At 34.7% G+C, this 126,578-nt stretch overlaps 6 protein-coding genes, 1 long non-coding RNA gene and 1 pseudogene across 8 annotated transcripts; 3 read left to right on the top strand and 5 right to left on the bottom strand.

The window, feature by feature from the left end:
- Nucleotides 1-6,120: 6,120 nt before the first annotated feature.
- On the top strand, nucleotides 6,121-9,607 carry LOC113715099 (multiple C2 domain and transmembrane region protein 6-like). Its single transcript, XM_027239267.2, has one exon. It carries the CDS (start codon nucleotides 6,259-6,261, stop codon nucleotides 9,319-9,321), a length of 3,063 nt encoding a protein of 1,020 aa, XP_027095068.2. The 5' UTR covers nucleotides 6,121-6,258; the 3' UTR covers nucleotides 9,322-9,607.
- On the bottom strand, nucleotides 9,598-15,491 carry LOC113715100 (uncharacterized). The gene is made up of 11 exons (XM_027239268.2): nucleotides 15,178-15,491; nucleotides 15,042-15,080; nucleotides 13,541-13,632; nucleotides 12,728-12,977; nucleotides 12,494-12,613; nucleotides 12,347-12,422; nucleotides 11,939-12,147; nucleotides 11,649-11,757; nucleotides 11,052-11,144; nucleotides 10,672-10,832; nucleotides 9,598-10,336 (listed from the first exon to the last, which is right to left on the bottom strand). The coding sequence occupies exons 1-11, from the start codon at nucleotides 15,337-15,339 to the stop codon at nucleotides 9,833-9,835; spliced, it is 1,815 nt and encodes a 604-aa protein (XP_027095069.1). The 5' UTR covers nucleotides 15,340-15,491; the 3' UTR covers nucleotides 9,598-9,832.
- Nucleotides 15,492-46,477: 30,986 nt separating this feature from the next.
- LOC140015785 (protein FAR1-RELATED SEQUENCE 5-like) lies at nucleotides 46,478-52,705 on the top strand (annotated as a pseudogene).
- A 6,290-nt stretch (nucleotides 52,706-58,995) lies between these two features.
- Nucleotides 58,996-59,512, bottom strand: LOC113715044 (uncharacterized). The gene is made up of 2 exons (XR_003453834.2): nucleotides 59,405-59,512; nucleotides 58,996-59,214 (listed from the first exon to the last, which is right to left on the bottom strand). It is a non-coding gene; the product is annotated as an uncharacterized lncRNA (long non-coding RNA).
- A 1,568-nt stretch (nucleotides 59,513-61,080) lies between these two features.
- On the bottom strand, nucleotides 61,081-91,244 carry LOC113714749 (phosphatidylinositol-3-phosphatase SAC1-like). Of its 2 annotated transcripts, XM_027238802.2 has the most exons (17): nucleotides 90,788-91,244; nucleotides 90,115-90,319; nucleotides 89,845-90,010; nucleotides 83,999-84,221; nucleotides 83,135-83,211; nucleotides 81,710-81,742; nucleotides 80,393-80,580; nucleotides 80,105-80,202; nucleotides 79,417-79,550; nucleotides 79,204-79,338; nucleotides 76,947-77,331; nucleotides 76,719-76,840; nucleotides 76,415-76,525; nucleotides 69,910-70,107; nucleotides 68,612-68,803; nucleotides 65,436-65,547; nucleotides 61,081-61,727 (listed from the first exon to the last, which is right to left on the bottom strand). In XM_027238802.2, the coding sequence occupies exons 1-17, from the start codon at nucleotides 90,923-90,925 to the stop codon at nucleotides 61,479-61,481; spliced, it is 2,766 nt and encodes a 921-aa protein (XP_027094603.1). In that variant the 5' UTR covers nucleotides 90,926-91,244; the 3' UTR covers nucleotides 61,081-61,478. The 2 variants fall into 2 exon arrangements, with proteins under 2 accessions (XP_027094603.1, XP_027094604.1); XM_027238803.2 differs by lacking the exon at nucleotides 81,710-81,742.
- A 2,730-nt stretch (nucleotides 91,245-93,974) lies between these two features.
- On the bottom strand, nucleotides 93,975-95,376 carry LOC113713911 (uncharacterized). Its single transcript, XM_027237717.2, has 4 exons — nucleotides 94,837-95,376; nucleotides 94,696-94,749; nucleotides 94,518-94,593; nucleotides 93,975-94,336 (listed from the first exon to the last, which is right to left on the bottom strand). Exons 1-4 carry the CDS (start codon nucleotides 95,374-95,376, stop codon nucleotides 93,975-93,977), a joined length of 1,032 nt encoding a protein of 343 aa, XP_027093518.2.
- A 17,104-nt stretch (nucleotides 95,377-112,480) lies between these two features.
- On the top strand, nucleotides 112,481-113,600 carry LOC113714393 (uncharacterized). The gene is made up of 4 exons (XM_027238202.2): nucleotides 112,481-112,733; nucleotides 112,918-112,977; nucleotides 113,134-113,180; nucleotides 113,356-113,600. The coding sequence occupies exons 1-4, from the start codon at nucleotides 112,578-112,580 to the stop codon at nucleotides 113,441-113,443; spliced, it is 351 nt and encodes a 116-aa protein (XP_027094003.1). The 5' UTR covers nucleotides 112,481-112,577; the 3' UTR covers nucleotides 113,444-113,600.
- Nucleotides 113,601-120,343: 6,743 nt separating this feature from the next.
- LOC140015787 (uncharacterized) lies at nucleotides 120,344-120,826 on the bottom strand. Its single transcript, XM_072068604.1, has one exon. It carries the CDS (start codon nucleotides 120,824-120,826, stop codon nucleotides 120,344-120,346), a length of 483 nt encoding a protein of 160 aa, XP_071924705.1.
- Between the last annotated feature and the right edge of the window lie 5,752 nt (nucleotides 120,827-126,578).

A 126,578-nucleotide genomic window follows, 5' to 3' on the forward strand; every position in this document is an offset into this window, starting at 1 on the left:
AGATCCGTTTCCAAATGAAATGTTCTAAACTAATAATAATAGTATTAATATTTTATACACCGATAATATATACACCGTTACTATTGGATGCATGACAACTCATCTAAATTTAAATTTAAAATATAAATTTTACTCATTTATCATGTATTCAATCGTGATAGTGTATACACTGTCAATGTCTATAAAATTTTCTCATAATAATAACCTTTGTTAAGTACAAGTTTAGGGCATCATCTAAGCTGTGATCAAGGTGGATTGGTATATGCAAGAAATTTCTCTAATGATACTTGGGACCACCAGTGTTAATATGATTCAGTTTCATGTAAGAACAAACCTTCCTACCAAAAAACAAAAACAAAAGCCTTCGTACTGAAAAATAGTAAACTTAGGGAAATTTAGCAAATATATAAGTAGTAATAGTGCTTTACTTCGTGCTACAAAACATGTAAAGCTTAGAGAAAAGGGTTTTGGCAGATACTGATTTGCAATAGTACTTTGCTGCACTAAATTGTACTATAGTACTCTCCGAACGGTGGAATCCACCTTAGTTTATATATTGACAGCCAGTAGACTGTTCCATTTCCTGATTACATATATATGGTACTTTATAAAAGTCGAATGGACATACCTTTCCAAATGCATCTATGATAATGCAATCAAACTTTTATGCCCCCCCCCCTCCTCCCAAAAAACAAAAATCCCAGAACCCAAAAAAGTGAAAAAAAAAAACTAGAAGACAAAATCAATAATGCAATGCATGAACGGAAGAATGAAACTTCAATAAAAGCTGTTTCAGTTCTTATCCAAAAGAGATAGAGAGACTTGAAAAAAGAGTAGATGGTAAGTTCAAACCTCTATATGCAATCTATTCACGGGATTTTTTATCCTTACTAACATGTACACGTTTGCATATGAAGGAATGACATTATTGTATCAATTAGCATTCTGACACGTAAAGTGCACGAGTTTACATTTCAACCTTCAAATTGATGAGTGAAAATTTGAAGTAAAAGAAAATTTTTTTTATAACTTGTAATTTAGTTTTTTACTTTTAAAATATATTTACTTTTTTATCTTTAAAATAAAAACACCATGTTGAATTATTTGTAACATAAATTTGGATTGAATGGTGTCAACTTTTCTTTTAAAAAAGTTTATAGTTGATTTTGTGTCCATACTCCAAATTAAAAGGTAAAATTTGAAGTAAAAGAAAAAAAAAACTTATAACCTGCAATTTTTTTTAACCTGCAATTTGGTTTAATAATTTTAGAATTTATTTAACTTTATCTTCCATATATGAAAATTATGTAAAACCAAGAATTGACTATAATGGTTGCAAGTATTGACATCTGAAAATGAAAATAAAAAACGGATAATATCTTATAATATATCCAACAATCACAACAAAAATAATTAAAAAATATTTAGAATATAAAAATGACATAATAGTATTCACATTTACATATGAAGAAAACAATAAAAATACACAAAATAACCAATAATACCAAATGTTATTCTTAGTGGTTGGATTTTACACTTTTATTCAAAACTAATTAGGATCGAATTTAGATCAGATATATACAAATTAAGTAAATATAGTTTATGATCAAATGCTCTATATCTTTTTTAAACTATATTGTTGCTTTTTTTATTTTTGATATGACTGATGTTATTTTTATAATTATTTTTTATCAAAATAAAAATTTAAAATAAAATTTTCCACTTTGAAAGGCCAGCAAGACTTTGTTTTAACTTAGTGATTTCATAATTTAGGTATCATGAATAATATGGTTATTAAGTTTTTAAATTCATGACCACTGATTATTATTTCTTTTTGTATATATATAATTTGTCCTTTTAGTTAGAATTATTGAATTAAGGGGTAAAATATTATTATTTACTTTTAGTAGGACTTATGATGTTTCATCTTTATTTACCCTCACATGAATAAACTTCAAACCAAATTCCTACATTATGGAGCCACTTCTTACATTTTAAATTCAAAAGGCATGAAGGAATATTTAATAAATAAAAAATCAAAATTGTATTAAAAAAAAGTAGTGGGAAGCATTATGATTTGATTATTCTAAACTTTTGCAATTCATATAAATATAAATATAGATATATTGAGTTGATGTTTACATTGTCTCCATCTATTATATAATTATTGAAGCGTTTGAGCCTGCTGTTTAGCACATACACATTTGGGTGATCATCTATGTGCTCCGTTTCGTTTATTCATTTTTTGAAAAACAAGTTTTTCATATACAAATATTACAGTAACACATAAATAAAAATAATTTCAAAAACACCACATTCATATAATATAACAAAAACAACTCCAAATATACAATAAAATAAAAGATAAAATCTACACCATTTTTTTCTCCCATCCACCACCCTTACCCACCACCACCATCATTCCTTTCTTTTTCTTCTTTCCTCCCCCTTCTCTTCTTTCCTTCTCTTTCCTCTCCCTTCCCCTTCCCCTTCCCCTCCCCTTTCCTGCCACACCCTACCCCTCTCTTCCCCTTCCTATGATTTGGCCATGATGTCATGACCAAAGACCTTGATCTGGCCTCGGCCAAATCGGGGAGAGGTGAGGCGTGGCGGAGAAAGGGAGGGGAAGGCAGGAGGGGAGGAAAGAAAGGGAAGAGGAAGATGGGAGGAGAAAAGAGATGGAGGAGGAGAAAGGGGGAGGGAGAGGTGGGAGGAGATGGCCGCGATGATGGGTTAAAAAATAATATAAAAATTTTTAAACTTTAAAAATATCCCAAAATATATTCCAAAAACACCTTCAAAAACTTCATAAAAAACATTTATAGTGAAAATTTTTTTATATATACTATTATAATAAAATATTTCAAAAATATCTCAAAAAATAAGTAATCCAAATGGAGCAACTCTTGTGAAATGGAGAAAGGTTAGAAGATATCGCAATAGCAATGATGACACTTAAATCTTGACACATTCCTTTGAAAAGAATAACTTCAAAATCACTAAAAGAGCTTTTTTACGCTGATCAGTGAAAGGAAACAAAGAAGGAAATAATGCTATGGTTTATCCTACTCAACATGACATCATGTCATCCACAATGCAGAAAGCTTCACAACTAAGATATCTACCATTGTTGGCTGCTGAACAGAAGTTTTTCTGAAGGACAATAATAAGTTTTTGTGGGAAAAGATAAGTATTGAAGAAGCGGGGTGCGAGGGTTTGCCGAATAAGCGTCTGCTTTCACGTCATGCACCCCTTTTGGTGGATCCAAGTTCACTTTTGGTCCCAGCAGGAAACAGAAGACACAGGACTTCTGATTTGCATTATAATGAATATTCTATTTTCTCTCTTTTTCTTTTTTCATCTTTTTCCGTGGATTATTGACACAAGAATATCTTCAAAGGATATTGTCAGTGAGTGGGTTTTACACACACACACGCACAAATAAGGATAATTTTAGAAACCTCCCATGAGGTTTTTGACAAATTCACTGACCTCCCCTGAGGTTTATAAAATTACACTTACCTCCTTTGATAGAATTGTGGGCCCAGTTACTTATATCACATGGGGAGAAATTACTCATATATCCTAAGACATTATGTCTTATATAAACTAATATCTAAAGATTGGGTAATTAGAGCACTAATTAGCTATTAATAACTAATTAACAAAAATAACTATTGAGAATTTCTTTAATGATGAACAGTGCATCGCAATTATAAAATAGGCCAGTTGATATACCATATGATGCTATTTTATGATTGATAGAACTTGATAATGATCAGAAACCATTTTATATACAGAGTGAAAAGAAGGGCTTTGGTAAAAGAAAAAATATAGGGCAAAAGAAGATTGTTCATGAGAAAATTTTCGTTGAAACTTTTAAAATTGTAATAGTTGTAAAGTAATTTCATGGAAGTAAATGAGAAAGAAAGGAAAAGAAAAGGAAAAATTCAAAAATTCTTTCTATTTAAAATCATAAGAATCATAACAAACCTAATATTAAGAGTGATGACCAGTCTGTTTTACTGAATCTTGTGATTATTAGTGTAGTTTTATTACTTATTTTTGTTGCCTAATGTACTAAATGTAAACTTTTTGAGTAGTGAAATGTATGTATTAATTGTTTCTAACTTTTAATTATTTTCATTTTTTTACTAATACAACTTATATACATGTATTCGGGGTAGTTATGGGGATAAAAGATTCATCTCTCTCCTTAAAATACTTTTTTAATGTTACTTTTTCTGATTTGGACTAATTTTGTTACTAAAACGTTAACCTCAAGGAGGTTTCTGAAATTATCCCCACACAAATATACAAGGGTGTGTGTATGTGAGTATGCACATACAAATACACATATATTATGTGCGTGTAATGTTAGACAATGAGTTTTTTCAGTGTCATTTTATCTGATGTTTGGATAGCAAATTTTTTCAAAAAAAAAAAAAAATTCGCTTGCATTATAAACACATTTCCCAACTACCTTTTTATCTCACATATATTACATCACAAAAAATACTCTATTCAAATAATTATTTGGAATAATACTCTATTCAAATAATTATTTGGAATAATACTTGAATGAAAAAGGTGCCATGTTTAAACTTTCCGCTTTCAGTTTTCTGAGTTTAACATTTATTGTAGACGTGTGTTTTCAAATTAAAGTACGTTTTCCATGTTCCGTCAGTCCTTCTACAAATATATAATTGGTTTAAATGGTAATCCCTGAATTATTTAAATTTTCCTTTTCAATTTGTTGCGCACATCTTGGGGAAAAGTTGAATACTGTGGTGAATTTGTGCTGATGATAGTGAAAGACTAGCTTAGAAGAAAAGGAGTTTGACATTTTCATATAGGGTATCCAAATTTTTAGTTTGTTGAAATTGTATCATCTTCTTTTCCTCACAACTAAGGAAGTAATTAGTAAACCAAAAGTATAATAACACTAAATGGAATCTCTCTCTCTCTTTTAATAGTATATATATGTATACCACCAGAGGGAGTAGCCTAACCACCCCCAAAAGGAAAAAAGAAATAGAAAAAAAAATAAGAAGAATGAAAGAGTACCTCTTCAGTCCACCACACCAGTTTTTTACATTTGGCACTGCTAAGTATCTTTGAATTGGAAGACCAACAAACTTCCGTATTTGAATATTCAAGTAGTCATGAAGTCCCATGTCTCTTCTTGTTTACTTGCTATTTTTTTACTCCGAAAACACAAGAGCTTATGCTACCCCAAGGGCCACCACACACCTCATTTTCCTGTTGAAAACCTTTATATCAGTAGCCATCTTCACAGCGCCAATCTGCCATCAACATTTGGAAAATATTATTGTATTAAAAATCAATCCGCCCGCTCCCCATAACCCCCTTGAAAACGACCTATCCAAGCAACCAAAAGAAATACAAGCCTTCTGGAAACTCTTCCTCAGTTGCTCTGAATTCGCAGAAAAACAGGAATGTGACCTGATCGCCGAACCCATCACCGATAATTCATTTTGGGGCTGCAACAATTACAGAGATCGGAATTAACAAAGCATAGACGAAGGTATCATTCTCTCATGATGCTACAGTTATTGTCCAAGTATATACACTAATTCACAGTCCATCAATACTCGTGTATCATCTACATTGCCTTGTGTGAAGATCGAGAAACCCTTTTCTCCGCACATAGTAATCCTTGATTGATTCAATCCTTCCTGGTGAAAATATCTCCACCTCATAGGATCTAAAGAAGTTCGTATAAGAGTTGAGAAGTGAATCAATCATCCCTTAAATTCCAAATTAACCCTAAGGCCAAATTCCCGTTATACCTCTACTAACCAATCCTTAAATTTCACCACCCCTTGCCCCCTGCCCCACCAATACTTCAATCCAAAAAGGGTGCCCCCACCAAATTTAACTTTTCTCCAAGGACCAAAAGAATCAAAAGACATATACCAAGAAGCCTTTAAGGGCCACCTCATTCCACCCCAGAGTCATAGACAAATAGTCCTACACGTACACAAATGTGACTTCATCCACCCCATAATGGTTTCGGTCTTCTTACTCCAAAATACAAACCAGCTTCCACCTCACCGCTTCCTCTTTTCCGCCATCTCTCTTTCCCATTTCCTCCCTACCTCCTACTACTACTCCTTTCTCCTCTTCTTTTTTCTCAATCCTTCCCCAACCCATCTAAAAAAATTTCCATTCTAACAACTTTATCCTTTTTCATTTTTCGTTTCTCTTTGGGAAGGCAGAAAATTTTTAGAAAGAATGGCAAAACTTGTAGTAGAAGTTCTTGACGCCAGCGATCTCATGCCTAAAGATGGGCAAGGCTCAGCAAACCCTTTTGTAGAGGTGGACTTTGAAGGCCATAAACAGAAGACACAACCAAAAGTTAAAGATCTCAATCCGGTTTGGAACGAGAACCTTGTTTTCAACATCCAAAATCCCGGGGATCTTACTGACAAAACGATTGAAGTGTTTGTGTATAATGATAATAAACAAGGCCATCACAAGAACTTCCTTGGAAAAGTCAGAATTTCTGGCGTTTCTGTCCCTTTTTCTGAGTCTGAGGCTGTTGTCCAGCGCTACCCTCTTGATAAAAGAGGACTTTTTTCTAATATAAAAGGTGATATTGCATTGAGAATCTATGCAGTTCTTGGTGCTTATAGTGGTAATAGTAATAGCAATGGTCAGGTTTTTGAGCCTGAACCGGAAGTACTATTTCAGCAGCAGCAGCAGCAGCCGCCGCCGCAGCCGGTGAATGTTAATTTTCAAGAAAGCAAAGAAACCCCTCTTCAAGAAATCAATCCGAATAAGCCTGGTGAAGAATTTAAGGAGTTTAGTGATGTCAAGAAGAAGAAAAAGAAGGAGAAGGAAGTCAGGACTTTCTACTCGGTTGGTACTGGCGGCGGGGGCGGCGGTGGTCCTCCTCCTCCTCCAGTAAAGCCGGCTGTGGTAGAACCCCGGGGTGACTTTGCTAAGGCTGGTGGACCTGCTGTAATGCATATGCAGGTTCCCGGGCAGACGCCTGATTTTGGGCTGGTGGAGACTAGGCCACCTGTGGCTGCAAGAATGGGCTATTGGGGTAGGGATAAGACAGCGAGTACTTATGATATGGTGGAACAAATGCAGTTTTTGTATGTTAATGTTGTCAAGGCTAAGGATCTTCCTGTGATGGATATAACAGGGAGTCTCGATCCATATGTTGAAGTGAAGGTTGGGAATTATAGAGGAGTTACTAGGCATTTGGAGAAGAACCAATATCCGGTTTGGAACAGGATTTTCGCTTTCTCTAAGGAAAGATTGCAGTCAAGTACGCTTGAAGTAATTGTGAAAGATAAGGATATTGCGAAGGATGATTTTGTTGGGAAAGTTGAGTTTGATATCATAGATGTGCCCGTTCGTGTTCCCCCGGATAGTCCTCTGGCTCCTCAGTGGTATAAATTGGCGGACAAGAAGGGGAATAAAACTACCCTGCCAGGGGAGATTATGCTTGCTGTTTGGATTGGGACTCAAGCTGATGAGGCGTTTCCTGAGGCTTGGCATTCTGATGCTCACAGTGTTAGCCAACAGATGCTGGCTAATACGCGTTCAAAGGTCTATTTCTCGCCAACATTGTATTATCTACGTATTCATGTTATTGAGGCTCAGGATCTTGTTCCAGCTGAGAAAGGCAGGGCACCGGTTTCATCGGTGAGGATACAGGTTTGGCACCAGGGCAGGTCTACTAGGCCTGCACAACAGGGGACTTATAACCCGGTGTGGAATGAGGAACTAATGTTTGTAGTTGCTGAGCCTTTTGATGAGAGCATAATTGTCAGTGTGGATGACAAGGGAGAATTGATTGGCAGGCTTTTGATTCCTGTTAGAGGACTTCCCCAAAGAAGGGAAGTCCCTAAGCCGCCTGATGCTCGATGGTACAACCTCCTCAAGCCTTCATTGGCTGAACGAGAAGAAGGTGAGAAGAAGAGAGAGATCAAATTCTCCAGCAAAATTCATCTTCAGATCTGTTTAGATGCAGGTTACCATGTCCTCGATGAATCCACACATTTTAGCAGTGATCTTCAGCCATCGTCTAAGCATTTGAGAAAGCCCAGCATTGGGATTCTTGAACTGGGCATTTTGAGCGCTAAAAATCTGCTGCCAATGAAGAGCAAGGACGGTGGAACAACTGATGCTTATTGTGTGGCCAAATATGGGAACAAGTGGGTTCGAACAAGGACGCTTCTTGATACTCTAGCTCCTCGTTGGAATGAGCAGTACACCTGGGAAGTACATGATCCGTGCACTGTTATCACCATTGGTGTCTTTGACAATAACCATATCAATGGGAGCAGAGAGGATGCAAGAGATCAGAAAATTGGTAAGGTGAGGATTCGGCTTTCAACCTTAGAAACCGATCGCATTTATACGCATTATTATCCATTGTTGGTTCTTCTGCCCTCCGGTTTGAAGAAGCACGGGGAACTCCATTTGGCTGTGCGGTTCACATGTACTGCTCGGGGGAACATGGTAACTCAATACGCGAAGCCCTTGCTTCCCAAGATGCATTATGTTCATCCTATATCGGTTAGGCACATTGACTGGCTGCGCCACCAAGCAATGCAGATTGTGGCTCTAAGGCTATCCAGAGCAGAGCCACCCCTCAGGCGGGAGATAGTGGAATATATGTTGGATGTAGACCTTCACATGTTCAGCATGAGAAGAAGCAAAGCCAACTTTCATCGCATAATGTCACTTCTCTCAGGGATCTCAGCAGTTTGTCGATGGTTTGATGGTATCTGTCACTGGAGAAACCCATTGACAACCATTCTTGTTCATGTGTTGTTCTTGATATTAGTATGCTACCCAGAGTTGATCTTGCCCACAATTTTCCTCTATCTGTTTGTCATAGGCTTGTGGAATTATCGATTCAGGCCAAAACATCCACCTCACATGGATGCTCGGCTTTCCCGAGCAGAATATACTCATCCAGATGAACTGGATGAGGAGTTTGATACTTTCCCTACTTCAAGGCCAACTGACGTTGTGAGGATGAGGTATGACCGCTTGCGGAGCGTTGCAGGCAGGGTGCAAAGTGTCATTGGAGATTTGGCAACGCAAGGCGAACGGGCTCTTTCCATATTAAGCTGGAGGGACCCGAGGGCTACGGCCATAGTCATCATACTTGCCTTGTTCTCTGCTGTGTTCCTTTATGTTACTCCATTCCAAGTTGTAGCAGTGCTCATTGGGCTCTACTGGCTGCGCCATCCTCGGTTCAGGAGCAAATTACCCTCAGTACCTGTCAACTTCTTCAAGAGACTACCTGCCAAATCAGACATGCTGCTTTGAGATGTAGATTATTGTTTACCAATATACTCGGTCCAACTGTAAAACACGAAGGCGCCCATGGCAAATAATTCCAATAAGTGCAGCTGCAGGAGAGACAGCAGCGTATATCCCTTGCGCGCTGCAGAAGTGTCAATAGAGGAAGAATCACACCTTCAGCAGCATGCAAATATCTCTGATTTGTTTAGTCATTGTACTAGAGTAGACCAACTACTTTTTGTTTCATTTTTGTATTTTGCTCTCTAGCATATATTCAACATATTCTATCGAATGCATGCATTGATGGAAACTCACTAGTGTAATTATTGTTTCTTGCTATGTAATTGTTGGTATGATTACACAAAGGGAAATGCTACAATTAATTTAACCCTCAGAATATCTCTATCACCAGTTATGCTCTCTGCCAGCAGCAAATAACTGAAAAGTTTGTCACTGGTTTAGACACACAAAAATGAGATATCCGGCTACCCCTTTTTTTTTTTTTTGCAGAAGTATAACAATTTTTCAGAAGATGTTAAAAACTTCTAGTCCCCAGGTACAAGGAGAGCGCCAAAATTGTCAATAAGCTCACAAGCACGCCACCTAAAAGACCTTTATCAACAGTGCTCCACTCAAGCAGGCAATTTTGGGCCTTGTTCTGGTTTCCTTCAAATTCCATTGCACTGCCCTTCTCCATGATACGAGAGTTACTTTTCCGCTTCCTCAATACCCAACCAACAAGGTTTAACTTTGCTTCATACTTTGGGGTTGAAACTTTCTTTTCGACCTCCTGAACTTGTCCACAGCAACTAGTCATTTCACAAGCACGCTGTTCCTTTGAACAAGAAGAATCCAGACTGGAGCAATGCGAGAATTGGTCAACACCTCTCTCTACTGCATTTGCTTGGTTAAGAACCTCAATCACTTCCCCAAAAACTGACCACCTACCAACAGATGTTATCTTGGCCATTGGTGACAACCCCAACATGGTCTCTGGACCGATCACAAGAACTTGAATGTATCCCTTAGTGTGTCCCACCTACAGAAATAAATGCAGTTAAGAATGAAGCACAAATGCATCGGAAACAGATGCCAACAAAAAAATAACAGTCAAAGAACCGTGCAAAGCTATATACACAAGTACTACAGTCAATAGCCTGCTAATTTTAGTGCTGAAGGAATGATATCTATTGTCCCCAGCGCTCTTGAATTAACACCTAATAATGGGAAAAAAAAATATCAAATTCAAGTGCTTTCTAGGTGAATGAATAATTAAAGCCCTAAATCCACTAACTTGAACACTGCATTCAAGACGACAAACATATCCAACAAATGCATGTTAAAGAAGCTCTTCACGCATATATCACATCTTACCAAGTGAACGCCATCTGTTGCAAATTCAGTAATCCAAATCCTTTCTACTTTGCCCTCCATTCCAACGTATGGCACAAACGACTCAAACACAGTAGTCAATTCACGACTTCGTTTCTTCACCACTGTACTCGGAACTTTTTTCATCCTTGCTGCCAGCGTCCCTGATTAAAAGGAAAGACCAAGGGTGGTATAATTAGAATGGCAAGAGTGACAGTGGCCAACCAGTTGTAGCTGTAAAATTAGGATATTTGACTGATCTGCTCCATGAGGAGATCATATTAGGAATATGAAGGATTATGATGATAAGAACTTCAGTTCTAAGGCCGAACAGATAAAAAAAAAGCTAAAAGTTTTTGAAGCAAAACTAGAAAATAACATACCAGGGCGAGGATAAAATTGCGATATATGCACTTGAGCAAATTTATACTCTCTGATGAGGTCAACAGTTCGAGCAAAGTCTTCATCAGTTTCACCTGAGAATGAAAAGCAAGTATGACTACCACAGAAACTTTCAAGTGACAGCTCAATAATTCAAGACAGGAATAACTGAGAAAGCAACTTCATCATAATATTTGGGAGGAAAAACCATTAAAAAGTTAAAATCACGTTGACAACTGAACAGACAAATTGCAAAGGGCATTTATCCGATTCCAACTCAAACATGAAATGAATGTTAAAAAAAGAAAAAAGATTTCCCACTCCAAGGGAATAAACTAGTGATTCACTTACTACCAAGCTGCAAGCACACCCCAAGTATCCCATTATGAAATCAACGAGTTACTGGCCCACTATCACAGTGCACCGAATGCATGATGGAATTCAATACTCGTCTTCAAGTTAGTATTTTACTCAATATTAACTTAGAGGATCTATTAGACCTTCTTTGAAATATTTGTATGTGTCATGGAAAATTGAGTTCATAAACAAAGCAAGAAAAGAACAATCTTGCTAAAATTGCAATGAACTTGAAAACAGACCAGGAAATCCACAAATAATATCGGTGGCAATCTGCATTCCAGGGACCAATTCAATCAATGTGTCTACCACCGTTCTGAACTCACTGACAGTATATTCCCGCTTCATTGCCTGAAACCAGATATTAAGACAAAAAAAGGAAGAAAAATATTAAGTTGAAGTTAATTACATCGCAATCTGCATTAACCATTTAATTAAAGTTTATTTACAGGAGGTGAGTCAAGTTTCCACCAGAACAATTTCTCCAACAAAAAAAAAAGTTCTAATGACAAGGGAGAGTGGTCAGACGTACTGTCAAAATTGAATCACTTCCAGATTGAACTGGTACATGTAGAAAGGAATATACACATGGATGACACAATACATGAGCTATTTCCTTCAAGTGCTCAAGGATATATGGAGGATTTGTCATCCCAATTCGAAGCATTGTGCTTCCATCTGAAGGAAGAACTGCGACTATAGCATTTAAAAGAATTGGAAGATTAACTCCAATATCACGACCTGCATAATTTTTATAGCCTTAAGAGTCATAAAATGAATGTTTAGTCATGTCAGTAAAATAATCTATTGGTGGAACAAAGGATATGTATCAATTGGATACTAACCCCTTTTCTGTTGATAAATGAAGATTATGAAAAATGGACAGAGTTGCTAAACAACCAGATTAGATAGTATGTGATTAAAGAGTATTAGCAATTACCATATGCTCCAGTGTCCTCACTACTCAACCAGATCTCCTTCACTCCATCAGCTATTACAGCTCTGACACGACCCATCTAACATGAGGACATTTAATTAGAACAAAAAAAGAAAAAAAAATCACTAGAAACTCATAGGAGGTGCATACAAGGCTTTCAACTGTATAGCTTCCTAAGTGACCGCGAGCATGCTTCGTCTTGCAATAGGTGCAAGCACCTAAACAGCCAACATTAATAGGAAGAATCTCCACGAACTTGTTCTTCCTAACCTATTGGAAAATAAAAATGATCAGAAAAAACAGAAAATAGCACAATTACTGAACCTATTAATTTTCATAGACCAGATCTCAAGAAGACGTGTAATTGAGATTTAACATTTACACCTTCGGGAGGTCAAGTGCCGGTAATGTCCTGCGGGTCAGCAGCCGCACCTCATGACCTTTTAATGTTTCTTCCACAACTTCTACCACTCGATCAATTTGCTGGACTCCAACTATACTAACACCTTCCAGCTCTTTCAGATCCCGACTTCCTTGAGGTACACATCCTGCGACTACTAAAGGCTTCTTGGCACTTCTACACTTTGTAATGAGGGTGTTCATGGCAGACTGACTAGGGGACTTAACTGTGCAGCTGCATTTTCGAACAAGTACATCATCAGAAGAAATCAACCCATGCTTCAGAACAAAAGCAGCTTTGTCCTAAGTACATCATTAAAGAAATCAACATATGCTTCAGAACAGAAGTAGCTTTCTTCTTTCAAACATGAATTTCATTGATAAAGCCCTTTGGATGATTACTAAATGATTGCACACATTTCGACAAAAAAAAAAAAAAAAGATTGCATATGAAAAAGCACATCCCTTGTACCAACAAATATATTCAAATAAATTGGAAGCTACAAATAAGATTCTTAAAAACAAAATCCCATTTAATCTTTGGAAATTTGATCAAACTGAAGATCAAGTTTCCAAACAAATACATGTTCAACTCAATATTTTGTAATTAATCTACAGCTTTGTTAAGAATCAGCATATCCAGATTGGAGGCCATAAAGAGCATACCAAGACACACAATATTCTTCCACATGCTTTGCACCCACTCATGTAGAGCATGACAAAGACTAAAGATCAGTAAACATTGTTTGTTTTCATAACCATCAAATATAGAAAAATGAAAGATTAATGATAACTCACGTATTAATGAGCCAGAGATCAGCCTCATCAGGATCATCAGATAAAACATAACCAAAAGCTGAAAGTTGACCTCCCATATATTCGCTGTCACTCTAATAAAAACCAATCAAAGAATTAACAAGTTAGTGACTAAAATTAAGAGGAAAAAGCAAATTGTGGCAACACAGTTTCATAACTTATATAAAGGGAATATAGAAGATGAATAACAACCTGAAGCTGGTAACAATTTCCACTCACCAGAATGCAAATCTCAATGAACTAATGACCCAGAATTGCTAATACTTGTTTTAACAAAACACAGTGACCCAATTCAATTTTCCCAACATCCAACAATCTGTTCTAGAGCCTCTAAAATGTAATCAATGTAAAAAAAATCAAGTTTCACCTTCTTGACATGTGCTCAGCTGGAAAACCTGAGAAACACTCTAACAAGTACTTCTTCCATAGAACTAAGAGAGACTGTAATATAAATTGTGCAGAGACAGTAAAGATTTCCTAATAAAGCTTGACATCATAGATGATTGCTAGAGTATGAGAGACGAATCAATAAATATTCCTTAAAGGATTAACACATCCAACATTCAAAGTCTGACAATTTGCAAACAGTACTGAGAACTTACTTGGTTCATGACCTGACATCTTTCTGAAGTTAAAACCAAACAACCACAAAACTTAAGGCTCATATCTTTTCGTTGCAATTAGTAACTTTGAAGCTTAAACATGATTTATATTGCTTTGATATCTAGATGACGAGTAGTCATGTACTGTGAAATAGCTAGCAAAATCACATTGATTTTGTCCAACATCTGGTATATGTGACTTTGTATACTTACAACTTCCCTTCAAAGAAATATTATTATTCCTTTCATCTATATTGTCACTTCACAACCTACATTTCCAAACCAACTAATCCTTCCTCCTTTGTCTACCACTTTTGTCCAAGAAGTCCAACAATATTTCCATCAGCCAGTCCTCGTGGCTCAGTGATCCCAGAATCTATGAGAAAATAAAAATGAAAAACGAAAAAAAATCTGAACCAAAGATTTCTGAAAATTTTCTCTCCAGCGACAAAGAATTCAAACTGAAAACTTCCTCTATTGTTATCCAAAACCCCGATGAGAATGATATCTAGATTCATGCACCTCCCATAATTTGCATGCATCATGACAAATTCTCCTCCATCTATCTTATGAAAAGAGAAAACACAAAAAAATGATTCACGAATATTTTGTTTCCATTCTTCCATACCAAGTTCAATGTTCACAGCAGGGCATAAAACTAACCCAAATTCAAATACCCGCATCATCAATTCAACAAAAAAACAAAAAAAAAAAAAGTTCCTTTCCACTACATTCTCTATAACCAGCTAAAAATGTTCCAGAAAAAAAAGGAAAATGCAATCTTTCTGCTGACCCTTAAAAAAAAAAAATCCTTCTCAACTTAAACACTTAAAGAACAGAAAAAACAAAACACTATGAAAAACCGTAATTCCAAAGCTAACCTGATTATGTGAACACCCAAAAGTCTTCATATAGATTGTCTGCAAGGCATTATACAATAAATAAATAAACCAATCAGCTACCGATAAAAAGGGAAAGAAAACTTCTAAAGTACAGTCGAAAGAGAAGAAGTGTCACCTGGGTTCCTGGGATACTGAGGGACGCTTTTGGAATGGTGTGAGTAATCTTTTCCTTCTTCTGTTTGGGATTGACTCCGACGGCCCCCGCCACCGGCAACCGGAACCCAGGTGGCACTCCAGCGCCACCACCTCCAGCTAATAAATCCTCTATATCTTCCATTTTTTTTGTCAAATTATCTGATTGAAAGGGAAAAAAAAAAGAAAAGAAAAAACACACAGACACACACAGTGGGAAGAGAAACGGGCAGAATTTTCTTTTTTCTGCAATGGTGAAGTTTACAAGGGTTCTTAATTCTTTCTCAGAGGAAAAGAGACGAGCATAACGGCCACGATTCAATTTAAATGCCTGATATCGAAGGACAAACTTTGTCCACGTCGCCTCAATTAACTATCCAACGGCACCGTTCGGCCAGAAGTCGAATACTTGGAGGTAAAGGGGCTTTTTTTTTTTTTATTTCTTTCTTTTAAGGGATAATTTCAGAAACCTCCTTGAGATTTTTAACAATTTTACTAGTTTCTCCTGAAGTTTACAAAATTGCACAAATCTCTCCAAAGATTAAGGTTTTGATAACAAAATTAGTCCAATTAGAAAAAACAATAGACGAAACTTTTATTTCATATATACCTCTTATACATGTATATAAGTTGTACTAGCAAAAAGAATAAAAATAATTAATACACATATTTCATCACTCAAAAAAGTTCACATTTAATAAATTAAATAACAAAAATAAGTAACGAAACTACACTAATGATCACAAGATTCAACAAAATAGGCTAGTCATCTCTTTTGATATAATATTTGTTATGATTTTTGTGATTTTGAATAGAAAAAATTTTTAAATTTTGCCTTTCTTTTCCTTCCATTTTCCCTAAATACATAAGTTGAGGTGTTGCAGGGGATCCAAAATTGCATATTGAAGACGCTGCGATAGGGCCGGTTGTTCAAAACCAGGTACAGGAAAGAATTGATGATTTTTGTTTAGAGGTTTTATTTCAATTAATTCAAATTATTTTCATTTCAATTTTTTTTTTAAATTCCGTGACCTAGGAACTAGTGGAAGAGAACGTTGACGAAACTAGTGAAGAGGAAGTAGTGCATCATGAGAACATTGAGCTAGTCTTAGGTCAGGCTCATGTACTGGACGAATAGGTGACTAAATTTTTTTAGAGATTTATTTTATCCTTTTTCATGCAATACCTTTTTAATTTTTAGAATAATCAAAAAATTTATTCAATTCTTTGTGCTTAAAAAAATAATGTGGAAGAAGCTGGAGAAGAGGAACTTGATGCTGCGTTGGACATACCTCAAGGTCAAATACTAGACAAACCAGTGACTAAATATTCTAAAATTTTTATTTTATCCTTTTATGCAAACCATTTTAACTTATAGAATAATTTAAAAAATTATTCAATTCTCTAAGGATAGGAACATGAGGAGAATGAGGAAGAACATATGGAAGAAGTTGGAGGAGAGGAAGTTATGCATGCTGAGGAAGCTGTAGGGCAGGTGGTCCAACCTCAGCAACTAGATGAACTCGTGACAAAGTATTTTTTTTAGAGTTTTATTTTATCTTTTTTATTAAACATTATTTTTACTTAATGAAAAGAAAGGCAAAATCTGAAAATTTTTCTATTCAAAATCACAAGAATTATAGCAAACATCATGCTAAAAGAAATGACTAGTCTATTTTGCTGAATCTTGTGATCATTAGTGTATTTTTATTGCTTGTTGATGTTGTCTAATTTATTAAATGTGAACTCTTTGAATGGTAAATTGTGTGTATTAATTATTTTTAACTTTTAATTATTTTTATTCTTTTACTAATACAACTTATGTACATGCATAAGGGATATTTATGGAATCAAAGTTTCGTCTCTCTCCTTAAAGTACCTTTTAATGTTACTTTTTCTAATTGGACTAATTTTGTTATTAAAATCTTAACCTCAGGGGAGATTTGTGTACTTTTACAAACTTTAGGGGAGGCTAGTGAAATTTTTAGAAACCTCGAGGGAGGTTTCTGAAATTATTCCTTCTTTTAATGTGTGGGGAAAATGGAATATTGTTAAGGTCTTGACTAAGGTCATAGTTATTAAACCTGGTCCGAGAGAAACCCGATGAAAAAAATGGGTTAACAGGTTACAGGTCAACCAGTGGGTGAGTGGTCCAATTGGCGGGTCACCAAATGTACTTAAAAGATTATGTCTCATAGTTTTTGATCCGGTTGAAACTATAATAAACTATGCCATAGTAAATGCTCAGTTGGTTCAATTTATTATAGAATCATTAATTCTTATAAAAATTAATAAAATCTAAATTTAATTAGTAATCTACCAAATTTCAAGTATAAAATTTTATCTATGTGTAATTATCTAGTTTATTCACAAATTTTAAGTGCAAAAGGTTATTAAGAATGATATTTACCTTTAAAATAAATTGTGCAATATATTATTTTTTAAATCAATTTCATAACTTATAGAATTTGGAGAATAATAAAATTTTATTAAAAGATTGCAAACAAATTTTGTTTTGGAGAAATAAAAGAAGAATAAAAATCTAATATATAATATAAGAATGACCAAACAAGCACCAAATGGGTCGTTGGTCCAATGATAATGGCACTTTACTTGTATATACGAGGTTCAGGTCCAAATCATCACTTCAACATCTTCTAAAAAATTTTCACACAATAACTCGAGTTCCTTACAAAATCGCCTGATTCAATCGAGTTGACCGGTTAAACCGTCAGTCCATTGACAAGTCAACGGATTTATTGCTCAAACGATCCATCCAATTAGCAACCCAATCCTATTTCATGGCCAGTTCACCGGATTGACCGGTTGAACCATCAGGCGGACTGGATTTAATATCAATTACTTAGGTAGTCTTCATTTGTCTATACTCAACATAATAACTTGATCCATTATTTTAAAAAAAAAAAAGAAGATCAATATAGGACATCTTTTGAAAAAAAGAAAAAGAAGAAAGAAACTAATGAAAAAAAACAGACAGAGAGAAACTAATAGAGAAGTCAAATAAGTTGCGCGTTCACCTTTGAAACAACAAATGAAATATTTTTTATTTTTAACATTTTAACCAATGTGATCTTTAATCTTATGATGAACTATTTTGCCTTCTTAATTTTGTTAACTTAGAGAAAGTGACTCTTTTAACGAAAAATTTAGAAATTGTTGACGAAAATGTGAGACCCCTTAATCGTTATCATGCCATTTGTCTGGAAACTAAAGTGATTCTTAAATTTTATTTAATTGCAAATAATGAATGAAAAATTGCCCAAAACATTTTAGAATGAAGAATATAATTTTTTTAATTTTCTAGTTAACATATCAAAAGTACCAATTTTTGAATGAAAATGTTTAAATTCATACTTGAAATTTGTGTTTAACAGAGTACAGAAATCTATTTGCATCATTGTAAAAAATTTTAGGTGAGTTTTATGAATTTTAAAATTTATTTACAATTTTTGAAGGTTTAAGATTCTTTCCAAGCCGATGGCACAATAACCCTTAAAGCGTCTTTCAAATGCATTAGCAACTTTATATTTTCTATTAAAAGGATCACTTTGGCTAAATTTTAACATTTAGAAATAAAAATTGTTGTCATCATATCATGGGACTATATTGATGATAACCTCAAAGATGATGACCCAAAATTGGTCACATATGATCTATATGTTGTTTCAATGGAACATGTTAACTCACTCATTTTCTCTATTAGTTTTCTTTATCAAAGATCTAACATTAGTCACTTTTATGAAAATATGGGATTAAATTTGTATATGATGATTGATAAGGGACCACATTTACCAAGTCTTGAGAGGTAAGGGATCAAAATGATACAAGTAGAAAAAATTATCAAAAGATAAGGAACATTTGATATTTACAAATGTAATTTTTGAGAAACATAGGGATGGAAAAAAATTATAGTTCGTGGCCTATTGAAAATTATTATTGTTTTATCCAAATGTTCTAATTAGTCGCCGGCCTAGACGAGTGCACTACGCATAGTTCATGGCCTATTGAAAACTATTATTGTTTTATCCAAATGTTCTAATTAGTCGCCGGCCTAGACGAGTGCATGGATAAATGTTCTAATTAGTCGCCGGCCTAGACGAGTGCACTACGCACCCGTCTGGAAACCACTTAAAGTGGCTTACCACATTTTAGTAGCAAATGGTGGGAGGCAAGGTTTGAACCATTGATCTCCCACCCCACCAAGCCTTAAAGGATTTGTTAGTGGCTGCTCAGTGGTTTCAATAAGAAAATCACTTCAATAGTGTATAAAGTGTAGCACCAAAAGACAATGGTCTAGTAGTCAAAGTGACTCTATAGGTCTTAAGGTGCATTTGATAAAATTGAAATTTGAAAACTAAAATTTGAAATTTGAAATCTAAAGTCTGAATCTATTAATTATTGAATTATTAAGTATTAAAATCTTAACATGTGTGCACATTTTGCATTAAGTAATAAATGAATAGATTATCACTTATTTTTTTGAAGTAAGTTTTGTTTAAAAAATTAAGCGTCACTTAATTAATTAAGATGTTTTGTGTTTGGTTATCATACGCATTTGAATATATTAAGATATGAACTCATTAAATTAAAATACTAATTTGGATTATCAAACAAGATTTTAGATTCAATTCTAACTATTTGAATTAGAGGTCTTAGATTCAACTCTAACTATTTATTTCTTCTATTTCTTCTCCTACTATTTGTTGATTTATTTAGTAATATCGAGTGATCTATAGATTTCTTGTAATATTATTAACATAACAAAAAACAATATAAAGTGCACTATATAAAAAAAATGAAAGTACGTATATTTTAGTTGATAGTGGGCTAATGAATAATGACATGATCCTTAACTCCTCTTAAAGAAAAAAATAGAGAAAAATACTAATATCGAAGATGAAAAAAAAAGGATACAATCATATGAAACTTTACTTGAAGAGTTTGGAAATAGAAATTGGGAAGGCTGAAAACAGATGGAGTAAGAAACAAGTAGCAGCATATTTTATTTAAATCTATTTCCTTTTTAGTAAATTTTATATACACTATCATCATTGGATTCATGACACATGTGCCAAAGTTAAATTTCAAATTCAAATTTTACATAGTTGTTATTTATCTAACGTTGACAGTGTGTACACTGTCGATGTAGAAAAGATTAATTCATTCTTTTTATCAGTTGTCTTCATTCAAAAATGACTTGTTTTTCTTTTTCTCTTTGTAATATTTCTTTTTGTCTTCTATTAATAATGTTGACCTTGGTCCTAACTTTTGATGATTACAAAACAAATGGATGTTGTTAACATATCCTCAAAGGCTTTTTCAGTAATGAAATAAATCAGGTTCAAAGATTAAACATATTTGAAAAAGACAGAGTATGCTGAACCTGTCGGACGCTCAAGAAGACAGTACCTGACGTCTGATAATCATTACACAACTTCGGACACATGCTTCGGACTTCCGATAGGATCCTTCGAAGTCGACAAAACTATCAGACGCTGAATATGTCTCTACCGGACGTCCGATAGAAACAAGATAATTTCTCAAATCTCTTTGTTTGCTGTCGGATGCACAAAAAACTTGCACCGGACGTCCGAAAGAATTGAAAAAAATCTCTTAAACTCACTGTCTGCTGTCGGACGCATAAAATAGGGCTATCGGACGTCCGACATTCCAACGGCTAGTTGACTCTTTAGCTACTTTTTATTCGTTGGAAGCTTCAATGAGACACTTTCTTGATCCTATATAAATAGCGGTTGGTCAGATATTTCAAATAAATTTGACACACTGAAGATACAAAAGATCTAGAGTGATTTTAGTGAGAAAATACTCCTCAAGGAAGATTTGTAGTCTTAGTGGTGTGAGGTTCATTGTAAGGTTTTCATTTGTGAGTAAATACTTCATGAGTGTAGCTCTGTGAGGGTTGTCCTAAGAGATAGTAAAACGTCATAGTTTGATCGAATGGAGTTCGGGGTAAGGAGGAGGTGAACCTTCCTTTGTACACAAGAGTGATTGTAATTCATCAACTTGAAGTAGTTTGATTGAATTAATCTACAAGTTCAAGAGGAGCTGTGTAGTTAATTGATTTGCAATTCTTTTCTTTTTATTTACTTTTTGTTACATTTGTGTTCTTTAAATTGATTATCTCTTCTACTTCTAAGCAGTCTTGCTTTCTTGTTAATTGTCTCATTGGTTGTTTTCGGGCCTTACAATTGGTATCAGAACTTGGTCTTCTAGAGATTAAGTTCAATCGCTTTGGAGTAAAGATGTCAACCAACAATGCTATATTTTTTGAAGGACATTCTGTCATTAAACCACCTATGTTTAATGGGTCAAATTATGTGAATTGAAAAGAAAGAATAATTATTTTTTTGCAATCTATTGATATTGAATTGTGGTTTATTATTAGTAAAGGTCCATATGATGCCTCTCTTATAGATGAAAATACTCAGAGATCTAGACCAAAAATAAGAAGTGAACTGACTGCTACGGATAGAGGTCATCTCACATTAAATGTAAAAGCCATGAATGTGTTATATTGTGCTTTAGACTCAAATGAATCCGTTAGAGTCAAAGGCTGCAAGTCAGACAAGGAAATTTGGGATAAATTGAGAGAAATTCATGAAAGTAGTGAGAATGTTAGAGAACAAAAGAAATCCATTCTAGTTACAAAGTATGAATCCTTCAAGATGCAACCTCATGAAAACATTGATGAGATGTATTGTAGATTCAATGACCTTATTAAAGATTTGGAGGTGTTGGAAAAGAAATACTCTTTAGGTGAGAAAAACAGAAAATTTCTGAATGTTTTATCGAAGGATTGGGAGAGTAAAGTGACTGTCATTGAGGAAGCCAAAGATCTAAATACCTTGCCTATTGAATCTCTCATTAATTCACTGACTTCTTATGAGCTAAAACTCAAGTCCAAGGTGCAGGAAGAAAAAGATATAAAAGTGAGAAAGAATATTGCTCTGAAAGCTTCACAAGATGAAGATGATACAGCCACCGTGAGTGAAGATGACATGGAAGGTGATAATAGTGATATTGCTTTCATCACATGAGGTTTCAAAAGAATACTCAACAAGAGGAGATTCAAAAATGGTGGACCTAACAACTCCTTCCCGAATTAGTCCAACAACTTGAGAAACAAAAGGAAGCTAGAGTTCAACAAAAAGTAAACTGATAAGTGTTTTGAATGCGGCCAACCTAGACACTATGCAAGTGAGTGTCCAGTGATGAAGAAGAAAGAAGGAAGAAAATCAAGATTCAACAAATTTCAATTCACATGGAATGAGTGCAACTCCGATGGTGAAATTGAAGAGGATGAAGAATTTGCTCAATTGACTTTTATGGCCATTGGAGATGATAAGGTAACATCTTGCAACTCTCAATTTGAAAGTGATGATGAAAGTGATAATGATCTTGAATCTTTCATTATAAAATTGCATGATAGTTTGAAAGAATCCTATGCTAGAAACAAAGAATTAAAACAGAAAATTAGTTTTTTGTTTCAAGATAATACAAATCTTTTTCAACAAAAAAAAAGTTGAAAGTTGAAAATGATTACTTCAAAAAGAGTGAGACTGCTTTACACATTTTGATAAAAAAATAAAGCTTTGTGAATTGTTCAAAAAGGAACAAGGTGATTTGAAAAGAAGAATGGATGGTCTAAATGAGTTGTTTAAACACAAGAAACAAGTCTGTTTTCAAAAGAATAGGTTGAATTCTAATTTCAACGAATTTGCTATTTATAAGAGAAGACAAGTAAGATTTATTAAACCTATTCATGTAAATAACTCCTTGATTATGTGTAATTTCTGTTGTCAAAAAGGTCACATGAAAAGTGATTGCTATGTGTGAAAAAATATAAAAAAAAAGACATGAAATGCATGTGAATAGTTAGACATGATGCTAACTTTAACAAGTAGGAGATATTGGTAAGATTGATGAGATTCTTGTTCATAATGCTTTTCTGTAATTCTTTTTTGAAGTTTCTGATGCTTAGAACTAAGTTTTTTCTTGATGTTTTTGAATATTACTGAATTTATATGATGTCAAAAAGGGAGAAAAAAGAATAATTCTGATCTAATGATGATTTGTTTTGTTAAACTCTCTGTGATATGTTGGTATGTTGGTGATTGCTGATTTCTGGTATCATTTCTCTGTTTTTGTTTGGAATGTTGGATTCCCTGTTATTATTGCTGGATTGCGGTATGAGATTTTTACTCTCACCTTATGATGACAAAAAGGGGGAGATATGGATGCTATGTGTAAGGGGGAGTTGTTCTGAATTCATAAGTTTAGATACATTGTGTGAGGGGGAGCTTATGCTTATATGCTCAATTTTTTTCTTTCTTTCATCTATTATTTTGTCATCATCAAAAAGGGGGAGAATGTTGACCTTGGTCCCTAACTTTTGATGATTACAAAACAAATAGATGTTGCTAACATCTCCTCAAAGGATTTTTCAGTAATGAAATAAATCAGGTTCAAAGATTAAGCATATTTGAAAAAGACAGAATATGCTGAGCCTGTCGGACGCTCAAGAAGACAGTACCTGACGTCTGATAATTATTACACAACTTCGGACGCATGATTCGGACTTCTGATAGGATCTTTCGAAGTCGACAAAACTATCGGACGCTGAATATGTCTCTACCGGATGTCCGATAAAAACAAGATAATTTCTTAAATCTCTTTGTTTGCTGTCGGACGCACAAAAAGCTTGCACCAGACGTCCAAAAGAATTGAAAAAAATCTCTTAAACTCACTGTCTGTTGTCGGACGCATAAAACAGGGTTATCGGATGTCCGTCACTCCAACGGCTAGTTGACTCTTCAACTACTTTCTATTCGTTGGAAGGTTTAATGAGGCACTTTCTTGATCATATATAAATAGTGGTTGGTCAGATATTTCAAATAACTTTGACACATTGAAGATACAAAAAATCTAGAGTGATTTTAGTGAGAAAATATTTCTCAAGGAAGATTTGTAGTTTTAGTGGCGTGAGGTTCATTGTAAGTTTTTTATTTGTGAGTGAATACTTAATGAGTATAGCTCTGTGAGAGTTGTCCTGAGGGATAGTAAAACGTTCTAGTTTGACCAAGTTAAGTTCGAGACAAGGAGGAGGTGAACATTCCTTTGTACATAAGAGTGATTATAATTCATCAACTTGAAGTAGGTTGGTTGAATTAATCTACAAGTTCAAGAGGAGCTGTGTAGTTAATTGGTTTGCAATTCTTTCCTTTTTATTTATTTTTGTTACATTTGTGTTTTTTAAATTGATCATCTCTTCTACTCCTAAGCAGTCTTGCTTTCTTGTTAATTGTCTCATTGGTTGTCTTCGGGCCTTACAAATAATCTTGGTCCAATTTGCAATGTTGATGTATTTGATGTTGACATTGGCCATTGTAGCAGTAGGACTCTGAAACTATATCCATAATTCATAGTGACAAAGATCGAATGGGTGCAATCGAGATAGTTGCTCTCATTGATCCCACCAAAGTATGTATTTTATACATGTAATTGTATCTTTGCCCCTACTTATAGTTAAAGAATATTACCCCTAATATCTTTCAATAAGATATTTTTTAACTATTATTCTTCGTCTCCACCAAGTCAACAAATTACAAACAATAAATAACCCTCTCCACCTCTCATGTTTAAATTAAAATCAACTAATAAAGAGCCAACTTTACCTTTATTGTTCTTCTCCTTTTTTTTTTCAATGCCTCTCAACACACAAATGTATTTGAAATATTTCCATAAATATTTGCTACATTTAAAATCAAAAAATTTGCTAGATCTTTCTTCATTTCAGCTTTATGAATAGAGAGAATTTATTATGACTATATAGAAAAAGTGGCAAAACCCTCTATTAAAAATTTGAAATTTAGAAATTGTATAATTTAATATGCTAAGTTTGTTTCTGCTTAACTTACTAATAGCTCACGAATATAAGCTTAAATATTAAATTGATAATAAAAATATGAATATAAGTTTAAATCACAAATTGATAGCACAAATATGATAAATCATAGGAATGTAGCAAAAAAAACTTTGAAAAGCCATTTCTTTTTGGCCCTACACTTTTTACAACTCTATAAAATTGTTAACAAGATTTTGAAAACCTATTTGAGTATAAAATGAGATGATATATAGTATTTAACAAAAGCTAAAAAAAAATTAGATTTTGATAATCGGGGATGATAGAGGTTTTTTTTTTTTTTGCAAGGATAGTAAGGTTTGAATTTTAGAGTGCATATTTGAACTATTTTAGCATGATCTCTTTCAATTTTGTTGTCATTTTCAGATGTAATTGAAGGCAAAGAAGGAAGATTTTGCGAGACTCAGGAAGGATTTGTCGTTTATTCGGTTGTCCACTTTTTGTTACTCTTTTAACATTTAGTCGTATGTTCTATGATTGCAAAGTAGTTTTGCCATGGTTGTTAAGTTATTTTGCACTTATTGTTACTCTTTAACATTTAGTTGTACATTTTATAACTGTAAAGTAATTTTGTTGTGGTTGTTAAGTAATTTTAGCAAACTTACTAATTATTGACATTTAATTAAATATAGACAGCATATAATAATCTTTTAGTGAGTTAATTCAAAATACTCACGACAAAAATGTATTTTTCTCACTTTATTTCTTCAAGTTTTAACTGGATCACTTACTATCAGTACAATAGGGTCGATATCTCTCCAAATTGCTTTTGTGTGAAATTCACTTGCTAATACTACTTTGAAAAGACTAAGTTGTCTTAAAAGTAGTCAAACTTGATTGCATTCTTATACTATCCTAATACAGAATATTTTTGTATACAACTATAGTAAATATAAAAATGAATAAAAGTCTAAATAGACAATGTACTTTCATGCCTTCTACTTATAAATAAGGTCCAAATTTTTTTTAAATAGCGAATGAACTACTACAAATCTAGAAATCCATTTTTATAATTTCATTTTTCTAGAGAAAAAAAAATTGTAACATATGGAAGAGATGAAAGGACCATTGTGGGTGTAATCTTTTTTGCTTTATATTTATTTGGTTGAATATACAATAGTTGTACATATGGGATTTGCTCGACTAAGTAGTGTCTTAGGAATGTAGTCAAGTCTAATTTATTTGAAGGTAATTTAGTTTGTTCAAAAGAAACATGTGCTCTAAAATGATTAATCTAAATGATTAATTTAAAGACAAGTAGGTTAACTCTATTGGTTGTATCGAATTGAGAAAATTTGAATGCATGAGGAATGGATGGATCCAAGTCAATAATCAAGGAAGAAGCATTTTTAGAGGTTTGGAATTAATTCTTTTTAATTTATTGTGTAATACTCTCTTACTCATTCCCAATATTTCTCAAAAAGGTATATCTTCTTTTATAAATTTTAACTTTTAACTTTTCCCTTCCCTCTCCTTCCTCCTTTTTTAAGGAAAAGGAGGTGTTCTTGAGGGGATTAATGAGTAAAAACAAAAGGAACAAGAAGAAATAAAAGAAAGTTGTAATTATTTATTATTTAAAAGTTGAATTTGTTAGCACTTATTTTCTTTTAATCCCAATCTGCAAGTTAGCTTGTGTCATATTTAAAACTTGCAAATAGATTTTCTCTTTTACATTGATAATTGAGTTCAAGGTTGGAAGGGACTAGATTGTATTTGGATTGAGATCTTATATTGAATTTTGAAATGGATTAATTTTGATCCTAAACAATAATGTGGATTTATACGAAGGTCTACAAGAATATTCTTGAGAGTACATATTTTCTTTGATATATTTTATACTTCCTTCTTTATCTTTTCCTCCATGTAGACTAAAAAGTGTCTCTCTTTTTTGTCATTGTTATAATTTTGTTGTAGTCTTTTGTGATAGCATAGAACAAAGTTAGTCTTTAAGTGACAACACGTCATTACAAAATTTTAAAAAAAATGTGAAAACATAGGAATCTTAAATAGCACAAATTCGAATCAAATAGTTATAATAAGTGTTACTATAATTGGGATTTGAAACCATGACAATTTTGTGACAATATACTACTTCTATGATAATGATATAAATCTAAATCTAACAAATCAATATCATGATAATCAAAGGGTAATTTAGTTCAATTATCAAGAAAAGAGTGGATTCGGGTTCAAATGCAATCAATATTGGCTTTAGTCTAATTGCCACATTCATTGTACTTTATTTTTTGAAGAACAATATATCTAATATTTAAACCATCGTGTTTTCAAGCAATATTTGATGTAATGGAAACTAGAACATCTATTCTAATTTTATAACACATACAAGTAGTCTTTCAACTTTAGTGTCATAATTAACTAATACAATTGAAATTAGAGTATTAGGAATTTTGCAATCTAGTATTACTTGGTGATGAATTCTTGTAAAATCTATACGCTTTGATATTAGTTTAGATATTCATGTTGATCATTTTTTTCTTGATATAATATTTTTTATCATATTTTTAAAACTTGCTATTAAGAGTAATTTTGAATTTTTTATGACTATATTGCATAACCTTTCATTCATTTGATATAAAATATAAATATCAACTTAATTTTATGAAATATACAAACATACATATGGATGTATACGTGTTATGTGATATCATCTATAAACATGTAAAAAAATTAGTAGATATTAGATTGAGAAATAAGCATAGTTGGAAGTAGTATAAGATAAATATTTGGTCTATCCTCATTTGTATAGGTTGTTTTATAATAATCCACATCATAATAAAAAATGATGGGCCAATCTAACAATATGTGTGCCTTTCATACTCAAAACTTCAATTCCTACTTAATTATGGGTAGGTAGTTATTGTGAAAATAATTTATTTTATGTTAATTTGATGGCCATAGATGTGATTTTCTTTTAACAAAAAAAAGTAGTGGAAGCTTAGGCAAAACTCAACTATTTTATTAATAAACATGAATAAGATCAAAAAGTAGCAACAAGTTTGCTTCGGGATAGAAAAACTATTGAATGCTAATATAAACACACTGCAAAGGTTGAGATTCTAAAACTTAGAGGTCCTAGGTTTTAATCCCCCTACCCTCTTCTCATTTTTTAAATCCCACCATTTTCCTGCTAGAAATTTTTTTTTAAAAAAAGACCAATTTAGGCATAGGAAGTAGACTTTGTTACTGTTTAACTAATTTGATTATATTCTTTATGATTGTTTATAAGTATATATCAATATACATATTCATGTATGTACAAACACAATAATATAATTACACTCTTTATGATTATTTGTAAGTGTACGTATCAATGTACATATTCGTGTATGTACAAATACCTATATAGACATATCTCAAATAATATCTAGAGCCTTAATTACTTACCAAATAACTACGTTGGATATCTAGAACCTAATTCATTTGAAACTTCTATTTTATTTTTGGTAAATTTATTACTTCTAAGACTGTGATATTATTCCAAAACATAACATGCTTTATTACTTGCATTCCATAGTTGTCAAGATATTTGTTTAATGAGGCAATATTGCTTAAAAATAAACAAAATGTAAACTACTAAAAAAAAAGAAACTACTAATATGTTTCCTTGTTCAAGTAAAATTGGCATTTGATCATTATTTAGTATATTTAGAATTTACTAACATTTATTAGGAGACAAAATCTAAATCTTGTAGTTTAAAGTTCATAGTTCAATGTTTTTACTTCTATTCACATTAAGTTTTGGTTGTCATTAACATCTTAATTTGATTTGATCTTATAGGTTGAAGTACCAATATATATATTTGTATAGTAGCTTGCTCTATTGCTTATTCCGTATGATTTTTTCTCTAGTTGTACGAGTATTGTCAGAAGAAGTGATAGCAATGTAAGTATTACTAGTATATTACTTATGTTTGAAACCATTTTTTCTTTGTATTAAATCATTATTACTTTTTTCATGCACATTTTTTTAATGGTAAAATAAATTAAAATTGCATTTTGTTGCACGGTAACATTAGTGTTTATAAGGGTTATATGTCTTCTATATAGTTCCTTAGTCTGTCAATTTTTAGAGTTTCTCAAATTTGAAACACTATATTGTAAACTTTCTATAAATTAGTGTAATAGTTATTGAAAAATTGTGAGGTACATTTAACAAATCTATACAAAAGATTACTTGAAATTTGTGTACTTAATGAACTATGACTAATATTAAATTTCAAAAGATTTCTTCTTTCTAAAAAAGGCACAGTTAGGGTAATCTCAATTGAGCGTTAGCTTTGTCAAAGTGTGAACGTGAATTTCCTGATAGGCATCTAACTATTTTCTCACAAGGTAAAAATATATTTTAGAAAAAAATGCCTTAAGTAGTTTGGAATTTTCTTTTATTTTCATATTTTCTTCTTTCTTGTCTCCTCTTTCCGTTCAAATCTTTCAAATTTATCCTACTTCCGAAATCATTTGTAACCCCTGATTTTCCTTTCATCATCTTCCTAGAATACTAAGAGAGAGAAAAGTCAAAAAAATGAAACCACAAAGAAAAGAATATGATAAATAGGAAAGAGGAGCTTGTTGACTAGTTTAGTGCATTTTGCTTTTGAAAAAGATTGATGCATTACTATAATGTAGAGATGTGAGATAGGTAGAAAAAGAAAAAAAAGGAAAACAAAAGACAAAAGAAAATACAAAAAATAAGTGAAAAATAAAAAGAATTAGAAGATGAAGAGTCTAAAATTTTGAGAACATTTTATTCTATGATGAGTCATTATAATTAGAGGCATTGATTACCTCTTAAAAACCAATTAAGGAAAGTTTAACTTTGTTGTCATTTTGTCATGCAAAGTTTCTATATATTTGTTAGTCACTATACCATTAATCCAGTCATATCCTTTGTGATTCTTGTCTAATAAAGTTATGTGATAAAAATATTCCCTTAAAAGTATCCAAAATTGTTTTACAATACAAAGAAACTTTAGACTTTGACACATGTTACATTAGATAACATTTTAGATATCAAACACCCATTGTCAAAATTTGACAAATATAAATACATAAATTCATAATGTATGTGCATGCACATATAGGTATGTAGATCTTTATATAGATAGGTGTCTATCAACACAAGTGATTGTTATGGTCTATACTATATCAACATGTACATAACTAATGATGGTTTCACTAGCTAAAATTTTCACATACAAACTATTTGAGCATGAATGTTTCAAATAGAACTTGAAGACTGCCAACTAGGTGAAGACTACCAACTAGAACTAGTTAAAGCAATATTGTTCTTATATAAAAATATCAGAAATCTGCACCTATTTGTAAGTAGTGCATGGTAAAATAATTAACGACAGTAAGAATTTTTACTCAATTGAGATAACTACTTTTCCCTACAATGGCTATTAATGTTGTACTTATAGGTAATGCAAACTTTTCCGCACGAAAAATCTTATATTATAGAAATAAGTCGACGTATATTTAAACTTACTATTGTATAATATATGTTAATTTAGGTTTTTTATCTTTCTTTTTGAAATGCATATTTAGTACCTTGAATCAACTAATGAATTGGCACTTGTTTCTTGTTGCAAAGTACTAGAAATTATTATAAATTTGGTAATTTTATATAGTGGTAGAAGCATTATAACTAATGCTAGATCTATCTCATTCCAAGAATTTGAAGTTTGTGAAGTCAATGCACTTGCTACTTTGGAGGTAAATGTAATTAAGTATCAAATGTTGGTTACATTTAAAATCCTAAGAAGTGTTAAATTAATTACTCTGTTAACATTGTACTCTTAGTATCTATCATGGTATTTATGATGCATATATGGAAGGATTTATCTTATATTATTATTAAGTGTAAGAAATTTTTAGACAAGTGTATTGAGTAATAGTATCAATTGCAAGATTTTTTAATTTTATTAAATGTTGTGACATTAATTTGGTAATATTCAATTCTTAATTTGGATAATAATTCTAAAATCTAATCTAATACTTTTTCTTTTTTTATTTGTATATATATTATTATGTGACTAAATTATTTATTTTGAGTACTGATACTTGTTTTTATTTGAGAAACATGACACAACAAGTGAAACCAAGTCAAAGATTGATGAAATTGCTGTTAATGCACATTGCTTGTCAAAAATAGATGTTTGGATCCTTCAGTTTTTCAAATAGTATAAAAATTTTTAAAATGTACTCTAAAAGGTATTCTAAAAAGTAGTCTAAATTTTTTTTATGTTTAAAAAATATCCCAAACTATATTTTAAAAACTCTACTACTCTTAAATATTTCAAAATATTTTCAAAAAATATTCCAAAATATACTCTAAAAACTCTGTTACAATAAACGTTTTCAAAAACACCCTCAAAAACAACTAACCCAAACGAATACTAAAGACAGCGTCAAAATGGCACCATAGACAAGGTAATTTGTTAAACTATTCATGTATAATATATAACCACTTTATACGGCATCATTAAGGATAAACATACTACATTAATTGAGAACTATCTAATCCAATATTTCATATTAAGTCATATATATGAATGTAAGAGCACACAGTATAAAAATTTATTTTAGAAGTCACAATTAATTGTTAGTTTATACCTAACTTTCTTCTCATTTTACTTAATCAATTTGTTAATGTACTCTTTTTTACATGTTAAATTGCTATGTCATTATACATTTATTATAACTATTCATGTGTTTTATGACAATTTTACAACCATCTTCAAACCAACTATGTGTATAGACCCCTACTTAAAGTTACAATTTCATTGAACATGAGAAACCTCCTGATCATTCTATTAAAAGAACTAATACAGAGCCAATGACAAGTAACAAGGTAAGTTGAATACATTTTTTTTATATTTTAAAAGTTTTAATCACTTTCAAAATTAAGAAATTTACACGAATATCCAATTTATAAGGCTCCTCAAGAAGAATAAAAGGATCCTCATTACTAACAAAAAAAGAGGTTGCCTATTATGAATTTCCTAGTGGAACTATCAGTCAATTTAGATCTGCACCAAGTGACCATGAGAAATATCAAAATATAGGTGCATAAATTATTTTTTATACTAAAATTAAAATTCTAAAAGTATCCTTCAATATTGAAACTATAATTCTAAAATTCTCAATGAGTGTAGGAAATAAAAAAAGAAAGAGGGAGGAAAATCTTTCTATTCAAGATGGGCAGAGTTCTTAAAGTACTAGTTCAATTTCAAATGTGCAGGGTCCATTCAAGGTGGGACTTTTGATTGTTCACCGTTCTCCTCTCTATGATTTTGAACCAATATCCAAAACCTAACTAATATAGATAAAGAAACAATGCTTTCTTAAATGTGTAACTTATTTGGAGTTGGGATGTAATCATTAGCCAGTAATACGGCAAAACAATGGAGTATTTTGACAAAAGTTGGTAGCTGAATATATGTAAACCTCTCTATTGGATTTCAATGAATTTTTTCTAGGCTATGCAATCGATTGGAGTGCTATTTTATATTAATTTTTTTATGTTCATTATTTACAATGACATACGTACTTTCTTGCCACAGATTAGTATGTTTTTCTTTAGTACTTTTATTGGATACATAACTATGTATGTTGTTTAACAAGGAAAATGATTATGAAGAATACTTTTAAAATTTCTTTGAACATGCAGGGATTTGCATATTTGAGTAGCTTATTTAATGCATAATCTACACGTATAACATAGTTTATATTCTATTGCTAGAAGAACTGTTGTGACTATATCTTATATTGGATAAAATATATTATTTTTCTTAGAATAAACTAGAGACTCAGTAACTAATACTAGTGAAATATCAGGAGAAAAGGTTTAGCACTCTTTCTTGATTTTGTGAGTAGTCGTTTCTAATATTTTATATGAGTTTCCTAAAACCCTTAACTTACTTTAGATATGAATGCTATAGAGCTTTCTTTAGTACTGTATAAAGCTTCAAACTAGAAAGCAAGTAAAATACAAAAGCTTTTCCTTGTAAGATATGCATTAATCTTGGATATCTTACATGCATTGCATTTAGATCATTGCTTAAGTAAATTCTATTAACTTAGGTGACTTTGTTTAATTGTAAGAGAACTGTATCTGATTTTAACTTGTTATGTGAGTCATTATAGGCAAATGTTAATCGCACTCTATTTTTTAAAAATAATAGCATTGCTATTATCATTTTTATCATATAGTTTTCATTTATTAGATTATATGACAAAAAAGATAATGGAACAGGCATTATGAAAATGTGGAGTGCGATTAACATTTCTTTATTGTATTCATCCACTTTCTTGTTTAACAAACTAATTTGGTTAGTTTGAAATATGGATAGCTAATTATATTAAGATAGTTATTTTATAAAAGGGATAATTTCAGAAACCTCTCCTGAGGTTTTTAATAATTTCACTTGGCTCCCTTAAGGTTTCAAAAATTACACTTACCTCCCTTTCCCATTTAAAATGATAACACTAACCTTAATATTTTTAATAAAATTCTTTTGTTGCCATGTTTATGCAAAGGATGGATTTTATAATTTTTTTTACCTTTTTCCTTCTTATTCATTTCTCTTATATTTCATTAGAAGTATAGAAGAACTATCAATGTTGTCCCTAATATCTATCCAAATGAAACATTAAACTAGTAATATTTTTTTGATAACTTTTAATATCCTTCAAATTTTTTGTAGCTCTTTTATTTGGTATCACAATCAAGGATAAGTCAACAATGATTAAAATCAAATAGCCCAAAATCACTACCAAATTATGATAGTTCCACTGCTAAACTAGTCCATAAATTTTTATTAAAAAAAGTCCATAAACTTAAAAAAAAAAAACAAAATAGCACTTTCTTCTCTATTATAAAAGAATTATATTCCCAGTAAAGTACTATAAAAAATACCATATTACAGCAAAGGTTTATTATTATAGTTGATTATCAAATAACAAATATTGGCATGAAAAACTTGACACTCTTTTTGTTTAGAAAAACAAATTGTACTTTGTAAGATAAGGGCATTTTAGGGTATTCATTAAAATTTTGACTCTATTTTAAAATTTGGTTACCAAAGTGTCAAATCAAGGAAGGCAAGTGTAATTTTTAAAACATCAAGGGAACTAAGTGAAATAGTAACAAACCTCAAGGGAGGTTTCTGAAATTATCCCTTTATGAGGGTAGAATGGGTTGTGATATGGAGAGAGGGAGTGTAAGTGAGAGATTGTAATGTCCAAAGACAACTTAAGGGGGGGGGAGATGAATTAGGTTATTCATGATTAGTGTGTTGAAAATTTTTGTGAACTAACCCTTTGTTTTTAGTTATAATGGTCATTTCTTCAAATTACTTTCTCATTTATTGAAATATAGTGAATTATTTGACAAAAAAAGAATAAAACCTTGGGTTGTAACAACATCAAATTTTAGTAAAGATAAATTCTAATGATCAGATTATTTATAGGTTTACTAGAGTAGGTATATTGTGTTATATTTTAATTAATTTAGTTCTAGTGTTGTATGAAAAAATTTGGAAGCGATAGCTCAAGTGCTCACCAGTGTCTCCTAACAACTTTGTTTGGATCTCTATTTCCAGATTTGGATTTGTTTTTCATATTTGATAAATTATTTTTCATTCTATAGATCTGAGATTAGTTTTCTATAATGAAATGTCGTATTCGATTATTATATCTCACCATTTTATTATTTGCATAGTTTTTTTATTGACTTGAAAGATACTACCCCAAAGTAATTTTAGAGTAAGATTACCATAAAAAGAATTAAATTTTCAAATGTTTACTAGAAAAATCCTTAAATCTTAAATAATTAAATTCTGTAAAAGGTTTTTAAAAATAAGATCATGTGTAGAGAACATGCAAAGAAAATAAGCAATGACCAAAATAAAATTGTACTCAGTAGATTTACAAAGCATAAATAGCAGTGCTGCAAGCCTTTATTTTTCTTTGTTTTTAGATATTGAATATAAAAAAAAAAGCGAAAAAATATTCCTAAGAGATGCCATACAGAGTTATACATTAAATTGAAATGTCATTTTTAGAACTTTAAAAGGGCTCCTATACCATATTGTGGAACATAAAATTGCATAGAATTAACCAACCAAAATATTTAGGAGGGAATAAGATCACAACAAATCAACCATGTCCTAATATTTCCAAACATGAAGAAAAACAACCACAAAATAAATATTATGCAACCTTATATTGAGGTAGACTGTTATATGGAATTTATTTATATATTAGTCAGATTCTACACAATGTCAACATGGGTTTTGATTTTAGAACACTTGTACATATATATATTGTTTTCAGGATATGCTGCATCACATGGATGGTTTATCGTATAATGCAAGAGATTTGGCATTTGATTCAAATCTTTTTTCCTTTTACACTTTGTACAGAACCATAATACGACAAACTTCTTAACAAACTTGACATGAGATAACAAGTTTCAAAGTATTTCTTCCTCACCAAATGTACCTAAAATATAGAAACTAAGAACTTGTTTGTAGAAAGAGGGAGGAGAGTTTCTTCAAGCTAGAGAGAGAAGTAGTCTTGAAGAAATGGTGTAAGAATGGTGTTGGGTTTGAAGGGTATTTGTAGACACCAAATTTTTGGTTTTTAATTTTATTTATTTAATTAGTTTAATTTTAGATTTATTTGTTTCAATTTTAGATTTATTTTGGTTGATTCCTGTTTCGTGTCTCTTATTCTATTTTAATTAGTTTACAAGCATTTATTTTATCTTCAAAAAGGAAAAAGGGAAAAGAAGGAAAAAAAAAAGAAAGAAAATTAGCATTTTGTTAGCATTTCTGCATTTATTTTTATTTTTTATTATTTATTATTAGGTAATTAGTTATCTATATTAATTAGTTATTTAAAAAAAAAAATTGTCGCGGCATGCACGCTGCAATTTTTTGCAGCGTGCAAAGGACACTCACAAAAGACCATCGGAGGGCTAGATTTTACAGGAGTAACAAGCCCCTCATCCTCATCGTTGAGGTGAGGGTTTAGGAGGTTGGGGAGATGATATAAAAGGAAAAAGAAAAGCAGCAGCCGAGAGGGAGGTTTCAGAAGAGTGAACGGCAAAAGAAAAAGGAGAAGGCTAGGAACGAAAAATTTTCTGGGAGAGAAAGGAAAGCAAAAGGTGACAGGGGGGTAAGAAAACAAGAGAGAGGGAAGGCTAAAGGAAAACGGGAAAGTAAATCAGAGAGTGACCGAGAGAGAGTTGAGAAAGAAAAGAGTGGAGCGTGAGAAGGTGTTCTGTGACGGCGGAGGAAAGGAAGACAGCGAAGGAAGGGAGTTGGCTGCGGGAAAGAAGGAGACTAAAAACCTCATCTTTTGATCGCATCAAGCCTCAGCCGGAAGAAAAGAAGCCTAAAGGTAACAGCTTTTCACTTTGAAATACGTTTATGAGTTGTTGGGCTATGTTAACATGTTGAAAGTTTCTGCCTTTACACTTGTTGTCGTCCTCCCTGCGAGTTTTATTTGTGAATCTGCGTGGGTTTGGCTGAGATTTGGAACGGGTAGGATTTGTGTTTAGCTGTGGGGGGTATATGACGAATCCATGATGCTTCTGTTTAACGTTCATGGTTGATTCTGCCGTGTTTGAATGAACAAGTCCAGAAAAACGGCATACGACTTTTGGACAGTTTCGTTTGATTTTTTTTTCTGGTCGTTTATGTGTGATGGTGTTTCTGGCTGTTTACCTTTCCCTGTTATTTTTTTTGTTTTTTGTACCTTGTCCATTATTTTGTTGGAGCCTTAGAATGTCCAGAGTAGGGGTTAGATGGTGTTCATACTACCTTGCAATATTGCCAAAGTCCAAAGCATGAAGGCTGCGGAACATTTTTCCAGATTTTTGCATGTCCTGTACCTCTATTGTCACATTTAAACACAAGGGTTGGGTAGCTAAGAGCTGGAGAGGATGAGTGGTCACATTGCCACTTTGATCCACGGTTGGGTTGTTTGAAGCCACTAGTTACACCTAGATGGAAATGGTTGCATTCACAACCCAGAATTCATTCAAAATTGTTTTCATCTCTCTGTTGTTCCCTGTTGTCCGTTTGATATGCAATGATTCTATTTCCTACCTTTGGTGTTGTATTAATCAAGTGTTTGAGGTTTAATGGGATGGGTAAATGATTAATACAATGTTTCGGCTTTTAATCTGCACAAACTGGAATCTGCAAAATTAGTAGCAAGACAAAAAGCTGTCGTGTTTTCTGTGCTGTTTTCTTCCCTTTGCCGTGGCTGTTTATCGATCCTTACACTTGAGTGCCATGCTAATTTGCACGTTTGGGGTTCACAATACTTGAACTATTGATCAAACACTTTGCTAAAAATGTATGAATCTGGTCTTGGAAGGTGAAACTAAGAAAAGTTGCAGCAGTTTTGTTCATCAAATGTTTGCATACTTGCCCAGAATTTTGCATGGGATTTTTCTAAGTTTTCTGTCTGCTTGGACGTTCGTAATGATGTGGTTTGTTACTCAGTTTATACACCATATGCATGCCCAAGCCAAAATTCTGGTATTCAGCCTATGTTTATGAAATGATAAGAGAGTTTTTGTTCTTCTTTTTCTGCATTCTTTTCCAGAATTTTCGTATTATATCTTTCCAAGTTTCTGGTCATTTGATTGTGATCATCATGTAGTTTGTTACTCAGTAAAGTTGTGATGTTGAAATGAGGAATATCTAATCAAAGCTGTGAGTTTGAATCAAAAATCTGGTTTGCATGATGAAAAGGAAAGGAAAGCCGTGGCTGGAAAATTGCTGCTAGTGTCATCCTATCTTTTGCTGCATTTCTATCCAGTCATTTTTGTTTAGGTTGTTTGTTAACTACATGGGTTAAGAGCTAGTATTTGAGTTGGGAGGCTTGGATCTTATGATAGCTTGATGTTTGTTGATGCCTGCTGTTTTCGGTTGGAAATGGAATGTTGCAATGATGCAAAAGGAAACGGAAATGCAGCAAGTTTCATCTTTGTTTGTTGCAGAAATCTTCTTCGTGCATGCATGGAACAATTCTTCAAAATTGCCTCTTAACCCCCTCAAGTTTCACCTTATGCTATTTTGACCTACAAAATTGAGAAAACTAATCAATTGGGTCCCTGTGATTTTTGCAGCAATGCATTATGGCCCAATTACATTCCATGTTCTTGCAATTAGGTCCTAAGATATTTGCATTTGAACCATTCCTCCATTTTTTTTCTTTGCCTTTGGACCTTTGAAGTTCCTAAAAGTGTTTGATTAAGCTTGAATGCTTGGCTAGTGTTCACATTTGAGTCTTTGGTAGCATTAATATTTCAATTCAATTGCTTGTTTGCCTTCATTGGTTACCATGTTTTGCTAAAGTGATACTTAATGCAAGAGTTTAAGAACTTTGTGTCCAAATGAGTATGTGGTTGCCTATTTTCTTGAATTTTCTGAAATAAATTGGTTACTTGACCATTTCTTGCTCATTGGACCTGTAAAGTTCCTAAAAATGTTTTCAAGTAACCTTGATTGGTTGATCAATGATTACTATTGGGTCTTTAGTCGTTTTGCTATTTTAGAAATTTGATCAATGTTCCACCTTTGTTTGGAATTCATACATTATTTGATCATTTCTAAGTTGCAAAGTGAGGAAACATTCAATGTTTGATGGATTCCGATTTGTCTTATTACCTTTTTGTTTGGATAGTCTTAGCCCAAGCCACCCTTTTCTTTGGTGACTTTGTCATACTTTACTATTTGTGGTACCTTGACCCTTTTATTATTTTGGAGGGTACATTAGTAACTTCACTACGTTAGAGCTTCAACTCAAGAGAGGTATAACTTCTTTTATCTTTTTTTGTCTCTCCTATGTGAACCAACGTGCTACGTGAGAAATACATGTCTACTTTGCTTTCCTAACCTTTCTTTAATTTCTTTTATTTATGTCATTTACTTTTCCTTTTTATTTAAGTTATTCTTTATGGGGTATGTGTACACCTCTTGGCTTGTAATAGTTAGGGATTTAATTATTTTATTCCTTTTCCCCTTTTTAGATTGTAGTAGGGTCTCCCTAATGTAATAGATAGGGCTTGGAGGAGCATTCAATGACGACCTATCGAAGTCATGTGCCTAACTAGCAAATGTAATAGTTAGGGCTTTAATTGTCTTATGTGTCTTGCATGCTTAGTTGCTACGTGTTAATTTGCTTTGTTAGGGCCTTGCATCTAGTCGAGCATACTAAATGTTATGTGCTATGTGTTTATGAGTGTTTGGCATGTCTACTCGCTTTCCATAGCCATGAATGAATGTGATGGATGAATGTACGTTTCCGCTAGTCCAACGCTAGTCGGAATTCATAGAATGGGCTAGTCCAACGCTAGACCCTTAGGGATTTCCCCTCGTTAGTACATGTTTGCATGTTCATTACATGTCATGCATTCTTTTTAGTTTTCTCATTTTGCATGCCCCTCGAACCCCTTTTCCCTCCATTTTAGGATTTTTGCATTTCATGCTAGTTATAGGGTTCATTTGCTTGAGAGTCCCTTAAATATGGGATATAGATGAGTGTGGTTTTTTCTAAGCCTTAGCACGCTTGTATTCCCTCTATAAAATGGCAAAATTGAGTCACGATTTAGGTCTCCCCGTACCCAATATGCATGAATTCCCTAGGCTCATGCATTTTTAAATCCACTCTACTATTTTATACCCTCATCACACTTTCATTTTTCCTCCCATTTTGCACACGTGCACCTTTATGTTTCTTCACTTGCACACGAACACTTTTATCATCACTTGCACACATGCACTTCATATTATCATTTCACATACCGTACCTTACCCACTCACGTGCACATTTTCATTTACATATTTATTTTTTTTATTACTTTTTCAAACTCATGTCCTCACATTACATACATGCATTCCATTCATTTGCATCTCACTCGCATTATTCGTGACTTCTTCAAAGGATCGTTATTGGGCTTCACAATTAATGTGATTGGCACTACTCAACCTTTGAAGAGAAATTTCCCCAATACCCCTAGGTCTAGAGTTTGCATTCATGTAGTGCATCCAAATGTAATAAATTCTTTGGTTAAAACAAGAAAATCTTTGATTAAATCATGCAACTAGCCTTGGCTAGGTCAAAGGGGTGCCTTGGATTTTATCCTTGCCTTCCCCTTTGTCAAATGTGACTCCCGAATCTTTTTCTTTGATTTACGTGGACTAGGAGTCGTTTAAAAGGGGTTTCTTACTACTTTTTCCTATTTTTTCTTTAAAAATTCATTTTTAGGTGACTTGGTACACCTTAACTCATTACCAAGTGGCGACTCCAATTTTTATTTCAAAAACCCTTTTTAAACTATAATTTTGGGTCAAATCGTCGCATTCTCAACCCCCCATTTAGACCCATTTTTTCTTTTAAATCACAATTCATTTTCCAATCACAACAAATACATTTTTTAAACCATTTATTTATTTATCAAAAAATGGGGCGCGACAGTATTTATAGCAAAATTTTCCGTAGTGCTATAGTACCAACTACAGTGTTTTTACTGTTGATATAGTGCCACTACAGTACTGCTACAGTGCGCGCTATAGTACTTTGTTTGTCTTTTGTTGCCGTGCATGCACAGTAACTTGCCGGACTGCTACAGTACTTCCGATGTTTCTTACTTGTTTGTATCTTTATGGAATTTGTGAGAAAATTTCATAACAATCATCCTCATTGTCGGGGCCTACATATTCGCCCAGATTTATTCCAGAACTAGAGGCTTCTTCCTTTTTTGAAGCTGCTTTTGTTTGATCTAGCTGTAAAAGTATATCCTTGAGTTGTTTGATATACTCTTGTTTGTCAGTGATTGATGCCAATTTAGCAGCTGAGATAGACTTTTGTTGCAAAAACTGGCTTGTTTGATTGTCCCCAGGTTTTATTGAGGGAGGATTCTTCTGAAACCATGCCTGGATGTTTGCTGGTTGAATGAAATTTTTATTGAATATTGACCACCATTTTGAATATCTTTGCCGAACTAATAATGGTGGAAGTTGTGTTTGCCGAATGTATTCATATTTCCACTGGTAGACCCATGCTACCGAGAATATGGAAAAAAAGTGCAAACTGATTGGTATATAGTTGTTTGGGGGTTCAAATCTTTGTTCAAATATTTTGTAGCTTTGCTTGATATCTGGAGGAAGGATGTCCAGATTAGGTCCAAATGCTTTCCACCATGCTGGAAAATCATATTTGTTTGTTTTCAAAAAGTAGAAAAGAAAAGAATGTTGGTTTAATTCATTTTGGAAGGTGAAGGTATAGAACCAAGCTACCTTATAATCCCAATAAGTATGTCCTGGAGGATTAAAGGAAGTATTGAAAGGTTTGGGTTTACTCAGGTTTGTTCCCCATTCAGGTGGCTTAATAACCTTTAGAATTTGGGCACTGGAATGAGTATTGATGTATTTTCCAGTAGGATTCCCATTTTTGTCTCTTATTTCTGTATCGTAGGGTTTAAGGATTAGAGACTTTGAATCTGTAAGAATGAGTTTGTAATACTCAAGTGTTTTGGTAAGAGTTTGGGGTATAAAGTTGTAGGTTTCTGGCAGAATAGTTTAGACCAGTATGTTTGGATCATCATGCCAATAATCAAGTTCGATTTGGACCACCGGAAGATGGGTACTTATCTTGATATAGGGGCAAGAAGTTTTGTTTGGCTTTGGTTCAAGATTAGCTAAGGTTTTGGGTTCTTGAATAGTGAGTGATTTGGGTTTTGGTTCCTGAATAACAAGAGATTTGGGTTTGACATTTTGAGCTATGACTATTTTGAGGTGATCTGGTGTGCCCCAAATAGGATACCCTAGTGATTCAGACTGGTATCCTTGTGATTCAGCCCATTGTTTGAGGCGTTCAAAGTATAATTGTTTTTCATCTTCTTCTTCGACTATATCAGCCCATGTTTTAGGAGAGGCTGTGGATATAGGTTGAGGAGAAGAGAGAATTTGAAACCTGTCTAGGTTTGAAGAAGATAACCTTTTTTCTGTTTGGGATGAATCGGAAGAACTCGAAAAGTCCTGTTTGATTTTTTGAGAAAAGGGATTTGGTTCATCTGGGGATTTCCCCTGTTGTTTCTTTTTTCTAGGCATCTTATCTTTCCTGCAAGAATTCACGAGTTAAATAATCAGGAATAGAATTTGAAGACCCTTTAATGTATTCAATGTTAAAATCAAAGATTGATACAATTGTTTGCCATCTTGCAAAGATTTGTTTAGAGGCAAGATTTTTAACATCCTTTTGTAAAACATTTTTAGCTGACTTACAATTAACTCAAAGTAAAAACTTCTGGTTTAGTAGTTCAGCTTGGAATTTTGTAATACATAAGACTATTGCCAAAATTTCTTTTTTAATAGTAGAATTGTTTTGTTGAGAATTGTTCCAATGTTTTGAAGCAAAAGCAATAATTTGTTCTTTATTATTTTTTGTTTGTTTAAGAATACCACCATATCCTAAATCAGAGGCACCTGTTTCAACAATTTTTGGAATTGTTGGATCTGGAAGTGCTAGTCAAGGAATAGCTTTGACTTGGGTTTTAATTTTTCTCACTGTTTCCGTATGGATATCTGTCCATAACGGTGGTGTAGTTTTTAGTCTATCATTCAAGGGTTTTGCTATATTGCTAAGATTTGGAATAAAATCTGAGACATAGTTCAAGCAACCCAAGAATTTTTGGAGTTGTTGTTTGCCAAGAATTTGGTCAGGAAACTTATCAGCAAATTGAAGTGACCTGTCGATCGGGGTAATGGTTCCCTGGTGGATATGATGTCCAAGGAACCTGATTTTAGTCTGGAAAAGGCTGATTTTCTTTTGAGAGACCACAAGGCCATTTTCTGGGTAATATGAAGAAAGGTATTTAGGTGTTTGAAGTGTTGTTCAATATTTTCTGAGAATACCAGAACATCATCAATATAAACAATGATGAATGAGGAGTAAGGACTGAATATTTCATTCATAATCCTTTGGAATTCATAAGGAGCATTTTTAAGTCCAGATGGCATTACGTTCCACTCATAATGTCCAAATGGTATTGTGAATGTTGTTTTGTATCTGTCTGAGATATGAATCTGAATTTGCCAAAATCCTGATTTTATATTGAATTTTGAGAATATCTTGGCAGAATAAAGCCTTTGAAGTAAATCCTTCTTGTTTGGTATAAGATATCTGATCCACCGAAACGCTTTATTCAAAGCTTTGTAATTGATTACAAGCCTTGGAACTTCTCTTTCAATCTCTGATTGTTTGTTGACATAGAATGCCGGACAGCTCCATGGAGATTGACTTGGACTAATAATGCCTTTGGATAGGAGGTCATTAATCTCCTTCTGGCAATGTTGGAGTAGCTCCTAATTCATCTGTATAGGTCTGGCTTTTGTTGGAATATCTTTTTCCTCAAAGTCAAGTTCATAAGGAAGATGGACAGTATGCTGTTTTCTTGTCCAAAATGCATTTGGAATTTCTGCACAAACTATTCCTTGGATTTTTGTTTGTAAATTCTAAATTTTTTGCTGGATTTCTGGTTTTTAAGCAGTTCATCTATTCTTTTATAGGCAATTTCTTCTTTTAAGAAATTGATTTGGCTGTGTTTAAGGGATAGATAATTTAATGTTTTTGGAATGATTTTTCTAGAGAAGGGTAAGAGAGCATTTTGCCCATAATTTTGGGGTATGATACCTTCCTCAGTAGTTAAATAAGGAATAAGTTTAGTAACAAAAGTTGTTCCAAGAATCACATTGTTAGTTAAGTCTTTAGCTCTAGAAACTACTGCTTATCAAAAACTACTGAAACTAGAGATATGTTATTAGCCACTTTAAAGCCTGATGGATTTACATACGAGCTTTCCCTATACCCTGTTATCTCTGCTTGAAAGACTGCAGCTTGAAAGGCAACTCGAACTAGACTGTTTTCACACTTTCCTGCAACTGCCTTCTCACTGGGACAGACTATAAAGGAGAAGGAAAGGAATAGATGGCTTACTAGCCCTCCCATGAGAAGAAAAGTACTGGCGGGAGAAAGGGATTCCCTTAGAACTCAATTCTATGGCATGGACTAGTAAAAAAACCTGGGGGGAAACTCCTATTGAATAAGAGGAATGTTTCTTTAATAGAGGCAGAGGAAAATTGAACTTGAATATTTGAAAGTTTAAACTGAATGTTTAATTGAGAACCATTGGCTCCTCTAAGGCTTTCTTTTGTTTTTTCGAAAAACCTTGTTGGAATAAGACCCTCTTGAATACAGCTGAGGTCAGCTCCTGTGTCAAATAAAGCTTCTGTTTCAGCAACTATATTGTCACTAATAACTAGTCTTATAAGAATAAAATGTTTTTTGTAAAATATTATATTTGATTGAGAAGGATCTTCTTTAGTAGTTGAATGGGTTGTTTTCTCAATTGTTTTAACTTCCCTATTGAGAGTAGCAATTTCTGTTTGAAGATCTTTAATAGTGACAAGTTTGGTACTAGGTTGATTTTTATTTAAGACATTTATCGAGGAATATCCTATGTCTAAGGAATTTCCTATGTCTTTTCCAATATTAAGACTAGTAGTATTAACAGAATTATGTAATGTTTGATCAGAAATCAAAAGCTTTGAAGTTTTAATGGACTTTTGATTTGGTAAGTCTATGGGTTTGATAGATCCACAGGGGAATCAGGTAGATCGATATCTACTGGATTTATGTGAATTGATTTTGATGGATCAGTGGATTTTGAATATTTATGAGAGGATATATGGGTTGTTTGAGGCAGATCTATGAATAGATCTTCTGATTTTGGCTTAGTTTGGACCTGATCTATGAGATCTGGTGTAGAAACTTGTGTTTTTATGGTTTTTAACATAGAGGATGCAGGTTTTGATATGGTTGTTTGGACTAGACCTATGAGTTCTAGTGATGATGACTCCTGAGATGTTTGGGACTCATACCAGTCAAAGAAATGAATATTTTGTTTTGTTTTTGTCAAAAAGTCATAAAAGTTTTCTTGAATTTTTTCTCGGGCTTCTCCCTGGTATTTATCAAAAAATTATTTTCTTTTAAAATGATTGTGATTTGCAAAGAATTCAGATCTAATATGTTGTTCATTAATCTGGAATTTAAAAGGTTTGTTTTCTAGTTTTCTTTGATTAAGAATTGATTGTTCAATCCGATTAATTCTAGTTTGAAGACTATTTAAATGTTTGTTGTTTAAAGAAGAACTAGAAGAAATAAAGTATGCTTTAACTGGAGAAGTCATTGGAGAATAAAACAAGAAAATAAATAAGTAAAATAAATAATTAATTGACCTTATGATCCTCTTCCCTTTGGCACAGAATCTTTCAGGATCCATGGAGGATAACCATTTTTTAAAACATATTATAAAGGATAGTGTGAAACCTATAAGAAAAGATCTAATCTTTTGAAAAAAAATTAACTATACATGACGACCATATTTCCATCATAATAAAGATAGTAATAAACCTACAAGAACAGATCTAAATCATTTGAGAAAGATTAACTATGCATGACGACTATATTTTCAAACAAAATTATAAGAATGATAGTAAAAACCCATTTGCCCTGTATCTGACCCTCCTGACACTTCCCCGTCCTGGAGCACACCCCAAGAACCTTAACATCCCTACAGTGCCAAATCCCATGGTCTTACCTGGACCGGATGCTAGCAATTAAAAGTTTCATGCCATTCAGACAGATCCAGAGTCATGAAATTAATACTAGCAAAATTATAATAAGTTTAAATACATTAGATAGTAATCACGAAGTTAACCAGTCTCATCTGACAGATCTAAACTTGGAGATCTACACTAGCAATAGCATAAATAAAAAAAAGATGGTAATCATGAAGTTAATAAATCTTATCAGAAAGATATAAACTTGTAGATCTATACTAACAACATCATAATAAGTAAAGAAAGATAGCCATCACCCCACTTACCCCTCTGGCTCTGACTCTGATACCAGACGGGAGAAGTGGGGTGATGGCTATCTTTCTTTACTTATTATGATGTTATTAGTATAGATCTACAAGTTTATATCTTCCTGATGAGATTTATTAACTTCATGATTACCATTTTTTTTTTATTTATGCTATTGCTAGTGTAGATCTCCAAATTTAGATCTGTCAGATGAGACTGGTTAACTTCGTGATTACTATCTAATGTATTTAAATTTATTATAATTCTGTTAGTATTAATTTCATGACTCTGGATCTGTCTGAATGGCATGGAACTTGTAATTGCTAGCATTCGGTCCAGGTAAGACCATGGGATTTGGCACTGTAGGGATGTTAAGGTTCTTGGGGTGTGCTCCAGGACGGGGAAGTGTCAGGAGGGTCAGATCCAAGGAAAATGGGTTTTTACTATCATTCTTATAATTTCGTTTGGAAATATAGTCGTTATGCATAGTTAATCTTTCTCAAATGATTTAAATCTGTTCTTGTAGGTTTATTACTATCTTTATTATGATGGAAATATGATCGTCATGTATAGTTAATTTTTTTCAAAAGGTTAGATCTTTTCTTGTAGGTTTCACACTATCCTTTATAATCTGTTTAGAAAAATAATTATCTTCCATGGAACCTAAAGGATTCTGTGCCAAAGGGATGAGGAATATAAGTTATTTAATTCTTTTCCGTGTACTTGTTCTTCTCATGGCTTTCTTTTTCAGAATAAACTCTTCCTCTTCTAGTTTCTCTTTAAACACCAAACTAAAAGAAGAAATCAATATTCAAGACATTAATCAAGACATAGACAATTGAAAAATTTATAAATATACACAAACTGATATTTATGAAAGAAAACGAAAGTGGATGTTTTCCGCTTCAAATTATACAATTAAAATTGTAGAACAAACCATAGCATTAGATGCGGACCATGAAGAAATCAAACTTTTATCCAAAAGAACAATAGAAAAATATAATTATATTCATTTAACCTCTGACAAGGGAAGGACTAGACACATCCCTACTCCTTTGCCTTAGAGATAGCAAATTCTTAGAATTCAATAATTCCCTCTTAAGTATGGCAGAAACTAGCCTATGTGGAGGACCAGTATATTTTTACTGTTTTCCAAACTTTACAGTTTCTTTAAAAGATAAAAATATTTTGGATGCTTTAACATTAAACATAAAAACTGCTAATTATAGAGTCAAAACAGGGACTCTTCCTGGGCTTCAGATCCTCTGTCCCCAAAATAGTCCATGTTCCCTCTGTCCCTTATTTGTATAGCTGACAAGTGTCTCTAGCCTTTTGTTAACCCAAACTCAAATAAAATCAATAATAATCGGTTTACAAGTTTTGTTAACCCAAATTCAAACAAACCGATAATAGTTGATTGACAGGTTTACTCAAAATCAATTAAAACAGATAACTCAAAACAATTTTTTATTTTCTTTTTAACAAAAAAGAGTCTTGTTGATCATAAACATAGAAATCAACTAAAACTCTTCTTTATTTTTTACCCCAAATCATCTTTTTCTTAAACGCTAACAAGTATTTTGATTCACTCATTATATCTTTAATCTTGCCGTAAAAACGCTCAAATGATCAAGTAGCAAGATTCAGTTTCATCTTTTTCCAGGTAAAACAAATCAATAGATCATGTATGCCAATTTTGCAATATATTTGATTCATGATTTGTCTTGTCATATTTGAAATTACCTGTATTCATTGGAACTTGGATGCGATGGGAACAATATTGTACAATCCTCTCTCAACATCATTGTTCATATAAGTATCTATATACACTGTGAAGTCAATATAGTTCATAAACTAGTATCTAATTGAAGTAAAGCCTTTGGTAATGCCGTAAAGCCCCTTTCAGTAATAAACTAGTACAATCCCCTTTCAGTAATGCCATAAAGCCTTTAGTAGTCAAAGTGATTGAAGTAAACTTTTTTAGTGATAAACATTATAGTTAAAAGCTTTTATTTTTGACAAATGTCATTCGATATTTAAGCAGGTCTATTTGTATTTAATTACGTCGTAGATATTGAACAATTGTTTACTTTTGTCTTTTTACTATTTTTTTGTGGAAAATTCTTGTAATGAGTTAAAAATTAATTTTGCAAAAAAAAAAAAAAGCACTGATACGAAATGGTAAAGTTAACTATTAAAATCTTTTAAAATTGTAGATCATGGAAGGTGATGATTCCCTTGAGAGCAAGTTCCCACCTTGTCGTAAATTGAAATTTATAGATGACACTTAACATCATCACAGCTCTCAAACAATCAATGAAGATACAGACATTGAGCTTATTGGTGCATCAAGTTCAAACAAAGAGACGGATATCAATTCAATTCATCCCTCTATCCCTGAAGAAGAAATCCCTCAGGTAGGTATGAAATTTGACAGTGAAGAAGCAGCTAGTCAATTTTACTTAGCATATGCTAAGAAGGTTGGGTTCGGCACTAGAAAAAGCAAATTGCATAAAGACAAAAATGGTAAAATAATTGATAGGACATTTTGTTGTAGTGCCGAAGGCAAACGAGGGGCAGATAAAAGAGATGTCAATGTAAAAATCCATCGTTCTGAAACAAGATTCGGTTGTTTGGCAAAAATGAAAATTAGTTGCTGCAAAAGTGAAAAATATCGTGTCATTAAGTTTATACCAGAACATAATCATTATCTTTGTAGTCCTCACAAAACGCATTTGTTCAGAGCACATAGGAGAATACATGAAGCTCATGTAATAGAGATTGATATGGCAAACAGTGTAGGAATTGCACCAAAAGCATCGCATGAATTTATGGTAAAACAAGCTGGTGGACGGGATAATTTGGGCTTTATTCCTGAAGATTATAGGAATTATTTACGTTCAAAGAGGACAAGAGATATGAAAATAGGGGATACTGGAGGAGTGCTTGAATATTTACAGGGAATGCAATTAGAAGATCCAAACTTTTTTTATTCCATTCAAGTTGATAAAGATGATTTGATGACTAATATATTTTGGGCTGATGCTAGGATGAAAGTTGACTATGCCGATTTTGGAGATGTGGTTTGTTTTGATACAACTTACAGAAAAAACTGTGAAGGTTGTCCTCTTGCACTCTTTGTTGGTGTGAACCATCACAAGCAAACTATTATTTTTGGTGGTGCACTTTTATATGACGAGACAGCTCCGACTTTTGAATGGTTATTTGATGTATTTGCTAGCACTATGTCAGGAAAAAAGCCAAAAACCATTCTGACAGACCAAGATGCAGCAATGGCTAAAGCATTAGCTTCCAGATGGCCAGAGACATAACATAGAATATGTATTTGGCACCTTTACCAATATGCTGCCATACATCTAAGTGGTGTTTTTGAAAAATTCACAGACTTTGCAGGTGACTTTGGTAAATGCATATACGATTTCGAAGAGGAGGATATTTTTGTGACTGAATGGGATAAAATGCTACAGAGATATAATCTTCAAGATAATGATTGGCTGAAGAGAATGTTCAAATTGAAAGAAAAATGGGCACTAGTCTATGGCCGCCAGTCCTTTTGTGCTGATATTACTACGACACAGAGAAGTGAAAGTATGAACAGCGTCGTAAAAAGGTATGTCAGCTATAAAAATAATTTGCGTCAATTTTTTGATCATTTTCAAAATTTGATTGATAGTCGTTGATATGAAGAGTTAAAGGCCAATTTTGTATTATCTTTTCCAGCTCAAATATTAAAGCATGCAGCAAATATTTATACCCCGGAAGTGTTCAAGTTATTTCAGAATGAATTATGTAAAGCTCATGATAGCAGCTTACTTATTTTTAGCGAGGTCGGAACAATAATCCATTATCATGTCACTTCTTATGAAAAAACAAATCATCATATTGTTAAATATGACTCTTTGGATGGCACGGTACACTGTAGCTGCAAAAAATTTGAGTCTTGTGGGATACTGTGTTCTCATGCTCTGAAAGTTCTTACCGCAAGAAATGTTGTCAAAGTTCCACAACCATACATAATGAAGAGACGAACAAAGAAAGCAAAAGTTGGGGTTATGCAAAGTCCAGGCTTGTCTAAGAGCAATAACACACTGAATCCGAAAGTAATGGTGAATATGAGGTATAGAAACTTGTGCAAGTTTCACAATCAATTGGTTACAAGAGCAGCGGAAACAGAAGAAACATATGAAATGGTTAAAGACGGTCTTGTGAAGCTGTTTGAGAAGGTTAATGAAAAGTTACAGAGCAAAAATTTGACATTTGAAGGCTCAAGTGAAAGGACGAATTATTTGAAAGAAAAAGATCATGCTATTCACGAAGAAACTGGCATAAAAGTCAAAGGAATAATAGCCAAAAAGAAAATTATTTCGGGTAAGAGATTGAAGAGTGGATTAGAAAAGACATCGAGAAAGAGAAAGTCACATAGTAGAAAATCAGCTGCAACAAGTGTGGTCTTAACTGCCGAAAATACAGCCAATGCTCAGGTACATAGTTATTTTTCAATTGATAAACCACACCAGCTTTTCATGTTTTTACTGGTAGGCTTCAGAAGAAGTCATTCATAAAGGATATAGGTTTGGACAAGATCGTCAAGTCCATCCAGCACCATCAGCCATGGGTTTGTTTGTATGAAAAGCAAGCTTTAATTAGATATTATGCTGATATAATTTTTTTTTTTTGAGTCTTGATGATATAATTATTCTTTTATATTTTTATTTTTAAGCATGTGCATGAAGGTCCTACTGGTAGTGAAGATGGTTTAAACATATGGGAACCAAATAGCCAACGTATTTTGTGCTCAACGCAATTGTCACAGGTAATATTTTCTTGTTTATAATTAAATTTTAGTTATTCCAATAATTCACTTGTTTGCAAGAAATAGTTATTTTATCTAAAATTTAATTTTTTGTTATTTGTGGAGACAAAATTTCTAACCAAAAAAGAAATAAAAAAGATCGGCTCAGGTGATGCTAGCATGGCTCAAGCAATTTATCTTGAACAAGTGACCTTCGTGCAGCCATTTGGTTTAAATAAGGTGTGTTTGCTATGTTCTTCTAATTGAGTAATTATCATGTGATGCAAAACTTATTGCATAAGGCTTTTCAAGCACTTAATTATGTTCATACCATAAATAATTTTCTCTTTATTGCTTTTTTTTAAATAGATTCCAGTTTTAGCTCCAAATCAAATGAACCAAGTTGCACATTTTAATTTTCTTGAAGAGTTGCAAGATTCTATGAGATTGACAGACTTACTTCAGGTAACTTAGTAATTGTCCATTGATAGTATTTGATGTTATGAGAATTTCATCTCAATATTTTAGTACTTATGATTATTTTTTCTACATTTATAGGTTGAAGTAGGACACAAGTTCAGTGGATCAAATGTCAATGACTTTATGGACCTTAATATCATTTCCAGCCAACCGAGTTCAAGTTTAGTTGCTGTAATGAAATTTGTGGCTGTCCCATGCCATGTCCTGGTGGTTTTGTTTGTAGATGCACAACTGATGGAAAATCCGACAATCTTTAGAAGTTTTGAATTATGAATAGGCAAGGGTTTGATATTACAAACCAACATGATAGACCATGGTTATTCAAGTATTAGCAGGGTTTTTAGGTGTACTTAGTAAGAGTGGTTGAAATTTTATTACTATTCTCTTATTTTTATCCAGCAGACGATTTTTTGAGAATCAAATTCCAATATCTAAGATTTTTATCAACCATATGTGTGTTTATATCAACTTATTTAACTCTTTCTAATTTTTTTACATCTCATAATTATGTAAATACGATGATTTAAAATTAATTACATAATAGTTTTGAATTATATGTTTTAATTGATTTTGAGTAAACCTGTCAATAAACTATTATCGGTTTGTCTGAATTTGGGTTAACAAAACTTGTAAACCGATTATTATCGGTTTTATTTGAATTTGGGTTAACAAAAGGCTAAAGACACTTGGTAGTTATACAAATAAGGGACAGAGGGGACATGGACTATTTTGGGGACAGAGGATCTGAAGCCCTCTTCCTGTAGCTATTATTTATAGAATTCAATACAAAGTTATGAATTCAGCATTCAGGACAGGAGCCTTAAGAACACTACAAAAAGGAGAAACAGTCCTATTTCAAACAGATCTGGCTACATCTCGGATTACACTTCCAAGATCTATCACCTGGAATCAGATCTCTTTGCCAGACAGCTGGGTTCTTCCTGAAATAGCTCCAGCAGACCCTATACAAAATACAACAGTTTCAAGTATCCAACAATTTGCTTCCGGAGCTGTTCAAATCAAATTTGACAGATCTATGAGTTTTAGGGCATCATCTTCATCAACAACTGGTCTAAACATGCCTAGATTCTCAACAAGAAGAAGATCAATTTCAGACAGGCCACTGACTTCTTCTATTTCAACTAGACTATAAGATTTAGATCTTTCTTCTAAAATCCCACAGGCAAGGTATGCAGCCAGCAAACCTACTCCTTCAGAGGTTCAAGATGGATCTTCTGATGATCAGGAAGGACTTCCTAGATCTCTTACATATTCTTCTTAACAGACAATCGTCCTCAACTTGATGAGTTAAGGGTAATTTCTATGGATTATCAAAATAGCAAACAGAATCTCAGATCAGAATTTTATGCAGAATACAACCATGCCAAGAGAACCTGGTTTTTTGACAAATACAAGGGACAACACCGACAAAAAATACAAGAAGAATTTTATGGATTTCTTGGAAGAACAAAACAACATATTCAGTTCTTTGATTGGTTCGAAGTATATTCACAAAGAAATGGGATCGATTATCCTTTTTGTCAAACAACAAATGTGATAAAAAGGTGGCAGACAACTGAAGGGGAGATCCAAGCAGAACTTCCACCATCAAAATCAATCACTTTCTCATACAAATTAACGGAGATCAATGCTAAACCATTCAAGCTCAAAAGTGCCCAGGATGAACGACCAATCAGTAGCAAGGATATCCAGGGAATTTATGAGCAAAATAATTACACCAACAAGTACCTCCAAACACTTGGAAAATATCTCTTATCCCGACCAATTCCCAAAAATCCTTCCATAACCACTTCATCAAACCCAATTTTCAAATCTCATGAGATACCAACCAAATTTCAAAAAGAACTCCAAAACAAACCTTTAACCCTATTAGAAAAACAAATAGCCAAAATGGAACAATCTTTTTCTACTCCTGTGTCAAAACAAGGGTCAAATAACCAAGGTTCTGCAAGTATTAGTCAAACAGCTTGCACAATAACCAAAGAAGAACCTCATGAATCCCTGACCTTAAACAAATTACATCAAAACTCTTCTTCACAAACCCAAGTTACTAATTGGAAAAATCCACAAAAATTATACTATTCCAGAGCCACATATCCAGACATCCTTCTTGAAGAAAAATCCAATATCTTGCAAAATTCATATAATGCTAACAACATATATGAATGGAGCATAGATGGAATCTCTGAATACAATATTCTTACAATCCTTCAACAAATGACAATGGTGGCAACAGGTTATCGAACGTCACATGGCTGTACTGACCAATTGGCTGTTCATATCCTAATAACAGGATTTACTGGGCAACTAAAAGGATGGTGGGATGAACACCTCACCACAGAAGACAAAGATAACATTCTCAATGCCATCAAAGTGGATACCAATGGTGAACCAATTCTTCGAGATGGAGACACTATCTCAGATGCAGTGGCAATCTTAATATTCACTATTGCAAAGGCATTCGTTGGTAATCCAGGAATATTCAGAAAAAAATCCTCAAAATTATTAAACAATCTTAAATGCAAGAGTCTATCAGATTTCCGGTGGTACAAAGACATGTTCTTAACCAGAATATATTCCAGAACAGAAGGCAACAAGGCTTATTGGAAAGAAAAATTCCTTGATGGCCTTCCAAAATCACTACGAGATCTCGTTCGAGAAGAATTGAGGACTTAATACAATGAAACTGTACCATGGAAAACAATAACCTATGGGTAGTTATCCAGCCAGATTCAACAAGTGGCGCTCAAAGTGTGCCGACAAGACAAGATGCTCAAACAACTTGCAAAGGAGAAAAGACCTTGGTTCCTTTTGCGAACAGTTTGGGCTACCCAATTGTTACAAAAAACGTCACAAACGGCCCAAGTCCACAAAAAACCTTGACAAGCCCCCCTTTTACAAAAAGAAATACCAGCCCAAATAGCCTTTACCTATACAACCTCCACAAATCATAACCCCATCTCCAATTATTTGCCATAAATCCGGACATATAGCCCGATACTATAAACTCAACCAAAGGATTAGTTCCCTGGGGTTGGAAGACCAAATCAAAGCCCAAATATCAAATCTTTTAATCGAACCAGCAACTGATGATTCAGAAAGAAAAGAAAATTATATCAACCAAATGAAAGATGATATTTCAACCTCTTCTTCCTCCCAAACCACCAGTGACAAAGAAGAAAGAGGTCCTACTATCAACGTTTTGACAAAAGCTCAAAATCTTCTTCTTGATATCATCGAAGACATCCCTGAAATAGAGAAAAGACAACTCTATTTAAATAAATTCAAAGAATCCCTAAACCAAGCCACGAATTCTTCAAATCCTCTAGCCAAAGACCCTAGAATTCTCAAAACTTACAACCTCATAGAAATTCTTGATAGGTTTCCTTCTAAACCTATTAAACCTTTGACTCTTCAATACCTTCAAACAGAAATTGATCTTCTTAAAGAAGAAATTAGGACAATTAAAGCCAAACAGGATCTCAACAGCCTTGTTTTTCAAAACCCAGCACCAATTGAGGAACCTATCAACCAGGAAGATGTTGAATTCCTAAAACAATTATCCAAAAAACCTAAGGAAGACAAGGATCATTTGGTTCAGATCCGATTACTAATTAACAATAATTATGTAATCGAAATTGAGGCCCTATTTGTTACTGGGGCAGACCAAAGTTGTATTCTTGAAAACCTTATCCCACCCCAATTCTTTGAACAAAACAAAGAAGTTCTAAGGGGAGCCGATGGATTTAAACTTGATATCAGTTTTAAACTAACCAATGTTCAAATCCAATTTTCTTCCTTATCCCTTCCGGATACATTTTTTCTAGCCAAAAAATTATCCAACAATGTTATTCTTGGAATACCTTTCATTCATAAACTGATTTCTTACCTAACAACAAATGAAGGTATTATACCTCAACTTCTTGACCCTAATGCCCTCCTACCTTTCTCTAAACCCTTAAAACTAACAAATTCTATTTTGTAGGAAAATGGAGAACACAATCAACAATTGGATACCTAGCAATTTTGTTAATAATCATGTTGCAAAAGATTACTATTCTTACAAACAGCAATGTAGGGAGAACAGAATCCGATATTTCGATGTTGTATTTTACAACACTGGAACTGGAAAACGTATTCCTCCACATCTTCAACATCAGCATAACAACATTGCTTCAAAACCAACAAACAATACAGTTCGCAGCTTGAAGGACTTGAGCTTCATAAGGCGAAGAAAAATTCAAAGATTAACCCTTCACAAACGTTGGCTTAATAACCAATGGGAAATACAAGCACCTGATTTTGACAAAATAATTCAAGAGGCAAAACAACAGTTATCTGTAACAATCTGCTAAAATATGAGGCGAGATATTCAAGCTGGCTCAATCGGAACAAGATTCAAAAAAAATCGTTTTTACTGTAGCACCAGAAGAACTATAGCAGTCTGGCAAGTTATTGTGCATACACGGCAACAAAAAACAAACAAAGCACTGTAGCGCGCACTATAGCGGCACTGTACCAACAGTAAAAAACACTGTTGTGGGTACTATAGCACTATGAAAAATTTTGCTATAAATACCCCTCAAACCCAACACATTACACACACAATTCTTTCACCATTTCTTCAAGACTACTTCTCTCTCTAGTTTGAAGAAACTCTCCTCCCTCTTTCTACAAACCAGTTCTTAGTTTTTATATTTTAGTTTTTAGATCAAACAAAGGAGCTTGAAACTTCATATCCTTGTAAGTTTTCTTTTATTTTTTAAATTCTTATATTCAATCAAATGGTCGGCTGAGCCGCCTCATATCCATTTAATTCTTGTTTTTACATTCTGTTTATACATGGCTGGTCTAACCGCCTATACTAACTAGTGGCAGTCCGACTGCGACCCACTTCCTTACTCTTATGCTTTTCCTTTCTTTAATTTTCTTTACTTTCCTGGTTTAAGAGGCTAAACCCTCGTCCCGTCTGGTATTTTGGTGTATATATATATATTCAAGCCTGTGCTTAGAAATGTAGTATATATGCCAATGTTTCTCAATATGGATAGATAACTTGTACCTGAGTTTACCTGGATTTATAACTTAATTTGACAACAAAATAAATAAATAAAAAGAGTAAGAGTGCATGCAAGATCCAACAAATATTAGGGTTCAGTTGACAATGTAAAAGGAAATTAACAAAATCTTTAACTCAAAAACAGTGTTGTTAGACCCAGATCGAATTAGTCACGGTCCGATCAATCTAACCATGAATCGGCCTTCTTCCTGACTTGGTAAGTTGCACAAAACCACTTTGGTCAAAAATTGGCCAAACCAGCAACCCCGGTTTGACTACTTGATTTGGTTTTCAAACTTCTCTTTCTTGTTTTTCTCAAATCTAATTTGAGTTATCTAAGTTGTAAAACCTTCATTTATTCATAGGAATAAAAAAACACCAAAATCACGCACACCCTTGAACGATCTCTAAACCAAGAAATTTTCATCTCTATATTCTTATTAATTTATCAGCAGTGATTCGAACTTGCATTAGAAAGCCATATTTCCAATAAAAAGATCTTGAATTGGGTATGATTTGTTTTAATTTATTTTTTCAAATATTTTTGGAGAGTGGAGATACATGAATTCACATTTTTATATATAATTTTTAGATGTATATTTGATTGTAAGGCTAATAATTTTAGAATAGTTGGCCAAAATATAATCAAGAACTTAATTTCAATATTTTTGAAACTTAATTTCAATGATTGGGCACCCATTAGACAGAACCATATTTTAATTTGATCATTCAACTGATTTCTAAATTTATAAACAATGATATAACCCTTGAATGCTATTTAACATAATTGATAAACTTATACCCTGAGAGGCATTAATTACCAAATAAAGTGGCAACGGATCCAAATCCTTATTAGTTACAGGGCGTAAAGGAAGATTTCTGGTAATGTATTTGTTGGTGTAGGGCTAAAAGAAGTTATTACATTGAATTTCATGGAAACAAAGAAGAGGAAGTAAGAAATTTTAAACTCAAGCATAGAAGGTTGTTCAGAGATGTCAAAAAAGGATCATGCTATAAAGCCTGGCTTCCTCCTTCTCCTCTTCTTTTTCTCTCAAAGGCATTTCTTTAAAGGAGGGAGACCATTTCCTACGAATTTTGCTTTATTTTATTTTTCTAATAAAGTGTCTCTTAAATTTTCTTACCAAGAGTTTTGTGTTTCTTACAAGGATTTCTAGTGAGAATTTTCTATTTCATAAGGGTTCTTATGGAGATTTTTGCATTATTTTTTCTTATTTTGCAGTTAGATCTAAATTTATTTAAAATTTGACTGTCAAATATCAAATTTTTTTGAATTTTGGTTCTATTTTGCCAAATCTCATCATCGTTATTGGAATTTACAGCTATTGATTAATAGATCTGGTGATTGCAACATGCGAAAAAGGGAGCTGTAGCGATTTATTTTTAGAAGATGAGTTTAAAATTTGTTATATTTTTCAGATTTGCTCATAATTTTTCAGATCTATTGAATCTGTTAAATTACAGATCTATAATTTCTAAGACATGTTTAGCCTGCCATTAAAACAGTTATGTAAATCAAATCGTGTTGGACAATTTCTAGCAAACCAATATTGAAATTTGCCTTTTATCCAAAAAAAAAATAATAAAGCCTGGCTTTTAGAAAGGAAACACATATACACATACACACACGCACATTTATCTTTTATCCAAAAAAAAAAAAAAATAAAGCCTGGCTTTTAGAAAGGAAACATATTTACACATACACACGCGCGCATGTATATATAGACACACTTTTTGATTTTCCACACTCATATAATAGCAGTGAACATCAATCAAACAATATAATATTTTCTCAAATAGTTGACCAATTCCAAAGAAATTCCTTTAACAAAAGCAAAATCATCAATAGTAAAGAAAATGTTATACACCCCACAATTGACTTCCCTAACTTCTTATCCGTTAATCATATGCCTTTCGCTTTCCGGCCCCACCCGACGAAACAGCCAATAATAACATGTGACTGTCTTATAGTTTTGATGCTTTTGTAATAAGAATCCTGATTTATTCCAAACAAACTTATTTCATTCTCTAATTTCATCATCTAATTATTCAAGGAGTATATTACTTTATAGAGATCTCAGTTTCGTATTATTGCTTATTGATTGGATAACTGAGTAGTACTAAGCTTACCCCTTCTTTTTTAGCACATCAGTACAAGTACCCTACACTTTCAGGTATCATCTCAAGTGACTTATGCCACATGGAGGTGGCACATGTTATGTTCTTTTTTTGGGAAAAGTAGTAGTGCCTGTCATTTCTTATATCAATGTTTCAAGTATGAAAAAGAACTATCTTGCTGGACACAAGCCAAATGTGCTTCAAAATCTGTTGAAGATATGTGGAAGAATGAGACTTGTCCTTGCCAACTTAAACAAGAAGTTGCTTGTGCTAATAGTGAACAGAACACATATAGTATAAAGTATAAACTATTCGATGAAACGGAAAAAGAAAAAGAACCAACTTCCATTGATAACTTAGCCCTCAAACGTGGTATAGATTGGTAAATTCCAAGTTTTAACAATCAAAAAAACACACACACTGATAACCCTCTCTCACTTTAGCTAAGCAAACTCCATTCCCATTCTTGACTTCCCAGCATTGCTGCTTACAGGATGAAAGATTGCACCCATTAACCTCCATTACTTCCATGCATCTTTCCCGAATACCGTGCTTCTCGCCTATAGTGATTTTCCCTGAAAGTACGAACAGAAACAAAGTAGCAAGATTAGATCGCTAATTATCTTGCAACTAAAGAAGTATGTTAAGAATTACATCCTCGAAATTTGTAGGTCATTTTTCCCAACTTCAAGCTTGAAGAAATTCAAGGAAGCTGATTTTCCTGCTTGCAGTGCAAACTATATATTGAGAAAAGAAATGATCTACCTGATGAGACCAAGATGGCAGCTACTGCAAGGAAGCAAAGAAAGTGATAGGGCTTCATCTTCTGCCGTACTGAATTTGCTCCACTGAATTGCATGAGATATATATAGGCACGACACGCCTCTTGGGATTCGCTCGGATGGTCTGGGAGTAGCCTAGTTAGGTCTCGAGTTCGTGTGTTCGAGTTATTTCTCTACCGCTTGTGTATTCTTAGAGGGCAGGGTGCACAGGCGTAGAGAGATTAATCTGGCAAAATTGAAATATTTCCTGTATTGAAAAAAGGGAGACGGGACAGGGACGGTCATAAGAAAGACCGTCCCTGAACAGTTAATGGTCAGGATTTGGCTCAAAAAAATTGTACGGTCCTGATCACTTCTTGTACCTCGTTTTTAACAACGTGTGTGGAGCTCACAAAAATTTGTTCTAAAATTACATATTATGCAAACAAAGTTACGCGACGTGCAAAATGCACAAAATCACTAGAAACGGTTGCAGGTGCAACCGTTCCTGCCCGTGGTCCCAAAAAAAGGTGGCGGGGATAGGCACCTTTTGCAGCTTTCCACATTGTACTAAAATATTTCATCACATGAAGTGGAACTGGTGGCACAAAAGTATAAAGTTATTGTTAGGTCTTATTTTCTTAGAACTATTAACCATGTGAAAGTTGGAGAGTTATGTCAGTTTGTGGAATGGTCCTGGAGATAAATTAAGGGTCCAACTAGTTAAAAAATGGCAAGTAGGAGTTATTAAAACTTCAAAAGGAGATTAAGGGTCTATTTTGCTAGAGGATTTTCACATTCTCGGTTGCCAAAATTGTCGTCAAATGTAGCACAAACTAAAAAGAATTTTGCTCTAGTATGAAGTTGAGCTCCCACTTAATCATAATTAATAACTCTGAATGCGGACGCCCAACTTGCAGCTTCAAGTTGCCAAATTAGTGGAGTCCTATCAAAGTCTACTTAAAAAAAAAAAAAAATTAGTTTATGTAGCTTAAATCAAAGTATGAAATATTTTTAGGTTCTTATGCAGCACAATCTCAACCATAAATAGTAGTTTTTGGAGTAGAAAAATATAGTCAAGGACCATCTATGAACATAATTGAAACTATTACTAAATAGAAAAGGATTCTTATAAGAGGCAGGTCTTGCTTTGCCAAAGGTCATCAATCTTAAAGTATCCTCAATTCAATAGATGAGTGCTAACATAACATTTTGTTGTGAACCAACCCTTTTTTTTTTTTTGTGTTCATCTTGTGCCCTTGGGGTAAAGAATAGCAGAAACCAATTATAAGTGCCTTTCTGCAAATTTTCTCTATACGACGTTCAACCATCTACTCCAATTGATGGAACTATCGGTTTTGTACCATTCGGAGTAATGACTTGCCAATTACAGTTCGCCAGGGCGTTCTCATTAGAAACTTCAGAAAGTGTCTGCGTTTTTGGTAATGGTTGACTACTTGTTTGTTAGTTTGTGAGTCACTAAGTTATAAATTTGAGTTTGTACAATAAAGCCAGATTGAAAAGGAAAGGTGGAACGAGGGTCTAATATCATATTTCCCGTTCAAATTAGTCATGACCTAGTGGCAAAACAAATCGCAGAAGCTGATTGCAAGATAATATGATTCTGTAAGCAAATCAGCAATGCAGAAAAAACAGAAGAAGAACAGCAAAAGACAGAGATAAGCAAGAACAGAATGTTCATACTGATGCCAATCAGCTTGATACATGAGAACGAAAATCACCAGCAAACCTTACAACAGAGATTGTAGGGCATACAGATTTTAGACGCAAAAGATTACTATACGCAACAAAATAAAAAAACTCCCCAAGAGTATCTCAGCCCAAGAACAACAGCCTCTCTTGCACGGCCCCCCACCCATAACCCCAAACCAGACCACCACGGGAGGAAAATGGGGGGAAAAAAAAAGAAGAGGAGCTCAGCCCAAAAAAACAACAGGCTCCTCCGCCCCAGAAAAAAAGACACTAAACACTCATCCACACTATCATCAATAAACACCAATTTAAGTAAAAACTTCAGAATAGAAAACTAAGCATCGTACAGAAAAAGCTCTGTACCATCATATCCTGTGCATCCTCTGCTCCCCAATGATCCATTGTGTCACCAGACTAGGATCAACGGCCAAAGCATTGCATGAACTGGGGATGATCCCCAGATCAGCACCAATTTGTTCATACTCCTTGAAAGCCGCTTCCATCTCAGCTTCAGCAGCTGTATCATCCATGATTCCCATTGTGCCTCTCTGCAGGATGTCAGCGTAATATTTCTCCTTCTCAAGGTCATCTTGAAATGGTTCCATTGCAGGGCCCTGCAAGTTCCACAATCACTTAAGCGATAATGAGGACATATGGGGAGCATACAGAAATGCATATATCCTTTCATAGCCCAAAAAACTAAATCAATGCAGCAAAAAACAACTTAATTACAGATACTTTTCTACTTGTATCTTTTACTTGCAGGTGTCTATTCTGTTCAAATATTTTGGAAATGCTTGTGGCAAAATTAAATAAACATTTATGCACTTGCTTATCTTAGGATGGGACAGTTTAATAACATGGGATAGCATGCACGTCACTCTTAAGCCCAAACTCCCATGCTACGTGTCTATGTTCCCCCAGAAACCAATGTTCAAAGCAGTAACCTCTTTGAAAAAATTACTCCAGGGATAACAGGCTGATCTCCCACAAGAGCTCATACTGATGAAAAAGGTTTGGCATAGGATGCCAAGCCTGCTTCCCAAAGAATCTAGAAGAAAAGGCTAATTCCTTTAAAGTATTCATTAACAGTTTACAAGCAAACCTATATGACTGTTTTCATGGTTCTCTTACACCCATCAACATCATCTTACATAAAAGACAACTACAAGCACAAAAATAGCCATGTCTTAATCGCTTTTATACTACAGTAAGAACTACATTTTATTTCGGAATATGCAGGCTACTGTAAGAGCCACATTTTTGTTTTGGAATATGTAGGCTACTATCATACTTCAGAAGGTTGCTTGACTTAAAATTTAGAAAATAAAAAAATATAAAAGAGGGTCGTGCATGTACAGAGCTGCTCAAGCAATGTAGTTGGACACATGAAAAAAATATACAAGTCAAAATACTGTGAGAAGCATGGCAAACAGAAAAGTAGGATATCGCAACAATAGATTTATATTTTTGATAAATAATGGTAGTATTTAGGATGTCCCATTAAAGTGCTTTTAGTCAAGGCATGATCAGAGAAAAGAGTAAGGGTGGCAATGGGGAGGGGGTTGTCAAATAACACCCCCCCGTCTCCCGCCCCCTGCCCCCACCCTGTTTCCCCTGCGGTCCCCTGTAGGGGAAGAAATCAACCTACCATATTTAACAATCTACTCAGCTACGAGACAATTTTATCATTCATTCTATCTCAAAATATCCAATAAAGACATCCTCAAGTACTCAACCTTAGACCATTCAACGAGTTGAAAATACTAATAACTAAAGAAAATTAGCAACTTGTCAATACCATGAAAATGACATTAAAATATCCGACTAAGATGTAATAGGACCAAGTCACAAATATATGTTCACAATTATGTTATTAATTATATTATTAAATATAAAGAATTGGATCATAACTAAATTATTATATTGTGTATATATATGTATTGTATATACATCTATAAATTTAAATATATATATATGTATATTGTATGCAGGGGACGGGGCAGGGGATGGGGCAGGTGTATGTTGACCTGCCCCTCGCCCAGTTTTAAGGCAGGGGTGTCCCATCCCCTGCCCCTTTTCTACCCCCACGCAGGCACCCACCCCAATTGCCACCCTTAGAAAAGAGAAGTAAAACAAAGAGGGAAATATGGATCTTATGGTGAGAAAGAATCTAAGCATGTGATGTAGCAGCCTCGAGCGAAACCATAAACTGAAATGCATAGTACATTAAAGAGGACAGAGTATAGTCTATGAAAGGAAATCTGTGAATGACGTGTGTATCAAGGAAAAAATACTGATATTTCTAGATAAAGAATTGTATGCTTCGTGTGTGACTAAAGCTTCTACTTCAGTAATTCTGTACTTCCAGGATAAACCATAGGTCGAACAGCTCTAGGATACAGGTTATGATGAGTCCTGGCAAAAGAGAACATTCAAAATACTGTAGTTCACATCAATCATGCAAAAATACTTGTAAGGTAGTACATCTCTCCATTTACAGGAAATCAAGAAGTGGTCCCAAGTTAGGACCACCAGGATTATGTAGCCTTTGCCCCCTAACTCCAGACAACAAGAAACAGAATCCTGAGGGAGAAATGAAGCCTTTTGTGGTGGATCTTAGCGCACTGGGAGCATAATATCCTATTTTATAAGTGCCTTAGGCAGACAGGATGTGATTTAACAAGTACTCATTAGCGGTACCATAGTGAGGATACAGAGCATGTACTACAAGCAGGGTTCAAGTAGGTTGCCTTCAGTTAATACCAGCTGTCACTATATAGCTATGAGTTGGACACCAGTGCGATCCTAAAACACAAGCAGTTAAAGTGTCAAGGCAGTGAACACCTACACCAAGCTTCTGATGAGACTTGAATTTGTCAATGCCATGACCATCAAGAGGTTTTTCTTAAGCTGGCCTTTTGTAAAAGTAACCTATAAACCGCTACTAAATTAGACATGCATTGTTCGATTATTACAAACATCCCTCACCACCGGGACAGCAGCAATGGACTTAAAAATAAAGACCAATAAAAACTTAAATCCTCCTACACGAGAAAATAAAACTAGTTAAAAGCGCTTGCAAACAATCTGCTTCTCCTGTGTCCAAGAGAACGACATTCCAATCCAGTACTTTTAAGATCTATCAGACTATTTTACAGAAATTTTGACCTGAAGGTGCAAATTTGAATTTATTGAAATATTTATAAAAAATTGAGTAGGAACAAAAGCCTATTTGACCACTCCATCCAATAGATAAAACATGGACCTAGAGATCATAGACAGTCAGCTCTCTTACAATCAATATCTGAGAACTTGATAATTTCTAAATATTGATATGTAACTTCCTTTCATGCCTAAAATTGATTGTTGTTATATACCAGTTTGACATGATTCAGAAAATGTTCGCTCTGTTTGTAATTATTTATTTCAAAAGTCATACACCTTAGTTTTTTCGACCTATTTTAACAAAAATATTGAAACTCAAAATACTACGTAGATATTCCAACTTTATCCCAGTTTAACAAGTTGATTTATGCAGTTTCATACATATTATTAATTCCTTTACCTTTTGTGATTAATTACTACGTTCTTAATTAGAAAAATAGATTTTGAAAGATTGGAAACCAAGTTTTATGACACCATCTTAGAAGGATGATTATTATGGAAGCTCAGAGAACGAACATACAGCTTTGTTCCTCCATAGTCATGAAGATCCTAATAACGTTTGATTATCTTAATGCTCCTCAGTAACGGAACAAAATTTGTTTCACTTAACAAAGTGGGCAAAAGTCTTATGATGGATAGAACACATGAATAGTTTTCCCTAACAATAGTCAAAAACATTTACTTCTCATTGTTACCAATATTTTGTATTTACTTCTTATTGTTACCATTACAAGGAAGAGGAAGCATACAGAAGAAGGCAACCCATAGAGGCTACCATTGTTTTGTATTTACTTCTTATTTTGTTACCATTATTTTGTTAGACTTTCAACTTCAGATGCAACCTGCTGCTTGTAACTGGAGACCTCCCCAACTCAGAAATCTGGATCTAGATTTCCAATTAAGACTGTTTGTAACAACTAAAAGCTTTTCTGACAAGGACCAAACTATAAAGAAATTATACAGACTCAAGTCAAAAGAGCCAATAATCTTTAACTCTAAATGAAAGACAAAGCAATGTTATGCAACAAAACCTCAAGGCAAGAATGAATATTCAAATAATTAGTTCGAACATATATTAAGCTAAAAAAGCTAATTGAACTTTAAGCATCTTAAACTCTAATTTGAGGATTTGCATGAAAACAGTTGCCCAATACCTGGACAAGTTCAGCATAATGTTGATAGATTTCACTGCTTTCATCTTGATCACCAAGCAATGTGCCACCGTACCAGCCATTTGCCTCATTTACTGACGTCATTGCAAGATATCTACAGAACAAGTGAAATTGCAATGGATCAGGAATCAAACATGTAGCTGAGAATGTTGTACAGTTCTTAGACATGCAAAACGTAGCTTTGACAATGGCAACAATACCTAGCAGTTTCTTCTTTTGCTTGTCAACAAGTGACATCAAGGGCAATATTAAATCTTTTATCCAATTTGAGTACACTGTTTTTAATCTTTTGTCTGAGACATTCAGTGGGATAAAAATACTTACCAGAGAATGGATTAGTAGGAAGTAAATGAAATCAGAGTTTGACGGAAATAACATGCAAGAAGAGAAGTTTCCGTGCATTTTGCCAGTTATCCTCAATTATCAAGTACATAAAAGACAACTGAAACATCAATTCTGGAAGCTTCCAAAGCTAACACTACCAACTTAGCATGAGCCCAAACAATAATAGTATTTTGTAACAGTAAGAAAGACCAGAATCAGATATATTTACATGAGGCTTACATATAAGAATGGATTTCGTGTTAAACAATTGGAATATAGGTCACCAAAAGCTTGAAAGGGGGAAAAAATAATAGCAGCTTCTGATTGACTTTGAAGCTTGCTGAGTATTCAATAAAACAACTATTGTAGGATTCCCTGTTTCATTTTCTTGAATAGCAGAAGTCAAATTTAAAACTTCAAAAGGCACAGTAGAACAGTTTAACTTTAGGATGTGGACCTTTAGCCACCTCAACTAAGGTTTATCCCTTTTTCCTCAAATTTTTTCGTTATGTATAGCAAACACCCCTCTGTCCGAGTCTGGAATTAAATCTACGGTTAACTGGCAAGTGCTTGGCATGAAGCTCACGTCTTTCATTATTTTCCTAGTTTTACTTTCACTCGCTTCTTACTTTCTCTCTCCTTTTTCAAATACTGATTTTAAAATTTTCTTCTTCAATTCCCGGTTTTCTTTCTCTTTTTGCTCCTGGGTTCTCCCACACTAACTTCTCCCCAACAATGTCTGGGGCTACAATTCTCAGGCAACAGATTGCTATCTTCATGGTACAACCTACCAAAAATAATCAAATTTCCAGACTCTTTTTAAATTAGCATGACTCTCAATGCCTCACAATTACTTTGACATCTATTTTCTTTGACACAAAACAAGAGAGACAAATCAAATTGAAAATGATCAACACCAAAAGTTGTTAGTTCTGAATTTATCCAAGCTAAATCTTCCGTCTTTAATATGAATCAGATTCCACAAGTCATGGCTTTCTGTTTTTATTTTCTTTTATATTAATCAAAATTGCATAAATTACTCATCCATTCTGAACGAGAAATGGCTAGTGCGATCAGTCTGCCTCCCTCAATGCATTTGTGTTGTCTTTTCCTAGTGAGAGCATGTGCGCAGCCTGTTGTTGTGTGATTTGGCTGGAAGAAGGATGAGGCAAACAAAGAGAGGAGAAAAGAATAAAGAAGGAGAAACAAAGGAAATAGGGAAAGAAGAAACTATTCGATGGTGATTTAATTAATTGAAAGCCATGTGCATTCAAATGCGCAGCTGACAGTCAGATTTTATCCCAAACACTAAGTGGAAGGGTCATTCTGAAACATAATGAAAAGGAGTCAATGGGTACAAAAGGGGACTGAAGTATAAAAAACCCTATTGGCCCTATTGGTTAGGGGACACAAGAAGCTATCACATAGCTGAAATTGGGTATCTTGCACCTGAATGTATATTCGATTCACCCTCACCTAAGAAACTTTTGAAATATGGCCACATACAGTTGACAGGTCATTATAAGTATAAAGATGAGAATTCGACCTTCCATTCCAACTTTATTCACCCATAACCCAGGGGGAGCTTTCTATAGCCATAGTTACCTCTCCATACAATTAGGAAACTCAGAAAGGACACAGAACAAAAAATTAGATTAAACAGTGCCGGTCCTATTAAAGTAATTTCCTTAATATCCCAAATCACGAGTTTTTCTAATTCCTGGTAGTTTCCGAGTACATAAATAGATTACTCACACTTCTAGGGGAACACTTAATTTCTCTACTCTTTCTCTGCATGGTATCATACTAGGTTCCCACCAACAACATTAGGAAAAAGAAAGAAATAGGAACAAGAAAAAAACATGATTGCTGATCAGAATTTCTCCAATCAAGCAGCCCTAGCATATCCCATAATATCCTGTATTCCATGAGCCTACTAAACACATTGAAGTCGATTGTCATTTTGTAAGGGAAGAACTTCAACACAAAGATAATGTCTCCTAGTCATGTCAATAGGCAAACAACTTGCTGACTATGAATCCTTGCCAAGAATTAGAATGGATTTTATCTGTAGCAAGATATAAGATCCAGCTTGAGGGGAGTATTAGGATATAATTTGTGTTTGTCCTATTAGAGTAATTGATTTGATATTCCACATCAAAATTTCCCAAATTACTTGCAATACCAGAACATATAAATAGATGAACTAACCCTTTCTATGCTTATGCTTCCTAAATCTTCTCTCGTCTTTTTCCAAAAAATTATGTTGGGAAAGGGTCAATTATGCAAACCTACTAGAAAACCTTAAACTTCTTTAGTTAAGTGGCTTATGGCACTTTTGGCAGCATACCTTACACTTAAATAAATACATTATTGAACAAAGAAACTCTTCTGCAGACATACATGAAAGGTGGCATGCACAACGAGGCTACCACACCATCAGGAAAATAAGCATGATTAACATGCAAGCCCAGCTTCGATGTATAATAAAAGTAAGAGCAGAGACTGGTTAGCAATATTCTGACTAGACAGACTACAGTGGCCAGTCATAAATTTGCACCCACTAACCAAAGTTTGGACATGGAATTCTCAGTTGTATTTCAGAACTAGCAAACATGCAAACTTAGCTTCACCCATTTAAGAGCAAAGGCACCCTAGAGATGGATTAGCAAGAAACTAGCCAGGCAGATCGCACATTCTGGTCCACATAAGCTTTGCACCTGCTAAATCACGTTTGTAGATGAAACTGATGTACACCCATAATACAGAACAAAGAAGATAGCAGAAGGCAACCGATGTTAGCAAGCAATAAGCACAGCTTATAAAGAAGATACCTTTGGAATAAATCCTCATCATTAATTTCACTTGTAGGGGAAAGCCAACTGAGGTCAGATAAAGCATCAACTCGCTTTTTATCATGAGAATCCCTGTCTATAACCTCATCTGACCCAACCTTTGCACCTGAGTTAGTATCATAATATTTCCTCTGTCCAAAAAGCCAATTAGGGCTCTTGAGCTGTATTTCTCTGCAGAGAGTTTGTAGTCAATTATAAACAATATCATTCCATATAACAGATTAGAGCTATCATTCCAAGGTATGACTAAATTACACGTGTACAAGCACTAGCGACCTGATCTCTAACCACACTGTAGTCACTCTACCTTAGCTTAAGCTAGTGAGCCTTAATTGGCTCAAAAAATGAACTCAAGCAAGGATGGATCAAGCAACAAACAAAAGCCTTCCCTCACATAACAAAAATATAATTCAAAGCAGGAGAGCATAAAATAAGCCACAATTTAAGATTACCCACTAGCCTACATACTTATCAGGTTGCCACATTAGATGTAGCTTGACCTCTAAGATAAAACATTCCTTCACACGTGTGAAATGCATCACCCTGCATTTGCATATCTCAGAAACCATAAAAATCTACACTGAAATCGCTCTAGAGAATATTCCCTTTGACCTTTCTCAAAATCCAATATTTCACAATAAACCAAGCTTGTCTTACTGCACAAACCATTTTGAAAGTCAAGATTATGACAACTTTGTGCCAATAAGAATAATCCAAATATAATACCACATTGATCATGGTCCGCCACCTTCCCAGGAGCACAGAAAGCCCGGGAAAAGTGCAATGTATGCACCTTAGCAGACAGTAAATTATAAATTTCATATGCAAATCCAAAAATAAGTTCCAGATGCCATAAATGTAAAAGCAAACCTCAGTCAGAATTTCAAAAACTAGAAGCATAGTCCAACACATGCTACACATCAAAAATTAAATTGTCCAAGTATCATGAGTATCTTCAACATGTCAGTTCTGACATCGGTAGAGAATTTGGTTTAGATGATATGCATAGAAGATAAAGAGGACACACACAAAAAGGAATAATAAGACAAGGAAATTAGAACCATCTTTTTAAGCCAAGCTGTAGTGATCATGCATCATGTGCATATCCATCACAGAATGATAATCTCACACATTAATAAAATGAACAATAAGGTGAATTTCTTTCTTGGTGTTTCTCCATATATGTGCAAGAGCATCATGCATATGGTACTTAAATTTGAGGAAGCTCTACAATTAAGAGACAAGGATGCTAGTTGTATAATTGGATAGAGAAGTACGCTGCATCAGGGGCCACTCCAAAACTTCCAGTTTTCTGGTCTGTTTCACTGTAAAGCCGAACATTCTTAATTGAACTGCAAGTTCTTTCAATCAATTTATCAAGGGATGTCAACTTTATGCGTGAAAAGTCCTCTTTACTAGCTGGAATAGGGGCAAAAGAATTGCCTTGTGCTCCAAGCTCAGCTTCAACCAGGGAACTGAAATAGGAAAGCATCAAGTATTGATCTAACAGTCATCAGAAGAAAAAAACAAAGAAAAAAGGTCGAAAATTTTGAGGGATCATATGAACTATTTTTGTCTCTGTGCATGCCAAGGTAATTCACAGACTTCCAACTGCAAGGGAAAATTTTCTTAGAATAGCTTAGAGATGCAGGCACCAATAGCAGAATTCACACCACAAGGTGCATGTGTAAGTTTTTTGTTTCCATAAATTCAGCTAGATCATTCCATAATCCTGCAAGTCCAGTCCCATTTTGGTGACAGGAATTCAAAATATAGAACTTTCTGTTTTCATGATGAAGCTAAACAATTATAACATTAAGCTGACTCCAGCAATAGACTAAAAAAACAATTATCTATGAGAAAGAACAAATAGAAGGAAAGCAAAAGAACAAGGAAAACAAAATCTAAACAAGCAGGAAAACAATGGAGATATTTTAAAATGTCTCCCAGGCTATTCTAGTGGTTCCTTTTCTTTTTCCTCTCGACTTGAAGCTAGCTATGACTTTGTGCATAACTTTCCTTTTACACGAAATTTTCCTTTCTGCTATAACTCAAATGTTCAAGAAGACCATTCATAGTTTCCTTAAAGCTAATCAATCCAGTAAAAAACATCTAGATGATCTAAGGCAAAATGGTTTACATGCGTTCCAGAGCCTTGGATGAACAACAAAAAACTTTATCCAAAGGCGAACAGGTGCTACATATGCAACTCTGTTAAAAAAATAAAACATTGAAACACATAATTGAGCAAATAGTTGTGTCTTTCCATCTAATCGAGCACATAAGCAACCAGTGAAAAAATACAAGCCAATGCTCCATGATAAAAACCGAATCATTTTCATCAATAACTTGGCAATTCTAAGACAGCCCAGACTGCTTAGGTTGCCAGTTCTGACCAATAACTGATCAGCTGGTGGGTCTGGTTCAGAGTAAATCAAACTCGATAGGAGCTGGTATACCAATTGGCTCAGAAAGGACAACCTTGATTGCTTTCTGAATTTGCTAATACTTTTCATTTTCAAAAAGGTTTTAAATTTCACTTTGCAATTTTAGCACCAAGTTCACAAGTTTCTAAAAGTTCAGAATACTTTTGTTACACAACTATTTGAGATGCAGGATCCTATGTTTTATTTGTCATCTTACAAATTTATCAACAAAACTATTCTTTTTACATTTTTCTAGGAAAAGAAAAACCATAACATCAGTTGAATGGGCTGTTAAATCTGGTCGAACCAGTCAAACCAGGAATCAGTTGACCAGGCTAATTTTAAATTTTATTGCAGTTACAGTCAGTTAATAGACCAGTAGACCTCGATAAGAAACAAGCAAAAGAGTTGCAACACAAGTTGGTGCACAAGCAGACCTAAAAAAGAATGATTACATGATATATCACTTGAAGAGTAGTGAAAGAGAAGAAGCAAGAGAGGAAGATATTTTGGGATGACATTCCTACACACTCATATGTGAGTAGTACAACTGACATATATATACAAGATTGAAATAATCTAGATCCTAAAATCAAGCTATCAAGATCCTAAAATCAAGCTAGAATAATTAGCTATCTACTTCCTATAATTAAACTAGGATAATCAGGCTAATAATCAGGCTATCTAATCCCTATAATTGATGTATAATATATCACACATATCTAGATATATTCAACACTCCCCCTCAAGCTGGAGCATACAAATCATATGCACCAAGCTTGCCACATATATATTTTATACGAGGACCTCTTAGGGACTTGGTAAGAAAATCTGCAAGTTGATCACTTGAATTAATGAAACCCGTCTCAATAACTTTGGAGATCAATTTTTCTCTAACAAAATGGCAATCAACTTCAATGTGCTTAGTCCTCTCATGAAAGACTGGATTGGAGGCAATGTGGAGTGCAGCTTGATTATCACAAATCAACTTCATTGGGTCACTAGTCCCCAAATTCAACTCATTGAGCAATTGTTTAAGCCATATTAGCTCACATGTAGCCATAGCCATGGCTCGATACTCAGCCTCAGCACTGGATCTAGCAACCACATCTTGTTTTTTACTTTTCCAAGATATTAAGTTGCCACCAACCAGAATACAATAACTTGTGGTAGAACGACGATCAATAGGTGATCCTGCCCAATCTGCATCAGTGTAACCAATTACTTGCATGTTTTCTTTATCAGTATACAACAATCCTTGGCCAGGTGCTCCTTTGATATATTTGAGAATGCGGAGAGCTGCATTCCAATGAATATCACACGGGGAATCTAAAAACTGACTAATCACTGAGACAGAAAAAGATATGTCAGGACGTGTTACTGTAAGATAGTTCAACCGTCCCACAAGCCTACGATACTTTCCAGGATCCTTAAGTGGCTCCCCCTGTCCTGGAAATAATTTAATATTGGGATCCATTGGAGTTTCGACAGGCTTAGCATTTGACATGCCTGCCTCCTCCAAAATGTCCAATGCATATTTTCGTTGGCAAATAACAACACCTTCTTTGGATTGGGCAACTTCGATACCCAAGAAATAACGAAGCTTGCCCAAATCTTTCGTCTGGAAATGGCCAAAAAGGTGGTTCTTTAACTGAGCAATTCCATCATGATCCTGTCCAGTGATAATAATATCATCGACATAAACGACAAGATAAATGCTACCTTTTGATGGAGAATGACGATAAAACACTGAATGATCAGCCTCACTACGGATCATGCCATATTTTTAGACAACATCACGAAAGCGTCCAAACCAGGCCCGAGGAGATTGTTTGAGACCATAGAGTGCACGTTTTAGTCGACAAACCATTCCACTAGACTTCCCCTGAATAACAAAACCAGGTGGTTGATCCATATAAACTTCCTCCTGCAATGTACCATGAAGGAATGCATTCTTGATGTCTAATTGGTGCAAAGGCCAATGATGAACAGCAGAAAGAGATAAGATGAGACGAACAGAAGACATCTTGGCCACTGGAGAAAAGGTGTCAGTATAATCCAGACCAAAAATTTGAGTATAACCCTTAGCTACTAGACGAGCTTTAAGACGATCAATTTGACCATCCGGACCAACTTTAACAGTATAAATCCAACGACAACCAACAGTTGATTTACCAGGTGGGAGTGGGACCAGCTCCCAAGTGGAATTGGAGTGAAGAGCAGCCATTTCATCTATCATTGCCCGACGCCACCCAGAGTGGGACATAGCCTCACCTATAGTTTTAGGAACAGACATGGACGACAAAGAGGACAAAAAGGCATAATAGGATGAAGACACGCGCTGATAATTGAGACAAGTATAGTTGGGACATTGATTGCGAGTAGAACGAATACCTTTGCGGACAGCAATGGGTGGGCTGGCTGGAGAGGAGATCGTGGTAGGTGACGAACTTGGAATAGTTCGTGAGGCATCAGGGACATCAGCAGATTCTCCAACACCATTATCTGGAACTGTAGTAGGACAATTCCTTACATTGCGTCTCTGGTAAGTGAGCAATGGTGGTGATGCGGGTGAAGGTAAGGACTCTTTAGGAGGCTGACTAATGTCAGTGTCATGAGTAAGAGGAACAAAATAAGTAGAAACAGGAATATCCTCCGTGATTGTAGAATGCTCAGACTTGTTAAGCTGAAAGAAAGGAGTAGACTCAAAGAACGTAACATCTGCAGATATGATGTGTCGTCTAAGATCAGGAGAAAAACATTTGTACCCTTTTTGTGTTCGAGAGTACCCCAAAAATACACATTTGACAGCACGTGAAGACAGCTTATCTTTTCCAGGAGTGAAATCATGTACAAAACATGTACAGCCAAATGTACGAGGGGAAATAGAAAATAGTGGAGTATTAGGATATACAAAAGAGTAAGGAACTTGATCCTTAAGGACAGATGATGGCATGCGATTAATCAAATAACATGCAGTGAGAATGGCATCCCCCCAAAAACGTAACGGAACATTTGCATGAAGAAGTAAAGTACGTGCTGTTTCAACCAAATGTCTATTTTTCCTTTCAGCAATCCCGTTTTGTTGTGAGGTGTGAGAACATGATGATTGATGAATGATCCCTTTAGACTCCATAAAGGACTTGAAAGAGGTGGAGAAATACTCATGTGCATTATCACTACGTAAGATTTTTATGGAAACACCAAATTGTGTTTGAATTTCAGAGACAAAACTTTGAAAAATAGAAAACACTTCAGATCTATTCTTCATAAGAAACACCCAAGTACAACGAGAATAATCATCAATGAAAGTGACAAAATACTGAAAACCTAAAGTAGAAATAACACGACTCGGTCCCCAAATATCAGTATGGACCAAAGAAAATAGAGATTCAGCTCTACTATTAGCCCTTTTCGGAAAATGACTACGAGTGTGTTTTCCAAGCTGACATGATGCACACTCTAAGGAAGACACAGTAATAGATGGCACCATCTTTCGAAACTTATTTAAACTTGGATGACCCAAACGACTATGGATTAGCAGAGGATCATCTACAGCAGAACAAGATACTGGTGTTGGTAAAGACAGATGGTAAAGTCCCTGAGACTCACGCCCTGTGCCAATCGTCCGCCTCGTACCTCGATCCTGTAAAATTACAGATTCCTCATCAAATGTAACTAAGCAGTTAAGAGAACGACACAAACGACGAACAGATACTAAACTAAAAGGACAATTGGGTATAAAAAGAACAGAATCGAGAGGCACAGAAGGTAGAGGGTTAGCCTTGCCAATCCCTTTAGCTTGGGTTTGTGAGCCATCAGCAAGAGTAATATTGGGTAGAGAAGTAGAACTGTGGAGTGAAGAGAAAAGTTGTGGATTACCAGAAATATGATCTGTGGCAGCAGAATCTAAAACCCATGGGCCAAGAGATGGAGATTGAGAGACACATGCACTAACATTACTAGTGTGTACAACTGAGGCAGTAGGTGTGGAAAATTGTTTGGCTGTAAACCATTTCACAAAATCTTCATACTCGGGCTTGAGAGTTGGTTCTGAAGTTGCGCAAGGTTCGGATTGAACAATATTCGCCACTTGTTGGGGAGGACGTCCATGCAAGAGCCAACACCGATCTTCTGTGTGGCCAACCTTTTTACAATAGTCACAGTAGGGTCGATTTTTGTTACCATTATAACCACCTCGACCACGGCCACGTCCACGACCTCCTCTTTGGCTGGATTGAGATGCCAAAGCTGATGAATCAACAACGATAGTCTCCGAAGATGATTTTGATTCATCCGGGAGCCGTAACAGCCGTGAAAAAGCTTGAGACAAAGTAGGAATTGTGGGGCTAGCAAGAATCTGATCACGAATGGTAGAATATTCTGCAGGTAATCCAAAGAGAGCAAAAAGCATAAAAAATGTACCTCGCTGAGAGAGTTGTTCCTGCTGAGTTGCAGCAGGGGGTAGCAACTCATTGAAATCGGAAAGGACCCCTTGAATTCTGCCTAAGTAAGAACTCATAGGCATATCAAGTTTTCGAGGTGCAATGAGACTCATCAAATCAGAACAAACGGCATAAACACGAGATGTATCATTAGTGTATAATGCTTTGGCCTGCTCCCAAACACTAAAGCAAGTCTTATGTGGACGGAAAATTTGCTTTAGTGAAGAATCAATGGTCTGCCAAAGCATGCTACACAATTGAGCATCGATTCGCTCCCACTTGGATGGATCAGTCATAGTATCATCAGGTTTAGTAGTAAGATGATCTTTATATCCTTGTCCCATAAACCATAGCTCAACGTCAGCAGCCCAAGTAGAGTAGTTACTGCCTTTTAGTTTTTCGGTAGTAATAATAGTACAACCAGTAATAGATGGATTGGCCATGAGAGGGGGAGTTGTGGATTTAGATGTAGATGTTATAGATGTATCGGATGTAGACATAATGATATTGGGTTAAAGAAAATCACCGGGTAAAATCACCGGGTGGGATGATTAGAAAACGAATTTCTCTTTCTCACTTGCTCTGATACCATGAAAGAGAAGAAGCAAGAGAGGAAGATATTTTGGGATGACATTCCTACACACTCATATGTGAGTAGTACAACTGACATATATATACAAGATTGAAATAATCTAGATCCTAAAATCAAGCTATCAAGATCCTAAAATCTAGCTAGAATAATTAGCTATCTACTTCCTATAATTAAACTAGGATAATCAGGCTAATAATCAGGCTATCTAATCCCTATAATTGATGTATAATATATCACACATATCTAGATATATTCAACAAGTAGAATGACTACATGATATATTACTTGAAAAGCATCACAAACGAGTAGAATTATTTACCTCTTTTCAGGGATGAAATCATCTCCAATTCCTGATACATGAAGATAGTAATCAGAATCTAACTCCCATAGTGCAGGTTTTCCCTCCTGAGGCTGGAAATAACCCAAGAATCTGGTAAATCCATCAAAGAAAACATTCAGAGAGGATGAATTCAATGCCCAAGTAGTCTTAAAAGTGTCACACTTAGATATAAACTGGTGTAGCTCACACTTACTAAGAGGTCTATTTTACAAGGCAACAAGAAGAGGAAACATCATGGAAAGACAAAGAAAGAAACCAAAATAAAGAAGGAATCGGACATAACAAATTTATGGCATCTTGCTTTTCCCCATCTGTATATGCATTGCTGTAGTATCTCTTAATAGACTTCAGAAATTCCCTCGACTGAGTAGTAGCCTTCCACTTGCCCTGCCGTTCAGGAAACACCTGGAAAAATAAAAATTCTTCCATGACATGTTTGACAAACACTAATCATGCTCATTATAGGCTATATACAGGCAGGGCAAATACAAAAGTGAACATGCATGCATACAGTGTTATGAGCTGCAGATCCACCATACTGCTGGGCAAGGGCATCACCCATGCTTTGGTACATATCCATAAGAGCAGCAGCAATGCTGCTATCGGCATCCACTTTAGGCTTATCTGTCAAACCCATAGCATGAAGCTGGCGACCTAAAGCTGCTAATCCATAAGCATATTGAGCAACATTTGTTCGGTCCAAGCAATCAATGCAGTTGGTGCGCAAAACTCCACTTTGAAACCGGGGTGCTGCATTACCATCATTCTGTTTCCTAATATGTTGATTGCTATCTCTCTCTCGGTCTTGTTTGAGGAAAGAAGTCAAGGCCTCATTTGAGCTACTAATCCTTGAAATATCCCCCGAATTAGTTCTCAAATCTCTGAACGAAGAATCCCTAATGAAACGGCCATGAAATATCAGAACAAGAAATTTATCCACATTAATCAACCAAAAAAAAGTCATCATGTGAGACAATTTAAAGGTTGAATTGTCATATTACCACCCAGAGAAAAGAGTAACAAGAAGTCACAGAGTAAAACAGCAGATCAAACTGGATCTAAGCCAATCACATGAAATCACCCTCTTAATAAAGGTAAGTGATTTGTGATGTTCAAGAACAAGTCATATTTCCGGTTCCATTACATAGATTAACCATAACTGTGGCGCAAATATAAAACCTGGACTAAATGGTAGCAAGGATTTGGCATCGCAAAACCAGTAGTTGCTAGGGCTTTCATAGAGAGCCAAATGAGAAATGCTGAATCAGAAGAAGCAGAAGCCATCAAGTTAGTTCTATGCAAAGCCAAAGCTCCAGAATGGCTCAACATTGAGCTCCAATCAAAAACAAGGCCCTCAAGGATGATTAATTCATTGAATTGCGATGGTACAATCCCACCTACCATCTTGCCTGGAAGACATCTTAGTGATAAGTCCCTTGTTGATAATATGCTTGTTCTAATAGGAAGGCAGGGAATGTGCTAAATCTTCGAATTGCTAAATATGGTTTGAGCCTTACTCATGATGTTCATGGAAGATTGCCTTCACACTTTTATTATGACACTGTAAAGAGGTGTAAACATAGAACAAACGAATAAACGTTGTTGTGGTTTTGCCCTGGGAGGGAGGGGAGGAACATGACTGCAATTACTGCAAATATATCTACCACCAAAAAGAGAGAGAGAGAGAGAGAGAGCAGAGGCCTACTATACAGGCCTGCCACTAGAATATTTGATATGATAGGACCGTCTTCATACATAGAAGTAACTTGTTTCCAATATCACCAATAGCTGAAAGCATGCAGAAAAATTACAAGATCCCATATCAACAAAAGCAGCCACCACAAAACTATAATTCCGGATTCCTACACACTCATTAAGATGATGTTACATACTGCATTTTCAAGGTAGTCTAATAAGTTTTACTTGTTCATTTCAATTCAATCCCTCTTGCTGCCAGATGGGCAATAATTTAAGACAAAGAAGACGCAAGAAAAAAAATGCAGTCAAACCTCTCAAATCCAGACACTCTTATCACTCTTATCAATTTCCTTGGTCCTGCTTAATTGCATTCAAGCTCCCCAAAAAAAAAGGTAAAACAGAAGACATTCCAATCAGAGATGAAAAAGAAATACTGGAGCAAGGCGGCACAGTTATACAACTTTCAGATTGCAAACTAGTCCAAAAGGTTCCCAACTAGGAGCAGGTCTAGGAAAGGTTAGGTGAGAACAGCTTAAGTGCAAGAAAAGCCTGTTTTTCAGCAACAAGCTAGCCTTTTCCACAAGAAAAGGCAATTTGGAAACTCAAAGTGAAAAACTATTAACAGAAATATCTTCAAGAAATTAATAAATGTGAAATTTGCACAACTCACATAACCAAAATTCAACTTAAGAAAAATACTCTCTTTCAACTATAAAAATAACAGTGCACAGGCATTTGCCCACTCGAAAAAAAACACTCTCCAAGCTTTCAGTCTCAAAATTTCCACCACTACTACAAGCTGAAAATTGTTACAAAACAAAAAGCAAACCAAAATGCTATTCATGTCAGAACAGAACCAAAAGCTTTCTAATGGCAGTTCTACAGGCCAAACAACATAGCTGAAAAAATTGCTGTAATAAAACCAAAATAAAGTAAGTTGGAAAAATATTATGGAGGACGAACAAACAGCCGGTATTGAGAAACTAGAGTGAGTTGAATTACAAATTCCAACCGCAAGTATGATATTGGTACCAAAAATTCAGACTTCAACTGTGGGGGAAAAATTTTACCTAGCAGTGCTAGTACGGCTCAGTTGGGTAGCTCGACGTTTAACAACCTGTGGCTTCCCACTGTAGTAAAACCCTGTTAGATCAAGTGCTTCACTGGCCACGCCACCCAATACTGCTAGTACATTGGCAGACTTGCTTCAGAACAGAAACATGCCAATAATTAGTACAGATTAAAGGGCCAAAAAGACGGCAATGCAAACCGTATATACTTACCTCTTTGAAAACTTGTGAAAGTCCCAGTGGATAAACCTAAGATGATTCTCCTCTGGTAGAATCTGGTTTAGATATCCAACCGCATTTGCGAACTCACGCCTTAGCATCATTTCTCGTGGCCTTTTCTCAACAGTCTATTATTTTAACAACCAACCATAAGAAAACAACACCATAAGTAGCATACCGTTATATGATGCACCATTTTCTTCTATTTCAGGAAAAAAGCTTTTGGAGCTTATCACAAAGTATTTTTTAACTACCAAATTCTATAAGACAAGTTTCCAGTTCTTTCCTCAGAGGCAATATTCTCAACCAGGAGCACTCACACAAGCTTGCAGCGAAAAGTTAGATCTGCATCATTTTAAAAAATGAAATAAAATAAAACTACTGAACTGAAAGCTTCATTGTCCCCTATCCCAGTTCAGCTGATTACCATAACATGCCTGGTCCCACTCTCAAGCTGAAGCCTTCCTTCCCTATAAGGCTCAAACCTCCCTAGTCCCTTCCCCCTCGTAAACCCCCCTCCCCCCAAAAAGGGCCAAAAAAAAAAACACACACACACACACATTTAACTTTTGCAAAGGTTCCAGAATCAATTGCCACATAGGGAAAAATTTTGCATCACAAGGGCATAACAGGGATTTTACATGTGTTCAACCCACAATTGAAATTTAGTTAAGGTACGAACCTTAATCAGATTGAGAACAATAATTGGGTTGCCATATCTCTTTTCCAGGTCTTCAAAATGCAATTTTGTTGCCTCATAGGTAGGATCATATCTTTGTACTTGATCAATACAAAAAGAGCAACATGTGAGTTAAAAGCATATAGACCATTGCACAATTAACAAACACAAATAGCGGAATGCACTAATCAAAACTCAATCGAGTAGAATAAGATCATCCATTCAATAATCATGTAGAACCAGAATATCCATTCAACATGATTGATTTCAAAAGGACTCATGTTTTCTTACAGATTATATCAGGTTTTGGACTGAATCTTGAAGCTTCCTGTGACCAGAAAAGAGGAATAGAACCCCTCATTTGTACAACAGAACTCATTTTTCCTTTGCAGGATCCAGCTTCCTCATCAAGGACAATCTGTTCAGTTTCAACATCATTTGCAACTCTTCCATGATCATTGACTCCCCTCTTTAAATAACTGCACCAATAAAAGCCAATGACTGTTTGAAGCCATTAAAAGGCAAATTTACCCATTCTTTGGCAATATTATAAAATCTTGCAATATTTCATATTCTAAGTCCAAAAATAATAAGATTTACTGTGATATAAATGAGTGTGCAGCATTAATCATCACCACTAGGAATTAGGAAGTCATGAAACCTAGACCAAAGCATGGGGCATGAGCAATATGAGCATCAAAATCTATTGGAAGCATTAAAATAAATAATGAAACAAGAATTCTTTTGCAAAAAAATGCTCCAATTTATTGTATCATCATCTCACGCTATTTTCAAGTTTGATTTATCAGATAACTGCACAAGTAATTTCTTTTATCATTCTTTAGTGAGCAATAATCAAGGTCACCAGCTAACTGCAGAACTTTCTAACTACAATGACAAATAACAAGGACAAAAGAAAGAATTGTAGCATCTGTCATTTCAGAAAATCACAGTTCATCCTTATCACAACTGGAAGAACTTGGAGAGTTCCTTGTGGATCTTTTTAGAGAATACGAAACTTCAAATGACAGGCCACCCAACGAGGTTGTGACACGTATAACCCCAAGAAAAGTTCATGTTATATTATCAAACTAGCATCATCTGCTGAATCTTGCTTAATAAAATCAATCCTTATAGAGGCAAACAAGTAATCTACCAGATCTCTAACAAATACTCATCATCTTCATACATAATTATAACCAAGAGTTCCAATGATTAGTCATCTAAAAGGACCACAAACAGTACAACAAATTAAATAGCACACAAACGTCAAAATCCTTCAACCTATAAAAATTTAAAACATCAACAGAAGGCATGCACCATACACAATCACGAGTGAGAGGACTAAGGTGAAACTTTTGAGTTTAAATCAATAATCTAGAAGAGATACTACTGTTTGCGAAATCTGTACTTAAGAAGCATTATCAAAAGGATCATAAGATTATATACATAGTACAAAAAATACTAAAAAGCCATTGTTAAAGAACATCTGGCTCTTAAGTTCTTTAATTTGCTTTGTTTGTTAGTCTGAGTTCCTTCATGTAAGGGGGAAGTAATTCTTGGAAGGACTATATTCCCAAGGTGGCAGCAAAGGGCAAGAACACTAACCTGGGTTGTTGTTCTTCCTCCTTCAGTCCATCCCTGAACTTAGCGCATAAAAGGCAAAATGAAAGAAAAGAAAATGCAGCATAACGAAAGGAAAAGTTACCTACATTGAATGCAAGATTGTCCATAGAGAATATATATGAGAAAATCAAATACATAAGGCTAATATATGTTTTTTATCCATATTCTTGTGCATCAGCATATGTGCTTAATCATGTCTAGTTATATATCTTTTGATCCTGACAATGAGGTATCTCTTTAAGCATGCATTAAGCATGGACTATTTTAGCTTCATGCATGTAGCTTCCATCCATATCTAATTAGACTAGTAGGGGTTCACAAGCTAACCACTGCCCACTCTAAATTGATTAAAAAACCATAAAATACAATTTTTGGAAACCCAAAAAAAAGCCCTAAGTATACACGTCCACCAGCATAATCTAACAGAGAGCACATTATGAGGACATAGGAAAACAGGTAACTTATACTGCATTAAGTACTTCTATCAATATGAAGAAAATTGAATAGGACATGCATAGTGTTCACCTATAGGACAATACAAGTCCTGAATGTTGCCTTGCGGACACAAGCAGAGAAACAGGCACGTCAGCAAGGAGTAAACATGCTTTATCATTCAACAGTTGCGAATATGATGCCAAGGCACTAAAGACATGACACAAGTTGCCTCCTATTAACTGCAGAACATACACATATGTACATGTACACGCGTGCCTGAAGCATATTTGTCTACAAAGAACATTTTTAGCAGGGGAGAGGAATGAAGATGGTGATAATCAAACCATTGTTAAATGACAAGCAATAAAGGCCTTGACCACTGGGCTATATATAGGTACCTAAAAGAATCCGCATAGGAAACTGTCAACACATGAAAACTGTCTGTCTTAATCAGAACCCATAAAGGGATGCATCTAACAAAAGTGAAGCAAGAAAAAGAACCAGACCAGATGTTACAACTGCAGTTTATGATTTTTTTGTTTAGTAAGCCTAATGAAAGAGAGTACCAAGCACCCAAAATAATGAGCAATAAGAACAAAAAAGGCTATATTTCCTTTGTTCATAAGCTTCTGGTGATTAAGATAGCAACAAGCACATAATGTGGTAAATGGAAATTAAACATCTTCATGCACCTAAAAGTTTATGTAGTGACATACAACCTGGTTGAGTACATGAATCTTTAGTAAATTTGAACTGAATTACCAGCAAATCTCCTTCAAAATCCAATTAATGATGGACGGGACAAGATGAAGAATAAAACCTTAAACACCAAAGCTCAAACCCAACTTCAGACTCTTCTTGCAGAGTTTATTCTCAGGCTATTCTCCTCAATCTTATTAACATTTCACCCCATTCTGTCTTATCCATAAGATTTCAAAACTCACAAAAGTCAAAAACTCAATTAGGCCATACCGAGTTCCAGCAAAGTGTCGGGAACGTCTAGAAACAAGAGAAACACTGAAGTCCCTTCCAAAAATTGCCAACCTGATCTGCAATGATCAGACACAGTGGAAGTGACCAAAAGGCTCCATAAGTGATGTTTGACAATATAGACAAGCCTCAATATTATAACAAAGAAATAAAAATTAGTTAATTAAGAAAGGGAAAGAAAAAAAAAAAAAGAAAAACAAGAGAGACAGGATTGCAGGGGCTGAAAATTGGGTGCATGAATGCATGCGGACACTAAGCACATATCCTGTTTCTCTTTATAGGTAGCATAAAATTAAGGAAAAAGTTTTGCAAAACAATGTCGAAGCTAATGAGACAAATTAATCAGCATTGGAAGAATAATAATTGACAGGACACCAAGATAGCAACAGTGGTATAATGGTGGAAACTAATGTACTCAAATATGCGATAAAGGATCAAAGAAAAAAAAATGATAGCTGATACAGGACTTAAGATGCAAACCTGAAATGAAATTCCAACGAATTACATAAGCACAGACACACAATGCTGTGAACATGTCTTGACTAATGAATTGTTGTGCAATGATGTCTCATAGGCATAAACGGTGCGTTGCCAACTTGTAGTATTAGATGTGATCTTACGATGGATGATCACATGATTGTGCATGCTGACACGTATCACATATAAAATGCAAATTGTTGAGTGCAGGAGTCAAGTAAAAATTCAAACATACAGCATCTATCATAACTTCAATCTCAGCCCCCAGGTGTTACATGAAACTCATGCAAAGACTCAACACCAGTATGCATACAACAAAGAAATGAATACAGCCATAAGCGAATCAATAAATCTGTAAAATATCAATACCTGCTTAAAATGCCCATGGACCAGAGCGATTGTCCACATAGTATTGTTGCATCTTGATCGAATTGCCTGTGTTAGAAAAGCATTCCATACAAACATGTCTTCATATGGAATACCTTCTTCACAAGTTGACAATACATTATGCTGCAAACTGTGCATTACTGGATATGTGTAACTATAGAAAAAATCTTTGGTCAAATCAACACTGGACAATAGCTTCTTGTACCTGCAAATTAAGCTAATGCTGTCAATTACAAAAAATACGTTCAAAGAAATAAAAATCAATACAAAGGAACAACTTTAGGTCATTTTTCAACAAATAGGAGAAAAAACGCAGCATCAGGAACTAAATATGGACACAACTTGCACAAAAGGAAGCTGAATGAGCATGAGCTAGCGGGAAAGATCAAGAAATCAAAAGCGTCTATCCGAGCATCGCGTGAAAGAATCCACATTAATTTAGAAAATTTTCAAATCATCCTTTCTGCCTTTAGTTGGTAGGAATTAGCTGTAATTAGTCTAAAGATAGCTGCTGTAATTAGTCTAAGAACACAGCTGTATATAGTCTGTAATTACAGACTATATACAGCTGTACATGGCTGACCATTTAACCTAGTTACTTGTATAAATAGATCAATGAAATATATGAAAAACATACTTTCAGCATAATTAATAACTTGGTATCAGAGCATTGGGGTTTTTCCTTGCTCTCCTCTTCTCTGAAAATTCCAGCCATTCTTTCAATAGCCCACACTGCTGAAATTTCTTCTCTAAAACACTAATCACATCACAATATGTCAACCAAACCTGATGTTGAATCTCCTAACAGCAAGAATCTCTCCACTCTAACCATACAAGATGCTTCTTCTTCCATCCACATTAAATTGGATGGCACTAATTATCGAGTTTGGTCCAAGATTTTGGAGATGCATATTGCTGGAAGAAAAAAAATGGGCTATATTAATGGAAAAAAGGCTGCACCAGCAGTAGATGATTCAAGTTATGATGAATGGGAAGCTGAAGATTCTCTTGTCAAATCTTGGCTTATTAATTCAATGAGTGATAATCTGATATCTCACTTTGTACAATGCGGCACAGCAAAGGAAGTTTGGGATGCTGTAAAAAGAAGTTACCTTGATATATCAGATTCCTCTGAAGTTTATGAACTAATGAAGAAGACTTTTCATTTACAACAAGATGGTCGGCCTCTAGCAGAATATTACAACGAATTAAACTCAACATTTATGGAGCTCGATTATCAACGGCCCAATGACATGACATGTGCTGCTGATATTGAAAAATATAGAAATCGTATTGCCGAAGATCGAGTTTATATTTTTCTTGTTGGGCTTGATAACAAGTTAGATCAAGTTTGCAGCCGTGTTCTAGGTACTTCTCCTTTACCAAGGTTAGAAGAAGTCTACTCCATGGTTTGTAGAGAACTACAAAGACAAGTTGCCATGGGAGCAGAATCACACTTTGAGGCTTCAGCTCTAACTGTTCAAAAGAGCACTCCTATTGCCATTAATGGAAATTCTACAACCTCTCAGTCTCGATTTTGCACCTACTGCAATAAGAATACACATACAATTGATGTTTGTTGGAAGAAGCATGGCTATCCAGAATGGTATAAACTTAAGCAAGCTGAGAGGAAAAATAAAAAATTTATTCATAATACTGTTGCTCAAAATGTTGCTGCCATAGACACTACTCCATCTTCTGTGTCTCATGTGTCTCAGGCATCTTCTCAAGAAGGTATTTTTGGTTTGTCCGTTATTTCTGCTCGTCCTAGCACTTGGATTATTGACTCAGGGGCTACTGATCACATGACTAGTAACTCTTCTATCATTGACTCTCTTACATCTCCACCTGTGAAGTCTGTACAGGTTGCTAATGGAAATTTTATGCCAATCATAGGCGCTGGAAATGTGTCTCTTTCACCAAAGTTTTCTATGTCCTCTGTTTTACTTGCACCTAAACTCTCAAATAATCTCCTCTCCATTAGTAAAATAACAAAGCATCTTAACTGTTCTGTCATTTTTCACTCTACTCATTGTGCTTTTCAGGACAATCTTACGAAGATGACGATTGGCATTGGTAAGGAGAGGGATGGTTTATATTACTGGGAAGACAATCGAGGCATAACAATATCTACTCGAGGTTTTCAAACAAAAAGTGGGACATCAGACATAGAAAGAATAATCCTTTGGCATCGTCGACTAGGACATCCATCTTTTTCTTATTTAAAGCATATATTTCCTAAGTTATTTTTCAATATTTCAACTTCTAGCTTAAGATGTGAACAATGTGTTTATGCAAAAAACCATCGTGTTCCTTTCAAAGTTAGTTTTAATAAAAGTGCCACTCCTTTTTCATGTGTTTATACTGATGTGTGGGGTCCTTTCTCAACTACTTCTACTTCAGGACATAAATATGTTGTATCTTTTATTGATGACTGTACTAGAGTCAGTTAGGTATATTTGATGAAATCTAAGAGTGATGTTTGTCATATTATTCCTCAGTTTTATAACATGATTCTTACTCAATTCATCACTAGAATTAAGGTTTTTCATTCCGATAATGGTCGTGAATTTGTGAATCGATCTCTTGCTGATTTTATGATACAACATGGCATTCTTCATCAAACCACTTGTGTTTACACACCCCAGCAGAATGGCACAGCAGAACGGAAAAATCGTCACGTTCTTGAAGCAGCACGAGCCTTATGTTTTACTATGCATGTTCCAAAACATTTTTGGGCTGAAGCTATTATGGCTGCTGTTTTCCTCATTAATCGAATGCCCGCTAAGGTTATTTATGTTCATGTTCATTCTCATCATAGAGATAAACTTGATCCTCGTGCTATCAAATGTGTTTTCCTTGGCTATTCTAATTCACAAAAGGGATATAAATGTTTTCATCCTCCTACAAGAACCTACTATGTGTCTATGGATGTTCAATTTTGTGAAAATGAGTCTTATTTTTCTGGACATATGTCTGCGGTTCCTCTTCAGGGGGAGATTAAAAGTAGAGAAGAGGAAAAACAATGGCTAGGAGAAAAAAGGATATGGATCTCAGGTATAGAGAATGCAAAGGAAAATGGGGAATCCTTAGTTTTAGATGATGGTCAAGAAAATAAAATTGAAACTAATAGTGAGAGACCAGCTCATCTCTTTGAGAAAGGATATTCTAGGAGAACAAAAGATATCACTGTTATGCCTCCTGATTCTTGTACCTCCCTTAATGATAATACCTCCCTTGATGATACTACCATGCTATCGAATGAATCTTCCAAGATTGACACTAAGGTATGTACTTCTTCTGAAAGTCTTGACTCATATCCTAATATTGATCAGAATAGAAGATATCCTCTTCGTGAACGAAAAGAACCTGATAGACTTGGTTTTTCAAAAGCTTCCAATGTTTCTTATCCAATTTCTGATTTTATATCCTATCACCGTTTGTCTAAGGCTAACTTGACATTTGCTCTTCAGTTGTCTTCTGTATATGTTCCTAGTCATTTTCAGGAAGCCCTTGATGGTCCTAAGTGGAAAGATGCAATGGTAGAAGAAATGATGGCTCTCCAAAAGAATTCTACTTGGGAAATGGTTGAGTTACCAATGGGAAAGAAGACCGTAGGGTGTAAATGGGTATTCAGTGTCAAATACAAGTCTGATGGGACAGTTGAAAGATATAAAGCTAGACTGGTTGCAAAAGGCTACACTCAAACATATGGTATTGACTATCAAGAGACATTTGCACCGGTTGCCAAGATGAACACTGTTTGTGTCATATTGTCACTGGCAGTTAATTTAGACTGGCCTCTACGACAATTTGATGTGAAGAATGCCTTTCTTCATGGTGAGTTGACTGAGGAAGTTTTCATGGATCCTCCTCAGGGGTTTACACTAGAAGAAGGAAAGGTGTGCAGACTGAAAAAGGCATTGTATGGATTAAAACAATCACCAAGGGCATGGTTTGGAAGATTGAGTCATGCCATGGAGGAGTATGGATTCAAGCAAGCTTCAGCAGATCACGCGCTGTTCTATAAACATAACTACAATGATATTACCGTGCTTCTTGTCTATGTTGATGATATGATTGTAACAGGTAATAACAAAGAAGAAATTGAGAACCTTCGAAGCTACTTAGCCAAAAAATTTGAGATCAAAGATTTGGGGACTGTTAAATATTTTCTTGGCATTGAAGTATCACGGTCCAAGCAAGGACTCTTCCTTTCCCAAAGGAAGTATACATTGGAACTCCTACCTGAAACTGGTATGTCTGCTTGTGAGCCAATAGATACTCCGATTGAAGTGAATCATGGCCTAGCCTTCTTTTCTGATCAGATTCCAACAAACAAGGAAAGATATCAAAGGATCGTGGGTAGACTAATCTATTTAACTCATACCAGGCCAGATTTAGCATATGCAGTCAGTGTTGTTAGCCAGTTTATGCACAATCCAAGTGATCAACACATGAATGCTGTTAATCGAATCTTGGCTTACTTGAAATCAGCTCCAGGAAAAGGTGTCTTATTCTCCAAACACGAACATTTTGATGTGGTTGGATATACAGACTCTGATTTTGCTGGTAGCAAGTTGGATAGAAAATCAACTTCTAGATATTTGGCTTTTGTTGGAGGCAACTTGGTGTCTTGGAAAAGTAAAAAACAGAACGTGGTTTCATTATCTAGTGCAGAGGCCGAATATAGAGCTATGCATCATGCTATCACAGAACTCTCTTGGCTGAAAATTCTCTTAAAGGAGATTGGGTTTGGTCCAAAAGGTTCTATGGTATTATTTTGTGATAATATGGCAGCCATTAAGATTGCAAATAATCCTATTCAACATGATCGGACAAAGCATGTTGAAATTGATAGGAACTACATCAAAGATAATCTTGATTCCGGGACAATTGAAATTCCCTATACTAGAAGTTCATATCAGTTGGCTGATATTATGACTCATGCTGTTACTAGTAGCTTATTCAATGCATCTCTATCCAAGTTGGGCATTTGTGATATCTATGCCCCAACTTGAGGGGGAGAGTTGGTAGGAATTAGCTGTAATTAGTCTAAGATAGCTGCTGTAATTAGTCTAAGAACACAGCTGTATATAGTCTGTAATAGATCAATGAAATATATGAAAAACATACTTTCAGCATAATTAATAACTCCTTTCTGCAGATATCAGAATGAAGTCACATTGTGACAAAACTGCAGAAACAAAAGTAACACTTAATATCTGACCTCAAAGCACAGACTGCAAAGTAGAAGCTTTAAGCTGCAGAGCAGACACAGGAACAAAAGTTGCTACTTAATAGCTGTAAAAGTAGTAACACTTAATATCTAACCTCAAAGTTGCTACTTTCTTTGACTCACATCAATACAGATCTTACTGAGAAAATTCAAGATACTAAAGATGATTTTCTGATACCAGTACAATCTTGACCTCTACATACTTGATCACATCTTCAAACATAACTTTAGTGTAACCAGTCTTTCCTAAACTGATCAATGTCTGAATGCAGCTTCAAACTAATAAAGCACAAAATGATGCCTCCATTGACACTCCTCTACCACAAAGGATGATTATACATGCACATGTAAGCATCCAACCACAAGAACAAAAAAGGCATGTTAACAGCATTTATACATTTTTTTAGTCCATTAAACAATTTAACTTGAAAAATAACAGGATTCTTGACTATGCAGCTCCAAGATAAAAATTAAATCCCTAAAATTTAATTAAAACAAGAGACAAGCAGCATAATGTTTAAAAGTTCACGAAGCAACAGGGTTATCCAGAATTTGTTAGTCCAACTACAAAGAAAAAAGGAAAAGTTACCGCAGCTCAGTTTTAGAATGAGCAATATCAGTCTGAACTGTAGAATGTGGAATGCTTATAATTTGGCTCTCATCAATACTGTATATTGCATGACCACATATGCAACCAATCTGTCGCCGCTTTGTCACCAAGACCAAGTAATATGACTCCAGGAACTTTATACAACCTGAAAAACCATTATCAATGACCACCAAAATAACAGTCAAAAACTCATTGGTCATAAGCTGCACCAAAGTTTCCAATTGTAATTGAGGATTTTTGCAGACTAACCAGCAATGCCATAAACTTTGGCCACAAAAGTCAATCCGCCAGTTGCTCGGTTGCCCTCAGCTATCCGCTGCAGCAAGTTTTTAACTTCCTGCGATGTGTACACAACAGGGTCTTCGCTGATATTGAGATCAGAGGGCTCCATTCTGTCGATCTTCAGAACCCGGAAAAACCTCTTGTTCTTATCACTTCCAATCAAATAAAACCTCTGCAAAGGTTGATTAAGAACTCATGAAATTTCCTAACAAAAAGTCCTTCAGCATAAACTTTCGGGAAAACATTAGTACAAAATGGAAGCTTTAGAATTTGTAATTGATATTGATGTTCAATAACAACAAAAGATTGGAACATGATAAAAATCAACATTAAAATCCCAGTAAAAGAAACACTAATTATGGGAATTTTATTATTCTTAATCTCATCACTTGCCATGCAATGGAAGTTAAAATTAAAACAAACTGAGGTTTTTCATTTGATCACGCAGCATGCTTCAATAAGTCGAAGTACCAAAAAACGAAAAGAAAAAAAATTAAAAAATGAAAATTCCAATAAACCTGAATAAAAATTTAACATTCCAATTGAACTAACTATAAAGCAGCAATTAAACTAGCTTAAAACAAAAGCAAAACCCTAGAAATGCAGAATTCAATGCAATTCTATTTTTTTTAATACTTACAGCTCGGGTTTCATAGAGGCGAAACTTCTCGAGTGAGTAAGAACTGGAGGGGTCGATTTCAAGGTCGTTATTAGCGGTGATCGGATGAATTTTCGGGGGATTTTGGCCCGGGTTTTTGGAATTCTCAGACTTCGCCATTGATGATACCACCAATTCAGCCACCAAAAATAAAAACTCCAAAAAATCTTCCCCAAATTCTGATTTCTCTAATAGAGAAAAGAATGCAAATTCTTTTTCAATGCTAAACAAATCGTACTTAATCGACTGTGCATATTATATGATACAAAAAAATTTAAGACATTTGTTGGAGGGAGTGGTGGAGTGAGGAAATTAATTTTGAGTGGGGCTTTTATTTTTATTTATTTTTGGTGGGAATTGGGATGAAATGAAAGAGGGGAAATTTGGACAAACGGGGTTGGAACTTAGGCGGTTTGGAAAGGCAAGAAAATGAGGACATGATAACGTAACGTAACTGAAATAATGAAGGGCATATTTGAGAATTGCCGAATTGGTTGCTAGAATTTCGGACCATTTCTAATTGAGGGCACTTGATCCTTAATTTTTGCACATTTGCTCTTTTATATAATATGTGAAAATTGTCTAGATTTTTGTGTATAGGTTCTTAATTTTGAGCGAAGGATAGTTGGAGGTTTCGTTTCTTACAAACTTGAAAAGTTGCACAGATAATATGAAGACTAGTATGAGTTGTGACTCCAAGGTTGGACCATACAAGAAAATTAATTAACAGAAATCAATACTTTCTAACTATTAATATGTTTATTACTAAGTTTTTCCAAGTGTGGCAATTTCAAATAACAACAGTAATATTCTTATTCTTATACTATATAAGATTGAGTTTTGGTCAAAAAATAGGTTGAATTTCAACCGTATAGGTGGGAGCTTTTTGGAAATGTGAAATATTGTGTATTAGTTTAAAAACTTTAGGTACAACTTAAGGAAGCATGTATTTGGATATATTTACTGAAATGACCCAATTTAATACATTTTAAGTTGTCATTGATGAGCCATTTGGGTATTGATGGAATGTGTAATTAGTGTGCAACCGTTTTTGCATTTTGTACAACCCATATATGTTTGTATGTTGGTGTAATTACCGGAATATCCCTTAACTACCAATAATTCCCCTTTTCAGCCGCAGATAACCGTTTGAGATATTGCTTTGTCTGAAACGTTCGAATGACAATCGGATTTAGGAAATGTGCCAACGATTTCTCTATCAATGGTAAGAACCCATTTCTCTATCATTTATAATCTGCATTTATAAGCCACAAACGTTGGTTAATTTATCCCCTTTCAGTTTCAGGAGTTAAGTTTTCCCTTTTTGCCTTTGTCTACAATGATTTGCCTCATCATTTTCTCTTCCATTCGAACTCAACTCTGAAATTACCTATTATTTCGTCATTAATTACACCCAATTCAATTGCTGAACCGTTGGTATGTTAATGCCTAAATGATTGATTATCAGTTTCTCCCTGTTTACATTCTAAAATTAGGATAATTCTACCTGACTTCATACTAATTAGCTTAAAATGCTTTTCAATCCTAGCTACTCCTGGTGGTTCAGCGTGAGATTAGATTTCACCCTCCCAATTTTTCAGTTCCTCCCTTAATTTTGTCGATGTATTCTTCGTACTTACAATTAGCGACTCTTAAATCTTATAGGTTTGGAGCAACAGTAAGAAAGAGCTCTCAGTGAGGATTCTGGAATAAGGTTAGCTTTATGTGTTGCTCTGCCTTTCTGCATTTTCAACGACCTTCAATTTGACACGGTTTTATTATAACTCTGTGTGAATTGATTGATTATATCGTTTATCTTTTCGTACTAAATTTTATTTCTTCTCATAATGTACTATTGTCTGTTTAACAAAAAAAATCTCGTTTCCTACAGGCACCAAACACCCGCGCGATGCGCGGGCACTCCCTCCTAGTGAATCAAATAAGATTTGAAATTAGGACTTTTAACACGATCTGAACATAAGTGTGCCATTATTGGATCGATGTGTTAATGATACTAAGGTTAAAAGATAAACTAAACAATTCGATATTCGAATTGAGTTTGGCTCGGTGAGCAATCGTTTGAATTTCGTTTGTTAGTTAATCAAACCAAACTTGAATAGCAATTTGTGCTTCATAAACTTTCAAGTTTGGTTCATCCTTGACTCGGTTAACATATAAGTGAAATATACATGTAAAAGTTCAAATTACTTGAACTTGGCTAAAGTTCAATTTGATAAAAAAAAAAAAAAAAGAGTAAATGGCTCAAAAGGTCACTAAACTATTGAAAATGGCACCCTTTGATCATCAAACTTTTTTTGTGGCCCAAAAAGTCACCAAACTCACAAAAACATGCCAGCGGAGTCATTTTACCGATATTTAGCGGTTTCTCATCCGGTGGCATTGGCAATGTGGACTAAAGGAATTTTTTTTAAGGGAAAAAAATGTGATACACCGAATTTTAGGATAATGTTTTTTCCCTCTTAAAAAAAAGATATTACGATTTATTTATTTTGGTTTTGTTTTAAAAACATTGGCTCCATTTGGATTGCCTATTTTTTGGGGTGTTTTTGAAAAATTTTACTATAGCAGTTTTTTAAAAACACTCATTGTCATTTGGATTATTGTTTTTGAAAACTCCTATTTTTTTAAAAAACATATATGCTTTTGGATTGAACTGTTTTTGAAAAACAACTACACATAAATTATTTGAAGGGTCCAAATGTGCAATTGGCCAATACCTTCAGGTCATTACAAATGTTGGACAACTAAAAAATGTCCCCTCCCGCAATTGGGAAAAATGCCAAAGGTTGACCGTAACCCTTGTAAAAAATGTGCCGAGAATTTAACTCGTTCATGACTTATTTGTACGCATCCATTCACAAACACATGAACTAAACCGGTCAATTGAATACTTACTGAGGTTGCAGAGCAAAGTACTAGTCAGCAAATATAATACAGAATTGCAAATCCTGTTCAAGCAATAATACATTAACTGTAGCCAAATTAAAAGTAATCGTTCATTCACAACGAACGTGAACCAAATAAAAAGTACAAACTGCTGCCAATTTGGACCTGTCGATTCTATGCCAAGCACTCGAGTCTAATTATTAGCATTCCAATACATGTGCACCGCCATTGCTCGCCGATTTTCATTCCAGTTATCTACACCCTACTGCGACATATCGATAGGTTGACCCATCTGCACTTGTTTCCCTACTATGTGTGCATCTGCAAAGGCTTCATTTGCCGCTTCTTTATTGAAATACTCGTCATTCGGCACATAATCACGCAAAAAATTGTGCAAAGCACAACATGCAAGCACAATATTATTTTGCGTTGCTATCAAGTAGTTCTGCATTGGCCCTTTGAGTATTGGAAAATGCTTCTTAAGAACTCCAAATGCGCGCTCAATAATATTTCTAATTAATGCATGGCACCTACTGAACAGAGCTTTAGCTGCTCGCTCATGATGCGTGCCCCGTACACCCCTAAACGGTGTCATAAACCCCGGCATATTTCTGTAGGCAGCATCTACCGCATAATATTTTTTTGTTCATTTAACAACATAGAATTCATGTAAGGCCCCTACTTATTTATATGGAAACAAATGCAAAAAACGGTCAAAGAAATTTGAGACTATTTCCTACTGTCTTGTATTATAAAAGTATTTATTAGCCGGACATATTAAAAAATGTGGTGTCAATTAAAATACCTTGTGGTGGCATTGGAAATCCCGAGCCCGGATCAAGCAAGGTTTCTTGGAGAATTCGGGCATCATGAGCACTACCCTCTCAACCGACCCGAACAAAGACAAACCACATATCATGATCGCAGGCAGCAAGTACATTCTGGGATAAGTCGCCATGCCGATTTCTGAACCTCTCTCTTACCTCTGCTCTGCACCAAGCGGATATGTGGGTCCCATCTAAGGCTCCTACACAATCCTATAGAAGTTCGATGGTTTTAAAAAAAATTCCAAAGCACATAAGAATCCAACTTAAAGTGCATCTGAATAAAAATGACACACATACCCGGAACCACAGCATGAGCAAAGTATTGTTCAAAATCCTTGGATGAGTGTCATCGACGTTTCTTGGCCTAACGAGATCACGACCTAACCGAACCAAAGCTCGTAAGACATGACGAACGTGTCGATCAATCGTCTCCGTTGAATGCTGGAATTGCTCGGCTAGCACACGGTGCCTCTCATCATGGCTCAGGCACATTAGGATTAAAGCAACGGATTCATGTACTCCCACTCTTTGAGAAGGATATGCATACCAGTAACCCCGATCAACCAATAAATTACACAGCAGAAGGAATTGAGGAACATCTAAGCGCATATTCTCAATAATTCGGTCTTCATGTCCGTTTATTAGGTCAAGCACATAATCCCCCCCCCCCGAGAACGCACTATCTCGTACTCTTCTTCTTCTGGGGACTTGCTGATTTATATCTTGAAAAAAGAATATGAAACCCAATAATACGACGTACATAAGGACATTGTCGAGCTCCTCATCATCCAGCTCGTCATCCAGTAAAGCTCCTTGAATGTGCCACTGGTTGTCCATGCTCCTTGGTCAACAACTTTGAACTCTGCAACTGGCCAAGTGATTAAAGTACATTAAGCACCAAAATAGGTAAACAATAACTTAAGAATATCAAAACGCATATTTAAAAAAATTAGCACAAAAAGTTAGCAACAGCGCCATACGTGAACAAGTAAGCAATAGCGAAAAACATGACCTGTCTTATTTAATTCAGCACAAGTTCAAACAGCTTATACAACTAAAATTGAACTTTTGTCTACAGTCAATACTGCTAATGATCGCCGAAATGACAGTAGACTGGTAGATTTAAAGGCGCCTCCACGGAAAATATTAACTGGTTGGCACACATCCCAAGCAATTTGTATATAGAAAAAACGTCCAACCAATATTTATAAACGCACACAAAGAAATTACTGAAATATCCTCTATATACCAAAAAAAAGTCTATCCGGAGTACATAACCGGGAAATAAGCACATAATCCCGCATATGTTAACTCACAACAACATGAGACAGGAAACCTCCACGGAAACCAATATAATCATTGGTGAAATCCCTAACAAATTAATTCAGGAAAAGTATCCTCCATATAAAGAAAAAAATTAGTTCAACCCTGTGCCATAAACAGGTGAAATTTCTCTCAATTTAAGTTCAACCAATTATAATACAAATTAAATAAGTTCATCCAATTATAAAAAACACTCACAAGTGAAATAAGTAAATATCCTAACCAGTATAGTAAATAAGTTCAATCAATTACTATAAATACTCACTAATCATTACAAATAAATATTCCCAAATATATTAAGAAAAAAATAAGCCAGGTAAGGTCCAAATAAATCCAACTGCACAAAATTAATATGGCAACTCCAGTCAAACACAAAATAATAGCCATTGCCCTTTTTCTCAATAATTAATTGTTAGTAAACTACTTCTAGCAAATTTTTAATCTCAACACAAATAAATTAGCAGACACTCCCAGGTAAAAAAAATTCCAAATAACAGGCCCGGGTCCAGTTACCTTTTGAGAAAATAACTGAACAAAGTCCAATATCACCTCACAAAAAAATTAATATGGCAACTCCAACTACACAAAATAGCCATTGCACTTTTTACTAACAATAGCAATATATAGTAAACTACTTCAACCAATATTTATAATCTTAGGACAAATAAATTAGCAGACATAAGCCAGGTACATAAAGGAAAAAATATTAACTGGCCCGGGTCCACTTATTTGAGAAAATAAGTGAATAATTAATACCAATATCACCTTGTTCAAAAAAGCAACTCCAACTACACAAAATAATAGCCATTGCACTTTTTCCCAACAATTAATTGTTTGTAAACTACTTCAACCAATATTTATAAGCCCACACAAATAATTGAACAAAGACATTCCCTGTACATGAACGAAAAAATATTAACTGGCCCAGGTCCATTTATATGAGAAAATAAATAAATAACAAAGTCCAATATCACCTCACCCAAAAATTAATATGGCAACTCCAACTACACAAAATAATAGCCATTGCACCATTTCCTAAAAAGTAATATTTAGTAAACAGCATCAACCAGTCTTTATAACCTTAGGCAACAAATAAATTAGTAGACATTGCCTGAATATGAAGGAAAAAATAATAACTGGCCCCGGTTCAAATCATGTGAGAACATAAATGAGACGCTGTCCAATATTAACTGCTGCCAATAAAATTAATTTGGTAACATGGCCGAACAATATATACGCCAGTGCACTATTTCCTAACAAATAATATATAGTAAACTACTTGAACCAATATTCAGAAGCACACATAAGGTAAATTAGCAGACATTCCTTGAATATACAGAAAAAAATAATAACCTGAACCAAATCCAATTGTTCAAAAATAAACGAACAAATTTCAACATCAACTCACAAAAAAATGTAGAGGCAACTCCTGTCACACAAAATCAAAATCTTTGCACTATTTCCTAACAAATAATGTAAATAAACTCATTCAACCAATATTTATAAGCACACACAAATTAATTATCAGAAATATCCTCAACTTCACCTCACATAAAAAAAACTAAGGCTCGCGGTACAGTACAGAAATGAATAACAAAGTCCAATGTCAACTCGAACTACAAGGGTCCAAATGAGCAGTTGAAATTTTAAGGCATGCGGAAAAAAGGTAGAAGGTTGCCGCAATAGTCACTGGCTGGACAGAATGAGGTGCTAAACGGGGCGAAGGAAGCCCCGATGTCTAACGAAGGCAAGGCGGTCTTCGTCATTCACGCATAAGAACCAAATGAGACGCTCCGCACGATTCCTTAGCAGATCGGCCATCTTGAAGCGCACAGTTGGGTCCAAATGAAGACCGCTCAAGTTGGCCAAGGCAGCCTGTAGCTCCTCCTCTTCATCAACCGGGGCTTTTTACTCTTAGCGGGGAGAAGAGACCGAACTGGTCATCCCAGAGCTCCTTTTACCGTTCAATCGTGTCTCGATGCTATCTAAAATCCGGACGTACTTCTAGAATTGGGGGGAGGATGGCGCAAAGAAAGATTCAGTTGACATGTCCCCTGATTTGCGCTTTCCTTTGCCCTTCTTCACCTTCTCTTTCCCTTTCCGGGTCACATGAACGGCATCTCCTTCATCTGATGAATCGACATCGACAACCCCCTTACCACTACCATGTCTTGCAGCATGTTCCATTTCCAATTCGTTAGCCGAATTGACGGGAGATGCCACAAAGTCGGAGCTGAAATCCCCACTGGCCCCCTGATTCATGAAGATTTCTTCAAGCAAATGGAAGACTAGACAAGAGCGGTTATAAAACCTTTTGTACCCCGAGTTCACCTACAGAAGAATAATATATACAATTAATAATGTGGATAGCTTAATATACAATTAATAATGTGGAAAAAACTTGCAAAATTCTATAGACAGCTTATAAAGAAAATATGTAAACATAACAGGAAAAGTATTATACCTGAACTAGATGACTCCATCGCTCATCATCCATCATGAAGGTGTAGTTTGTTGAGTCCCAACTCATACCAGTGCCACGCTTCTTGAACGAAATGTAAAGTCTAGTTAGCTGCTGAAACGCATAGTACTTTGAACAAATACTGTCCCGGGGGAACGAAACCCCGAAATTCTGAGTGAGCATCCTAGTAATCTGAGGGATAACATGGCTCCCGATGATCTGTGATGATATTTCCTCATTCCTATGCATGTTCACAAGCTCATGGGCAATGGCAGTTTTTATCTCCGGCTTGAAAGTGTTACGTTCCTTATTTGCTTTTGGTTTGGGCATCTTTGTTTTCTTTAGAAAAGTCAAAACCAGAAAAAACGCTTAGGGTGGACTTAAACATGGGAAATTAGACACATTCTAAGGGAATATTGGGACACTTATATAGAGAATGTTTCCCCTAGTAAGTTCTAACTCACCTTGAAGTAGTTTGTTATACAAAGACGCAAATCGTTTTCTCCCGTAGCTGAATTAGGTGAACAAATGTTAAATCCCCTAGTCGTTTGCAAAGCTGTAAATAACGATGTTAAAAAGCCGAGAACTGCAGTAGTTCCGGATCAAGATTTGACATAATTAATTGTCACAATAGTTGCTTCTTACCCTTCGAAGTACTCTGAGTCACAAGAGGCATCACAATCCTAAAAATATGTACAAGGTACCACTAAAATGCTATTAGCAGACCAAGTGCATAAACTGTTAACGAAATATCATGCAATTTCATGTTCGAAGCTAAAACTTCCACTAACATATCAAAGTTCATTTTAGATTATAATATGCTGAAAATCACATACACAGGACCAAAACAGCCTCACACAAAAAGCAGATTAATTTTTCCCTCTATACAGGTTATACGTAGCAACAACACCCTACCTAAACACATATCTGGCAGAGCAAATGATCAATTTCAGCGGCAACAAGAGCACTAGATGACTCCATCAAATATCTAATCCACAAAATAGTATCAATATTAAAGTGCAATTAACAGAGTACACGTATACCATGAGCTTAGCAAAAAAAAATCGCCTTTCCTAACCGAACTAAATGAAGCAGCCAAGCAATATCATCGGCTAATGTGGTGCCACTGTGTACCCTCTCCCTCTTACGAACAATTAATTGCCTCATACTGTGGACACATGTGGGGAAGAGTACAATAGCAAAAAAATGGTGAAACTGAAATTGTGAGTTGCGCAGTTGAGGTGGCGAACCAAAACTTACTAATTTTGAAAAATTGAAGCCGCACAATTACAAGCAAGGTACTAGAAGCATGAATTCCAGTCCAAACAAGGCAAAGCAACATCAGTGAAATTGATCCTCTGTCTGGACTATAAACTATCCCTACCAAATTTTCAGAGCCGTTGATTAAATGGCAACCACATAAACTAATTACTGTAGCCTTAATTCGTACGAATTAAGGCCCCAATGACCTAAACAGTACAAACTCACCTCGGCGGATCAACAGCTGAGCAGTAGCGATGAGACTCAGTAGCTGCGACTTCGAAATAAGGGAAAAAAGCTCTGCACCAAGCTTCTTCGTGTGTGTTAGTGGCCCTGCCGCCTCTCCCCTGCTATCTGTGCACTATGATGTCAGCTACAAATCGTGGCTGTTTTGCTGAAGATAAGCTGCAAATTGTGGAGGGACAGGCTAACTCAACACTTGATGCTGTTTAGAGGATGGAAAGTGTAGAGGTATCCGCTTCTGCTCGATATAGTTTAGCAGAAGAAATAAAGAGGAGAAATAGGAAGGAGTTCGGCTTTTAGTCAAAAACTCATCTTAACAATTAATGCTCCTAAACGGTACCGTATAACAGGCGCGGGACTGTAGCATTTAAAAAACAACTGGTTGACCAAAAGGTGTATTTTGACTACAACCACAGTTTCTTCCAAAAACAATTGATCCAAACACACCCATTGTTTTTTTAAAGACTAGACACTTTAAATTTTAATCAAAATCCTAGTTTTACTTGTGACCAGAAGATTGTTATTTAATTGAGTTTATGTATTACAATACATGCTTTATGATAGGTAATTATAACGGTTGGGTGGTTAGTAAATTAATGAGGTGTAATTAAACTTGTTGGATTACATGAAATTGGTAATCTATGGAGTTAATTGCAAAGATTAGAAATTGTTGGGGCCATAGTGTGAGGGTTAGCAAAGTAAATTTACTAGTAATCTTAAAGCTTCTAGGATCTTCCTAAGCTCAAATTTGATTGGTAGAGAAAACGTATCCTTTGATTTTGGCTTAAATATCTAAGTTAAGAGGAAAAAGTAAATGAAAGAAAAAAAAAACAAAGCCAAAAATTAAGAGGAAAAAGAGAGAGAGAGGGCCGAGAGCTCTATGGGAGGAACAAGAGAAAAGTTTCAACTTTGGTTTCTTGATTTCTTGCTCAATCTTGTAAATTAACCGATAGATTCACTAAATAATCCATAGAAGTTGCTTAGGAAGGTGGATTGCTATCTTGGAGTGGAGTGTTTTGGTGGTTCAAGCTTCTTAGGGGTTGTTGTGCTTCTCCAATTCTAGGTAAAGTTGATATTAGTTCATGGTTATGTTATTTATTGGTTTACAAGTGAAAGTTATGGCTTGTTTAAATAGATTTCATGATTTTAGTGGTGGTTATAGTAAATTCCAGTTTTATAGTGTAATTTTCAGCTTTGGTTGTTGGAATGGATGGTTGTTCTTGGTGTTCATGTTGTAGTAATACTTATGCTTAGTTTATGGAAGTGAATTATGGTTAAAAATTGTTAGTTTTGTAGCATATAAAATTTAGCCAGCAAGAAGGGTTTGAATTAGGGTTTTGGTTGATGAATTTATATGTAATCTTGTGTTAATGATGTAGTTGTAGCTTGTGTTGCGAAATTGTTGTAAATTTGGTGAATTTCCGCTTGTAGCGAAAAATTTAGCTCTTGTTCAGAAAATTTCAGCCTTGAGTTAGGGATTTGAGTTAATTATTGAGTGCTTAGTTTGGCTAAATAGGTATATGAAATGTTACAAGTGGAAAGAATGTTAATTGGTGTATGTCCGCTTGTCGTGGAAGTTTTCAGCTTTGGTTTGGTAATTTCAGCATTTTACTTGGGTTGTGATTGAAGACCTTAGCTTGGTATTGCTTTAATGGTAGCTTAGATGTTGATTTATGATGTGTTTTCTTGATTTGGTGTATTTAGTGTGCTATTGGTACAAGTTAGGTTGAGTGCGAAACTGTTGGTACAAGTTAGGTTGAGTGGGAAATCGGAAATAAAACAAGGTTTGTCAAACCTGTAACTTTGGCTTCATTTTTCACTTTGATCCGTATCAAATCAGTATTTGGTCAAAAAACAAAAATTTTAGTTCTATGTTTCAGCTTTCCAACGCATCTAAAAACACCTCAATCGGACTTTTGTGACTTGAGTTATTGCCATTTGAATGTAGTGCTAACAACCAAACTGACAATGAAATTTTGGTTTTGTAATCTGCAAATTCGACCTAAATTAACTGTGAATTGGGTTGACTTGTCTTCATAAAAGTTGTAACTCTTTGTCTTAGCTTTGAAACACTACCTAGTACACCTTTATCCGATAACCACAGCTCCAATTATGGTCGAAACCGTGCAACCTATTTTCATACCGTTTTCTGTCGTGCGCACCGTTTTCATTTCCCCGCGCGAGCGCATGCATTTCTTTGCCCTTTTTGTCGTTTTGGCCATTTTAATCCTTATTTTCATTATAATGGTTGTTTGACTAATAGTTAAGTATAATTTTTTATCACAGGCAGTGACGGCCTGAACTTAGTCGGTGGACCCGTATAAATTGTCTTGATTTACGTGCTAGTTATTTTGAGTGAGTAATTGGGTTTGTTTATGTAATAAATTGTCAAAGTGCTTTGTATATGTTAAATGGGTACTTAGACGAGAGTGTATTTTATCTCACTCGATCTAAACCCATTCTCTGTTCTTGATTTAATATGTGAGAATACATGCTTTATGTTGAGTATCACCCCTTGTACTGTGTGCTGTTGGGGTGATTACATGACTTGAGTATTTTGATGAGTACTTTGTTGAGAGGTATCCTTTGTTGAGAGATTGGATATCTCAGGATTTGGTTCCAATCCGGTTCCAAGGGTAGATGGACTATTCGAACCGATCGGGGTTGGTCAAAGTCAATTCTTTGCTAATTTTGGAATTTTGTTTTTTGTTAAAGCAAAGTGATTTTGCTTTTGCTCGAGCTACTGTGTGCTAATGACTGGCCAGTGGGGGTTGATAAGGTAAGCGGGGGAAAAGTAAGTGGAGTCTACGGACCATGAGTATTTTGGTTGACGGAGTGTTAACAGGTGTTCAATCTCAGGGAATTGGACTGGTTTTGAAACCACTTGTATCCTACTATTGTGATGTTACAATTCTGTTTATTGATGTGAAATATTTTGGTTTGCATGTTTATTTGGATGTGATTTTGCGTTTTTACCCCGATTACTTACTAAGCATCTAACTTACCCCATTCCATTTGTTTTCTTTAGCAAGGGCCGACGCGGGAATCGCTCGAAAAGGTGTATAGTATAGGTGATTTTAGGTTTGTAGAATAGTTGATTTTGCCCTAATACTTGATGTAAGTTGACTAATAAGACGTATATATTTGTTGTGACGGTTATAATTAGTAGTTTCTTTAAATCCTTCTTTAGGGTTTAATTGCTGGTACTAGTGGTGTGTATGGTTTAATGTAGTAGTTCTATATAACTTTTGAAGACGTAATAGTGTAAATAGAACTCTTTTTTGGCATGAATTTATTTTTTCATTTTTGTTGGTATCAAGTCCTGGCGCGAGTTAGGCAGACGATCCGCTAAACCCTTTAGTACGCCTCTAAGTACGGTGGGGTCGTCATAAAAAATGTCCAAAAGCTTATTGGAACAAGTGAACCCATATTTAGTTTCATTCCCAAAGTTGACCCACCGATCGTTTGCTTCACTTTATCTTCTCCAGCGAAGTCGGGTGATTGTGACCACCTGTAAAAAGAGAATGATCAACACTCAACTCTAAAGTTTTATCAATACCTAAACCCTCCTCGGTAATTTGACTTTACCCTTATCAATTTGGGCCTTGGACGCAAAAATCTGAAGAGGCTTTGACGCAACGGAACAGGAGGAGCAGGCTTCACCAGCTTCAATGATGGATCTTTCCGAAAACATTCGCTTTCTACATGACCAAAACGTTCGCAAAAATGACAAAACGCCGGCCAAATCTCAGACTCGACCTTTTTGCCAAAAACCATACTCATCATCCCCAATCCACACCCACTTCACCTGGGGTCGAGTAACATCTATCTCCACCTGCACTCGTGCAACTGAAGGCTGACGAAGATCCGTTCCTGGTTCTCCTGTAGCTGGATCCTCCGGAACCACAGGGACAAATGCCACAAAAGGAAGAGAAGTAGCTGCCCTCTTGCTGTTCTCAAAAAAACTGTTTTAGAAAGCTCCCATGAAGGCTTTTTTTTCCGTGCCTGCAAACTTCTCATATGACGAAATAGCGTAAATAGAGTAGGGGTCTCCATGTCCGTTTCCACTCCGAAGAAAAAGGTTTGGATCTCTCAATCTTATGCCTCCTTGTTCTGGGGGCTCTCCGGCTGGGGAGGGCGTCGCAGCATCAATCTTTAACAACCTTCCCAAAGGACATAAAGTCACCAGATGGGCTAGGAGTCCACCTAGTTTGATCCAAGCCTGTGGTGGGCAACAGTGTAAAAGGGATTTGTTGTTGCAACAATTTTACCTCAGCATTGAACTTCCTGCTAGAAAGCCAGTTCCACATGCCATTATGGATCCACTTTGCTACCTTATCTTGAAGTGACAAACCAAGGTTTTAGAAGGTAGATTACTAGTAAAATGCTGATAAAGAGGGCCTATACGGTGCCATGCATCATACCAAAAGTATGGGCACGACTTGCGAGGAAAAAATAGGTTTGCCATATTTTGTTGGACATGTTTGCCCCTTAAAAAATATTCCTCCATTTCATATTGCCAATGCCACCAGATGAGAAACCGTTAAATATCAGTAAAATGACTCCGCTGGCGCGTTTTTTTGAGTTTAGTGATCTTTTGGCCCACAAAAAAGTTTGGTGATCAAAGAGTGCTATTTTGAATAGTTTAATGCCCTTTTTTTAGGTCATTCACTCTAAAAAAAAACTCATTTAAACTCAACTCGAGAAGTAAACAAACTAAGTTTAAACGGAATCTCAAGTTCGTCAAAATAATCAAACGAACTCGAATGCTAGGGTATTCAATTTATTTAGACTCATTTACACATCCAAATGGTACAACTGGAAGCAAATTAAGTTGGATCTATCCGCAAGTTGACACTCTAACTCAATAATAATTGAACATTACTAAAATGTCCCTCATCTTGTATTTTTTTTCTATTATTTGTTATTGTACCTTTCATGTCTGATTATGTATGGAAGTATTATACTTTATTTCTATTGAAAATTCTAAATCTTGAAGTTTGTTTTATATTTTGAGGACCTAGACACGTATTATGTCTTTAAAAAAATTAGTTATGTGTTTTAATTGTGCATCTCTTTTTTTTTTTTTATCTTTCACCCCTCTCTAGACTCATTCCATCCTTAATTGCCAATCCGAAGATTCGAACTTTGAATTTAGTAGTATGAAGAATTCACTAGCCATCAGCCCAATCTCAATTATTATTTTGCTAAGCATTTTGTCACTAAAAACTGTTAATAGCACGAATAAAGGGGTTAAAGTGGATGTTAAACCGATTCATTTGACAGCGATTATCGTCATTCAAAATGCTTAATGACTTAAATGGATTTGGTTATGTCAACTCATTAACAAATAGATTATGACACAATACAACACAAAAGTTTAGTTGGTTAAGTCTAGGTTGAGGTTTTTCTACATGAACATAACAACATGACCCTCTTTGGTAATAACACTTTACCCATGTGTTTGGCAATTATTGTACTTAAGCTTCCAAAAAGTGAAAAAAAGTGCAACAGACAAATATAGAAGAAGGTAGCTGGTGTAAACAAAATGTTACTATGAGTAAGTTTCAATTTATTGTTTCTTTTAAAAAAAGTGATTGTGGATTAAATGTGATACAATTTTTTTTTTCCCAAAAGCGGTAGAAGTATTTTATTCGAGCAAAATGCTAAGTACAAAAGGGTGAGCAACTGCTCTCAAAATCTTCCCTGGCTGCATGCACTAACCAGACAAGGAAAGAGGTCCTCCAAGAGGTTTCCTCACAACAGTTAAGGGCAAATGTGCCAAAGAGTGACTAACAAAGTTGCAATTCCTTTTGACAAAAGAAAAGCAACATTTCTCAAAGAAACAGCTCATCCGAGAGATGTCTTCCAGTATCACACCAATCCATTTATCGTTCCAGTCTCTCTGCATTAGTTTTTCCACAATCTCCTTGCAATCTGATTCAATCTGCACCCTATTCCAGCCTTCTAGTGTGGCTAATTCCACTGCTCTCCTTATAACCATAGCTTCCTCCATCTTGGCATTCCTACTGCACAATCTCAGGACTGCCCACATTGCTAATAACCTTCCTCTGCTATCTCTTGCAGCAATTCCCCACCCTGCCTTCATCATAAATGTGATACAATTGGTTAACAAATTTTAGTTGGTTTCATATGTTTAATAATTAGATAAAAAAATTTCTAAATTGCATCACAGTGAAGCTTAATGAATTGCATTGAGAGAAATTCCACATGAATACCGTAACCAGTAACTAATGTATAAGTATGTATTTTATCTTTAACCCCTTATTCGATAAATGGAGTTTGCCTCTATTGAAAATCCTTTCCAACTTGTTCATCCATTTTCATGTTTAGTATGCATCATTAAAGTTGAAAAGTCCTTTGCCCCTAAAATGCTCACTCTAACTTTATCCTAGAATCTCTATTACTCAGAGAGAGAAAGAGAGAGGCAGGGAGAGAGAGCCTTTTCCATCTTCATCCTCAAGCCTCAAATGTCCAAAATACGAGGATGTCAAATTTATTCTTACATATTTTTACTATAAACAAATTTTAATATATTTGTGAATTTAATTAATAATTGATTGTAATTTTTAACTTTAATGATTTTTTCCTACATCTAGAATAGTTTTCCTATGTTTAATTAAAGGTGTTGAGTTCAAATTTCCCTTCCCACATTGCAGCTTCTTGAATCCCACCTCTTCACTATTACGAATTTTTTTTTAATTTTTACGATAATATTTATTTTAAAAAATTTTTACCTGTTGTATAAGAATTTAGTCAAATTTCATATAATAATAAGAATAAGAATATAAAGAGAATATGAATATTTGGCATCATGTAATTTATACTCAACCTTGTTAATTATATTTCTAACGAATATGAAATTTAAATTAAATGCCGAGAATAAATCAAGTATTACAATTGAAATCCTTATACTATATAAGAATGAGTCTAGGACTTGAATTTCAATCGCAAGGGTGGGGCTTTTTGGAAATGTGAGAGTGTTTGAGGTGTAATTTGAGTATTGAATATGAGTCATTATAACTAATTTAGTTTTGATGTAATTACTTGGATGTCCTTTTTAACATTTAAAACTAGGAGTAAGTTTGATATGTGACAGTGTTTGATATCCAATTAAACATTGGGTACAACTGAATTCAGCTTATGTTTTAGTGACATTACATAAAAGCCCTTCTAATCATTTAATTGTATTAACATCTAAGTCTTTTAATTTCTTAAAACCTTTCTCATCCGTTATTTGCAAAGTTATGATATATAGATGTTAAGACACAATTAATGTCAATTAGTAGAGAAGTCTGGTTTTTTGACCGTTACCATAGTAACCCTCATCTATTCAAATTCATTTCATTTACTTATAGGTTTTGTTCCACCATAATCATGCAGCATATTGAATTCGGATGTTGCTACATTAGCTACTCCTCTTCCCCATTTTGCAACATCTTTCTCAATAGGTATGTTTTCTTTAACCAATCTACTTTTTGGTTGTAAAAAATCTGTAATATTGCAAGTTGTATGTGCAATAATTTTTTAGCATTTTAATTCAATTTTTCATGTTAGACAAGCTTGATAAGGAAGAGGCCACATTTGTTAATTGTTATTTATGGTTTAAAATAAGTTTATCATCATAAATTTTCCCATTTATAGATTGCATCTACTTCTTTTGTTGTTTTAACTATTAGTTAGGGTAATTTTCAAATCGTTTGCTACTTTATTGACTATTCCATTTAGACAATTTTTCACTTCATCTGATTTGCTAATATGTTTAACTATCTACTTAAAACTATTTGGCTACAACTCTTAAGTATGTACCTCATTACTTTTAATTGTTTTTCTTGAATTGAGTGGATTAAGGTGCTTTGATACTTTTTGAGGTAATTATTCCTCTAAATTAGCATGTTAGTTGTTTTTGCAACTAACACAAAACTGATATTTCGTGATTGTAACCCTTATCAAGAAAGAGATGTTTTGCTATATGTCCTTAATCATACGATAACTTATAATTAATTGCTTGCTCATGTGAAGGCCTCGTGATGATATATCTTTGGAATCAATATAAATTCAAGAATTTGGTTTGCAAGAACCGAAATTCCACTAGCAATGATTTCTTCAAGTATGCTAATTGTTCAAATCTCACTTATATGACAAGATAATGTGGTAGATTACCCTCATATCAAGATCAAATTCAAATTAAATAATAAATTTTAATATCCCTAAAGTGCATGAGCAGATATAAATATGTCTTTTATTATACTACGTTAGATGCAAAGTAGTTGATCGTATCTTATATTTATATTTTATTGTATATTATATTTTTTAACTCAACATGTAACTTATGATTTTTTTTATTTAATATCACATAATAAAAATTGTCATACTTCAATTCTTATACTAGAAATTGCCAAATAATAAGTATTAACTATCTTTAATTATAGATACTAAACTCCCGTGCGTTGCGCGGCCTTTTCCCCTAGTATTTCAATATGAATGACACTCAATCATATATATATAATAACGTCGTATTCTCATACTTATCCCTTCATATTTTCTCTTTCCTACGTAGCTTAACGAGACGGCAAGTAGTTTCCTACGTGGCTTGCTCCTTTTTTGTTTAGATAAATATCAATTCTTATTTCTTATAAAAATTCTTAATATTATATGATTATTATTTCCTACCAAAAAAAGGAACTGGAAAGTAATGCGATATAAATAAAAGAGATATAAATCTCCTCTATTAGATATATAGGAATAAATGATAATATATTTTTTTGTAGTGTCCTATTCTTTTTTTTTTTTAACAATTTCATCATAGATCCTTTTTATTTTAGGATAATCTACCCATATATAGAACAACATACAAACAATCTAGACATGAAAATTAAAGAAAGTTAACCCGAGAAAGTTTTTACAAGATTCACAGTCCCCCATGCATAATTGATGTACAAAGGGAAATGGTACTTCATCTGATTGAAAAATTCTGGAAAAGTCCACAAAGAAAATAGAGTGTCATCAACCAAAGAAATAAAATCCCATTATCATAACTAAAGAAAGATGAGATAAAACATTAGATATTTGTTGAATTTTTGCACCTCAAAGGCCCCTACCTGACCCTCCGTCCGTAGTGCCCTCCAATCCAAGAGAAAGGCCTCCGTCCGTAGTGTCCTCCGCCCGTCTTTTTTTTTAATATATTTCTGCTAATAATTCCTTAATCACAATACATCTCTACCCAGATGGTGGGGAGTATTTCGTGTATGGACTCACATTATAGGAGTCCATGCACTTAAAGGACTCGATATAGTGGAGGTGGTCTTTTAAGATCGGTAAAATCTATCCTGATAACGCATTTGTAAATTTATTACATACAAGTTTATATTCGTGCATAGTACGGGTCACATAAGGTCTTATTTCTACCCAAAGTTATTTGGACAATTATGGTTTTATTTCTTATAAGAATTCTTAATATTATAGGATTTTTATTTCCTGCCCAAAGTTACGTACTTTAAGCAACTTAAATTAAGATAAACATACTTTTAATGTTCTTATCAATATCTCTTTGTATTCTTATCAATTCTTATTTCCTATGTCTACACTATATATAGCCTCTAATATATTGATTTCAATCATTAAATTTATGGTTAGGTATTTCTAGTGCAAGCGGTTGGCATATTAAAGTATCGATTTTGGGTTTTCACTCCTCTTGATTATCAGGTACATCTTCTTTCAATATATATATATATATATATATATATATATATATATATATTTTTAAAAAGCATGTTGATCTTTAATTGTAAAAGCTTAGTAACATATCTTGAATTTTGTTTTTTTTGTTTTATTTTTTATTTGTTTTGTATGAAGACATAGGATTTAAACAAGTACTTTCATCATTATTTTTGTAGGATTTTTTCTAACATGTTTGTTAATAATTGATTTTTGTGATCATATACTACGATATTTGTTAATTTACCTTCAGGAAAAACAACCAAAAACAAAAGGCACTGGAAAGTAATGCAATATAAATACAAGAGACATAAATATCTCTATTAGATATATTTGCAAATTCATTAGTTAATTAAAAGACTCTGGCCGTTTACTTAATTATAATCTTTACATATTGTTATACACAAACTTGAATGCGATAAATCATTTATTTATTTTTATACTTAGTTATCCTACTTTGCTATCATGCAGTGATAATAGAAAATCAATAAATGTTGATTTGCATAGACAAATCGAGGAGAATGTTCAAACAGAAAAAACAAAAACAAGTTTCTGAATAGTAGAATATTATTTGATACTATTTACTGCACTTTTTATTTATTTTCAAGTTTTTGAATGTTATGGTATTGTTGAATGTTATTTTTTCTATTTTTGAATTATTATTCACTGAATTAGATGTTCACATTTATATTATAAGAATACTTTACATTACAATGCGCACATAGTAATATATTTAAGACAAGTTATAATAGATTATACATTAAATATGTATTTTATATCGACATTTTTATAAATTGACTAAAGTTTATTATTTTTCGACGATTCCCGTTCAACGAACGAGTACAAAACTAGTTATTCATAAAGCAAAAAGAATAGTGGTTGTATGACAGGCGCTCTGATCTATAGATCACAGACAACTGCTAGTGTTGGTGCTTTTCTAAACTTAATTTGATGTTACAAAGAACACCTTTATTATTTTAATTTACAACAAAACACCACCATCCCTTCACTGCTTCCCTTCCTCTCTCATCTCCTCAATCCTAACAGCGCCACCTCCCCAAGCATTTACCAAACCCTTATAAATTTGCTATAACAAATTTTATTAACATCTGCACCATATGTCTTGCATTAAAAATTATAAAATACTATATTTAATTTCAATCACCTAATTATTGGTGGAAATAGTAATTCATTAACTCACTCTCTTCACCGATTCCTCGACGAGTCAATTTATAAACTATGTCGCACATGATGAAATTAACAGGGGTTCAACATTCCTCTCTTGGATTTGGGCTGCAACCAATCTGTTAAAACTCCTATAAAAGTTAATTGACAGCCCATATATCTCAATTGAAATTATTAAGGGTTATTATCACTTTACCCCTTTAACGTTTGGTGTCACTATCAATTTCTCTCTTAACGTTATCTTTTAGTCACTTTACCCCTAAGACTAACGGTCAAACTTAACGGAGTTTGTTAATTAAAGTGAAAAGACATGCTTAACCCTTAAAATTATTATCATTTTACCCCCATAAACTATAGTTTCATTTTCAATTTACCTCATAGAATTATTTTTTAAGCAATTTATCCTACCATTAAACCAACTTAGTATGTTAAAAAATTTTAGAAGAAAATACCCTCCACTTTGCATAATAAAAATAATAAAAAATTTAGAGTGGTTCTTGTCCTTTTTAATATCAAGAAAAAAAGTTAAAATATTAATTACTTTCTTCTTGACAATCTTATTAATAGCAAAAAAGAATAGAAAGATGGAGAGGGGGAGAGGGAGAGGGAGAGCTCAATTCTTTTTTTAAAAATTACAAATAAGAAAGAATTAAATACTGTTATTATTTTAAAATTATTTCACTTTTTGTTTACTAGCAAATTCCAATCATAATCCCAACAATCTTAATGTAATACGATAATATTAGACTTTTCTTTATTTTCTTTCTTTGCAAAATCTAATTTTCGTTCTTCTTCTTTTCTATTTCTTTTTCTTTTCCTAGTATCAATAAGTGTGAAAAAAAGAAATTTGAGAAAATTCTTTTATTTTTATGTTTTTTGACCTCTTAAAGTGAAAAAAAGGGAGAATAACTATTCCAACTTTTTTATTTTTAATTATATATAAAAAAGGGTAAATATATTTAAAATTTTATGACCATACTAGTTAGATTAACGATAAAGTAAAATGTCTAGAAAATAATAATGTTAGGAACTAAAGTGATTGTATCACTATAATCTAAACGAATAAAATGATAATAACAATGTAGTAATGCTATAAAATAAAAGGGTATTTTTGTCCAAAATTTCTTAACATGTTGGGTTGAATTATTTATGAGGGTAAAGTGATTAAAAGATAACGTTAGGGGGTAAACTGATAGTAGTGATATAGTTTAAGGGAGTAAAGTAATAATAACCCAATTATTAAATTCAGATCTTCTTGTGTACTCATTTAATAAGGTAATAATCTAAATCCCATATTTAACACAAAGTGGTATGATAATTTGATAGAATAACACAAAGTATGCATGCCCGATATTATAATCTCTTTATATTGAAAATTCAAAAGTTCGATAGCAAGATATATAGTACTAATTGGCCGCTTTGTATTAGTTCTTGTCATCACCATTGAGGCCCATTATAAAAGCGTTTCCTTTGGTTTTCATTTTAACTTTACGAAGCCAAAAGGAGGACTTAAAAAAAATTTAATAAGCAGTTGAAAACATGATACATATGTTTCCAAAACAAAATCCCAAAGACAATAACTACCCAAATGTAGCTCGATGAGAGGCCTCAATTTGCTATGTTAATCTTACCATAAGCCCACCTGGTTCCTCCTTTTCTCGTCAGCCCAACAAAGAAAACGTAAAGGGCAATAAGAGGGCAAAATTATATATGTGGTTGTGGTGGCTTTAATATCCATTTGTAGTTGCACTTTTCCTGGAGGTCCGAAAGAACGGATAAACTTTGTCCAACAAATATAACATAAGTTCCAAAATTCCATCAGGCAGAGATGACGGTACTGCAAACAAGTTGCTTCAGCATCATCCCATCACTAAATTCTAAGTTCAATGATTCCAATCTGATCATTAGGGTAGCTGAAAAGCAACGGAAACAGCCAAGGATTACATCTTTTGCGGCAAAATCTGGTGGTTTTTCACTTAATTCGGTACTTCTTGCATTAACATGTTCATTCTTTTTGGGCATCTATGTGTTGAATGTTGCTTAATTTAATGGTTTTTCTTTTTTTGTTTTCACATAAATCACTATTTTTGCAGAATGAAGTTCAATGCTATTAATTAGTAGGGATTATGATTATGATCAAGTTCTTCTAAACTCATATTAATTTGCAGATACTCAAAAAGTGTGAAAGATGTGGAGGTCAAGGTGCTATAGAATGTCCTGGATGTAAGGTAGAGGTTACACAAGTATCAAAGACCAAAAGAAAAGGAGGAATATTAAGGACTTAAATTTTTCCAATCCTCTTCCACCCCCCCCCCCCTCCTTTCTTCCACTTTTATATTCGTTCATGGAATTTAATTAACACTCGATTGTTGATACTTATGCAGGGTACAGGAAAGAATAAAAAGAATGGGAATATCTTTGAGCGGTGGAAGTATGTATTCTTTTCCAAATGAAATGCCATCAAGATTACGAAGGATAGAGAGAGACAACAAAAAAAAAAAAATGGAACAAAGACAAATTAAAATTGTTTATGGTCATTTGTTTAGTTAATTGTTTCAAACTGAGGTAATCTAATTCATGGTTTTATCTAATTCAATGGTATTTAGATGCTTTGATTGCCAAGGATTTGGATTGAAGAGTTGCCCTGTTTGTGGTAAAGGGGGCCTCACACCAGAACAACGGGGTGAAAGATGATGTCCCAGTGTAAGGAAGCTGACATGGTATTCAACTCAAGTACTATTGTTTTGGTACATAAAGCTCTGTGAAAATATGAACTTTGGCTAGGAAAGCGTGTTTGTATGAAGAGATATGACAAGAAATTCAATTCAAGTTTTATTTTACTTTTTGTGGATTTTCTTGCAAGTGACTATTACACACTTGTTGATACAGATTACAGAAGACTTTCCATGTAAATGAATTCACTTACATCTGTCCAACAAATAAAAAAAAAAATTATTTACCCGCTCTTCAAAGATTTGGATACCATCCAACTTTATCTCTCTCAAAATTAATACTTAATATTATAGGGTCTACAGGGAAAGGCGAATAATTCTTTTTTTGTTTAATTGTTTCACGGTTCTCTTACTTCTTAGTTCTTTAGCTTATATCTTCTTTTAGTTTGCCAGTAAGATTGGTGATTTTATTGTTCTAACAATACTCAGCTGCATGCTTGCCAAGTCAAGCGAATTACAATAGCTAAGGTCTAGACGTTGATCTTTATTTGTTCTTTTCTTTTTTCTTGTTCTTTCTATGGGTAACAATTCGAGACGATCTGAATTTTGGACACAAGAGTTGGGGATGGGAGGATATGGGGAAGGGTGGAAGGCATTTAAAACAAGAGGAGGACTAGTTAAATGGTAGGTACCTCACATAGTGCATACACTGTTACGTTTAGATGTACGGCACGTGTAAAATTTAAATTTCAAATTCAAATTCGGATAATATATCATGCATTAAATAGTGAAAGTACATATATTGTTAATGTGTAGAACATTAATCTTATATATATATATATATATATATATATATGTATAGGGCTAATAGGACACTTTCTAATCCAATCGGACAGTTTGGGAATATATTGGGCCACCGGCAATAGCTTCAATTGTTCAAGAAAATCTGTAATGTTCGTTAACAAACCTAAGGTGGGAATTCTAATGCATGAAGTAGCACCTAGATTTATTGTCCTATGGAAGACACTTTTTTCACTTGAATCACACTCATGATATATTGTCAATTTCTCAATGTGTGTTTGGATAGAGAATCGTTTGAACCGTTAGTCAAAATAATTGTTGTAGCACTTTTATAATTTTATATATGTGAGATAAAAAAGCTGTTAGAACTGCGAAAAAATGATTCAAAACCGTGTTTATAACGTGAATAAGATGATATATTTAAAAATTTTTTATAATGACTTTCTTATCATCCTCATAAATATCACTAACTCTTCCCATTAGAGCACTTCAAATCCTTTGTATTGGAATTACTCTCCATCTCTCATCTGTCCGTATTTATATGGTTGCCACATGTATTTATGCATTGATAACTCAAGCAAACGGATAACAAACTCGATCAACAAGTCAAACGCTTGTTTGAATTATCAATATGTAAATACACATGACAGCTATATAAGTATGAGAGAGATGAGACAGAAGGCAATTTTGGAACAGAGGATTCTAAGTGAATTTCGACTAGCACTGTACTAGTAAACCCATAATAGATAAGAAATACCAAACTAAATTTGGCGCAGACTTGGGAATAAACTAGAAACTGGCCGCATGCTAATTGGGTAATTACTAAATTAATAGAACTTGGTTTAATTTCTTTCACTACAAATTCGGAGAATATGCGGGGCGGTGGAATTTTTCTTCCCTTGCTTTAAATTAGGGGCAAGCATGGGGCAAGCATGGGTCAAGCACCCACCTTGTGCATCATTTAACTGATCTAACTCGCACATTATAGATCAGTCATTTTTCGATAATTACCTATCTCACATACTAGCGGATAGCTCTGTTTTGAAACTCGGACCGGACCGGCCAGTCGAACCGGGAACCGGCCAGGTAGCCGGTCCGAGTCATATTAAAAAACCGGAAATTTAAAACCCGGTCAAAGCCGGTCAAAAACCGGGTTTGACCAGGAAAAAATCGGTTTTTCCGGTTCAACAGTAATTTTTTTTAAACAAAAATTCAAACTTTATAATATTATGTTTTGACCCCCTAAATTGTTAAAACTTATCGATATACCTCAAATATTTGATACTTTATAAATATTGTCCTAAAATTTGATGTTATTTTTCAATTAAACTCATAATTTTAATTCTAAACTTGTTAATATTTATTAAATAATATAAATTGCTACTTAATTGTTCTAATTTCTTTATATTTTCTTGTTAAATATATTTGAAACATCAAATATATATGAATATACCTTTATCAATATCAATATATTATTAGATATTATAAATATAATATTTTAATTTTTAAATAATTTTTATTTATGACGTCATCCGGTTCGACCCCTATCGACCCCCGGTCGAACCCATTGACCCCTGACCCCTGACCTTAGCCGAGTCGCTATCCGGTCCGGTTCTGAAAACATAGGCGGATATTCAATTGTCGGGTACTTGTTGAGATAAGATCGGGTCAACGGATATCTGCTCCGCCCTACTTATCATTTAATTTTTTTGAAAAATAATTTATACTAATTTAATTTTATATTTTACAAATTCATCTAAAATTTAATAAAGATTTTTCTCAAAGAAAGTCTCCTATCATGCGAAAAGAATACAAGAAAAAAGGAAAAAAATTAAAAGAATTCAAAATCAATAAAAATTTGAAATAAGTAGCACCTTTTTTTAAATATATATTCCACATTCATTAAACTCTTTTCTAAAAAAACTTATGATGATTATTTCTACAAATTAATCTTGTAAATAAACTATAATCTCCTATATTTGTAATGCAATTTGTTCAATAAAATTGATTATTTAACTCTAAAATTATTTTTTGGCATGTGTATAAAAATAAAAATAAATAAATAACTAAATAAATAAATATATATATATATATATATATATATATATATATATATATATATATATATATATTCAGGGCGAGTTGGGTGCCCATGAATTTTTAATTATGTTACCTTAATCCGCTCCGCATTTAAACGAGTACTCGACCCTCTTTTGATTCGATCAAATAATACGAATCGGATATTCTAATTTTCGAATTGGATTGAATCGAACATGGCGGATTTTTGGATTAACGAGTATTTTTACCCACCCTTTCTCGGCCCCATCCCTACATGTAAAATAGAAATAAAAGTTATATATCTATAATTATACATATAAATCAAAATACATATAATAATATCTATTTAAACGGAATCAAAAGTTTCTCTATCGTGAACAAGATTAGGAAAAGCAAGAGAATTTAGGTCAATAGCTCACAATAAGAACATTAGATGATCCATCGACAGAGATTGAATTCCAGAACCGTGACAGCATCATAAATACTTTCTTAGTGAAGGGATTCTATGAGACTGCATATCAAGTAATCAATGCATGTTCCAATAGTTTCTGGATTTGTTTGGTTGTCCTTCGGTACAGTAATGTAGTCTGCTCTTCGGATTTTTTGTTGAAACGAATCGGTAGAAAGAAAAAATTGAGAATCCTGACATTCAAGACACTTTTTAGGCAAACAATGAGGATCAGGAAATCATTAATATTGGCTATCTGCAGGGCACTAAGCGATAGAGTTGTTAAAATGGGTGATTCATATTGATTTGAAAAGGTCATAGTCAAGAAATGAATATAATTGGATCAATTTATTTATACTATTCAATAAATGGATCAAAATGAGTCAATCTATTTATATTCATTTAAATAATGGGTATGGATATATTCAATTATTAATTTACGATTCACATGAAATTCTAACTTTTTTTATTTTTCGCATATTATTTGACAAAAAATAATGACATTTTATTGTTATTAGATTGGTGAAAAATTCAAATTTATTTACTTGACAGTTACTAAAAATTGAGTTTAAATATATAATTATTTTTAAATGGATATAAATGGACCAACCGAGTCAACCCACTGTCCACCAATTAAACGGATTTAATTAAGTACTCGTTTAGACCCATTCAAAGTTTATTGCATACTTAAATCCACTTATTAGTAGGTATGTTTAAACGAGTCAATATAATTAAATTGTGGTTGACACCTTTACCTAATGATGGTGGAATAGAGAATTGGGGAGGAGGGAGGGATGACGGGGGCTCCCTTGCCCTAAATTGACCTCGTTAGTGTCCCTATCTAATGTTGTCCACTTTGTTGTTGTCCTTATCTGATATTGCTTTGGTTGTAGTTTGGTTGAATGATGGGAAGCTTAAGATATAAAATTAGTATTAATTTAGTTTAGGTACTACTTCTAAGAAGTTGCTGGTATTTTATTCCCTGTCATTCCTTTTTTAATGTAGGTGGGAGGTCCGAAAATCTTTCACTTATACTCTATCCTCCGTACTACCCAACCTATTTCTCATTCTTATTCCTTCACTTAAAATCCTTTGTCCCAAAATTACCTTTTATCCTATCTGTCCTGTGTTCATGTATATTTATACATTAATAATTCAAGCAAACGTTTGATTTGTTGATCGAGTTTGTTTGAGTTATCTATGCATCAATATACATGGCAGATATATAAACACGGACAGATGAGACAGAGAGTAATTCTGGAATAGAAGATTGGAAGCTATCAAAGCACAAAGTACTTGAGAGTGTTAGAAAAGAAGATATAATTGGTGGTAAACAAGCAGGCGTACAACTAGGACAATCAACCCCAAACACGTAAACAAAATAAGTTTTTAAGACATAAGTAAAACTCTTTTCTTAGGTTTTGTCAATTTGGGTGCTATTTTGATTAATTTTGTAGTATATGTATGTATATGTATTTATCATGGAGATTGTAGGAAAATTCATATTTGGCTTAAGAACTATTGTGTTAAGTAAGGGTAATCCTATTAGCGATAAATTCACGAAAGAAACTAAGCAAGTTTCCTTAAGTTTAAAGCTTTTGTGGCTAAATTGTAGAAAACTCAAAACTTAGGGCATAATCATAAGAACATGAATCTGTTGGGGGGATTCTATGAAGTAAGACCAAAAAAAAAAAAAAAATACAAAAGCAGATCGATAGATGAGGATAACCCTCTCCATGTTGCTCTAGGAACGGCTAGCCGAGAAAAGGCAGCTTCGGCTGCTAAGAGCTACGGTGGCAAGATGAAGTCAAGGACGATGATGATGCTGGTGATCAGGCATAGGGTTTATAAGTTAGGGTTTCCAAAAATCAATTTTGATTTGGGGAAGAAGAAAACTCACTTTGCTTTTGGGTCGGACCATTTTCTTAAGTCAAATGGATATCGTTTTTAAGTTAAATTGTCCAAGTTAATTTTTGGACTAATTCTTAATGGGTATCAGCTTAAAACACTTGGACCAAACATTGTGGATTGGTTCTTCTATCAAGACTAAGAGTCTATTGGGCAACTTGGGTAATTCAAAAATTTACTTTTAAACACAAAATATGTATTGGGCCAAAAGGTTGTTAGGCCTATTAAGACTTCAAATCAAGTAGCATAAATATGTGTTTTGCAACCAACGAATTTAAAGTGTGAAAAATTATTTCGAGACCTCACATGTAGTTCTAGAATAATAAGGCCCAAATTTGGACAAATTTAAATTGTCATAAACCTCCTTTTTGATGGTCAAACCCAATGCATCTTTTAGTAAAATTAACCCTATTAAATTGACCCACTATTATCAAGTAAACCCAAGAACTTACTTTTATAAATCCAAGCTTCAAATAAAAGGAAGCTCAATTAATAGATGGGCCTAGTCTTAAGACCAAGCCCGAACTTATATCCTGCACAATGTATATTATCAGCCCGTTTTAAAAAAATAATATACATGTGTGTACATATACGTACACACACCTAATAAATAAATAAATAATTAAAAAATCATTTCATGAATAATTAATTAAGGTAACATTTCATAAAAAGAAAATTTTCTAAATCAAGAAACCTTATAAAAAGGAAAACTTTCTAAAAATAAAAATATCCTTTTTGGAAAACTTTTCAAGTACTTTTTATAGATTGTCTAGACATGAATTTTAGGTTACTTAGAATAGGAAAGTGTACTCTATGAATGCGAAATGCAAACTAATAAGAAGATACATGCATTTGATACAAGTATGAGGGAAGCACAAGGCAATTAAGATTTTTTCATGCGAGCAGTCTGAGATAGGTGGCATTTACCTCTCCGTATTTTATGGAACATTAAATATGAGTTTCCTCACATGAAAAATCTTACTTTGTTACATGTAAAATGGGTCATGTATGCTTATCTAAAATATTTTGCTAGACATGGCAGCTGTTATGCCTAGCCGATTAATTTATATTATGTTATGTGGTCAAATAGCAGTCATGAAACATTTTGATCTTCCTTCTAAAGGGAGTTTAATCTTTATGTTGAGTACTGAAAAGTCAAATATTACATGTGCTTATTTATGAATTGATATGAAATGTTTTATACTTTTAAGATTTCTTATGTATGATTATGTTATGCCATGAACAAGTTAATATTGTCACTTGCCAATATTATATGTTACTAGTTTGATTATAAATTTGAATAACTGTGCATGTGATGATTGATGAGCGTACAAATGCTATTGAAATATAGTGTACTACAACTGCATGATCCAGCAGGGGAGTAGATACTATCTACTTAGTGTTCATCACTCAACCCATTTCTTTTTATTATTTTACAGACCTCGAAGATTATGAGGCCGTCAACATTTAAGACACGGAGATTGAGGTATATCATTGAGACACAGAGATCAAAGACCTCCTTTTCTTCAATCTGTTCATCATCCTTTGCGCGGCAAATGATTGAGGTAACTTTGTACAAACGTTTATCCTTTTTTTTTTTTCCCAAAACTATAACAGCTTTCATTAATAGTCAAATTACACTGGGTGAGCAACTGCTCGTATATCTTTCTTGGCTAAGTTTACTAACCAAACTGGGAAAGACTCTTCTCACTCTATATCACTTGTCACTTGCATGGCAAATTTTGCCAAATAATGACTCACACAGTTCCCTTCCCTTTTAACAAAGGAAAAGTAACATTGCTCAAACTTGTCCCTCAACCTAAGAATATCTTCTACAATTGTTCCCACCTTTGGGTCCTTCCTGCATCCTGTCCTGATACTTTCCGCAACTCCCTTGCAGTCAGATTGGACCTCAACCTTCCTCCATCCCATCCTTCCAGCTTTAATAAGTGCTGTTCGAATGGCAGTAGCTTTCTCCACCATAGCTTCAGTATGCCTCTCGCCACTACCAGCCCAAGCTTTCAGCACTCCCCCATCCATTTGTCTTGCGGCCACACCCCACCCTACTATCCCCTTTGCTGTGCTCAGAGCTGCATCTACATTCACCTTAACAAAACCTTTTGCTGGAGGCCGCCATTCTGTTGGAACTCTCAGCTCGCTCCTATCCTCCAGCGCCTCCCCCCTCTCCATACACTAGGCTGCCTCATATTCATTCCACTCCTGGATTGCCTTCATCCCTACTGTTCCTGGATATCCTGCCTCACTATTGAACTGAAGCCTATTTCTAGACTTCCAAATTTACCAAAGTAGGTTCACTGTGAGACAAATGTGTTCCTCTCCCGCATCCCTTGCCTTCGCCTCCATTAAACTATTCCACCATAGCCAAAAGCTTTTCCTGAACTCTAGCAACTCATCCCACTATATTGGTGAAGCTTTCCAGATCAACTCTGCATGCTTACAAAAGAAAAACATATGTTCCAGGGTTTCAGGTTGTTCCCCACAGCAGGCACACAACTCAGATCCTCTTCCAACCCTTCTCTTGGTCACCTCATTTACTGGCAATATATTTTGCAGCCCTTTCCATATAAAGTGCTTTAGTTTATGTTTCATATTAAGGCCCCATAGGAATTTCCACACCTCAGTTCCATGTTCATTTCTAATACTCCACCCCTGCACTTCTATTTCTGTCCTTCCTTGTTGCAACTCCTTAGCCACCATATATCCTGACCTGACAGTGTACTCCCCATTCTTGCTGTAAGGCCATATAAGTTTATCCTTCCCTCCACATAAGCTCAGTGGTGTAGCCAGGATCCTTTTACAATCTGCTTCATTAAACATTCTTTCCACTAGTGCTCTATTCCATTTTCCATTCTGTATCAACTCCTGCACCATCTGTGTTTGACACTCTGGAGGCCTTGTTGTTGTTATCTTACCATGGTCCTTACCTAACAGCCATTTATCCTTCCATATATTAACAGTACCTCCATCCCTTACTCGTTTCCTAGCCCCTCTTTCCAGCACCTCCGTCGCACTCACCACACTCCTCCACATCTATGAGTTAGAATTCCTAGGCTTCATCTTCCATATTGACTCCCCCTTGAAGTACCTTCCTCTCAGCACCTTACTAACCAACAAATTTGGGTTGGTTATCACCCTCCACAACTGTTTTGCTACTATGGCTTTGTTAAACTCTTGCAAATCCTTGAACCCCAGACCTCCCTTCCCCTTGACCTGAGTTAACTTCCTCCATCCCATCCAGTGTATTCGTTTCTTATCTTCTTTACTCTCCCACCAGAATTTGGCCATATCCCTACTGATATTTTTACATAGTCCAATAGGTAGCTTGCAACAATTCATAGCATAGTTTGGCATTGCCATGGCCACTGCCTTTAGCAACACCTCTTTACCTACTTGGCTTAGCATCTTTTCCTTCCATCCCTTTAAATTGTTATTTACCTTGTCCCTTATATAGCTAAACACTTGTGCCTTAGACCTCCCAATTAATACAGGGAGCCTTAAGTATCTACTCTACCTTACATGTTTCATTCCCCCCAACTCATGCAAGACCGCCTCAATACTACTCCCCTCAGTATTCTTACTGAACAGTACAGGGGATTTCTCCATGTTGATACATTGTCCAGATGCTTTCCCATACGTCTCCAACAACTGCCTCGTTCTACCAGGTTCCTCTGGAGTTGCCCTACAAAAAATTAAGATATTATCTGCAAACAAAAGGTGTGAGAGAGCAGGGCTTGCAACAGCAAATTTCAATCCTGAGATCCTGTGTTCCCTCATGGTTGTGTTGAGCAATCTAGAAAGCCCCTCAGAAACCAGTAGGAAAAAGAATGGGGACAGTGGGTCCCCTTGCCTAAAACCTCTAGAAGGTCTGACAAAACCCTTTTTCTCCCTATTGATATTAAAACTATATGTCACAGATGACACACACTTTAAAATCCAGTTGATCCATGTAGATCAAAACCCTATTTGAGACAATCTTTTCCAGGAACCCCTATTCTACCCTATCGTAGGCTTTAGCCATATATATCTAGCTTAATAGCCATAAAAGCATTCATACCACCTCTCCTATTGTTCAAAAAGTGGATAAGTTCATTTGCAATCATAATATTATCAGTAATATGCCTTCCAGGAAGAAAAGCTGATTGATTAGCACTAACACAACAGGTCAGGAAAGGTTTCTCCCTATTAACAAGGATTTTAGAGATGACTCTATATATCACATTACACAAGCTAATAGGCCTGAACTGAGAGACTGAGGTAGGGGAATCTGTTTTAGGAATCAGAGTGATACTTGTTTCATTTATGGCTTTGAGTAAATTACCAAAATGGAAAAAACTAGAAATAGCAGCAATCAAATCTAGATTAACAATATTCCAAAATTTTTGAAAAAAGACCGGAATCATACCATCAGGACCTGGAGCTTTGTTAAGATGTAAGGAGAAGATTGCTTTTTTGACCTCCATTTCTGTTATAGGCCTGGTCAGTAGTGAATTCATTTGAGCAGTAATGACCTGTGGGATACACTGAATAATTGGTGCGAATTCCTCAGGATTGGAAGAGGTGAAGAGCCTTTCAAAGTATCCAGTGATCTCCCCCACCATTTCCTTCTCATTTTCACACCATTCTCTTCCATCACTCTGCAATGTTGTAATAGTATTCCTCTTCCTTCTCCCTGCCACAACTGCATGAAACTAACTAGAGTTCTTATCCCCCTCTCGCAGCCAATTCACTCTAGCTTTTTGTCCTCAGAATAACTCTTCTTTCTTATATGCATTAGCTAGCCTCCTCTTTAACTCCCATATTCTTTGTCGCCTACCTGGGGCACTATTCTCTAGCATCTCTTGGATCTTTTTCTTAGTCTTATCTATATCACTCCTAGCATTGTTCTTCAAGCTCTTGTTCCAGCTCAACAAGGCCATCTTACACTCCTTTATTCTGTTTTTAACCTGAAACAACCTTGATCCTATCTGCTCTTTACCCCAAGCCCTCTTAACCACTCCATGCACCTCCTTATACTGCAACCATCTCCTATCAAAACAGAACCTTCGCTTCCACTTCATTTCTTTTGGTTCAGTGTGTAGTAGGAGCATACAGTGGTCAGAAGCTTCATTGTGTATATGACAGCACTTAGCTTTCTTAAACTTCCTCCTCCACGCCCTACTACCAAGCATTCTATCCAACCTCTCTCTTACTTCTCCTTTATTGTCCCAATTATTGCTCCAAGTCCATGGTTTACCTCGAATCCAATATCTATCAGCTCGTTTGCACTAATAAAGTCTCGAAATTGTTTGAAGCTCCTTTCATATCTCTGTATCCCTCCCCATTTTTCACCATTACTTACTATGTCATTCATATCCCCAGCAAGCAACCATCTATTACCCGATAAAGCCTTCCTATTCCCAATAATTTGCCACTGCTACCCCCTAGTCGCATTATTTGTACTGGCATATATGCACACCAACCACCAGAAAATTTTTTTGCTCAGATCCTCAATGCATAGCTCTATAGTAAAGTTCGTGTATAATACTTTTTTGACCTGGACATCATTTTTCCACATTACAGCCAAGCCCCCAGACCTCTCTACTGGATCCACTACAAACAAATTATCAAACTTAAGTTTCAGCTTCAGCTTATTCATATAACACTTCTTATTTTTAGTCTTAGCTAAGAACAATATTTCTGAGAAGTGGAGTCTATTTACCTCCTCTATTTGGAAAACTGTCAAGGGTCTTCTTGCACCTTGACAATTCCATACCATGACTCTCATGGACACTATGGAGCCCCATTTAGGTTGGGCTCCCCCCTTTACCAGCTCATTCCCCTTACCCTCAACTACCAGTTTCATGAATTTCTTAAGTCCACCCTTGCTATCTTCCCTACATTCTTCCTCCCTGTCCACATTTTTCCTTTTCCTAGTATCCACTTCCATTTATGTGATCCCATTGCTATCAGTGAGTGGCTTCCTCCTCCTCACATGCTGTACCAGTCTATTTCACGCCATGTTCTCTTTATACTTGCCAACTATATTTTTCTTCCTTTGACTTACCCCAGTAATATTACCCTTAGTCTCTATGCTTTCCTGGTGCCCTTCCCTTCTTTGTGGTAGCTCCTCTTTCAGGCATCCATCAATCCACATTATATCTTGCTCATTACCAGTATCTTCCTGTATTATTACTTCCCTCGACTGGCCCCCAGTCACTTCATACCCCTCTTCCTTCCCCCTTTGTTCCACTTCCCCCTCTATTGCCCCAATCCCTTCTATTTGCTGCTCTGATCTATCCTTTGTGCCCCCATCCCTTTTTGCCTTTCTCTCTGTCTGCATTGATCCTTCCACCCCTTCCTCCTTACCCCCAGATATATCCTTAGATCTAGCCATAAGATCACCCTACTCCTCCACTCCCCGTCCTGTCGCCTTCCCTCATAAATTCCCAAGTCAACAAGTACTGTCCATGTCCCCTGTATTCAGACTGGTCAGACCTCTCCTCCTCCCTCATTCTTGCTGCCCGTTCTGCTGTCGAATGCCTCTTATGAGGGCTTTTAGGCCAACTGGCCTTCAGCCAGATCCCATACTAAGACTCCTTGTTCAGATACATTCCTTTATCCTTGCAGTTCCTCTCATTATGTCCCATACGCCCACAACAATAACAAAAAGTCTGGGCACTTTTTGTATTTAAAATCGATCTATCTCCCCACTCCATTCATTTTGACTGTTGTTCCCCTTAGCAGGGGGTGAGTCAGATCAATTTCTACCAGAGCCTTTAGATGTTTACCCTCTTTTCCCCCCATTAGGAACTGTAACTTCCTTTACCACTCCACAGATACTATCAATCTTTTTCCCCGCCTCCTTAGAGATCCAGTGCATAGGTAAGTTCCACATCTGCAACCATATCCATGTTTTAGTAAATATTTCTTCCTTATATTCTATCCCCTCTCTCCATGGTACTAATGTCAGAGGTTGATTATCATATATCCATGGTCTTCCCCCCAAGACCTTCTCCCTATCATGCATATTATCAAATATAAACTGGAACTTATTAATTCCAATTTTCACCACCTTCAGATTTTTCGCAAAAATCCACATGTTACTAGCAAAACTTCTAATTCCAGCTATATGGGCCACATTGTCCCCAAAAACCTTGCTAATAATACTTCGTTTACACTCCTCCATACTCTGGAAGACATCCTCACCTTCTATCTATATTCCTCTTGCTTCTTTTTCAGACAACACAAACTTCCGCATCACCTCTTCCAACTCCTCAGCCATTTGCTCCAATCTCAGGTTCCCACAGAATCACTACCAATCACTAAACCAGACCTGCACCACAGAAATTCTGGACGGAAACTAGATTCACTCGATGCAAAAGCAAAACAACCGAGCTACGATTCGATCGAATAAGATCACAAGAGAACAGCTATCTAAACTCAACAGAAACAAAACGAAGACGAAACACAATCAAGCGAACCTCAACAGAACAAAATGGACGATAGACAACAACAAATAGAGCAGAAGCAAGAGCGAGGATCGAACGAAACAAAACAGGAACAAGATCGAAGAACGAACTGAGCGAAAGATTACCGAAACAAACCAAGGAGAATCAAAACAAACACAGAACTAACTAGAGAGCTCCAACTGCATCTATAACAATGATGTAGATGCAACTATTATGTAAAGGCAGGCATTTACTCAAATGATCTAGATCGAGCTAAGACGAGCTGGAAGAGCCCTCTGATCTCACCTAACTCAATCCAGATCATCCTGGACAACTTATATTCTTCATAATGCAAGGCATATTCTGATATATGATTATGATTCGTACACACCTTCATACAAGTTTGAATCAACCGAGGGTGATCGGTGAAATGTAGCAATATTAGTTTTTTTTTTAATTTGGGGAATTTTGAGCTTCCACGCAGGAAGAGAGAA

Source organism: Coffea arabica, chromosome 10c, assembly GCF_036785885.1.
Source record: "Coffea arabica cultivar ET-39 chromosome 10c, Coffea Arabica ET-39 HiFi, whole genome shotgun sequence".
Taxonomy (NCBI): Eukaryota; Viridiplantae; Streptophyta; class Magnoliopsida; order Gentianales; family Rubiaceae; genus Coffea; species Coffea arabica.

Excerpts from the sequence above, each read along its gene's own strand:
- LOC113715100 (XM_027239268.2), bottom strand. The coding sequence starts at position 15,339 with ATGGAAGATATAGAGGATTTATTAGCTGGAGGTGGTGGCGCTGGAGTG. Across the intron at positions 11,145-11,648 it reads TATTATTTGTGGATTTCCTG|GTGAAACTGATGAAGACTTT; the intron begins GTCTGTTTTCAA and ends TTTCATTCTCAG. Across the intron at positions 10,833-11,051 it reads GCAATTTTATCCTCGCCCTG|GGACGCTGGCAGCAAGGATG; the intron begins GTATGTTATTTT and ends CCTTTTAATCAG.
- LOC113714393 (XM_027238202.2), top strand. The coding sequence starts at position 112,578 with ATGACGGTACTGCAAACAAGTTGCTTCAGCATCATCCCATCACTAAAT. Across the intron at positions 112,734-112,917 it reads GTGGTTTTTCACTTAATTCG|ATACTCAAAAAGTGTGAAAG; the intron begins GTACTTCTTGCA and ends ATTAATTTGCAG. Across the intron at positions 112,978-113,133 it reads TAGAATGTCCTGGATGTAAG|GGTACAGGAAAGAATAAAAA; the intron begins GTAGAGGTTACA and ends ATACTTATGCAG.
- LOC140015787 (XM_072068604.1), bottom strand. The coding sequence starts at position 120,826 with ATGGAGAGGGGGGAGGCGCTGGAGGATAGGAGCGAGCTGAGAGTTCCA.
- LOC113713911 (XM_027237717.2), bottom strand. The coding sequence starts at position 95,376 with ATGGACAACCAGTGGCACATTCAAGGAGCTTTACTGGATGACGAGCTG. Across the intron at positions 94,594-94,695 it reads CCGCTTGGTGCAGAGCAGAG|GGTAGTGCTCATGATGCCCG; the intron begins GTAAGAGAGAGG and ends GTCGGTTGAGAG. Across the intron at positions 94,337-94,517 it reads ATTTCCAATGCCACCACAAG|ATGCTGCCTACAGAAATATG; the intron begins GTATTTTAATTG and ends ATTATGCGGTAG.
- LOC113715099 (XM_027239267.2), top strand. The coding sequence starts at position 6,259 with ATGGCAAAACTTGTAGTAGAAGTTCTTGACGCCAGCGATCTCATGCCT.
- LOC113714749 (XM_027238802.2), bottom strand. The coding sequence starts at position 90,925 with ATGGCGAAGTCTGAGAATTCCAAAAACCCGGGCCAAAATCCCCCGAAA. Across the intron at positions 90,011-90,114 it reads CAAAGTTTATGGCATTGCTG|GTTGTATAAAGTTCCTGGAG; the intron begins GTTAGTCTGCAA and ends ATGGTTTTTCAG. Across the intron at positions 70,108-76,414 it reads GATTTCATCCCTGAAAAGAG|TTCCCTGGTTGAAGCTGAGC; the intron begins GTAAATAATTCT and ends TTCCTATTTCAG.